Below are 144,179 nucleotides of genomic sequence, written 5' to 3' on the forward strand. Positions count from 1 at the left end.
AACGGAAACAACTTCAGAAGAGCTCAAGAAACGTTATCCCGGGTATCCACCATGCTGGCAATAAGCTTAGCAAGCTGATTAGCTTTGTCCTGTTTGGCGCTAAAATCCTCCAACGCTTGCTATTGCACCAGAAAGTATGCATCTGAATGCTCCAGGGACTTCCGCAGTCCTTCCGCTTCTTGTCGCAGCACAGCTGATCGATGTCTTTCAGCTTGTAGTTGAGACTCAAGAAACCGAACTGATTCAGACAGTGAGTTTGAATAGCTTGTGCAAGCGGTAGTGGCCAGTAACTCGAACACTAAACCAAGACAGGACTTTGGGGTTGTCTCGCTGTCTTCAAGATAGTCTTCCTTAGCTGTTTTATCAGCTTTGTTGGAGACCAACAAGGATGTGTCACTATCCTGAACCTTATCTGCATTACTTCCTTTACCATTGCTTAATAAGGCACTCTTCCCCAATATTCTGTCAGCATTCTAAAAGAAGAAACAAGCAGACACATAACAAGTTTAGCATGTACTAGTATATGAAACTCATTTCGGTGAACCAGTTCATTAGTAAGGTGGACAGGATTAAACTACCAAGTCTTCTATTGCCAAGTACTAGTACATAATAAAAGCATCAAACAAACATATATCTATGTCCTATGGTCACTGCATTGTCTTGCCAAATCAAAATAGAGACACGGTTCAAATCATATTAGTTCAAGACAAAGCAGCAGTGAAAGAATACAAAGCGTGGGAAACTACACGGCACAACAAGATTTCAGATGGGTACCACGGGTCTACATGTACAACAACACTATTGGCTCTGTTGTGATGCTAGTAATGTGCATGATATGAAAGTCAATTTTATACACAATTGAAATTGAAATCAACAGAGCTATTGATAAGAGCAAACTTGTTAAAGAAACATGCGTGAACATACCTGCTGTGCCATTGGAGTTTCGATTGGATCCTTCAATTTAAAAATAAGTTTGTATGAGTAAATACAGTGATACAAGAGCAAAGCAATCATAGTTAAAAAAGGCGCGCCTAAGCGAGCGCTTAAGCGCGCCTAGGCTCTAGGCGTTGGCAAAACGCATTGCGCATAACTACGTGAAATCTATGCATAACTGCGCATAAGCATGCGCTTTGGTCAGTAAAGCGCAAGGCGGTGGCAAAACACACAATTAATGCCTAGCGCTTTTTTGAACTATGATAGCAATGGAATCTTAAATTAGAACAGTTGTTCTTCATGTTTAGGCACTTGTTCTACATGAACAGAGTACAGTAAGACGCAAGAATATAATACTTAAAAATAGAAAATGAGCTCATAGACCTTACCACATTCTTGGTGTGACACCCAAGTTTTTATTTGGATTTTTCAAATGATTTTATTTGACTTGAGGGGAGTGATTTAAAAAATTTCTTCAAGAGAACTCTCACTCTCAAATATTTTCCCTTATGACAAAAGTTTATTTGGATTCAACCAAGATCTGTCTTTGGTCTTGGAGGTTCTTGCTTTTCATTTGGACTCAAGACAAAACACTTTTCACTTGGGAAATGACTTTTGAAAATCCCCTTGAAATTTGCACTATGGCTTTTGGAAAATCCTTTGCCACTTTCAACAATTCCTTCTTGCCATGGCCTTAGTGCAAATCCCCTCTCCTGACCCTTTCCTCACCTTTGGATCATGATTTGCATCAAATCCAGCAAGTTGAACCTCCCCATGTGATTATTTCCATTTATATTCTATTCAAATAAATTTCTGCCTTCTTTTCTAGCACTTGGTGAGTTACAAAGGAACTCCACTTTCTGTCTTGATTTTTGCCCCCAAACCTTTTCCCCTCCTAGTCCTTTGAACCCTCAATCAAGAACCATGAAGATCCACTGGTCTTCAGTTCAAAATTTTCGAACTACACCTGCTGCAAGTTTGGACCAGATTTGTCAAATTTGGTGAAATTCATTCAAAACCTTCTCCAAAAATTCCAAGTAAAATCAGGCAGCCTCTGGGTGCATTGAGTGGTCACCTCACCAAGTTACAGATCTAGAAAAATTCATCTCATTGCAAAATCTTTCTGTCGAACACCTGCAGTGCACTGTCTATGTCAAGTTCAGAAAGTTCAGAGAACACTGCAGTGGCCTACTGTCGTTTTCTTCAGAGAAGGACGTCGATCTCGCCAGTACCACCGCGTCGCCTTGCTCCTCGTCCCCGCCCTCTTGTTCCTGCACCACACGAACGCCTGGCGCCTTGCGGGCGTCGGCGACGAGCAGCAGAAGGTGCGCCGCCCCGTGACCGACGCCGGCGGCGGCTTTGCGGACGCCAGCGGGAGACACGGCGCCGACGACGCCACCCAGCGCCGCCCAAACCACCGGAGCTCGCCGCGTGGCCTTCCACTCCCCCGAACGCGTTGCCGCTCTCGTTGTGAACCGCAGGGCGCGGAGCGCGCTCTCTGCCGCCGTTGAGCCCGTGCGGTCACCTCACGGTGGACCGACGCCATTACGCCAAGACCGACCCCGTTTAGCTGTGAAACGACTCCAGTAACCTCCACTGATGCTGCCTGGCCACTCAAACCACCTGCCAATCCACTGCTCCGCTGTAATTGCTCACCGGAGATTCTCCGTTCATGGCCACCCCGTCGATCTGCCTATAAATAGAGGCCCCGAGCTTCAACTCGAGCACCCACCATCCCTGCACTCCCGCTAGAGCAAGCCTAGCCACTGGTAGAGCCCCGAGGAGGTCTCCTTCCTCGACTCCGGCCGCCGTGACCCGCCACGGGATCCAGCCCGATTCGCCCCCGTGTGTGCTCCTCCGCCCCATTCTCTTGCCAGTAGCTTCACCTTGCATCCCTCGTTCTGACCCACGCCTCAATTCGTAGTTTGCAGCCCTCCACCGGAGTTCCCCATCCTCAGCCGAGCCGCCGTCCGCCGGAGATAGTGTCGCCGTCAACGTGGTGCTCCCCGTTGGACGAGTCCACCACCCACCGACGCGGAAGAAGACGCTAAAGCTCTTGGTACCCTCCGTTTCTCCTAACTCGCCGTGGTTCGACGCCGGCGTCCACCGCAGTCTTCGGGCGCCGGCGAGCTTTTTAAACCTGACAGGTGGACCCCGCCTGTCAGCCTCTGTTCTATCCTCCTCCGAACCGTTTTCTGTTGGCGCCTTCGGGCAAATACGTTTTCTCCTTTGCGCTTACGCATTCCCAACCAAAGCGTTTTCTGTTTTCTCAGTTAAAACCCTGGAACTTTTCTGTTTCATTACAGATAAGTCCCTGGACACAAACCTTTATAACTTTTTAATAAAAAGGAATTTTTGAGTGATTCTTTTTCTGACAATCTTCAAATTTTGTCTAGTTTTTTATGGGATTTATTTGAAAAATATTTGGAGAAGTTTCTGTGCAAGTGTTGGTTTTAACGTTAGTACCCGTTTCGTGATTGCCGTAGGTTCCGGAAGAGGTGAAGGAGCCGCGAACTTCGCCGAGCTAGACTCCGACTTCTCCGAACCAGGCAAGCATGTTTTGAACATTTGATATGACAGGTGTTTTACATGTTCACGTGAGAGTTTGTGCGCGGCATATGAGTGTTGGTAAATGCCTCGTTGCTTGTAAGGCAACGACCCGGTTGTTCCAAAGTCGCGATGATCTCCGATGAGAGATGGCCTAATCATGTGGTGACATGAAGGGCAGCAAGGTGGTACTGTTGTAGCATACCAGCCTTGCGTCATCTGACTTTCTCCGACGTTAACATGGTTGGAGCCACGTTATCGTTCTTTCCCCCTTCCGTGCTACCACATGTCTCATTGCCAGGATGCGGTTTAGTAAGTTGGTAACCTCTTTCCGTGTACACACCAAACAGAGAGGCCGGGATGATGGTACCTTGGCCCAGGATTAAAGCCAGTCATCCGGTCAGGGGGCATGGGTGTTCCGGTTGGGACCGAGAGGGGGGGCACCCCCTTAGAGCGCGCGTATAGAAATTTGATCCCATGCTACGCGAGGTTGTAGCCTCCCCGTCTCAAGGTTTTTCTTGAACGTCGCCGAGGGTGATCCCTGGCTTCGGATGGTTGAATTGGGTGTGTACTGGTTAGACGTGTTTCTTCCAAAATACCGTAGACGGAACTAGTCCCCGTGACTACTGAAATCCGTTGGCTGTGGTTAAGTACAAACTCTGCAGAGTCAATTCTTTCCAAATCATCGTATCCATGATCAAGTAATGAAAACATTATATCCATATCTATCCGTGTGGAAAACTTGTCCCCGGTGAACAAGCTCAAGTGGTAAATCCAGTTTTATTGTTATTCCTGTGGATGGACTAACTTTATATTTGTCACATGCTTGTGATAATTTATGTTCCCGAACGATTGTATTATTGAGCTGTGATATAAGCCCTTTATGTGACGTCGCGCAGATGTCCGACTGTGGCATGCACTGTCTTTATTTTCTGTTATAAGCCCTTTATGTGGTGTCGCCCCGACGCCCGACTGTGGCATTGTTATTCCGCATTTTCCGCTCGAGGAGTCTTTCAGACACTCGTTTGGCACCAGTATTATTATTCCGCATTTTTCGCTCGAGGAGTCTTTCAGACACTCGTTTGGCACCAGTATTATTATTCCGCATTTTCCGCTCGAGGAGTCTTTCAGACACTCGTTTGGCACCATTATTACTATTCTGCAGTTTCCGCTCGAGGCGTCATTCAGACCCTCGCTTGGTACCCCAGTATTTATTATCTCTATGTCTGATCGCACTGGTTAACTTGTTCATGTGCTTCATGTTTACATTTGTTATACCTTATGTCCGAACTGTCTTGCGAGTACTTTCATAGTACTCACCTGCCTTGTTGATTTGGCCAGATGTTGACGAAGGCGATCTCTTGGATGAAGAGTTTGATAGCGCGTCCGATGCCTAGAGGAGTCCCAGTCAGTCCTGCGCGATCCCGGATATTGGTCACTTGTATTGTTTACGCTTCCGCCACCCGCAATAAGTCTTCTCGAGCCTCACTCCGACGCTCGAAGAGCTATAGTCTTCTGGAATCATATCACTCGCTTCGCGATAATATTTCCACCACCGTTATTATCATGATTTAGTAGTTTGACACCCTATCCGCCGTCTTGTTTTAGCGGCGTGCATGTAATAAATTGTTGGGCAGTCTCTGCTCAACCTTGTATTATATTTAGTACTCCTGGTATTTTTCTTCTGTGACCAAGATATTGTCTACCAGCGAGAAGGGATTCTTCCTCGCTGGTCCGTAAAAGGGATCGGTCTCTCAATAATTATTTTATTGAAAAACCGGTCGTGACAAGCTTGGTATCAGAGCCAGGCTGACTGTAGGAAGCCACTAGGTGCGATCGCTAATCGGTTATTAGCGTCTTTTGTGCCTTTTCAGCATTTTGCAATTGTAGCTATTTTCTGTTGGTCATCATAAATTTATGACATGACTACTCAGAATTTTTGCCTACTTTTGTAGATGGCTGGCAGCAGCTGTGAGAATCGAGTGTTCACCAACGTGCCCGAGGGGTTTGTCAAGCTCCTCGTCTCCATCACCAAGCTCGCGATCGGGCCAGCAGCTCGCCCGGAGTTCACACTCTACCAGCACAAGCTCAGTGACGACGTGTCTATGCACCAGGCTGTGGTGCAATTCAAAGGAGGACGTTCTGCTGCTCGCCACTTCCGTTTTGTGGGAAGGGCCATGCCTACGGAGAGGCATGCCACGCAGATGGCTGCCCGTGAGGCGATAGCTCGCCTTCGGGGCATCCTTCCTACGATGAAGACTCGTCGCTACCGCTACCTCCCATGCCATGTGCCTTACACCAGCCACTATGCGTTTGCTTGCCATCGGGGAGAACGAGATGAAGCCATCGAGATGGTTGTGGAGTATCTCAAGGCTCTGGAGGAGTCTTTCGACAACCTCGTAGATGATCTTGTGGCTGCCCGCATGGACTTAGTCCGGGGCGGTCCTGCCAGCAGGAGGGAACTTCTCAACACGGCGCCGCCCCTAACATTCGTCTTGTCTTCAGCCTCTTATGCACCGGCCATTTTGGCCACTGCTCGCCGTCTGCCTACCACTGAGGAGTTCGACCGAGTCATCGCTCCTACTCCAGTCAGAGCCGCACCACCTGCCGCACACGCTCTACCACCAGTCGCGCCCGCACCATCACCGCAGCGCAGCGTCACGCGCCAGGAGCTAGCTAGAGAGGAGGTGGAGGTTGACTCTCCTGGACCGCTGAGCCTTGCCATCGGCAAGGGGAAGGAGATCTTCACCATCTCCGACTGAGAGCACCGAGTAGCCACGTGTTATGTCTGCCTGTATGATGTGCTGTTTATCCCTGTATGCTAGTTTATATTGGTGTGTTTGCTGCCTTCCGGAGTAGTACGCTAGTTTAATAACATGTCAGGATGTGTACGCGCATCCTGAGTGCTGTATCACGTGTTTGCTTTTCGCATGTAAGTTTTATGTTGAGCACTTCTTCTCCATGAAAAATCATTTGTGTTTCTTTGAAAACCTTGAAGCCTTTGATTATTGCCTTTGCGAGATTTTTCTTGTGCTACACAGTTTTTTCTCATGGGTTTTGCAAATAATACCCCAGACTGGAAAAATGTCTCGCCCGTGGACTCGCTCCATGCCCAATCAGCCAGAAGAGGTTTACGGGACACAGACTAGCAACAATTTCACTCAGGGTCAGTCCAGCCAACAGGACAGCGAAGCAGCACTGTCTCAAGTATGCCGTCTCTTCGAGCAAAGCCAGCAACAGCACCAAGAGATGATGAACCATGTCATCAACATGGGAAACCACCGTGAACCCTATCAACCACATTCCAAGTTATCCGAGTTACAGAAGACTCGCCCCTCAACTTTTGCTCACACCGATAGGCCGCTGGAAGCCGATGACTGGCTTCGTGAGATTGAAAGGAAACTGATTATTGCTCAGTGCTCAGATCATGAGAAGGTGCTTTATGCACCACACTACCTTACTGGAGCAGCCACAGCATGGTGGGAAAACTTCCTACACATGCATCCCAGGGAACACAACATCACCTGGGAAGAGTTCAAGGAAGGCTTCCGTGGGGCACACATCCCCAGAAGCATCCTAAAGATCAAGAAGAGAGAGTTTGATGACCTGAAGCAAAGAGGCATGTCAGTGACAGAGTACAATGGTCAGTTCACCCAGCTGTCTCGTTATGCCTACGACGAGCACATGACAAAAAGCAAGAAGATGGAAAAATTCCTGGACGGCCTGGCACCAGCACTAAGATGCCAACTGATTGTGCACACCTTTCCGGATTTTAAGACGCTGGTGGACAAGGCCATCACCTTGGAGAATGAGCGCCGTAGTCTGGAAGATATCCGTAAGCGGAAGAGGGACAAGACGACTCTTGCCCGCAGCAACCGAGGCAAGACTGAGGTCCCAAGGACAAACACAAGGAGATCCACGACTACTGAGCCAAGGCCCGTCGGACAATTTCATGCCAGGGATAAGGAGTTCACATACCGTCCAGGGGTCACCTGCTATGCCTGTGGTCAACAAGGGCATTATGCTAAACAGTGCCCGAAGCCAAGAGACTCGGCACCCAAGCCGAACAATGGTGGAAATAATCCCGCCCCCAAGCGCAACAACTTCAACCCCAGCAACAACCACAGGAAGGGTCACCTGAACCATGTGACCAGGGAAGAAGCGCAGAATGCCCCAGACATCGTGCTCGGTACGTTCCCTGTCAACACAGTACCTGCCACAGTTTTGTTTGATTCTGGAGCTTCCCATTCGTTCGTTTCGAAGAGTTTTGTTTCGCAACATGATTTTCCGATACTCCCCTTGGAAAAATCTATGATCATCAAGTCCCCCGGAAATAAGCAAATCGCTCAAGGTTACTGCCAAGGAGTGGTCATTGAGTTCGAAGGACTACAATTCCACGCGAATCGCATCGTGTTGGAAAGTAAAGGACTGGATGTCATTTTAGGGATGGACTGGTTAACCACCAACAAAGGATTCATCGACTGTTTCAATTGGACAGTGATTCTCACTCACCATCACGGCAGGACAATAAGAGTTTCCGCTCAAGAAAGGCCACGATCACAGCAGCCAAAGCTGAACAAAATGGACATTGCATAACTGAGGAAGGTTCCAGTGGTATGCGAGTTTCCTGATGTGTTCCCTGAAGAACTACCAGGCATGCCACCAGACCGAGAGATCGAATTCAGCATCGAACTAGCACCTGGCACCGCTCCCATCTATAAGAAGCCGTATAGAATGGCACCCTCAGAATGGGTGGAGTTGAAGAAGCAGATAAAGGAATTGTTGGACAAAGGATTTATTCGAGCCAGCTCCTCACCTTGGGGTTCGCCTGTGTTGTTCGCCAAAAAGAAAGATGGGACACTGAGGCTGTGCATAGACTATCGAGCCCTCAATATGGTCACCATCAAAAACAAATATCCGATGCCACGGATCAATGATTTGTTTGACCAGCTCGCACAAGCCAAGGTATTCTCAAAAATTGATTTGAGATCGGGATATCACCAACTGAAGGTACGGACAGAAGATATCCCCAAGATAGCGTTCACTTCCAGATATGGGTTATACGAGTTCACAGTGATGCCTTTTGGACTAACGAACGCCCCCGCATATTTCGTCCACCTCATGAACAAAGTGTTCATGAAATTCATGGACAAATTTGTGGTGGTATTCATTGACGACATTATGGTTTACTCGAGGACACGAGAAGAGCATGCTGAACACCTCAAAATTGTTTTGGGAGAATTGAGGAAACATCAGTTGTACGCCAAATTTAGCAAGTGCGAATTTTGGCTAAGACAAGTTGGTTTCTTGGGCCATATACTGAACCAAGAAGGCGTGGCCGTAGACCCAGAAAAAGTCAAGGCCATACTGGACTGGAAGCCACCCGCCAATGTTACTGATGTGCGGAGTTTCCTGGGAATGGCCGGATATTACAGAAGATTTATTGAAGGTTTCTCCACTGTGGCGAAACCTATAACCCAGTTACTCAAGAAGGACAAGAAATTTGTATGGACGGAAGCATGCGAGCAGAGCATCCAAGAACTCAAGAAGAAGCTGATAACCGCACCAGTCCTAACTGTGCCAGACATACACAAGAGCTTTGAAGTGTATTGTGACGCGTCCCGAAAAGGTCTCGGATGCGTGCTAATGCAGGATGGCAAAGTTGTCGCATATGCCTCCAGGCAGCTGCGAAAACATGAGGAAAATTACCCAACACATGACTTGGAGCTAGCAGCAGTCATACATGCACTCAAGGAGTGGAGGCACTTTCTGTTGGGAAATCGCTGTGAAATATATACGGACCATAAGAGCCTCAAATATATTTTCACACAGCCAGAGCTGAATTTACGCCAACGACGCTGGTTGGAACTGGTCAAGGACTATGACGTCGGTATTCACTACCATCCAGGGAAAGCTAATGTAGTGGCTGATGCCCTTAGTCGAAACCCCAGCCCGGACAATGACGGTCCGCAAAACTTGAGGCCTGAGTTTCAGCGAGAGTTCGCTAGGCTCAACATGATGTTAGTCTCCAAGGGCACCGTATCAAACCTGGAGATACAACCCACCCTGGTGGAACAAATTAAGAAGGCTCAACAGGGACATCCCAGCATCGAAGGCATAAAGAAGAAAATGAATCTTAGTAAGACTTCAGAGTTCGTCACCGACAGTGAAGGAACATTATGGTACCGAGACAGACTTTGCGTACCTAACATTGAGGAACTCAAGCAACAGATCTTGACGAAGAGCCACACCGCTCCATACTCGATCCATCCTGGAGGAACCAAAATGTACAAGGACATTCAGGAAAGATTTTGGTGGCACGGTATGAAAAGAGATATAGCCACATTTATTGCTTGTTGCGATTCATGTCAGCGCATCAAGGCCGAGCATCAAAAGCCAGCAGGGCTACTCCAACCAAACAGAATACCAGAGTGGAAATGGGATGAAATAGGAATGGATTTCATCGTCGGACTACCCCGATCACAGCATGGGAATGACGCCTTATGGGTCATCACAGACCGACTAACCAAAGTTGCTCATTTCATTCCCGTGAAGACTACCTACTCCACACAAAGACTGGCAAAACTTTATCTCTCCCGTATAGTTTGTTTGCACGGAGTCCCAAAGACTATAATATCAGACCGAGGCACCCAATTCGTCTCCAAATTTTGGGATCACCTACAACAAGCTCTGGGCACGCAACTAGCCTTCAGTACAACATACCACCCTCAGACTGATGGACAGACGGAACGTGTGAACCAGATCCTAGAGGATATGCTAAGAGCCTGTGTGCTCACCTATGGATCCAGTTGGGAAGAGAGTTTGCCGTATGCCAAATTTGCTTACAACAACAGTTACCAAGCCAGCTTGCAAATGGCACCCTTTGAAGCATTGTACGGACGAAGGTGTCGTACCCCACTGAATTGGTCAGAAATAGGTGACAGCCGTATCTTCGGCCCAGACATGCTTAAAGAGGCCGAGGAGAAAGTTAAGCAGATCAGGGACAGACTCAAGACAGCACAGAGCCGACAAAAGAGCTACTATGATCAGAAGCATTGTGAGGTCAGCTTTGAACCCGGTGATTCCGTATACCTCCGAGTATCTCCTATGAGGGGTCTGCAACGGTTCAAAATAAAGGGGAAGCTAGCCCCAAGATTCATTGGACCATTTTGTGTAAAGGCACGAAGAGGCACGGTAGCCTACCTACTAGACCTCCCCAAGGAGCTGTCAGACGTCCATGACGTGTTCCACGTCTCACAGTTAAGAAAATGTGTGAGCAACCCAGAAAAGCATGTACCTCATGAGGACATTGATATGCAACCAGATCTCACCTACAGAGAAAGACCAGTAAAGATTTTAGAGGAGTCTGAACGGAGGACCCGTCAGAAAACGACAAAGTTTTTCAGGGTTCAGTGGAGCAACCACACTGAGGATGAAGCTACATGGGAAAGGGAAGATTTCCTTCGAGCAGAGTATCCATATCTATTTGAGGATCAGCAAAAATCTCGAGGACGAGATTTTTCCTAAGGGGGTAGGTGTTGTGACACCCAAGTTTTTATTTGGATTTTTCAAATGATTTTATTTGACTTGAGGGGAGTGATTTAAAAATTTTCTTCAAGAGAACTCTCACTCTCAAATATTTCCCCTTATGACAAAAGTTTTATTTGGATTCAACCAAGATCTGTCTTTGGTCTTGGAGGTTCTTGCTTTTCATTTGGACTCAAGACAAAACACTTTTCACTTGGGAAATGACTTTTGAAAATCCCCTTGAAATTTGCACTATGGCTTTTGGAAAATCCTTTGCCACTTTCAACAATTCCTTCTTGCCATGGCCTTAGTGCAAATCCCCTCTCCTAACCCTTTCCTCACCTTTGGATCATGATTTGCATCAAATCCAGCAAGTTGAACCTCCCCATGTGATTATTTCCATTTATATTCTATTCAAATAAATTTCTGCCTTCTTTTCTAGCACTTGGTGAGTTACAACGGAACTCCACTTTCTGTCTTGATTTTTGCCCCCAAACCTTTTCCCCCTCCTAGTCCTTTGAACCCTCAATCAAGAACCATGAAGATCCACTGGTCTTCAGTTCAAAATTTTCGAACTACACCTGCTGCAAGTTTGGACCAGATTTGTGAAATTTGGTGAAATTCATTCAAAACCTTCTCCAAAAATTCCAAGTAAAATCAGGCAGCCTCTGGGTGCATTGAGTGGTCACCTCACCAAGTTACAGCTCCAGAAAAATTCATCTCATTGCAAAATCTTTCTGTCAAACACCTGCAATGCACTGTCTATGTCAAGTTCAGAAAGTTCAGAGAACACTTCAGTGGCCTACTTTCGTTTTCTTCAGAGAAGGACGTCGATCTCGCCAGTACTACCGCATCGCCTTGCTCCTCGTCCCCGCCCTCTTGTTCCTGCACCGCACGAACGCCTGGCGCCTTGCGGGCGTCGGCGACGAGCAGCAGAAGGTGCGCCGCCCCGTGACCGACGCCGGCGGCGGCTTTGCGGACGCCAGCGGGAGACACGGCGCCGACGACGCTACCCAGCGCTGCCCAAACCACCGGAGCTCGCCGCGTGGCCTTCCACTCCCCCGAACGCGCTGCCGCTCTCGTCGTGAACCGCAGGGCGCGGAGCGCGCTCTCTGCTACCATTGAGCCCGTGCGGTCACCTCACCGTGGACCGATGCCATTACGCCAAGACCGACCCCGTTTAGCTGTGAAACGACTCCAGTAACCTCCACTGATGCTGCCTGGCCACTCAAACCACCTGCCAATCCACTGCTCCGCCGTAATCGCTCGCCGGAGATTCTCCGTTCACGGCCACCCCGTCGATCTGCCTATAAATAGAGGCCCCAAGCTTCAACTCGAGCACCCACCATCCCTGCACTCCCCCTAGAGCAAGCCTAGCCACTGGTAGAGCCCCGAGGAGGTCTCCTTCCTCGACTCCGGCCGCCGCGACCCGCCACGGGATCCAGCCCGATTCGCCCCCGTGTGTGCTCCTCCGCCCCCATTCTCTTGCCAGTAGCTTCACCTTGCATCCCTCGTTCTGACCCACGCCTCAATTCGTAGTTTGCAGCCCTCCACCGGAGTTCCCCATCCTCACCCGAGCCGCCGTCCGCCGGAGATAGTGTCGCCGTCGACGTGGTGCTCCCCGTTGGACGAGTCCACCACCCACCGACACAGAAGAAGACGCTGAAGCTCTTGGTACCCTCCGTTTCTCCTAACTCGCTGCGGTTCGACGCCGGCGTCCACCGCAGTCTTCGTGCGCCGGCGAGCTTTTTAAACCTGACAGGTGGACCCCGCCTGTCAGCCTCTGTTCTATCCTCCTCCGAACCGTTTTCTGTTGGCGCCTTCGGGCAAATACGTTTTCTCCTTTGCGCTTACGCATTCCCAACCGAAGCGTTTTCTGTTTTCTCAGTTAAAACCCTGGAACTTTTCTGTTTCATTACAGATAAGTCCCTGGACAGAAACCTTTATAACTTTTTAATAAAAAGGAATTTTTGAGTGATTCTTTTTCTGACAATCTTCAAATTTTGTCTAGTTTTTTATGGGATTTATTTGAAAAATATTTGGAGAAGTTTCTGTGCAAGTGTTGGTTTTCACGTTAGTACACGTTTCGTGATTGCCGTAGGTTCCGGAAGAGGTGAAGGAGCCGCGAACTTCGCCGAGCTAGACTCCGACTTCTCCGAAGCAGGCAAGCATGTTTTGAACATTTGATATGATAGGTGTTTTACATGTTCACGTGAGAGTTTGTGCGCGGCATATGAGTGTCGGTAAATGCCTCGTGGCTTGTAAGGCAACGACCCGGTTGTTCCAAAGTCGCGATGATCTCCGATGAGAGATGGCCTAATCATGTGGTGACATGAAGGGCAGCAAGGTGGTACTGTTGTAGCATACCGGCCTTGCATCATCCGACTTTCTCCGACGTTAATGTGGTTGGAGCCACGTTATCGTTCTTTTCTCGCATGTTCCAAAGTTGCGACGATCACTGATGAGAGATGGCCTAATCATGTGGTGACATGAAGGGCAGCAAGGTGGTACTGTTGTAGCATACCAGCCTTGCGTCATCCGACTTTCTCCGACGTTAACATGGTTGGAGCCACGTTATCGTTCTTTCCCCCTTCCGTGCTACCACATGTCTCATTGCCAGGATGCGGTTTAGTAAGTTGGTAACCTCTTTCCGTGTACACACCAAACAGAGAGGCCGGGATGATGGTACCTTGGCCCAGGATTAAAGCCAGTCATCCGGTCAGGGGGCATGGGTGTTTCCGGTTGGGACCGAGAGGGGGGCACCCCCTTAGAGCGCGCGTATAGAAATTTGATCCCATGCTACGCGAGGTTGTAGCCTCCCCGTCTCAAGGTTTTTCTTGAACGTCGCCGAGGGTGATCCCTGGCTTCGGATGGTTGAATTGGGTGTGTACTGGTTAGACGTGTTTCTTCCAAAACACCGTAGACAGAACTAGTCCCCGTGACTACTGAAATCCGTTGGCTGTGGTTAAGTACAAACTCTGCAGAGTCAATTCTTTCCAAATCATCGTATCCATGATCAAGTAATGAAAACATTATATCCATATCTATCCGTGTGGAAAACTTGTCCCCGGTGAACAAGCTCAAGTGGTAAATCCAGTTTTATTGTTATTCCTGTGGATGGACTAACTTTATATTTGTCGCATGCTTGTGATAATTTATGTTCCCGAACGATTGTATTATTGAGCTGTGATATAAGCCCTTTATGTGACGTCGCGCAGACGTCCGACTGTGGCACGCACTGTCTTTATTTTCTGTTATAAGCCCTTTATGTGGTGTCGCCCCGACGCCCGACTGTGGCATTGTTATTCCGCATTTTCCGCTCGAGGAGTCTTTCAGACACTCGTTTGGCACTAGTATTATTATTCCGCATTTTCCGCTCGAGGAGTCTTTCAGACACTCGTTTGGCACCAGTATTATTATTCTGCATTTTCCGCTCGAGGAGTCTTTCAGACACTCATTTGGCACCAGTATTACTATTCTGCAGTTTCCGCTCGAGGCGTCATTCAGACCCTCGCTTGGTACCCCAGTATTTATTATCTCTATGTCTGATCGCACTGGTTAACTTGTTCATGTGATTCATGTTTACATTTGTTATACCTTATGTCTGAACTGTCTTGCGAGTACTTTCATAGTACTCACCTGGCTTGTTGATTTGGCCAGATGTTGACGAAGGCGATCTCTTGGATGAAGAGTTTGATAGCGCGTCCGATGCCTAGAGGAGTCCCAGTCAGTCCTGCGCGATCCCGGATATTGGTCACTTGTATTGTTTACGCTTCCGCCACCCGCAATAAGTCTTCTCGAGCCTCACTCCGATGCTCGAAGAGCTATAGTCTTCTGGAATCATATCACTCGCTTCGCGATGATATTTCCACCACCGTTAATATCGTGAGTTAGTAGTTTGCCACCCTATCCGCCGTCTTGTTTTAGCGGCGTGCATGTAATAAATTGTTGGGCAGTCTCTGCTCAACCTTGTATTATATTTAGTACTCCTGGTATTTTTCTTCTGTGACCAAGATATTGTCTACCAGCGAGAAGGGATTCTTCCTCGCTGGTCCGTAAAAGGGATCGGTCTCTCAATAATTATTTTATTGAAAAACCGGTCGTGACACTTGGTTCGGGACCAGTACAGAACAAGGCGTTCCCAGTCATCGTCCAGTAAATGTGTCTCAGGAGAACGTAAGGGAATTTGATGAGTTTCTTTGCCTGTGAAGTACGTTTTCTTCAGGTAATTCCGATACTGCCACCAAGCATTCTTGAAGATAGCAGAGGTATTAGCACAGGTTACCTCATCCTGAGTTTCCAAATCGGTCCTTCTCTATAGAGAAAAATGGGAAAATTTGTTGTATTATAACCATCATGGAGGTAGGATGTATGGGACAAAGCAAAGTAATTGCCATGAATAACATTACTTACACATAACTCCTGGACAAACACCTGCAACTAGCATTTTCCTTCATCTTCAGTATAATATTTCCAAGATGGGAAGATACGCACATACGATTTAACAACATAAAATGCGATAGATGCTAAACTACGACTAGCTGGTTGTGCTTCCTCCACAGGAATAGGCGTACTAACTGGTGGAGTTTGGGTTCGCCGTGATAGTACTGGCCCTTTGGGCACTGGAGCTGCCTTACTAACTGCTCTTGTTTGGGAGCTCTGTGGTGGAGATGGTGCTGTGTCAACAGGAACTAGGTTACTATCGTGGGGTTGGGGTTAGATTGGGTGAAGCTGGTTCTCTGTCCATCGCAGTAGGGGTACAATCTGCGAGAGTTTGGGTTATGTGTGGTAGGGCTGGTTCTTGTGCATGTACAACCGGGGTGCTATCTCCACCAAGAGGTAGCACTGTTTTATTTGAAGACCGTGTTTTAGTCCGCTAGATACTGGCATCACCCGCTCCAATTCAAATGGCTGATAAACAGGAAATATAGTTGAATGTACAGACATTGTATGAGAGACAGATGCAATAGATAGTGTGGAAAAAAGAGGGCATGAAATAGTTGACATGTATATTGTTTAACTAAAACGGATAGCATGACATAATTTCACATATATGATGTCTATCTAAACTGGATAGCATAGCATAACATAATTCAAAGATATGATGAATAACTAAACAGGATCGCATGACATAATTCACCTACATGTTATATAAGTAATCAGGATCGCATCATTTAATTCACATATGTAATTTATATGCTAAACAGAGGGCATTCGATATGATGTCTGAACTAAGAACATGGTGTTGAATATTGTGTATATGATGTCTAAACTATGCAATGCAAGACACCGTATGCATGATATGAGCAGTATAACCGTGCCAAGTTAGAGCATACACCTCAGTGGGGGAATAGGACTAGTCATCTGTCTCTGAATCCATCTCTGACGAGCTATCGGGACCCAACAAGAGGTCTGCTTCGACAGGTAGCACTGTCTGCTCTGAAGGCCTTGTTTTCACTCCAGATTTTTCCATCTCCCACCCAAATGGCTGATTCACAGGAAGAGTAGTTTAATGTACAAAAATTGTCGACAAATGGAAATGTAATGAAGAAAAGGATGGGCGAGATATCATTCAAATATATGATGCCTGGTTAAACAGGATGGCATTGCACATTTCACATATATTATGGCTGGCTAAAAGACATGAGACTGCATGATTCCCATATATGATATAGAAACTAAACAGGTGGCATTACAGAACATGTCTAAACTAAGCAGATGACATATATGATGTCAAAAGTAGGCACTGCAAGGCAACATATGCATGATATGACTAACATCATCATGCCAAGGTAGAGCAAACACATTGGGGGGTAAATAGGAGTGGTCAGCGGCGTCTGAATCCGCCTTAGAACAGATATCTTCCTCTGGATTACAATCTGGAGAGGGGTGGGGAGGGTTTGCCATTGAACCCACCATGGAGCGATGTATGCATGACATTCTATTGCCGCGCAAAACTCTTCTCTTTTTCTCTACATGTTCAGCATGACTGTGTACAATATCTGACATGCATACGAAAAAAATATGGTGAGATTATGTAAGGAGAGCATGCAGAAATTTAGGGTGATGGTAACAACCAGTGGATCGACGTTTTTCCGTTGAACCAAAATAGCCCTAATGGATCGACGTGAATGTATAGTAATAAGTGATGCAACAAGTGTACAACCTCCTTGTCGTAGCCGTGTTGACCTCAGCATCATTGGGTTGGTCGCTGAAGCAGTTGAGGCAGAGGTAGCTGTCGGAGGTGTGGAGGAAGATCTGAGGAATCTGTAGACGGCGTCCAGGGCACTGCTCTATTGTGATGGATCGTTCTGTCATTGGAGCAGATCCGGTGAGCCGTAAACGTCAAGGCTGAAGCAGCACAAGACAGACATCGTCAATCTCAAGTCGGATTCTAATAGCATCTCCAATAGATGATGTAAAATGGATGTAAAATTAACATCACCAAAAACCACCTGACTACAACAGATGAGGTAAAAACTGTTGACTCTGAACTTAACTGTCGAAACTGAAATTTACTGTGGAATCTGAATGCTACCGTCGAAACTGAATGCAATGGTAGCAGAGAGGCACTTGACATGTAGTTTAGGGAGGGCCTGCAGTTCATCTTCAACCTGCACCCCCTGAGCCGCTAGCCACCACCGGCCGAACCGCCAGCCCCAGTGCCGCCTCGCCGCCCCAAAACAACTCGCCACCACCGCCCCGGCCAGCCCTCTAGGCCCCCCGCCCCCACCCTGAACCCTGAGATAGATAGTGGGGTACCTCTCCGGTGAGCCCCCGTCCCCGCTGCAGGTGGTTCTTCCTTAACTCCGGCGAGCCCCCCAACCCCTGAAAATCGACTGACCCAAAAGTCGATTCAGTCGACTAAAGTGTGGCTTAATCGGAGCAGAGCAGCAGCACGAGCGAGGGGGAGAGCAGCAGCAGCAGCTGGGCGAGCGAGCGATCGAGCGAGAGCCGGAGCAGCAGCAGCGCGATTGAGCGAGCGAGAGCCGGAGCAGCAGCAGCAGATCCGGCTGGTATGGCCACCGCCGCCGAAGGGGCCTCGCACTGGGGGGGAGCCGCCGTGGAGATGTCGCCCGCGGCGCTGGCTTCAAGGTAGCCGCTCCATGGGGGTGCGGGATGGAGCACCGTCGGCGCCGGGAGGTCGAGTTAAGGAGAAGGTGTGATGCGATGAGTGTACAACCTCTTTGGTGGCGCCGAGTAGGCCTCGGCTTCATCCGAGGAGTCGGTGAGGATGCTATGGTTCCAATGGAGCAGGTTAAGGCGGCGCTGTTGGGATGGAGAAGCCGCGATAGACGAGGCGATCGTCGGAGCAGCTCCTTGGAGGTGGAGGACGGGGCGGCTGAACCGGCGGGACGGCGAGATGGACGACGAATCCTCATCCAGGGAGGTGGACGAGGGACGTCGAGCTGTTGCGGTGGACGACGTCGTCGGGGAAGAGGTCCGGCTGGGCAGCGGTGACGTGGCAGACGGAGGAGGGTGGGGTTTCGCGGCTGGAGCGGAGAGGTTATGGCTGCCTGGGATTTCGAATGGCGAAAAGGGGGCGATGGGAGGGGTGAAGCATGACTTAGGGACTCGCTTGTCCAAAATGTAGGGTGTGTTACAAAAGTACCCCCACCGATTTGAACTAGCGGCCCTTTCGGCTCAGGGTTAGAAGGGGGATTTCGCGTGTCGGGATTTGGCAGCTGGAGGGAGTTTTCGCGCGCGTTGTAATTTCGGGATAGCAAGGCGCGGGTTGTGAAGGCGCCAGTTTTGGGAGCACGATATCTGAATTTTCGGGATATAACAAGATGCAGGTTGAATTTTAGGGACAAGCCTAACATGTAGTAATATTGTACTTGTACGTACCAAATCAATTCGCACTTCCCTCAACCAAAAAGAAAACGAAAAAATAAAACTATTCACACCACACAAAGAGAGAGTCTTGCCCCGTTTTACTATACAAATGCTATTCAAAGCTACTCCCTCCTTCCATCTATATAGGGCCTAATGCGTTTTTTGATGCTAACTTTGACCAAATATTAGAGCAATGATATATGACATGCAACTTACACAAAGCACACCGTTAAATTCGTCTGTGAAAGGTTCTTTCAATGATATAATTTTCACATTGTGCATGTCATGTACTATTAATCTTGTCAATAGTCAAAGGCGGTCTTAAAAATCTCATTACCCCCTATATAGATGGAAGGAGGGAGTATGAATCCATGTTATGTCCGATTAAATTTTTTCGCTTGCTGTATAATGCATGTAACGTACTCATACCAACATTTTAGTGTATTCCAAATGTCTATACTACCGCTGCAATTCGAACTAAATTTTAATTCCTTTCTCTATTTCAATAAGAATCTACAATCATGATTGTTGCCAACTTCAACCATCATAGTTTCCTTGCTATCCGCCAGATATAAATCGGATGGCCTATAATGTAGGATGGCAGGCACACCATCATCAACAACTCCGTTTTTTTATAAGAGTAGAGATAAAATATATTAAATGTAGTATAACATGTTCATAACCACACCATGTGTATCACCGTTATATATATTCACACATGCGTCGGTTTGAAACACTATGATAAATTCTTCAAATATCTGAATTCGCTTTTTATAATGAAGTATATATGATCTCTATTCGTCTTTTACACCCACACAACCCTCTTATCTTTGTAGCTAGCGCTAACTTTCTCTTGTGCATGCACATGCCCGCATCCCTCTCACCCTCCCTCAGCATTCTCTAGCTCCATCGCGCAAATTCGTCTTTTCACTTTAGGTCATTCACCCACGGTGTGTGTAGGCCCCCCCAGCTCCTTCTTTACGGCACACATCGATCGATATGCCTCTCTAGCCAGGTGTGCCTAGCACAAACACAAGCTTCCCCTCTTCTCTTGTCACCGTCCATGCCTCACTCCCACCACTCTTTTCATCGTTCTCGTACTCGCACACTCCTCCCCCCTTGATATAGTATGCCTCTCGTACAACCTCCTACATGCATCCCTCTCTCTCTATCCTTCTCCTCATGCCTCATTTGCTTCTAACACACACATGCATGTATACCGATCGATCTCCCAACATATACCTAGATCGACTTTAACTACCCCCCCCCCATCGATCGACGTACCTCACAAGTTATGTCTCTCCTTTCTCTAACAAAGGGCGATTGATCTTCCTATGTAGTTACGTCTGCTTACCACAGCCACATCGTCCCCCCTCACCATTCGTGCATGCCTCCTGACCCGTCTCTCACACGCACGTGCACAGACAACAAGCAGCCATCTCCTCTCTTATTGATATTGCGGGCGTGCCCTCCATTTGTCTAGCAAGCCTATCCCACCATTTGTTAGAAGCAACTCCACTACCACCCCCTCCAACACTCTAGCTCTGTCTCTCTCCCAACCTTATTCCTCTCCTGCACATATGCATGGATGCCGATCGATCTCCCTTAATACATGAGGCAGATCGATCTCCTTAATACATGAGGTAGGCCTCTCTCCTCCTCCACACATATACCAGCCATTGTACCTCTATAGTTAATTGGGCCTCCCTCTTCCCCCACCACACATCGATAGTCGAGCGCGCAGGTAGGTATCCATGCCACAGAGACAAACTGCACATGTCCCATCTCTCGTTCCAGTAGGCCAGCCACTCTATATCTTTGACGTGGGCACACACAAATTCGATGGCACACTTTATCGATTGCGCGCGCACACACACACACACATCATCCCTCTCTTCGAATCTATGGAAACCTTAAGCCGGTGATACCTCCACTCTCTTCTCGTGGATCGCCCCCTCTATATATATGTTATATCCAGGACTCTATTTCACACACATTGCATATGTTACATTTTTTGATTGACCCCCCCCAAAAACTCTCAAGAACCCACACACTATATCTCTCTAGGTTTGTATCTCTCTCACACAACCCCACGTAGGTGGTGTACGTATACAAGAAGAGAATAGGTGCACCGTGCACGTACTCACGCTTCGTGCCCAGCCACACCCGCGCGGGTACACGGTGGAGCTCATTTCTTTACGAAATGGCAGCCCACGTGCTAATTTGAATGCATGTAGCGGTTGTTTACCTAGGGAGGTCGTGTACCACGCGTGCACGAAACAAAGTTCGACTTGACGCGTTGTCGCGTTATTTTTAAATAAAGTTATAGCGCTCAATGGCACGTACACAGAATATAAAACGATTTTTATGGAGAAAAAGGTAGTCCACGCACTATATACAATGGAGCCTGCGTGCCTGGTTTGTCGCTCTTCAGAGTGTCTCACACAAGGCTGCGGTGGCCTCTCTCTCTCACCGTTGGTCACTGATCCGGCCGCATCCCGTCCGCCGGGGGAAAGGGAGTGCGGTGACCTCTCTCTCTCTCACCGTTGGTCACTGATCCGACCGCATCTCGTCCACCGGGGGAAAGGGAGGAAGTGCATCGTTTCTCCGTTTGACGGCGCCAAGGCAGCACGTCCCGATCTGCGGTACACGCCGTTCTCTCTGACCAAGCTCTGGCGCGGCAGGGCCTACGCCACCTGCTCGCAGATTCCGCCCGCCGCCGCTCACCTAGTTACATCCCGATGACCTCCAGGTATCCCCTCCGCCTTGCTCCACTGCCCGTCTTCCCACGTCGCTGCATGTGGATCTTCCATAGTTCTTTGCCCAAAACATAGCTCGTCCGGCGTACTTTCCATATTGCATTCTCGTCCTCACACCGTTTTAGACAAACACAACCGTGTTGTTATCTTCCCTTAGGACAAGGAATATGCTTCTTTTTTGTCGTCGCATGTGTCATCAACTGTTATTGGCCAGTAATTGTTTCCTTTCTACTCGTTGCTATTGCGACCTTTTGGTGAACTACACAAATCACTTTTTTCTGAAGTGTGTTTTGTGCAGTTGTACTAAAATGTCACACGGGCAACGTCTCTACATTTCAGTGCGACTGCACAAAGGGAGATTGGTTTTGCTCTATCCTCCTCATCCAACTCCGAGCCTAATCTTCTCCAACTAGTTAGTCTTAAGATAGACTGCAAAGGTGACTGGCTTCTATTTGTGTGTTTATTGTTTCATCAGCAGTCCTCTATTATCGTAATCACACTTAATATCTTTGGAACAGGGACGCTCAACTCTATTTTAGTGGAACTGCAAAAATGATCGGAATGTTGCATGCTCCAGACAGCTACTTCTTTTCCCAACATGCCTTGTTGATTTAGACAGAGTTGGGGGGTCGTTGCTGCCAATGAAAGCATGGATCAATTTTAATTTAACACCTTCTCACAACTCTGTCTTCAGTTGTGATGTAATTATTAGCTCTGATCTGGTAATAATTGACATGCATTAGCAAGGAAGTTAGTTTTTTATTGTTTCCGAAAGAGCATCGATGGCAAGACACGAGAAACAAAAGCTGAAAGCTCACACCATTGTACAATTTCATGTTGCTGGAAAATTATTTGTATAGTACGTCAATTATGTAAACAAATGATGGAAGCTTGATAGCATTGCCAGAAGCCTCTTCATCATCCGGGTCCATGTGCCATGCACAAAATTATACTCCTTCGTTCCTAAATATTTGTCTTTTTACAAATTTCAAACGGGCATATTTTAGAGTGTAGATTCACTCATTTTGCTTCGTATGTGTACTCCCTCCGTTCCTAAATATTCTATTCATCTTTCTAGAGATTTCAACAAGTGACTACATACGGAGCAAAATGAGTGAATCTACACTCTAAAATATGTCTATATACATCCGTATGTGCCAGCCCATTTGAAATCTCTAAAAAGACAAATATTTGAGTAGTCACTCGTTGAAATCTCTAGAAAGACAAATACTCCAGAGTATATTTAAGAACCGAGGGGGTAGTGCACAACCGCATGGGAGACTCAGCCCGGTCGTTGCGCTGCATTAATAGTGAGTAATGAGCAGTCAAATCATAAGCCCCACCTTTCCCACTGTAAGTTCCTCTGAAGAAGCAACCATCAATACGCTCTTCTTTGAATCCGCTCATACTACTCCATCCGTGACTGTTTATACAGCGCGCTTCAGAAAAAAGAAAAAAAATCTGTGGGACCAAGGCGACTAGCAATCGGCCTGAAAAATAGCATTGGTAGTTATAGCACGGCGTCTATTTCTAGAGGGAATAATGCGTACACACATGCATGCAGTGCTTCCACCCCGGGTACACACATGCATGCACTTACTCCACTCCGTATTAGTACAGTACATGGAGAGAAAATTGTGGACTTGATTGCGGTTACCATGCCGTAATTAATTGAGCATTAAACCAAACGCGTCTAAAGTCTCTCTGGTGGTGGAAATGCATTGAGAGAAATGCATCATAATGAAGCGCGCCCTGTAAACTGTGACGGAGGGAGGAGTAGTATGAAGGTGCAAAACCAAGTACGCGTATGGCCAGTCGGTCAATGCACCTCGTCTTGGCATATCACTGACATGTGGGACAGGAGTGTGAGCAAACCGATCTCAATTGACGGCAAAGAGCCAACCCGCCGTTCCTTGAGAGAGACGAGGAGCGAGAACACACAGACGGGCTCGCACGAAGGCCAAGATATATTCGAGCATGGTTGGTTGATCGATATCATTCATTACATGTTGGGCTGCCGTTTTCCGCCCTTCTCCGGAATAAACGTGTACTTTATCAGAGATAAAAAATAAGAGTACATACGCTCCACCATGCGGTTCTAGTAGTAGTACTACTTGTACTACTGCGCTTGGCTCTTCGCCTCTTCGTGAAGTCGAACAATGATGGTACTCCGCATGTTGGGTACTACAGTGTATGCCTCTGACAATCTGACACCGAATGGACTGATGCATGTCCACCGAGGGTAGGTTGCATTTGTCAAAAGGCGTAAGCGAGCTTCACCTTATCCTGCAAGCTTCTCCTCGTTCTGCGAGTTGACGGGACACACCAAAAAGTAGTGCTAGTCCATACTCCCTCCTTTCCGGTTAATATGGCTTAAATTTTTTTGCGGGTAAATGAGAGAGCTTTATTCATATATAAGCATTCTTAGGACGATCAGCCAAGACACTGGTCACTAGGAAGCGAGGTACCCCGCAAGAAAAGAAGTAGGAAGCGAGGTGTTTCATCAAGCCAGCTCTCGTCCACATTCAAAGTGCAGCAAGCACAGTTCGCACGAAGATGCGCCACAAGGTTTGCTGACCTGTTTACATGCTGAATAACAAAAAAGGAGGAAATATTACCGAGCGCTACTATTTGTAACAGGATATGAGCCAGAATTAAGCGAGAATTGTGGCGAGTGTTCCATGCAATCAACTTCCATTATCACATGCAAGAACCCTCGAAGAGAACCAAATGTGTTGAAGATTGCTTTATCACATTTTAAAATTATAATAAGAGTGCAGACGCTCCTCCATCCGGTTCCTAGTACTAGTATAGTACGCACCTTTATAGACTATAGTAGTAGTACTAGTAAACTTTGCGCTTGGCTGTTCACCCATTCGGGAAGTCGAACAATAATAACACTAGTAGTATAGTGTATGCTTCTGGCAATCTGACACCGAATTAACTGTTGCACGTCCACCGCCTGAGCGAGGGAGAGCTTGCATTAGTCAAAAGTTTCTCCTTGTCCTGCGAGCCACCGCGCACAAGCTTCTCCCGTCCTGCAACCTTCTCCTCGTTCGGCAAGTTGACGGGACACAGCAAAGTAATGCTAGTCCATACTGCCTCCTCTCCGGTTAAAATGGCTTAATTTCAAACGAGATAAATACACTGTCTGTCACTGTATATTTGTAAAAATATGGTCAGTGGACTTCATAATACGCTCATTGCGCTCAGTATATATATTTCCGGTGTTTATACGGTCACTAGCTCACCCTGACTGAGTATGTGTGTGCATGCACGTGTAGGTTGAGCACTTGAGTGTGACCGTGTGTGTTTTGTCGTGTGCTCGGACATGCATGCATTAGGGCGTCGCGCGCGTTTTTGCGTCCATGTGTACATGTGACTGTTGCATACACATAGGGGGAGTACGTGTAGGGGCCACTAAGGAGCAGTCAAATCACACAGTAAGTTAGTCGGAAGAAGCAACCATCATTTCACTCTTGAATGACACGTACGCAATATAAAATGGTTGATATGGAGAGAAAAAGAAAACCACTATATATACACTAGTAGGAGCCTAAGCTACAAGCCTGCTTGCTTAGGTTGCTCTCTTCACAAGCATAGAACGACGGGCCTGATCCCGCAGCTGGGGGAAGGGAATAATGTTCTGCGTAGACGCGGTCGACATCGGCGAGGGAGAAAACCCACAGTCAGTGCGTCCCAATCGGGGGTCACCGCGGTATGGGCCGATGCCGCGTCCCAACCGCCCTTCTAGCTACAGCCCGACGTCCCAGGTAGTCCATCTTCCTTTTGGAGCTGGCTTGCTCCACTGCCGTAGCTCCATCTCCATGTCGATCTTTCTCTACTTCTACCGGCTTCTACTTGTGATGAGTTTATGTCTCATGAACTAGTGCCAGTACTATTATTCTAATCACACTTCTTCAATATCTTTGCCATCAGGGATGCTCAGGTCGATTTTAGTGGAACTGCACAAAAGCATCGTATGATCCGAGGGTGACAGCCGTCTTTCCTTCGACAGGTTCTACCTGGCCAGGAAATTAAATCATGTTTAGGGTTTAGGGTTTAAGTCGTAGTGACCCCATCAGTAGTTTTTCTTTCGTACACAATCTCACAACCTTTTTCTTTAGTTGTGAAGTAAATATTGGCTATGATCTGTGAATCATTGACATGCATCAGCATGCGTGTTAGTTTTCCTTTGTATTTGATGGAATGTTTTAACGGGGCAACCTTGGAATAGGAATGAAAATGGAGTGGAAAGTTTCCATTTTTTCGGAGAAAAAATGGAAACGGGGAGAAACCAACGTTTCATTTCGTTGGATCGCGCCATCGAGCAAAACCAACGTTTAAATCACGTCTGTCGTGTTTGTGTCTCACCCTCCTCTACGGCTCGACCCCACACGGTCGCTCGGCATGCCACTCACCGCAAACCGAGTATACGATAACTTTCCCGCCTGCTTGTCGATGGATTGCGCCATGGAGTACCAGCACTATTGGAAGAGATTGACGAGTTGGGGGAGGACAGCTAGCTGTAGCACGGACTCCCAAGAACTTTTTACATGCATGTTGTAGCCGGCTATTGCGACCTTTGAACGCGGAGCAGCCATGTGCAGCCGGAAGCGGCGCGGGCGACGCTCTCTCGGCCGGCGTGCCGCATCAATGCCGGCGCCAGTGAGAGGTCGCGTCCGCTCTAGCCGGGCATGAATGCGGCACTGACCGTTTCGGGCGGGAAGCACGCGCGGGTGATGAAGAGGGTTCGGGTTGGTCAGGACCGGCCGTGGCAGCGGTCTGGACGTGCGCAAACAAGAGATGATGTACGTTAATATTGCTGCGTATATAATTAACAACGTAAATAATGTGCCAGTTGGACAAATATGATTGGAGATGGAGATGGAAATGGAATTTTACGTAAACACGGATATGCATGTCTATGTCTATGTGTGTGTGCGCGACAACTCTCGCGACCTGGCAGCGGGGGCGTGTTTTTGATCGAGTTTTCTTTCTTGGTACGTTAGAAAATCAGTTTGTCTAATTCACATCTAGATGTTATTTAAGGATATCACATCTAAGCTCCCACAAGTATATAATGTAGCAACAAGAAACAAAAAAAACTAGGAAAAAATAGACCACAAACAGAGTGGACATCAACTTAGATGTGACATAACTATGTCACATCTAGATGTGTCCTAGACAGACCCTTAAAAAATTGTCTGCCAGTTTTCGTTTCTTTTTTCCGGGAACGCGCATATTCTATTTAAAAGCACTGCTATGGAGAGATTTTTTTACTCCATTATAGCCTCTTGTTTGATAGAGATTCTCGCGTCTCGCTCTCTCACCCTCTCCATATATGTTACACGCTGGAGGCTCAGCGTTCATTTGCTAGGGTTTGCTATATTCACAGTCTCTCACCCTCTCTTCACCAGATCTAAACAAGACTGCGTTGGCCTCTTGTCTCTCTCTCCCCCCTCACAGCTGGTGAAGGAGGCGTCCGTATCCCGTCACACCGGGAAGGGGAGGAGGTGCAGCGTTCACTCTATCGCCTTCGGCGAGGGAGGCAATCCACTGCCGGTTGCGCTGTTCTCTTTCACCCAGCGCCTGTGCGGGAGGGCCACCGACCCCTTCTTCCTCGCTGCCGTACGTAGTGTGGGGAGATCCGGCCTCCCGCCGCACGCCTTGCCACATCCCGACGACCCTAAGGTATAAGTTTCTTTGAAACCGTCGTTGCTCTAGCTGCATGTGGATCTTTTTCGATCTGTAGTCGAATCTAGGTCTTGGTTCAAAGAGGAAAGAAGGGTGCGGTGGGCTGGAGCAAGAATCTAGGACGTGGTTCAATGAGGAAAGGAGGGGCGGAAAGTAGTATAGACTGGCTATCCAGCCGCTTTGTAGGTCGAAAAGGGAAAAAGGGGTAACCCGGTACACACATCTGTAAGGAACCGATCTCTTTGTTGAAAAGGGAAAGAAACTGGGGGCCGGGTAGTTTGTGCAGGACTAGATTTGCTGCCCTCACATAGGAAGAAGGTTCAAAGAGAACAAATATGGGACCAGCGCATATATGCTGCTTGGCTACATACTCTGCATCACCCATTTATACGTGTGGACGCACATGGTGCTGGCATGTCCCATACAGCTATTTTGCTGTTGTTAATCTAAGAATGCCGCCGGAAAATTGAAGCAATGCCACTGTTAAAAGTAAATTACATTTTTTAACGAATGTTGTTTCAAGAGAATGTCTCTGTTAATATGAATCAATGCAACCGTTTTAGAAATGCTACTGTCCTACTTTGTTTTCCATCCAAGATAAGTTAGATGCTTCTTTCTGTCACCGTTTGTTTCATCCTCCTTTATCGGCAAGTAATTGTTTCCTTTTTTGCCTCTATTAAAACAGGGCTATCGATTCAACTTGTTGCTATTGTGACATTTTGCTTCGCTACTTGAAACACTTATGTTTTAAGAGTGTTTTGTGCAGTTCAACTTGAATGTCACACCGGTGACTTTGCTTAATTTTGGTGGAACTGCACAAAAGGAGATCGAGATTTGTTTCCAGTCTTCGTGGCGAGTTGTTTCAAATCTTGGTCTCAACCACATGATGTGCAGTGTGCTTTGAGATGTTGTGCTACTTGTTTTGGTACTGTTTTAAATAAATGTTGAATTGAAGCTATTGTATTGCTGTCTTTTCCCATTAAGTAGTGAACAAAAATGGGACCAACCCAGACATGATGCTTGTTGCTTTGTTACAACAAATTCAGCATCACCCCCTTTATAAGCCAGTAATTGATGCCACTCTCAGAATTAACTACTGAATCTTATTTCAAAACTGCAACACTTGTTAGGGATTGGCGGGATTACCATTTTTGTGGCCGCATGTTTCATCCTCCTTTATTAGCCAGTAATTGATTCCTTTTTTGCCTCTGTTTAAACAGGGATATCTATTCAACTTGTTGCTATTGCGACATTTTGCTTCGCTACGCGAAACACTTTCCTTGATTTCAGTGCAACTGCAGAAAACGAGATTGGATTTCCTATTCGTGTTGGCAGATTCGTATTTTATCTTGTCCGTCTCATGAAAGGTCAGTACAGGCCTTCATCCACATGATTGTGCAGTGTGCTTTGAGATGTTGTGCTACTTGTATTGGTACTATTTTAAATAAATGTTGAATTGAAGCTATTGTATTGCTGTCTTTTCCCATTAAGTAGTGAACAAAAATGGGACCAACCCAGACATGATGCTTGTTGCTTTGTTACAACAAACTCTGCATCACCCCCTTTATAAGTAGATGGAAGCACATACTGTTGTTGCGCCCACTCTCCCCTGGAACTGTTTATGCTTTTCGTTAATCTAATGCCGCTGGTAAAATTAAGCAATGCCACTCTCAGAATTAATTAACTACTGAATCTTAGTTCAAAACTGCAACACTTGTTAGGAATGGTACTATCCTGCTTTGTAGTTCTTTCTACATGTTTAACCAAGGTATTGTTAAGATAATGTCTATGTTAAAATGAATCAGTTGCATTGTTTTAGGAATGGTACTTTTCTGCTTTGTCGTTCTTTATACATGTTAAAACAAGGCATTGTTAAGATAATGTCACAGTCAATATGAATGAATCACACTGATGGAGAATTGCTACTCTCCTGCTTTGTTTCCCATTAAGATAAAGTAGATCAGTAGATGCTTTTCTTCTGGGAGTACAAGTCATCAACCGTTATTTCTCAGTAATTGTTTCCCTTATACCTATTGTTGCTTACAGGGATATCAAAATTAAAGCTCGGTTTTATTCCGACTTCGATTTTAGTTGAACTGCACAAAAGGAGCCAATGTGTCCAAGGCAAACTGCTGCATTACTGGGTCCAGTTGGTCGTTCCACTTTGCAGAAAGAAGCAGTCACTGTTTGCGCTACATTACAGAAGGAATGACCGAGAAGCTTTACAGAGTATTATTAGACACCGGTGACATGACTAGTCTGCAGAGACCATTGGCAATTTAACAACACGTGGAGTGCCCTGGGCAAAAAGTGCCCAAACAAGTACAAGAAGCTACGACAGGACTCCACGATCATAGGCATTACATATTTTGAATGGGAAAAGCTTGTCAAAGTTTAATCATTGATGTTAGCAAGAAGACGTTAGTTTAATATATTGGAATTGGAAAACCTTGTCAAAATTTGCTCATTGATGTTAGCCAGAAGACATGCATTTGATATTTTTGAGTGGGACGCCCTTGCTGTGAGCAGCGTCGAGTGTTTTTTCCTATTCCTGTGTTCAGTTTAGAAGTAAATAGTTACTCTGCTGAGATATTCCTGTGTTAAGAGTTTGTTCTGAATATTGTCTATGTAATGCCAGACCTTGTGTTTGATTGCAAAGTTGAGCTTGGAATGTTGTGGCATGCGGCATCACGAGCTGTTCACCATGCCTCCTGAGAATAATGCTTCGTATTGTTTTGCATGTCGATCTAATGCCAGTGATTTGCTTGTTAAGAAGATCATCCTCTTCTGTTGTTTCCGTGCTTAAGAAGTTCATCGTCTGATGTTTCATTCATAGCCTATACGACAAGTCGGGTAGGTTAGACGTGAAACCATATGATCTTCCGACCAACTCATGATATTAGGCCGTGATTGGATCGTCGTTTTCCAACCAAAACCGCTTGTAAAACCGACGCTTGTAAATTAAAGCAGATGGTCTCGGGCGAAGGCGCTTGGTTGGTCGATTTCGACTAGTAAAATATCGGAAGTACTTCACACACGATAAAAACGCTGAACGACACTCGGACGATTGCTAATCCAGCCGTTAGCTGCTGTTTCAGCCTTGCCCATGGATGGCATGATACGCACGTCGTGCATGTATCATCTGGTAATGTCGTCCATATAGCAGTGCTCGTAAAATATACACTGGTCTCTCAAATTACACGCGTAACCCGCCGGTTTTACTTACAGACCTCGGGCCCTCGGTTTCATTACGCCTGTATTTTACACGTTGTTTCCGATGACGAGTAAATTACACTTGTATGTTAATACAGGTTTGAAATAAACCAGAGCTCCCAAGCGCGGCCTTACTGTTTCATGTCGTCTTAGTTTCTCGAAGGTGCTCATAGGTGTCCGATGATGCTGGCTTCCTGAATGAGCAGCGGGCGCTGTATCAGACCATCCGTAGGGCCTGCGAGGCCCTCTCTATTGTCCTTCGAGTTGTTGCGCTCGCCGTGGCGCCGAGCATTGTTAACATCGTCAATGAACATGAGGATTCAGGAGATGACTTTATTTTGACTGGATGACACTAGGGACCCACTAGGGCCATAGCCGTACGTACGCAAGTGCCTCCTTATTATGTACAACTATATTTTTTTGCTTTCTCTTGGTGTAACGCCCACGATGTGGCTATATCTCCCACGTGTCGAGGCACGACTTAGAGGCATAACCGCATAGTGGTTTTGTCACAAGAAGGGTCATCTTCACACAATCCCATGTAATGAACAAGAATGGGATAAAGAGTTGGCTTACAATCGCCACTTCACACAATACATAAATATAATTCATACATCATCCAAAATACAAAATGATAGACCGACTACGGTCAAAATCCAGATGAAAATAAGACAACCCCAAATGCTAGGTCCCCGATCGTCCCAACTGGGCTCCACTACTGATCATCAGGAAAAGACACATAGTAACGACCACGTTCCTCGTCGAACTCCCACTTGAGATCGACCCCATCATCTGCACAGGCATCGTCGGCACCTGCAACTGTTTTGGTAGAATCTGTGAGTCGCGAGGACTCAGCAATATCACACCCGCGAGATCAAGACTATTTAAGCTTATAGAAAAGGATGGTGTAATGAGGTGGAGCTGCAGCAGGCAATAAGCATATATGGTGGCGCAAATGAGAGCGAGAAGAGAAGCAACGGAACGGACGTCATCTAGCAATGACCAAGAAGTGATCCTGAACTCCTACTTACGTCATCCATAACTCAGACCGTGTTCACTTCCCGGACTCCGCCGAGAAGAGACCATCACGGCTACACACACAGTTGATGTATTTTAACTGGGTCAAGTGACAGGTTCTCTACAACCGGACATTAACAAATTCCCATCTGCCTCATAACCGCGGGCATGGCTTTCGAAAGATAATACCCTGCAGGGGTGTCCCAACTTAACCCATCATAAGCTCTCACGGTCAACGAAGGATAAACCTTCTCCCGGAAAGACCCGATCAGTCTCGCAATCCCGTTTTACAAGACATCTCGACAATGGTAAAACAAGACCAGCAAAGCCGCCCGAATGTGCCGACAAATCCCGATAGGAGCTGCACATATCTCGTTCTCAGGGCACACCGGATTGTCCAAGCTTCCGATAGGCCAGACCAGAGTTGCCCCTGGTGGCCACCAGCGACTGAGAGGTTGGACCAATACTCAGAGGAGCACTGGCCCGGGGGGTTTAAAATAAAGATGACCCTCGGGCTCTAGAAAACCCGGGGGGAAAAGGCTTAGGCGGCAAATGGTAAAACCAAGGTTGGGCCTTGCTGGAGGAGTTTTATTCAAGGAGAACCGTCAAGGGGGTCCCATAAATCACCCAGCCGCGTAAGGAACGCAAAATCAAGGAACATAGTCTCGGTATATCAGTAACTAGGGCGGCAAGAGTGGAACAAAACACCAGGCATAAGGCCAAGCCTTCCACCCTTTACCAAATATATATAGATGCATTAATTAAATGAGAGATATTGTGATATCCCAACATATCCATGTTCCAACATGGAACCAGCTTCAACTTCACCTGCAACTAGCAACGCTATAAGAAGGGCTAAGCAGAAGCGGTAACTTAGCCAAACAACGGTTTGCTAGGAAAGGATGGTTAGGGACTGACATGGCAATATGGGAGACATGATATAGCAAGTGATAGGTAGCGCAGCATGGCAATAGAGCGAACAACTAGCAAAGCAAAGATAGAAGTGATTTCGAGGGGTGGTCATCTTGCCTGCAAGGTTCTCAGAGTTGTCGAAAGCTTGATCCTCGTAAGCGTACTCAACAGGTTCCTCGTTCACGAAATCGTCTCTCGGCTCTACCCAAGACAAGAACACAAGCAACGGAACCACAATCAATCACGAGAAATGCGCAAGCAACATGATGCAAGACATGTATGATATGCAAGATATGATATGCGATGCATATGCGTGCTCCGGACGGAAAATGATGAACAAGGCAGTAACTTGGCAAACCAAGCATGCCACTGGAAAGATGAGATGATTTCGATCAAAATCGATATAAAGATCACCGGAAACGGATGCACGGTTTGCAAATGGCAAGCAAAACAAGAATGACACGAATCTGTGATAAACAGCATGATAGCACTTAAAATGCAACAAGTGACAATGCTACAACGCTCTAACATAGCAAGAAAGCATATGGAAGTAATCTACAGGAGATGCTTGACAAAAGATGAACACTGAGATACGGCTAGATCACAACATAACAAACTCAAACAAGCATGGCAAAACTGCAAAAGATAACAGGTTTACTGGACATGCCTGAAACAACATCAGGTAGCAATGTTCGGAGCACGAAAAGAACATGCTACAGGAGCTTAAAATGGAAAAACAAGGCATGATAGTATTCTACTAAATGCATATGACAAAAGTCCCTTACTGACCATAAGCCAAAAAGGACCAGAAGATATTACGGCAAGCATGTAAACGTAGTAAGTTTCGTAATCAGGTTTCAGACTTAGCAGAAAACAGAGCATGGCAGAAATAATAATAAGAAGGCATGTTTCTGAGCTTGATGCACTCACCACAAAGCAATGCATGACAAAACAATCATACCTAAAGCAAGATGGCATGTTTATGAAGCTATCCACGGCAAGAACAAATACATAGCATGTATGGATCAACTACAACAAGCTTGGCAAAATTGCATATCATGTTAAGAATCTGCCAGAAATATTTTATAGCAAAAGTAGAGCAAAATTGAGTCATGCTATGTTACTCCATAATTGCAAACAAGGGCAGGAATGCATCAATTACAACAATATCTACAAAACATCCTTAATTAACAGCTCCAAAATATGCATAGATCTCTCTGTAGCATCAAGTTTACATGGCAACAAAATAATAGCAGACAAGGACTTGAGAGAAATCACTGTCCCTGAAATCAGAAACATTACGGAGCCTACTTTGCATGCTTGTGCTAGTCACCACAGCGATCAAAAAAATACATGGCATACACCACTGGAAATATGGCATGGCATATAACAAAACACATGTAGAACTCATGCCCATAAGATGCACAGATTAAATGATACAAAAATGACAAATCTCCAAGTTCTGTTAAGAACCAGCAGATAACAGCAACTAGCCCTCTTGCAACAGAGATTTGGGTATCAAGAAGGCCTCTAATGAACATGGTGCAATTGAACAAAATGTAGAGCACCACGAGGCGAACAATTTGACATATTACACGCGCAAAACGGAGCTACGTGCAGAGAGTTGCAATGCTATGAACAAGTGCACATGCTGTAGAACGAAATGACTTGGAAGAAATTTGGGGTTTCGGGAAAGTCAACGTACGGGAGTACAGTGGATCTGGATCGAGGAGTTCGTCGCCGGCGACGGGAGAGGAGAGGCCGGCGCTCGCTGTAGAGAGAGAGAGAGAGAGAGATCTGAGAGAGGGGGAGAGAGGCCTGAGAGAGAGAGAGAGGAAGGAGGAGAAGGGCGCGGGGCGGCGGAGCTCACCGGCGGCGGCGCGGAGGTCCGGCGGCGGCGGCATGGGAGCCGGCCGGCGGGGCAATCCGCGGGAGGGCGGCGGGCGGCGGCGCACGCGGGCCGGGAGGGCCGCGGATGGGCCGGCGGGCCGCGGCGGCGCAGGGTACGGGCGGCTGCGTGGCTGCCACGTGGCGACGCGGGAGAGGTCGGCTGCGGCGGCGCACATGTCCGGCCGATGGCGGACGCGTCCGGAGGCGCGGAGGGAAATTTCTAGGGTTTCGTCTGCGTGCGTATTTCGGGGGAGATGCATATTTATAGGTAGAGGGAGCTAGGAGAGTCCAAATGAGGTGCGGTTTTCGCCCACACGATCGTGATCGAACGGCCTACAGCATGGAGGAGAGTTTGGTGGGTTTTGGGCTGTTTAGAGAGGGGGTTTTTGCTGCACACACAAATGGACTTTGAAGATGCCCGGTTAACCGTTGGAGTACCAAACGACCTCCAAATGGAACGAAACTTGACCGGTAGTCTCCCGGTGGTATGTTAAGGCCACTTGACAAGCCTCGGTCCATTCCGAGAATTTTTGACACCCGCACACAAAAGAAAACAAGAGGGGTGCACCGGGAGAGATAGGAGCGCCGGATTGCAAAACGGACAACGGGGAAAATGCTCGGATGCATGAGACGAACACGTATGCAAATGCAATGCACATGATGACATGATATGAAATGCATGACATGAAAAAAAATGCAAAACGAAAAACATAACCCGACCACGGAGGGAATGTCATAACACATAGCCGAAAATGGCAAGAGTCGGAGTTACAAATATGGAAAGTTACATCCGGGGTGTTACACCTGTGTTGAGGATGTAGACCTTAGAGTCACCCGCCAGGAGGGGCCGGGTTACTCTTGGGATGGTCATTGCCAGAAGCCCGGAGCCAAGTTTCAAGACGATGGGCCAGAGATGGGCTGAGACCCGGATATAGCTTAGGGCCTGTAGTTACAATCATTATTATGGTAGACTTGTAGTATAAGGCAAGTATGGTTTAGAGTCCGAGCCGGACGTTCTTATGAGCCGGCCGGGACTCTAAGAGTTGCTGGGCGTCAGCCTCCCTATATAAAGGGACGACCCGGCAGCGGTTCGAGGGCGACAACAACCTCATCGAGAGCCGGGCATAGCTGTTAGCTCCCTGGCGATCGTAACCCTAATCAATATCACCTCAAACTGGACGTAGGCTTTTACCTTCACCGTAAGGGGCCGAACCAATATAAACCCTCGAGTTCCTTGTCCCGCATAACCCCTTGAAGCTTCCTAGTTGCGATGGCTCCACGACTAAGTCCTAGCTTGAGGACATCTGCCGTGACAATTCCACGACAGTTGGCGCCCACCGTGGGGCCAGCGCACGGTGGATTTGAGTTCTTGAAGGGCAGCTTCGAAGGGCTCAAGGGATATGCTGTGGGCCGGATGACCAAGAGTCGTCGCGGCAAGCTCTACATCGACGATGCGGACTGGGGCCCCGACGCCGGCTCAATTGAGTACGGGTACCGGGTCCCCTTTGGCGCAATTCATGTCTTCATTGGCAAGATTGGTGAGCCGGGCCCCGAGCCGGATCTCTGCGCCGACCTCATTGAAACGGCTCAGCGCGCACAACCCGCCTGGGCCCGGCCTGCCTTAAGGCGCGCTTTTGTGGGATGCATCCATGGAGGGCCCTCTGATCCATCCAGGTCCGGTGATGAGGCGGCCGCCGGCTCTGACGGCGAGTCGGCCACTGATGAGTCAAACTCATTGTACCAACTTCAAGATGGCAGGCTCATGGGTTGTTCCGACGGTGACAGTATTCCGGACCTTTTTGAGCCACCAAGTCAGGTTGGAGTTTTTATGGCTGGTGCGCAGCCTGTTCAGAACCCTGCTGCTGGAGCGGGAAACCCGGTGCCTTCTCCGGCTCGGGTGCTAATGGATCTCATGGACAAGATGACGGCCCTGTTAACCGCCACGGTTGACCCGGCGGATCAAGCTCAGCATGATGCGGAGATGGCACAGCTAAAATTGGATCTGATAAAAGCTAAAGAGGATCTCGCAGCGGAAGGGATCAGGCTGGCTGCGGAGCGGGCGGCTCTCGACGCCCGGACTCAGCTGATTCAGGCGCAGTCCTTCCAACTCACGATGGATCAGAACGCGGCCAACGAGGTCATGAGAAGGAGGCATCAGAAGGCCCAGTCTCGACTCCCGCCGGTTTACGATCCACGCAATCTCTTCAACACGCCGGGTGCAGGGTCTAGTAACCCGCCAGGGGTCATGGCGCCCGGGTCTGGACCCCTTATTCAGCCACGAGTGATGGGGCCTCCCCAGGTGCCCCCTGCCCCGCCTCAGTATGTGCCAATACCCCCAGGTCATTATGATAACCCGCTAGAGAACATGGTAGCTGCGGCAGCACGGCTGGCGGCTCTCCCCGTTGACGGCGATTCTCCGGCGGCCATTGAAACCCGCCGGGTCAGGGAACTCCTGTAGACGGCACTAGCGCAGCAAGAGGCGTACTCCTATAGCCGCGACAGGATCCACTCGACCCCTCGTCCAGGCCAGAGCCCGAGTTACAGCCGGCACATGGTCTCAGCAACCGGTTCAAGTAATGTACGACGCCATGACCCGCCCCCTGGCCATGGCCCGGCTCATAATGGAGCCTTCTACGCAATAGACCAAGCGCGGCAAGAGGCGGAGCAGGCGCCTCAATTGACGGCTCATCAGACCCCCCCGGCTTATCCGACGACGTCCGTTGATGTGGGAATTTCTACCAGGACCGGGGGTGTCCCTTGTTTGGTACCAGCCATCCGTAATGAACGTCTACCTAAGGACTTCAAGGGCCCTAGGAAGGTGCCTAACTATACAGCGGACTTACAGCCTGCAGCCTGGATTGAGAGTTATGAGATGGCTATGGAATTGCTGGAGGTCAGTGAGGCGGCCATGGCCAAATATTTCACCATGATGTTAGATGGAACTGCCCGCACGTGGTTGAAAGGGTTACCGCCGAACTCCATTGGGTCTTGGGCTGAGCTGAAAGCCCGGTTCATTCAAAACATCAAAGATACCTGCAGGCAATCTATGTCAATTGTGGATTTGACTAACTGTAAGCAGCAGGAGGGTGAGTCCACGACCCATTGGGTTCGCCGGGTCAAGGAGATCATACATTCATCAGATAAGATGGATGCCGGCTCTGCAGTCTTAATGTTGGAACAGAACTGTCGCTTTGTGCCCCTTAAGATGAAGCTCGGGCGGCTCAAGCGCGACTGCACCGATATGGGTACCCTAATGGCGGCTCTTGTCAAGTACGCCGATTCCGATGGTACCAAGGATCCCCCTTCAGACGATGAAAGGGCAGGGAAGGGAAAGAAGAATGGCAACGGCAAGGGTCCTCATTTTAACCCGGGGAACCAAGGAGGAGGCAAGCGTAAGGCCGATGGCAGCCTAGAGTTTGTAGCCAACGCCAACTCCCAAGGTAATAACCAGCGACGCAAGGGGAGGCCCCCTCCCCGAGGCGGCGGGTCAGGTCCAACGCTGGAGCAACTGTTGAATGAACCGTGTCCAAGGCACGGCTCTAGAGAGAAGCCAGCGACTCACCTGTGGAAGGATTGCGCGATCATGAAGGCCTTTAAGAGCTACAATGGCCCGGGCGGCGGCTCAGGAGCCGGCGGCTTTCATGGCCCGGGCGGCGGATCAAATTCCGGTCCTCAGAACGGTCAAGGGGGCTTTAATCAACAGTCTGGTCAGGGTCATCAACAGCAGCAGGGGGGTTATCAGACCAACCCAAAGCAGCTTAGCGGTGGACAGTATCATGTGTTCACCACCAGTTTGTGCAAACGGGATCAGAAGCTTCACAAGAGAGCTGTTCATGCTGTTGAGCCGGCAGTTCCACGCTACTTACGGTGGTCTGAGCAGCCTATAGTGTGGAGTAGGGAGGATCACCCTCCCCGGGTGGATAACCCGGGCCACTTGGCCTTAGTGGTGGCTCCTCAGGTGGGAGGCTATAAGTTCACAAAGGTACTCATGGATGGAGGCAGCAGCATCAATATCCTCTATTATGAGACATTTCGCCGTATGGGATTGGTTGATAAGAACCTCAGCCAGTCAAACACTATCTTCCATGGTGTGGTACCCGGTAAGTCAGCTTATCCAGTTGGCAAGATCGAATTGGAAGTGGCTTTTGGTGATGAGAACAACTACAGGGTGGAGAAGTTGACCTTTGAGGTGGTCAAGATAAGAAGTCCGTACCATGCTATATTTGGACGGCCGGCTTACGCCAAGTTCATGGCACAGCCGTGTTATGTGTACTTACAGCTCAAGATGCCGGGTCACAATGGGACCATTACGGTTCACGGCAGCCGGAAGGTGGCTCTGGAGTGTGAGGAAGGTGATGCAGCTTATGCAGAGTCTGTTTGCGCCACAGAGGAGTTGAAGTTTTATAAAGACAATGTTGACCCAACAGATATGACCTCTCTGAAAAAGCCAACCACGGAGAATGAACCGGCAATGAAATTTAAGTCAGCTGACGAGACTAAACTCGTTGATTTTGTTCCAGGTGACTCGTCTCAGCAGTTTAGCATCAGTGCAAATCTGGACCCGAAATAGGAAAGCGCGCTCATCGAGTTCATCCGTGAGAATAGGGACATCTTCGCATGGAAGCCTTCTGACATGCCAGGTGTACCTAGAGAACTCGCTGAGCACACTCTCAATGTTGATCCGAAATTTAAGCCGGTCAGACAGTTCCTTCGGCGTTTTAATGAAGAGAGGCGAAAAGCTATTGGGGAAGAAGTAGCCCGGCTCTTGGCGGCCGGGTTTATCGTTGAAGTCTTTCACCCAAAGTGGTTGGCTAAACCGGTGCTCGTGCTCAAGAAGAACGGCACCTGGCGGATGTGTGTGGACTACACGGATTTGAACAAGGTGTGTCCGGCTGATCCTTTTGCCCTGCCCCGTATTGATCAAATCATTGATGCTACGGCAGGTTGCGCACGCTTAAGTTTCTTGGATGCTTATTCCGGGTATCATCAGATTAAGATGGCAGTTAAGGACCAGGAGAATACGGCGTTCATCACTCCCTTCGGAGCCTTCTGCTATGTGTCTATGCCCTTTGGACTCAAGTGTGCACAGGCGACTTACCAGCGTTGTGTACAGAATTGTCTTCATAAACAGATCGGGCGCAATGTTCACGCTTACGTGGACGATATTGTGGTTAAATCCATCAAGGAGGAAACCCTAATAGATGACTTAAGGGAAACCTTCGATAATCTCCGGGTCTACAAGATGATGCTTAACCCGGCCAAGTGTGTTTTTGGTGTTCCTGCAGGCAAACTATTGGGCTTCTTGGTTTCTGACAGAGGCATTGAGGCTAACCCGGAGAAGATCAAGGCCATCACTTCCCTGGCTAAGCCGGCGTGTATAAATGACGTTCAGCGTTTGGCGGGTCGCATCGCTGCTTTAAGCCGGTTTATAAGCCGTTTGGGTGAGAAGGCTATGCCTTTATATCAGTTGATGAAGAAAACTGATACCTTTGTCTGGAATGATGCAGCTAATACCGCTTTTGAGGATTTGAAAAAGCAACTGGCAGAGCCCCCCGTCCTTGCTGCTCCGGCTGATAAGGAGCCCTTGCTACTGTATGTGGCGGCAAATGCACGGGCCGTCAGCGTGGCTATTGTGGTGGAGCGCAAGGAGGCGGGTAAGGAGCATCCGGTTCAACGGCCGGTTTATTATGTCAGCGAAGTGCTCATTGAGTCCAAGCAGCGGTACCCGCATTGGCAGAAGCTTGTGTATGGTGTGTTCATGGCGAGCCGGAAGCTTAAGAATTATTTTCAGGGTCATCCCATCACTGTGGTCAGTTCTGCCCCTCTTGGTGATATTATCCAGAACAGAGAGGCCACAGGGAGAATTGCTAAGTGGGCTATAGAACTTGGACCTCATGGTCTCAAATATGTGCCACGCACTGCTGTTAAATCTCAGGCTTTGGTGGATTTCATCAACGATTGGACAGAGTCACAAGTGCCTGAGCAAAAGCCGGATAACACTTATTGGACTATCCACTTTGATGGGTCCAGACAGTTGGAGGGCTCGGGGGCTGGTGTTGTATTGGCTTCCCCTAAAGGTGACAAATTCCATTACGTGCTACGGTTGATGTTTCCTTGCACTAACAATGCGGCTGAATACGAGGCTTTGCTCCACGGTCTTCGGGTGGCTAAGGAGATGAGCTTAAGCCGGGTAAGGTGCTTTGGTGACTCAGACTTGGTGGCTCAACAAGTATCAGGCACCTCGGACTCTAAGGATCCTCTCATGGCGGTTTATCGCCGCGAGGTTGATGCCATTGCTGGGCACTTTCAGGGATACCAAGTGGAGCACATTGATCGCAGGAAGAACGAGGCGGCTGATGCTTTAAGCCGGCTAGGCTCCCAGCAAAAACCGGTGCCGCCTAACACTTTCTTGGATGTCCTGTATAACCCGTCGGTTCGGTTGCCTACAGAGGAGGACTTGGCTATCCCTGACCCGGAGGCACGACTGGTGGCGGCTCTTCACGTCATACCAGACTGGACAATGCCATATCTGGCTTATATAACCCGGGGAGAGTTGCCTGAGGATGAAACTTTGGCCAGACAAATCACCCGGCGGGCTAAGTCAATGATCGTCATCGATGGCGAGTTGCATCATCGCAGTGTTTCAGGGACATTTCAGCGTTGTATCTCCCCTGAGGAAGGTCAAGAGATCTTGCGCGAGATCCATGAAGGGGATTGTGGCCATCATGCCGGTTCAAAATCTCTTGTGGCCAAGGCTTTCCGTCATGGTTTTTATTGGCTGACGGCTCACGCTGATGCAGAGGACTTGGTCAGTAAATGTGATGGTTGCCAAAGGTTCTCATGACGGGCTCATGTGCCGGCTCAGGAGTTGAGGATGATCCCGATCACTTGGCCCTTTGCGGTCTGGGGGCTTGATATGGTTGGGCCTTTTAAACGGTCCAAGGATAAGAAGACCCACCTCTTGGTGGCCGTTGACAAATTCACGAAGTGGGTGGAGGCTGAGCCAGTTAGCAAGTGCGATGCAGCCACGGCGGTTCAATTTATGAAAAAGGTGATTTTCCGCTTCGGCTTTCCGCACAGCATCATAACTGACAATGGCACCAATTTATCCAAGGGCGCTATGGAAGAATTTTGTCAACAGAGCATATCCGACTTGATGTTTCCTCAGTGGCTCATCCCCAATCCAATGGTCAAGCTGAGAGAGCTAACCAGGAGATTCTGAAGGGCATCAAGCCCCGGCTTTTGGTCCCTTTGCAACGGACGCCGGGTTGTTGGGTGGAGGAGTTGCCCTCCGTCTTATGGAGCATCAACACTACTCCTAACAGGTCTACAGGCTTCACGCCTTTCTTCATGGTTTATGGAGCAGAAGCAGTCCTCCCCAGCGACATCCGTCACGATTCACCTCGTGTGGCGGCTTATGTTGAGACGGATAATGAACAGGCGCGCCAAGATGCTCTGGACTTGTTGGACGAACAGCGTGAGGTGGCAGCAGCCCGTTCAGCGATTTACCAACAAGACCTGCGCCGTTATCATAGCCGCCGGATCAAATCCCGGGTCTTCCAGGAAGGCGACCTTGTGCTCCGGCTCATCCAGGATCAAACGGATGCACACAAGTTATCCCCACCTTGGTAAGGGCCCTTTGTGGTCAGTAAGAACTTGCACAACGGGTCATATTACCTCATTGATATTCGGGAACATAAAGATTCGCGTAAATCTAAGGAGGAGACCCGTCGGCCGTGGAATATAGCTCAGCTTCGGCCTTACTACACTTGAGCTGCCGGCTCTCGTGGTGTACATATTTATCTCAGACATGTATATATTATGATAAGCAATAAAGCATGGCCTCTGTCCTTTTTTCTCCCCCAATTATGCGTGTGTTATTTTTACATGCTGATTTAAAGGAGGATCCGGCTTATGATCGTATTTGAGTCTAGCCGTAAGCAGTAAGATCACTTGGGGGCTTCCTGTTCAAACATGGGTCGTATTCGAACCAAAGAGAACATAGTTGTCGATACCCACTTGATTGGCAAAGTGCCGAGCTCGTTGGGAAGTTAACTTTGATCATATTTGAATCACAGTTTAACCCCTCTGAGAACCGACGTGGATCGTATTCGAATCAGCGTCGTTAAACAATTTTAAGAATCACTTGGGGGCTTCCTGTTCAAACATGGGTCGTATTCGAACCAAAGAGAACATAGCTGTCGGTACCCTCTTGATTGGCATCGCCACACCCACTGGGGGCTATATGATCGTATCCGAATCTTGGCTTAACCCCTTTTGGGCCGGGTCTCTGGTCGTATTCGAACTGGAAGCCCCTAAGTTCTGATTTATCACAAGTTTACTCTGATTATGACAAAGTGTGCATAGCCGGGTTTCACCTGCCGGCTTAATTTTGGGTTTATCTTGTTAATTGAACATAATGGATGTTATCAAGGCAAGTCAATTAGAGTTAAGATACCAACCGTGCTACCCGGGTTATTTAATCCGGAAGTATGCTTACAGGCTGTTAAGTGTGTTATCACGGCTATGTTCAGAGTGTAACTAAGGACCAGTCCTTTTTGATTCATATTCCGGGTTATCCATCTCAAACACCTACTTCTCAGGGTGGTAAGCCGCCTTGAGACTTGTGATTTGCCTTTCTATGCAGATACTTAAAGGCACCTTTTAAGGTTGAGAAGGACAGAGGGATAATTAAGACCCGGAGGAACACCAAAAGGATAACTTCAAGGGATTTCAGCATTCATTACATGCACGATGGCACGGCAGAGATAAATTGTTGCACCTATTCTATTACAAAATTCATCAAGTCTCAAGGATGGAGCGTTGTTCGGTGAACCGCCAGCCGCTTTATGATGCCTGTTGAGTTGAAGTCCCCGGCTCGTTCCTGTCTTCTGCTCCGGCTGATCCCAAGACCTCGAAGGTTGACGACTTCCAGTTGATGCCGCTGAGAGCTTCGAACTGGGCTTCTTCGTCAATTAACCCGGCCGGGTCAATCTCTGGGGCGAAGGTGTGCTGACGAGCCAGAGGAATCAGATTGAGAGCTTCATAGCGAGGGGTTGGAATCCTCTGATTCTCCGCGTTGTACCCCGGCTGATATTTGGTTAAGTCGGTGTCATCCCCGATGATGGTGGCCAGCGGGCGTACAGCCTTCACACATGCCGCGAAGTCCTTCTGGTCGAAGGTTGAGTCGTCTTCCTTCAGGCTTGGGTAACCCAGGGCGATGTCGGCCGGGTCTAGCTCCGGCAGGAATGCTTTGGCCCGGCTCATCGCGGCAATTGCTCCGGCTCTTGCGGAGGCTCGGCGTAGCTCCTGGATCCGCTGTGGCAGAACAGCGAGCCGGCGCAGGACTTCGGCCAGATGGGTTGGCACCTCGTTGGATAGGGCCACCACAGCTAAGGCGCGCTGTGACCCGGTGTAGAGTTGTTCCACCAGGGTGTACACGGCCTTTAACTTGGTGACCACGCTCTGGTTGAGGTTGGCACTCCTGGGACCTGTTTAATAAAGATCAGATAAGCCGGTGACAAGGAGGAATCATAACATATACAGACTTGATGAAAGCCGGCGAGGCGACTTACCGAAGATAGCAGCCACCATTTGGGAAACCTGGCGCTTTAGGCCGGAGAGCTCAGCGGTCTTCTCAGTGAGGGCCTTCTCCGCCTGTTCTGCCAGGGTCACCAGTGCGGCTTTCTCTTCAGCCCAGGCCTTCCGCTCAGCATCAAATTCGGTCTTCAGTTTCTCTTGAGCGGCGATGCTGGAGACAAACTTGGCGTTTGCCTTCCGGGTCTCCATCTCTTGTGTCTTTAGCCGGCTCTTGAGATCCGCAAGGTCCGACTCTAATTTCTTGCCAACAGCCTGCATATATTTCCGGGTTATTAACAGTCATTCTATAAGTCCCAAGCGCTTTCCAAGCAAAGACACTTGGCACTTGGGGGCTAATGCATATTGAACGTATCTATCTACGTACTGCCGGCTTAGTTGAGTAAGCCGGGGCCTAAGTCTACAACATATTCAAATATAAGTTGTCGACTTGGGGGCTAGCATGACAAGGGTCACTATGCAGAAAGTAAGAAGACAACAGAAGGATACCTCAGATTTTTGTTGGATCTGGTTGACCATGGCGATCTCGGCGTCCCGGCTCTTGTGAACTTGGTTGATGTAGCCAGAGACGAGCTCTCCAATGCTCAAGTCGGTGTAGCTGGAGAGGTCCAGATTCACCCGGTGGGGCTGCAGCAACTCCCCCTTCGCGGAGCATTTGGCCAGCATGGTCGGCCGCCCCGGCTCAACATACTCCGTCCGGGTAATTACCACGTCCGGGTCGTCAGCTGGTGGGGCTGAGCCGGAGGCCTCCGGGTTAACTGACGCTTCGGTCGTTGTCTTGGTAGTCGGGGCAGGGGCTTCAGGTGCCGTGTCCATGGGAATGGTGGCTTCGGGGGCGGAGGCAGATGGCGGCTCTTGAGCCGTCGCCTCCGTCTCAGGCAAGTCCGGCACTCCAGCTGACCTGGTCTTCTTTGCTCTTTTGGTGAGCTTTGCCTGGGCACTGAAAAGGCAGAAGTGTTAGGCACACAAGGAGTAAGTACAGACAGATAATGTAAGGAGATTGTTATTACCCGGGTGCAGTCTTGAAGGCTGGCAGACTTGACTGCATGGAGTCACCCGAAGAGGGGGAGGTCTCCTGATAATTGGAGTCAGAAGAGTTGAGTGGCTGCCGGATGACACCCGCCAACGGATGAAAAGGGTACAGGTGAGAAAAAACCTCAGTGCGACGCTTCCTTGTTGCGTCGGGTAACCCGGCGGAGAGGTCGGTGTCCTTGCGGGCCCGGGTGTGACGCCGACTTTCGTGAACTTGCTGCTTGAAAAGAAATTGAGGGTCTTGATGAGCTAATGGATGTGAAAAGCTTACTTTCCGGGTTACTCTTCGGACTTTCAGCTGTGGCAAAGGCTCCGAGTAGGAGGAAAGTGACATTACCTCTTCAACCACCGGGTTACTGGCGCCGGTGTCATCCTGTCAATAAGCAAAATGTTGATAAGGCGGACGGCAACAAACAACAAATATGGCAAGAGTTTAAAGGTTTAAGGGTTACCTCTGACTCGGAGTTGTCGCTTAATTGCAGTAGCTCCGAAGCAGTGGGTCTGCTTCCCTTTTTGCGAGGGGCGGCTTTCTTGGCGGCTTTCTTTGCCTTCCTGGCCTTCTTGGCCGCCTCATGGTCATACTTGACCCGCCAGAATTTATCATCAGCCTGAGAAATACAGTAATGAATTCTTAAAATGGTTCAGAGCAAGGTGACATGCAAAAGAAGTTGAAAGGTTAAAGTCAGCGGCTTACCGCTGGGGCTGGATTGGTCTTGCAGAACGGGGCTAGCCCGGTTCTTCCACAGTCTGCCAGGCTCTCGTTTAACAGAGCCTTGGTTTCTTCTTCGGCAACGTCTTCTGGAAGATCATTGCGACTGTGCCTCTGTGGGTCGTCCTTTCGCCCGGTGTACTCACACATTAAGCCGGGGCGGTGGCTCAATGGGATCACCCGCCATGAGATCCAGACCCGGACCAGGTCTATTCCGTTCAGACCGTTGCCTAGCAGGGCCTTGATCTTATTGATCGTTGGAAGCAGAGGCTGGCGTTCCGCGGCAGTCAGTTTGTCGGATAGCGGATGAGTCGGCTCTAGGCGTGTTGGGCGAAAGCCGGGCAGCGGGTTCTCGTCAGCCGGGGACGTATCTTGGCAGTAGAACCAAGTCATATTCCAGTCCTTGGGGTGGCTTGGCGGCTCTGCGTAAGGGAATAGACAGTCCCTGCGCCGTTGGATGGAGATGCCGCCTAATTCCAGACTTGGCCCGTTCGCGCACTCGTTTTGACGGTTTAAGTAGAACAGTTCTCTGAAAAGCAGCAAACTGGGCTCCTCTCCAAGGTACACTTCGCAAAAGACTTGGAAGTTGCAGATGTTGGATACGGAGTTGGGTCCTATATCCTGAGGCCGAAGGTCAAAGAAGTTGAGCACGTCCCGGAAGAATTTTGAGCCGGGCGGTGCGAAGCCCCGGCTCATATGGTCCGCAAAGATCACTACCTCCCCGTCCCTCGGCTGTGGTCTTTCTTCGGACGGGTCAGGGGCACGGTAGGACATCACTTCCTTCTTGGGCAGATATCCGGACTTAACGAAGTTGGCCAGGGTGTCGTCAGTAACGTTGGATCTCATCCAGTTGCAAGTGATGGGAGCCTTGGGAGGCATGGTGAAGGTTGGTGGTCTACGGTAAAGAGAAAAGTGTCCGGGTTAATTGTAAGCGGAGATTATCATTCAAACTACAATGGCGGCTTATGAAGGGGACTAATGATATATATTCAGATACGGTGGGTTATCTAAGCTGTAGGGGCATTCAGAATAAGTTGGTCATCTACGGCTTACCGCAGTTAAGCCGGAGGATTCTACAGAGCATGGTTCTCTTTAAACTGGAAAGTTCTACGGCACGTGTTTTCTTTAAGTCGGAAATATAAGCCGCCAAGATTCAAGGGCTGCAATTTTTACTAAGTGTGGTAAAACATATTTCACATATTGCAGTAACTTTTTCGGATCAAAATGGTCGGGTGAAATGAAAATTTTCTAGACCTAAAAAACAGAGGCAGGAGAAGTTCTTGAGGTGGAACATGGTTCTTATGCAGTAAAAGGAGGGTTTTTTGCAGGTGAAATGGATCTCAAACATCTACCGCACTGACTCTATGTGAGGTTAAAGATCAACCGAGTGCAGTGACTACAAGAGCTACTGAGGTTTGCGGCAATGGTGATGAACGCGAAGAACACAAGATGAACCCTACAGTAGATCTATCTGACAGGGCAAAGGAGACTCACCGGAGTTGGAAAGAGCGGAGGTCGCTGCCGTGAATCTGGTCCGAATCAGGGTGATGCAGCGGCCGGGTTGATGAAGACCAGGGGCGCAACGGCGGCGGCAGTGGCGGAGCTCGGGCAGAGGAGCGACGGCGCGAGGAGGAAGAAGGAGAGCGTGAGAAGAAAGCGTTGGGCCGGCCTATTTATAAGGCAGAGTCATAAGTGGGCGCGAGATTCAAGGAGACCACGGCGTGGTTATCTCCCCCTCACGGCGCCTCGATTTTCGGAATGACAGTAAAAGCAAAGATCCGTTGCGGATCTGGCGGAGTAAAAAACGGACTTAATGGAGGATGACGTCACGGCGGATTATCCGGAGTCCAGAGGATGACGTCACTCCGGGTTATGGCTTTCATATGAATGGTAAACCGGAGATTTTTTCTTTCGGCAGAGTTGAAGATTGACGCGAGCCAGCTCAAGTCAATCTGGGGCCTAATGTTGAGGATGTAGACCTTAGAGTCACCCGCCAGGAGGGGCTGGGTTACTCTTGGGATGGTCATTGCCAGAAGCCTGGAGCCAAGTTTCAAGACGATGGGCCAGAGATGGGCTGAGACCCGGATATAGCTTAGGGCGTGTAGTTACAATCATTATTATGGTAGACTTGTAGTATAAGGCAAGTATGGTTGAGAGTCCGAGCCGGACGTTCTTATGAGCCGGCCGGGACTCTAAGAGTTGCTGGGCGTCAGCCTCCCTATATAAAGGGACGACCCGGCAGCGGTTCGAGGGCGACAACAACCTCATCGAGAGCCGGGCATAGCTGTTTAGCTCCCTGGCGATCGTAACCCTAATCAATATCACCTCAAACTGGACGTAGGCTTTTACCTTCACCGTAAGGGGCCGAACCAGTATAAACCCTCGAGTTCCTTGTCCCGCATAACCCCTTCAAGCTTCCTAGTTGCGATGGCTCCACGACTAAGTCCTAGCTTGAGGACATCTGCCGTGACAATTCCACGACAACCTAGTTTCCTGACATCACGGTCCCACACCATTGTCAACCTATGTAGTCAATATAAACGAGAGAATTGCACAAGGTGCGGCCGACAGCTGGGACCAAGAAGCTCGAGCAGTATTTGTGTTTTTGAGGCGTCAGCACTGCAGAGTTTTTCTTGGCGATGATTTCGTTGTTGTTCAGAGGAGAGCAGGGTATTAACTGGGCGGGCTATGGCCCGTCTAGCCGAGGCCAGATAAGCCCAGATACTAATTTTTTCAAGATGAAAATGGCTAGCCCAGCTATACGTCTTTTTGAGGAATACCCAGGCTAGGTCAACTTGTTATTCTCCGCCCCGCTGGGCTGCAAATCTTTCCTAGGAGGGATGCATTAGGCTTAACAGGAAAATGGGCTTTAAAAAATAATAAATGGGATGTAATTATAAAAACTGGGCAGTAACTATAAAAAAATGCACCAAACACGAAATTAGTTTATAAAATATTATTTATTGATTTTGAAAATCTTAAATTTTGATTGTTGCACGCAATGTTTCATTGGATTTTTACGTAATACAAATTTATATTTAATCTGACTAGAAATTTCGGGATAAAAATATTTCGGATCCCATCAAAATGTGGGAAATTTTAATGAATTCTGTCTTCAACGGTTGGTTGAAATTATTAATCGTTGTCCTAGCTAGAAAATGGGTTGTACTTTCAACAAACTGTAAATGGGCTGTTGTAAATTCCATTAGAATTCAAAAATGGGCTGTACATTCTTACAAAACGCAAATGGGCTATAAGTTCTCTGCCACACACTTGTGGGCCTACTAAGTGACGCGTCCCCTAAAAAAATAAGTTGACGCGTATGCAAGGCTTTGTCAACTAATTATAGTCAACACACGGTTCTAGCAGCAGTGGTTGTTGGATGTCTATCCAACGGATGTCGTGCTTCTTCTTCAATCCCAGATATTCTTCGCTTCGGCCGCCCAAAAAATGATTCCTCCCCCTCACATCTGGGGCGCACCATTTCGGAGGCTGACCTGTGGGCCTACTAAGTTGGAGCGTACCAAGGGCTTTGTTAACTTAGTCAATATAAACGATTCTAGCTTCAGTGACCGTACGATATCCATCCAACGGCCGTAGTGCTTCTTCAACCTCTGGTCTTCTTGGTCCAGCCGCCCAAAGCAGCGCCGGTCGTGCCGCCTACTCCTGCCTCCCGTGGCCGGCTGTGCTGCCGCGGAGGCCTCACCGCCCCCATACTACTCCCACCGCTGGCCAGGCCATCCCTTCACTCACCCACACCCCCTGTTATTCTGCGGCGACGACAGCCTCACACCGCAGCCGAACCAGTGAACCCTCGTACTCCTCTCCGCGCGGGCTTCCACTGCTGCGTCTTCCCCGGCTCTGTGTCGTCCCCTTCCTAGGCCTCGCCGTCGTCCACCGCCCTAGTGCTCTCGGCGTGGCGTCGTCAACGTGGTCAACGACCGACTTCCATTGGAAGAGTACTGTACGTGGACAGGCTGACAGCTGGGTCCACGGCGGCCACAAGGAAGTGCCTCCTTATTACGCGCAAAATAATTATTCCTCCACCTGACAGCGGGGACCCACCGGATGGGCCACCTTATTTCACGAAAAAAACGTTTCCCCCCTGACAGTTGGGACCCACCGGACGGGCCACCGTATTTCACGAAAAAACGTTCCCCCCGCTGTCAGCTCGGATCCACCGGAAGTGCCTCCTTATTACGCACAAAAAAATGAATACTCCCCCTGCTAGCTGGGACCCACCTTGGTGAGAGGCTGACTTGTGGGCCTACTAAGTTGACGGGGACGGAGGGCTTTGTCAACTGAGTCAATATGAACGATTCTAGCTCCAGTGACCGTACGATGTCCATCCAACGGTCGTAGTGCTTCTTCAACCTCTGGTCTTCTTGCTCCAGCCACCCAAAGCAGGGCCGGTCGTGCCGCCTGCTCCTGCCTCCCGTGGCCGGCTGTGCTGCCGCGGAGGCCTCACCGCCCCCTACTATTCCCACCGCTGGCCAGGCCCTGCGGCGACGGCAGCCTCACACCGCAGCCGAACAAGTGAACCCTCATACTCCTCTCCGCGTGGGCATCCACTGCCGCATCTTCACTGGCTCCACGTCGTCCCCTTCCTAGGCCTCGCCGTCGTCCACCGCCCTGGTGCTCTCGGCACGGCGTGGTCAACGTGGTCAAGGAACGACTTCCATCGGACGAGGACTGTACGTGGAGAGGCTGATAGCTGGGTCCACGGCGGCAGCAAGGAAGTGCCTCCTTATTACGCGGAAAATAATGATTCCTCCACCTGACAGCAGGGACCCACCGGACGGGCCACCATATTTCACGAAAAAAACGTTTCCCCCTGACTGCTGGGACCCACCAGCTACACCTTCGCACGCAAGGAAGTGCGTCTGGGCAAAAAAAATTGATTCGCCCCCCTAACTGCTCGGACCCACCAGCTACATCTTCGCACGCAAGGAAGTGCGTCCGGGCAAAAAAACCAAAACGATTCGCCCCCCTTGACTGCTGGGACCCACCAGCTACATCTTCGCATGCAAGAAAGTGCCTGACAGTCGGGACCCACCTGGTCGAAGTGTACATAGCGTTGTCATTCTGGTCGCGAACGTGTACGTACATATATACTGGTCGATGTAGAGGCGCGCACGTGTTGTAGTAGAGGCGCGTACGTGTCGTAGTAGAGGCGCGCACGTAGCATGTACACGTACGTACAGCGGCCAGGGTGCAAGAAAGAAAATACAGCCACGTATGTACATACGGGCAGGGTCTCGAACGCCTACTCGAGCATACGTACGGCGATGGCTCGTGTACATGGCTGGGTCGGAACGGAGAAACAGCGTCATCGTCGTGTTCATGGGGAGGCAACGGAATGCGTCGTGTTCATGGGGAGGCAACGGAATGCATCGTGTTCATGGGGAGGGGTGTGGCGTACCGCAAAACGGAGGAAACGGACCTCCTACGGTCGAAACGGGGGTCCTATTGATCGGGAGGAGTGTGGCGTACCACAAAACGGAGGAAACGGACCTCCTATGGTCGAAACGGGGGTCCTGTTGATCGGGAGGGGTGTGGCGTACCGCAAAACAGAGGAAACGGACCTCCTACGTTCGGAACGGGGGTCCTGTTGATCGGGAGGGGTGTGGCGTACCGCAAAACGGACAAAACGGACCTCCCGGTCGAAACGGGGGTCATGTTGATCAGGAGGGGTGTGGCGTACCACAAAACGGACGAAACAGACCTCCTACAGTCGAAACGGGGGTCCTGTTCATCGGGAGGGGTGTGGCGTACCGCAAAACGGGACTCCACGGGATACTGTTCATCTCCACCGTCGACCTCCTCCAGCCTCGACGGGCTACCGTCGACCTCCTCCAGCCTCCATGGGCTCATGTTCATCCAGCCTCCACCGCACGCTACATCACCGGCTACTGTTCAACCACCCCTCCACGGGCACCCCTCCATCATCTACTGTTCATCCAGCCCTCCACACCACGGGGTCCTGTTCAATCACCCCTCCACGGGCACCCCTCCACCGTCTACTGTTCATCCAGCCCTCCACCACACCACGGGGTCCCGTTCATCCAGACGCAACGCCACTGCTCACTGTTCATCCACCCCCCCCCCCCCGCAACGCTCACTGTTCATCCAATCGATTTGCTTCAGTTAGCAGCAGTAGCGAAGGAATCGCTTGATCGGGTTCAATTAATAGCCATCGATCGATCGCTCGGGTTCAGTAACGCGTAGCCTGCAGTGCAATCGCTCGGGTTCAGTTAGAGCCCAACGCCTCGCTCGGGTTCAGTTAGAGCCAACGCCTCACACACACGCGCGTACATGTACGAGAGAAACGCACATCGCTCGGCCCCCGACCTCCCACCGTAACCGGGAACTCCCCAAAATTTTCCTCCCCCTCGCTTCTACCATGGTTTTTTCCATCATGGACGGCCCAAAGAATGGCATGCAGCTGCGTCTCTGGCCCGCCCAGGACAAAAAGCCCATTTTCTGTCATGATTTTTTGTCATAGAAGTAGGAGCCCACCACAGCTATGATGATATCGGGTTTTGTCACAATTATCGTCATAGAAGTGTCATATGTATGACAGAAAAAAATTTCGTTCGGCCCAAAATGTCACGGATGTGTCTTTTTTTTGTAGTGAATTATGGAGGAACACAATTTATATTGGCCTTCTAAGCTTTTCTCCCATTTTGGCAATCGATGCCAATGGGGGAGAAGTTTCAGAGAGTTTTGTGGAGAAGTTTAGAGAAATCTCTCCTCTTGCTTTGGTTTTTTCCTAAGCATTTGCATCTCTTACTCATGCATCATTGGTTGTTGCATTGCATGGTGATGCATAATTCCTTATATAAACTCTCTTGAAAGTGATTTTCATCAATTACCAAAATGGGGGAGATTGAAAGAACATGTGGTGCCCCCATGTTTGGTTTTGGTAATTGACGACAACCTCTATGGACTAATGGTTGCCTTGAGTTATATTTGAAGGTTTTGTCCATAGTATTTTCTTCGAGTACATGTGTTGGTTTCAAGGAGAGTTTGTGTTGACCAAGGCGCTATTAAGGAATTATCCAAAGATTGGTCATGTGAGAGTTGAGCTTATTGCAAGCATGTCTTGAAGAAGAAGATTGTGTGATCATTCATGTTTACCTTAAAGACATCATCCAAATGAAGAGAGTTGGAAAGATTCTAGGTTGATCAAGACTAAGTCAAGAGTGATTCAAGTTGATCAACTCACGAATTGTAGAAGATGTACCGAGAGGGATCAAGTGATCCCATGGTATGGTAAGCATTGTCCATTGTGCTTTTGTGTACTAACCCATGGTCTATGTGAGAGTTCTATGTGGGGTTAGGTACGTGTTCATGGGCTTGCGTCAAGAGGAAGATATCACTCAACCCATGGAGAGGATGACATCAAGTGGTGATCGTCATGAAGATTGCCGTGTGCAAGTTCAAGTGGAGCATCACGAAGAGATCAAGTGCTTGAAGCTTTCCGTCCATTGTGGTGACAATGGACTTGTGAAGATGTGCCGAAGAGTGGCTCACCCATAGTGGAATATGGGGGAGTAATCATCTAGTCTTCATCGAGCCAACGCAATCAAGAAAGGTGGTCCAACTTGAGGGAGTCAAGATCGTCATCATCTAGCTAAAGTGGACCATGTGCAAGGCAAAGTTTTGCCCTTGATAGGTTTTCTATTTTACCGGTCTCATGGTGGTAGTTGGGAGACCGGGTTATAGGATCGATAGCCGTACTATCAAGGGGGGCTCTCAAGTGAGTAGCTTGATCGTATCGTTCCTCAAGAGCTCAAACCATTGCATCCTTGCATCATGTTTCTTGGTTCTTGTTTGGTTCTCTTTGTGAGTCTTAGAGCTTATGGTCATCTTGATGACAAGCTTGAGTTCATCGAAAACGGAGTTTGCATGCGTCTTCTATGATGTTTTCGATGTTGGAGGTTTTACCGGTCTTATCCGAGGAAGGGTTCTCACCATTTTATTTTGGGCCTTTTCTCATTTGCTTCTTATTGGTATTTCTATCAATATTGTGTTAGCCCTTGTCTCTAGCTTTCCAACAAACTTGGTTTCGTCGAATTCGGAGTTCGTTTGCAGAAGTTGTGTCAGTTTTGGTGTTCTAAAAAGGCTGCAGCAGTACAACCGCGGATAGGAGCGGATGTAATTTTTTACTACTGCTCTTGGGAGCGGTACTGCCGCTTGGAGCAGTACTACCACGGCTACTTCCGTGGCTACTTCCGCTCGGGACCAAAAACTCGTCACAAGTCCGACGGTGGTAGGCACGGATGTAATTTTTTAGTACCGCTCGCAAGCAGTAGTACCGCTACCCTTAGCAGTAGTACCGCTACCCCTAGCGGTAGTACCGTGAGGTCAAGCGGTACTACCGCTCCGACGGTTCTTCTGGCTTTTTTGCCTCCTCGTTGTTGTGTTTCAAAGGGTTACTACCGCCCTAGTGGTAGTACCGCTCCTTGGAGCGGTAGTACCGCTCTGTGCGGGCTGTGAGCATAACGGTTGGATTTTTCCCCACCTATAAAAGGGGGTCTTCTTCCCCAATGAACCTTATCCTTGGAACTCGTGTTCTTCCCCCATTGTTGACCTTCTTCGAGCTTGCTAACTCTCAATCCCTCCATGGATTCTTGCTAGTTTTTGAGGGAAAAGAGAGAGGAGATTTAGATCCACATTTCCACCAATCACTTTCTCCTCTATGTGAGGGGAACCCCTTGGATCTAGATCTTGGAGTTCTTGGTGTTCTCCTTCTTGTTCTTCCTCTCATTTTCCTCCCTAGCATTAGTTGCTTCGGTGGGATTTGAGAGAGAAGGACTTGGGCACTCCGTGTGCCCTTGCCATTGCATTTGGTGCATCGGTTTGAGTTCTCCACGGTGATACGTGGAAGTTACAAGTTGAGAAGCTTATTACTCTTGGGTGCTTGGTACCCTTGAGCTTGTTCCTCTTGGGTGCTTGGGCGCCCTAGACGGTTGGTGGTGTTCGGAGCTCAATCATTGTGGTGTAAAGCTCCGGGCAAGCGTCGGGGTCTCCAATTAGGTTGTGGAGATCGCCCCGAGCAATTTGACGGGTTCCGGTGACCGCCCCCAAGGGTTGCCAAAGTGTACGGGTTCGGTGACCGCCCCCAAGGGTTGCCATTTGTACGGGTTCGGTGACCGCCCTCAAGGGTCCCTTAGTGGAATCACGGCATCTTGCATTGTGCGAGGGCGTGAGGAGATTACGGTGGCCCTAGTGGCTTCTTGGGGAGCATTGTGCCTCCACACCGCTCCAAACGGAGATTAGCATCCGCAAGGGTGTGAACTTCGGGATACATCGTCGTCTCCGCGTGCCTCGGTTATCTCTTACCCGATCCCTTTACTTATGCACTTTACTTTGTGATAGACATATTGTTTCTTGTCATATATCTTGCTATCACCTAAGTAGTTTTTCTTGCTTAGCATAAGTTGTTGGTGCACATAGGTGAGCCTAGTTGTTGTAGGTTTTGTGCTTGACAAATTAACCGCTAGGTATATTCCGCATTTGTTCAAGCCTCAACCGTAATTATTTTAAAGCGCCTATTCACCCCCCCCCCCCCTCTAGGCGACATCCATGATCTTTCACTAGTTTATGCGCTATTCCGTAAGGGGCTGATTTGGATCCCAAAGTTTAATGCTATGGTTAGAATTTATCTTAATACTTTTCTTGTAGTTGCGGATGCTTGCGAGGGGGTTAATCATAAGTAGGAGGTTTGTTCAAGTAAGAACAACACCTAAGCACCGGTCCACCCACATATCAAATTATCAAAGTAGCAAACACAAATCAAACAAACATGATGAAAGTGACTAGATGAAATTCCCGTGTACCCTCAAGAACGCTTTGCTTATCATAAGAGACTGTTTTGGCCTGTCCTTTGCCTCAAAAGGATTGGGCTAACTTGCTGCACTTTTGTTACTATTATGGTTACTTGCTCGTCACAAATTATCTTATTATCAAACTACTCGTTACTTATAATTTCAGTGCTTGCAGAGAATACCTTACTGAAAACCACTTGTCATTTCCTTCTGCTCCTCATTAGGTTCAACACTCTTACTTATCGAAAGGACTACGATTGATCCCCTATACCTTTGGGTCATCAGTGCTCACCAGGCCAACCTACATAGCAATATCAAGAAGACACGAGTGTAAACATACACAATAGTATGATATGAAAAGGCACGGTGATGTAGTAGGTCGTCACCACAAATGATGTAGTGGAGATGGTGATTTGATTTTGGTTTCTTGCCAAAGATTCTAGGTCTTCTAGGGCGAAAGGTGGAAGGAGAGGCTCGGGTGTGAGGCTCCTTTTTGTGACCACACGACACCACTGTACAGTGAAGCACATGTACCAATTATTAGCATAGAACATAAGCAGGGTGAGCATGTTGTTTGATGTGGGTTGTGTGGTCAGCGTTCCTAATGTAGATATCAACATCCTCTTGAGATGTGCCGATGAGTTCTCTGGCGACATAAATGATCTGGAAGGTTGCACCATCAATAAGAAAAATTAAATTAACAGATTGGAAGCGTATACAATTCAGAAATACTCTAAGAACACGAGTCACATTTTAGCAAAATAAGAGGCTTACATCTTAACATTTTCACCATGCACAGAACTTTGCTCAGTGTCCTAGACAAGCTTGATATGCTTTCTCATGGGAGGTGTAGCTTTGGTCTCATAGTCTGCATCATACGCCACAAAGCAGCTTCTTTTGCTTTTTGTACAGTAGGAACTACAAGAAAAAGTAGCTCAATTCAGTATCACGCCTTCATATATTTCTATGAGACCATTAGTATAATAAAAAGGCATTCTCATGTAATACAATAAGGGGGAGAACACAATAAAATAACTTGAAGGCACATCAAATACTAATTAGTACATCAACAATATCAAGCAGAAGATGACATATTAGATACAGGAATTTATCTATTTATCAACTAATTAGCAATTAGCGTGATAAGAGTTTATTTATTCATCAAATACTAATTAGTAAAGCAACAATATCACGCAGCAGATGACATGTTAGATATAGGAATTTATCTATTCATCAACTAATTAGCATGATCCTAGATTACACAGAGTAGCATTATTATAGGGTGTTTAAACCTGGATCTGCAAAATGCAATGGAACAATAGGTCAAGTAAATTAGGACAGACCTGCATATAGGAAAAACAAGCACATCAACATAGCCAATCGCACCCTCCTGTAGCTTTACATAACTTGGCTGTGTGTAGCGGCCATATTGGGATTATTTGGTGGAGCAAACCTGAAGCACCAACCACAACAAACAGGATCACCAGGGGAACAACCAAACAAAATTTGATTCATAGAATGCAGTGGCATGGTGATTCAGAACTGAGAGTTAAGATACCAATACCATGAATACTTCATATAGTTCAATCTTCACTTCCTAGGTCAATATATAGGGATCAACACTTGAACACATTGTTTAACCTATAAGCTTTTTCCTTGCTTGTCAAGCAGATCAGAAAATGCAAAGACGAAAAGATTAGACTCAGAAAAACAAGGATTAACTAAGTACCCAAAAATAAATGGATTTCACTAAGTCAGTTCATAGCGTATGTTATTGCTTAATTACCATGTGTAATTATTTTAACTAATTACCTTATTGTCTTTAACACCTCATAATAGCTAATGGCTTCTTGGGAGGCCATCTAATACTATGTGATCGGAATAAAAAAGCATACACGTCAGAGTTCGTCTGTCATGAAGAGTAATAAGAAAAGTACAATGGTGAGACTTAATAGCAATGGTAACAGGAGGTTAGAAACAGAAATATTGTTTAACAACACAACATGGAGCACAAACAGAGGTGTCAGTACAAGAAATGCCTTTCAAAAGTTACCTGCGTGAAATGGAAAATCAATAAACAGAAGCACATCTTATCCTTTGGCGTCACAAAAATGTTCAGCAACAGTCAAACCAGCACTACTGCAGGATGGTCCAAACGCGACACTACGATCAGAGACCCTTCGACGAAACTGTGTGCGATGCCATAATCGCAAACGTTGGTGTAAAAATCGTCAAAAAAGGTGCAAAACGTTTGCGATGACGGATGCATCAAACACGGTTCAGATTTTAGGTGTGTGTGCGATGCAGGGCATACGGTCCAGTTCAATTAACTGTTTGCGATGAGGAGGAACAAAAGAAACGGGCAGCCAGATGAAGGTGCGTGCGATATACAACATACGGTTCACTAGGATGAACTGTGTGTGATTAGGCAACACAATGGAAATGGTTCAACTGAACAAGATGTGTGTGATACGCGGCAAACAGGTCCGTAATCAGAAATTTGTGTGAAGACCAATAATAACACAGACGATTGCCGCTAATAAGCCGTGTGATTTTCTCTGTCTACAGAAGAATAACATGTATATATATAATTGAAATAAACATCCAATTACATAAGTCACTATACAGATCATTCGCACACACCTCAATAAACAATTGCATGCATTCTAAAGTAGGAGAACGATCGTCTAGTCATCTACTTCTTGTGACGCTCCCAACACAGATCTGTGGCCCGATCCCTCGTCTGGGGCAGGAAGAAGAAACTTCCTCATGTCAACAATCCGCCTGTACATCTCGTAGCTTGTGTACGCGTCCTTGGCCCCGTACTTGACTTGTTGTTCATCCAGTATGTCATGCCACACACTGTGCCTGGCGTTCTTGTCCTTCTTGGTCTCATTCTTCATCTTCATGTAGTAGGGGTCGACGATGCTCGAGGCGAGGTCAACAGGGAGTTCAGTTTGTTTTTGTCGCTGCCCCAGACCTTGTAGTGGTGCTGGATGTTGACAAGATTCGGGCATTTCAAGCTCGAAACCTTGAGCGCTTTTAGATCGTTGGTGGTGTCCACCGTAGCGAAACTGTAGTCGGAGCTATTGATAAACCTGGAGAAATGCTCGCAAGGCCTTGTGGCAAGGTGGTAGTGGTAGACGAGGACGTCACGTTGCACGCACAACTGGGTGACGGCAACCTTCTGATTGTGCCCGGCACGACCGATGGTGTACTCGAGGTCGAAGCCGACCACTTGGTACTTGTCCTCAGCAAGGAACTGCTCCATAGTTTGGATGGAGCTCTCCACCGAGACCGGATCATTCGTGTACACCACCGAGAGGGCCTTCCCCCTCATGTGGGTGTCCACTACGTGATGCATGGTGAACTGCTCGCCGTTGTCATCGTCGGCCGCTGGGAGCGCTATTGGAGCCACGGGGATCGCCATTGGAACCGCTGGATGTCCTCTCTGTATGTGTCATCGTGGGTGTGCTTATTGTGTCGTGTGACGCAAGAGATGAAGGTAAATGGCCGCAAGAATAAATGGAGGTCGGGCGGCCTGGATTCTCTACGCGTCCGCATGGCAGTTTTTGCAACGGGTAACTGCATTGTCGCGCCACGCCCGGCGCAACCGCATGCACACGAACATGCGTGATCGTACGCCGGCCCCAAACACTGTCAGCGCGCATGGAGGGACAAGGGCAGAGCACCCGAAGGGACGCGAGAGCAGAGCGCGTGCGGCGGGACGTGAGCAGAGCGTGCCACGGCCGCCTGAACCGCAAGCAACCACACACATAGGGCAGTTGAACACGCAGGAAATGGTTGCCTACAAGCCGGCCGACAGTTGCGTCACTATGTAGAGAGCGGCCGTGTGCTACTACCTCCGTCTTGGTCTATAGTCCCCTTTATATTCTGTGCAATATTTTGCCCTCAAATTTAACCAACAAAATGTTAATGCATGTTATAAAAATTATATAATTGGAAACTATGTTCAAATACGAATCCAACTATATAGTCTTTGGCGACATGCATTCGTATTTTATTAGTTAAATCATACTTATAAACCAGGACGGGGGTATAGTAGGTAATTAAATTGCAAACATTTTTTTATTAACCGTATGTGTACGTGGCCTTTCGTCCTCCTCTCGCATCTCTTGTCACCCCGCTGCCGCAGACGACTTACAGCGCAAGCTTGCGCAGCGCGAGGGGGCGTTCTTTTGGCCAAACGGTGGCGCCAATGAATTGTCGGTGAGCCCTTTCCCGCGCAAGCTTCACGCCCGACTCGGTGGAATCCCCCAAAATCCCAATGCTTACTGGCCTGCTATATAAACCCTCACGGCCGGCGAGTCTTGTGTCGCATTTTCCTCTCCCTCCCTATAGATTATCTCATCTACTTCTCCCACAATCGCCAATGGCACCGGTCCGTCGTCGTCGCTCAGCCACTCCGCCTTCATCAGAGGACAGCTCCAGCTGGGAGGCTACACCGCGGTGGCGGCTTAGTCCCCAGCGTAGTGTAGTGCGTCGTGGCGTCCCTGTTGGGTGTGCGCGGAACACCTACCACACGCTCTGCCGCCGCTGCCCGTCGGCAGGTGTTGCCGGCCGTTGTTGCCTCCACACCATCGTCGAAAGCCAAGGCCATCGCCCGCTTTGCTGCCGTGGCCTAAAGGCAGGAGATGGCCGTCGAGGCCGCCAGCCCACTGCCGGCCATCATGGCCATCACCCGCTCCGCCACCGCACCCCGAAGGCGGGAGGTGGTGGTCGTGGCCGCCAGCCCACCGTCGACCGCCGGGGTCATCACTCGCTCCGCCGCCGCCGCCCGAAGGTGGGAGGTGGAGGTGGATGCCCGCACGTGCGTCAGCGACCTTGCGCACTACACCGAGTTCCTGCGGAAGGAGGAGAAGCGCCTCGTCGAGCACGCAAAGAGCCTTACCGCCACCGTGGCCGCGGCACACGCCGCCTCAGAAGCGAGGAATCAGGAGATCTACAAGGAGAACCACCGCTTCGGGAGGCGTCGTCTGGAGCGGGAGAGGGCGTTCGAGGTGAGCGTCGTTGAAGCTGCAGCAACGGCATGCACCGTATTGCAGTTGTCCAGCTCGTCGGTAAGCTCCTCCTCCTCTGCCTCTTACTGAGCTCGCTCGGCAGAGGAGAGGCAGCCGGAAGTAGTACAAATCCTTACCAAATTGTTTGTAAGTGGTTGCACACGGGTCATCCAAAAGAACCGTTTGCGTTGAAGAGATGCACAAATCCTGCTCTCACTTTGCATACGGGTGTTCTATCTAAAACGTTGGCGATCAAGAGCCGCAAAAATCCTGCTCGGCACATTTTTCCTGGCTTCCTGAGGAAGCTGTCGGTTTGCATATGGGTGTTCTAACTAAAAGTTTGCGAGGAGTGTTTTATATTTAAAAACCATTGACGTTTTTTTTAAAGAAAATCATTTGATAAGTCTATACATTAAGAGAGAAAAACGCAAGTTCGCTCAAACCATATCTTTCATTCAGTCATACTGCAAATTTATATTCATATGATCGAGATACAGTATTAAACCCAAGAAAAATTACTATTTCCGGCGACGACGGAGGCGGCGTGCCGCGCCGTCATTGTCGTTGTCGTCCTCCGGGACGCCGTTGTTGAAGTCTTCAATGCAGCACAAAATATGCTTCACTTGTAAATCAAACATCATGTCATCGCGCGATCAAGGGCGGGGCACGGGAGGACGGCAGCTGGCGGCGCTGAGAGGTAGCGGTCGACGGTGGTGTCCCATGCCACTGAGGGGGGCGCACGCATGGGCACGGGCGTGGCGGGTGCAGCCAAACGCATGGGGACCGGTGCCGCGGTGGGTGGAGGGGCACACACGGGTCCGCGGAGACCTCGCTGACACCCGCGGCTTCCAGCTCTGTGATAGTGCTCGGCGACCAGCCCGTCAATGCTACAGGGATGGTCGCTGGCGTGGGCGCGGGGATGGGAGCTGGGACGGGAGCGGGGGCAGCAACCGCCGCGGCCAGCTCATTCTGGGCCATGTCCATGAGGCCCCATTCCTCCTTATTTTGTATCTCCTCTGGCTCGGAGTCGACTTCACCAAACTTGAAGACCTGTGGCAGATGATCCTTCTACGCCATGGCGTTGGTGGAGGTCTGCGGGAGGGAGGGGAATGGGAGGCGAACAGTAAGGCCGCCCGTATTAAGCAGCGGCTCGGGCGCCATTAATAGAAAGGAAGGAGGGCGGCCATGTAAGTCAAAGGGCTCGCTTCCCAATGAGCCTGCGCAGCGTACAGCTCGCACGCTTCCCGGTGAGCCTGCGCATTGGAGGACAGCTTGCATGCCTCTCGGTCAGCGTGCGCACCAGTCTGCGCTCGCACGCCTCCCGTTCAGTCAAGCAGCTGTCCGCACGGCACCTCCTATAGCCATTAAAACCAAGTCACGTGGCGTTAGGTTAATGGATAACAGAACGCACTCGGTTTGAATTATACAAACATTTGAGATATTAAAGTGGCAGCTATTTTTTCAAAATGCCTTTGTTGGTTGTTATTCGAGTGCGCCTTCTCTCAAAATGGACACGAAAAATACCACAGCATGTCGGGTGCCATTCCATGATAGCATGCCAAGTTTCATGAATTTCACACGAGTTTTGGATTTAATAGAATTTAAAAACAAAGTATCTCAACGTTTTGCCTGCAATCAACGGGGCCCTGGTGTTTGAAATTCATTCCCATTTCTTGCATGGGACCTTAGCATGCACCCAAGGACAAAGATTTGATTTTTAAACCAATTTATATGCACTGGAGTATGTGCATGTAGTTCAAATTTGAATTATGCACATAAATGCATTGAAAACTGAATTAATGCATAAAAATGTCTGAACGAACCCCGAAAAATCCCAAAAATTGACACAACACTCCTGTTGTTCTATGTTGACACGAGAAAAAATTTGAAAGCAATAAGAGGCAATGGATATCATTTTGTCCCCAATGGTGGGACGTTCCCTACCGAAACCATCATGCTTGTTGTGAGAAGCTCTGGTTTGTGAGAAGCATATACCCAAACCTGCCCCAAATGGGACAAAAATTTTACCACGGCATGTTGATGCCGCTCCATGATAGCATGCCAAGTTTCATGAATTTCAGACAAGTTTTGGATTTACTAGAATTAAAAAACCAGGTATCTCAATGTTTGCGACCGAGTGACGGTGGCAGGGTGTTTGACATTCATTCCCATTTCTTGCATGGGGCCTAAGCATGCAACCAAGGACACAGATTTGAATTTTCAACCAATTTGTATGCATTAGAGCATCTGCATGTAGTTCAAATTTGAATTATGCATATGAATGCATTGAAAACTCAGTTAATGCATAAAAATGTCCAAACGAACCCCAAAAAATCCCATAAATTGACACAACACTATGCATAAAAATGTCCAAACGAAACCACCTCAAAGCTATTCTTTCTGATCAATCTATCCTAGAGTTCGTACTAAAATAACACGAGGCTATTCTTTCCGATCGATCTAACCAAGAATTCGTACTAAAATAACACCAAAGCAAATTCAGATTCATAATATTCAATCCAACACAAAGAACTTCAAAGAGTGCCCCAAGATTTCTACCGGAGAAACAAACACAAGAACGTGCATCAACCCCTATGCATAGATTACCCCAATGTCACCTCGGGAATCCGCGAGTTGAGTGCCAAAACATATATCAAGTGAATCAATGTGATACCCCATTTCACCAAGAGTATTCAATTGCAAGACATATATCAAGTGTTCTCAAATCCATAAAGGTATTAAATCTGATAACAACAAAATCTCAAAGGGAAAAACTCAATTCATCACAACAAGATAGGGAGGGGAAAGCACCATATGACCCAACTATATTAACAAAGCCCGCGATACATCAAGATCGTGACATCTCAAGAACACGAGAGAAAGAGAGAGATTAAAAACATAGCTACTGGTACAAACCCTCAGCCCCGAGGGTGGACTACTCCCTCCTCTTCGTGGTGGCCGCCGGGATGATGAAGATGGCCACCGAAGATGATTCCCCCCTCCGGTAGGGTGCCGGAACGGGGTCTAGATTGGTTTTCGGTGGCTACAGAGCCTTGCGGTGGCGGAACTTCTGATCTAGGTTAACCCCGAGGTTTTTTTTGGAAATTTTGGGAATTATAGGGTAAAGAGGGGGTGCGGGAGGTCACCGAGGTGGGCACAACCCGCCTCTGCGCGCCTGGGCCCCCAGGCGCCCTGGTGGGTTGTGCCCCCCTCGGGCCACCCCCCAGGTGCTGCTCTGGCCCATCTTGGGTGTTCTGGTCCATAAAAAATCTCCAAAAAGTTTCGCGGTGTTTGGACTCCGTTTGATATTGATTTCCTGCGATGTAAAAAACAAGCAAGAAACAACAACTGGCACTGGGTCAATAGGTTAGTCCCAAAAAATGATATAAAGTTGCTATAAATTGATTGTAAAACATCCAAGAATGGTAAAATAATAGCATGAATACTTCATAAATTATAGATATGTTGGAGACGTATCAGCATCCCCAAGCTTAATTCCTACTCGTCCTCGAGTAGGTAAATGATAAAAGAAATAATTTATGAAGTGTGAATGCTAGCAAAGTGCATAAGTTTGATCAATAATGATTTCAATCACTTTTCCTAGCATCATAACAACAATTCTTTCTTATAAAACTTCTCATGTTATAGTAGCAACCAATTCACATGTTAAGGTTCAAACAGTGAATTCTCTTGTAACCCAACAACCTATGTTCTCAGTCACCAAGCAATTGCAATTCAACTTATTCAACAGAGTTTAAGTAATATCTCCACATACTCAACCATCTTATAGTCTTCTATGATTGCTAGCACTCACCGCATACACATGAGCAAAATGTTTCAACCGGACACATAGAAAGATAGGGGCTTATAATTTCGCCTCCCAACGTATTCACCTCAAGGGTGATGTCAACAATAATAACTCATGCTACCCATATTCAACTGGACATATGTGCCTAGATCTTTCCTCACCACATGATGCTTGCCAAAGGAGAAAAATAAAAAGGAATAGAGAGAAAAACTTTGACACTTTGCATAAAAGTAAATATATGGAAGTAAAAGATAGGCCCTTCGCAGAGAGAAGCACAGGTTGCCATGCGCTTATTTGTTTGTATGCTCAACCCCTTAATGCAAAAGAACATCACATTATATTGCCCCTTATGATAGCAACCTTTATTATGCAGTCTGTCGCTTTTATTCTTTGTCATCACAAGTTCGTACAACGCTCAATTTTCTCTTACACTAAATGGTCTAACACTTTTAGAAGCAATTTTTATTGCCTTATTGCACCGATGACAACTTACTTGAAGGATCTTGCTCAATCCTGAGGTAGGTATGGTGGACTCTTGAAGATAAGATTTGGGTTTAAGGGTTTTTTGGATGCACAAGTAGTATCTCTACTTGGTGCGGTATTTTTGGCTAGCAAAGATGGGGGGCAAGCACCACATGTTGAAGGATCTATGACAATATAACTTCTATGTGAATATGAACAAACATAAATCATTACGTTGTCTTACTTGTCCAACGTTAACAATTTTGGCATATAATATTTTGATGGGGGCTCACAATCACAAAAGATTTCCAAGATAATGTATTTGCACGTGAAAGTTCTCTTCCTTATACTAATTATTCGTGAATTGCTTGTATGACCAATATTGTGATTGTCAAGCCTCAAAAGATTTCACTTTCTAAACCCAATGTGAAGCTACCACTAGGCATGATATGATTTCAAATTTATGACATTCAATTTATTCAACAATTTACTCATAGGATATAAGTGAAGCACAAGAATAATTCCATAGAAAAAGAGCTTCGCTGACGGGATGTGAATGCCGCTTATCTAGCCTCCCAGGCAACTATTTGAGGACTCTATTTTATTTAGAAACTTTTAGATCTTAGTATTTTATTAAAACAACAAGCAAAAACCAATTAAAATGACATTTCAAGGATAGCACAACTCATGTGAAGAAGCAAAAACTTAGGCTCAACCGATACTAACCGATAATTGTTGTTGAAAAAAAGGGTGGGATGCCTACCGGGGCATCCTGATACGTCTCCAACATATCTATAATTTATGAAGTATTCATGCTATTATATTATCCATCTTAGATTGTTTTATATGCATTTATATGCTATTTTACATGATTTTTGGGACTAACCTATTAACCTAGAGCCCAGTGTCAGTTTTTGTTTTTCCTTGTTTTTGAGTTTTACATAAAAGGAAAATCAAACGGAGTCCAATTGACCTGAAATCACGGAGCTTATTTTTGGACCAGAAGAAGGCCATGGAGTAAAAGAGTTGGGCCAGAAGAGTCCCGGGCTGCCCACGAGGGTGGGGGGCGCCCACCCCCCTGGGCGCGCCTCCCTACCTCGTGGACAACCCGGAGACCCCCCTGACTTGTTCTCGACGCCAAAACCTCTTATATATACAGAAACCTCCAAAAAATAACCTAGATCGGGAGTTCCGCCGCCGCAAGCCTCTGTAGCCACCGAAAACCAATCTAGACCCGTTCCGGCACCCCGCCGGAGGGGGAATCCCTCACCAGTGGCCATATTCATCATCCCGGCACTCTCCATGATGAGGAGGGAGTAGTTCACCCTCGGGGCTGAGGGTATGTACCAGTAGCTATGTCTTTGATCTCTCTCTCTCTCTCGTGTTCTTGATTCGGCACGATTTTGATGTATCGCGAGCTTTGCTATTATAGTTATATCTTATGATGTTTCTCCCCCTCCACTCTCTTGTAATGGATTGAGTTTTCCCTTTGAAGTTATCTTATCGGATTGAGTCTTTAAGGATTTGAGAACACTTGATGTATGTCTTGGATGTGCTTATCTGTGGTGACAATGGGATATTCACGCGATCTACTTGATGTATGTTCTTGTGATCAACTTTCGGTTTCTGTAACATTGTGAACTTATGCATAGGGTTGGCACACGTTTTCGTCTTGACTCTCCGGTAGAAACTTTGGGGCACTCTTTGTAGTACTTTGTGTTGGTTTGAATAGATGAATCTGAGATTGTGTGATGCATATCGTATAATCATACCCACAGATACTTGAGGTGGCATTGGAGTATCTAGGTGACATTAGGGTTTTGGATGATATGTGTCTTAAGGTGTTATTCTAGTACGAACTCTTGAATAGATCGATCCGAAAGAATAACTTTGAGGTGGTTTCGTACCCTACAATAATCTCTTCGTTTGTTCTCCGCTATTAGTGACTTTCGAGTGACTCTTTGTTGCATGTTGAGGGATTGTTATATGATCTAATTATGTTATTATTGTTGAGAGAACTTGCACTAGTGAAAGTATGAACCCTAGGCCTTGTTTCAATGCATTGCAATACCGTTTGTGCTCACTTTTATCATTAGTTACCTTAATGTTTTTATATTTTCAGATTACAAAAACCTTTATCTACCATCCATATTGCACTTGTATCACCATCTCTTCGCCGAACTAGTGCACCTATACAATTTACCATTGTATTGGGTGTGTTGGGGACACAAGAGACTCTTTGTTATTTGGTTGCAGGGTTGTTTGAGAGAGACCATATTCATCCTACGCCTCCCACGGATTGATAAACCTTAGGTCATCCACTTGCGGGAAATTTGCTACTGTCCTACAAACCTCTGCACTTGGAGGCCCAACAACGTCTACAAGAAGAAGGTTGTGTAGTAGACATCAAGCTCTTTTCTGGCGCCGTTGCCGGGGAGGTGAGTGCTTGAAGGTATATCTTTATATCTTGCAATCGAATATTTTAGTTTCTTGTTTTATCACTAGTTTAGTCTATAAAAGAAAACTACAAAAAAAATGGAATTAAGGGTGCCTCATATGCTTCATCTTTTTATTGTCTTTTGTGAAAATGATGGGAAGGAAAATTGTGCTCAAGTACCGGAAGAAGAATTACATAGAATGCTTGGCATAAAATATGTGAATGATGAGCATGATTGCAATGTTGTTAGTATGAATTCTTTGAATACCCATGATGCTAATGATATGCAAAGCCACAAGCTTGGGGATGCTATGTTTGATGAAGATGATATTTTTTTGTCCCCCATGTTTTGATGAGCAAATTTATTATGATGAAAGCATGCCTCCTATTTATGATGATTATTGTGATGACACATATGCTATAAAGAATAAAGATAACCATGAAACTTGTCATCATGATTTTAATTTTCAATTGGATTATGCTTCACATGATAGTTATTTTGTTGAGTTTGCTCCCACTACTATTGATGAGAATAAATTTGCTTATGTGGAGAGTAGTAAAATTTCTATGCAAGTAGATCATGAAAAGAATGCTTTATGTGCTGGTTATATGGTTTAATTCATTCATGATGCTACTGAAAATTATTATGAGAGAGGATCATATGCTTCTACATATTGCAATAATATCAAGTTTCCTCTCTATGTGTTGAAAATCTTGAAGATTTGCTTGTTTTACCTTCCTATGCTAGTTGTTTCATGTTCCCATAAGTTGTTTGCTCACAAAATCCCTATGCATAGGAAGTGTGTTAGACTTAAATGTTCTTGCCATGTGTTTCATGATGCTCTCTTTATGTTTCAATTCTTATCTTTTATACGAGCATCATTGAAATCATCATGCCTAGCTAGAAAGGCATTAAAGAAAAGCGCTTGTTGGGAGACACCCCAATATTTACCCCTACTGTTTTTGTGTGTTCACATGATTAATCTACTGTAGTAATCATGTTTTATAGCTTTTGTTTCAATAAAGTGCCAAGTAGAACCTTTGGGAAGACTTGGGTGAAGTCTTTGCGATCTTGCTGTAAAAAACAGAAACTTTTGCGCTCATGAGATTAGCTGACATATTTTACTGGAGAGTGCTTTTAGGTTGATTCTTTTTTCATATGATTAATAGAAAAATTCCTCAGGTCTACCAATTTATTTCAGAATTTTTGGAGTTACGTAAGTATTCGAATGATACAGATTACTACAGACTGTTCTGTTTATGACAGATTCTGTTTTCTATGTGTTGTTTGCTTATTTTGATGAATCTATGAGTAGTATCGGAGGGTATGAAATATAGAGAAGTTGGAATACAGTAGATATTACACCAATATGAATTTAGAATGAGTTCACAACAGTACCTAAGTGGTGATTTATTTTCTTATACTAACGGAGCTTACGAGTTTTCTGTTAAGTTTTGTGTTGTGAAGTTTTCAAGTTTTGGGTAAAGATTCGATGGACTATGGAATAAGGAGTGGCAAGAGCCTAATCTTGGGGATGCCCAAGGCACCCCAAGGTAATATTCAAGGACAACCAAGAGCCTAAGCTTGGGGATGCCCCGGATGGGATCCCCTCTTTCGTCTTCGTTCATCGGTAACTTTACTTGGAGCTATATTTTTATTCACCACATGATATGTGTTTTGCTTGGAGCGTCATTTTATTTTGTTAGTATTTGCTTGCTGTTATTTATAATAATGTTTTGCATCTCTATTTTCAATAAAAATGTCAAGGATAGCCTTTACCATGCTTATTTTGCAAGTATACATGTTGTTGTTTCAAAACAGAAAGTTTACCGTTGTAGCAAAAATTCCCTAGAAAAGTCAGAATATGATAAAATGTTGAAACTTTTTGCATATTGAGATCTGTTAAATTTTCTACAGTGTGGTAGAATTTCATAATGTTTGGAGTTAAGGAAGTATGATGAATCTTGCATTCTTTACAGACTGTACTGTTTTGGCAGATTGCTGTTATGTTTGCTTGTTTAATGATTCTATTTGAGGATAGGAGTATTAAATATGCGGAGGCATTTAGTATGCAATGTTGAATAATAATTTTAGTGATTTGTTACAGTAGAAAATTATAAGGTTTTTGCATTGGTTTATACTAACTTATCTCATGAGTTCTTGTTGAGTTTGGTGTGGATGAAGCTTTCGAGATTTAGGAAACCATGATATGAGAGGAATTAAGGAGACACAAAAGCTCAATCTTGGGGATGCCCAAGGCACCCCAAGATAATATTTCAAGAAGTCTCAAGCATCTAAGCTTGGGGATGCCCCGGTAGGCATCCCACCTTTCTTCTTCAACAATTATCGGTTAGTATCGGTTGAGCCTAAGTTTTTGCTTCTTCACATGATGAGTGCTATCCTTGAAATGTCATTTTATTTTGTTTTGCTTGTTGTTTGAATAATATCCCTAGATCTGAAATTCTTAAATGAGAGAGAGTCTTCACATAGCTACATAATTATTTAACTACTCATTGATCTTCACTTATATCTTTTTGGAGTAGTTTGTCATTTACTCGTGTGCTTCACTTATATCTTATGAGTAAATGGTTCAATGATTTGAATATCATAAATCTGAAAATATATATGTTTCATATGCTTATCCCATGGGGAGTAATGACTTCACATATAAGAAGTAGAGGTGGTAAATTTATTGAAGGTTAGCAAACATTGTATTGGTCACTTAAACAATTCATGAAAGAATATTGAAGGAAGAGAGATTTCACATATAAATATACTATCTTGGACATCTTCTATGATTGTGAGCCCCATTAATTATTTTCAAACCTGAGCAAATTAGTTGAAGTTGGACAAGGAAGACAACATGATGAGTTATGTTTGGATATATTTGTATAGAAGTTATATTGTTATGGATCCTCTAACATGTGGTGCTTGCTATTTAGAATCCTTTGCTAGCCAAAATATCTGTACTAAGCGGGAATACTGCTTGTGCATCCAGATTCCTTGAACCAAGTTTCTTCCATGAGTGTCCATCATATCTACCTATACCTGCCGTTCTAAGTAAATTTGCATGTGCTAAACTCTAAACCTTCAAATAATAATCTGTTTTGTATGCCCAAATCGCTCATGTAGCGACTAGGGGCTATCAGTATCTTCCATGCTAGGTGGGTTATTCTCACGATGAGTGGACTCCGCTCATCATTCACGAGAAAATGGCTGGTAACTGGGATGCCCAGTCCTATGATCAAAAGATCAAAAACAAATTCACAAATAATTTAAACAAACTCCCCCAGGATTGTTGATAGTTGGACGGCACCCGTTGTTTCGGACAAGCCGTGGAGTGTGATTGTTGGTGGAGGGGGAGTAAAAAATTTACCTTTTTGTTTGGGAACCGCCTATAATGTATCTAGTATGGAAGATATTGGGAACTCTTGGTCGTTAGGTTGACAATGAAAGCATACCTCTCAAAATTATTTTCATCTCCGTTTTAAAGCTTCGAGCTCTGGCACCTCTACAAATCCCTGCTTCCCTCTGTGAAGGGTCTATCTTTTACTTTTATGCAAGAGTCAGTAGTATTCCTTCTCATTCCAACCTACTCTTTAGTTGGCAAGCATCATGTGATGGAAAGATCTAAGCATATATGGCCATTCAAATATATTTGATCATGAATTATTATTGTTGAAATTACCCTTGAGGTAAAAGGTTGGGAGGCGAAACATTAAGCCCCTATCTTTCTCTGTGTTCGATGAATGCTATTTGTTCTAAAAATATGCTTTGAGTGGTAGCAATCATGGAAGACTATATGATAGTTGAGTATGTGGAATTTGCTAAATCATAGCTCTTACATAGACCCTTCCTGAAAATAAGATGAATTGTAATTGTTTGATGACTGAGAACATAGTTTGTTAGTTTTCAAGAAAGTTTATGGTCTATGCTTTAACATGTGAATAGCTTGTTACTTGATCATGAAAAGTTTTATGAGTTGAGCTACTGTTATGACATGTAATGATGCTAGAAAAGGTGATTGAAATTATCATTGATCAAACTTGTGCACCTGCTAGCATTCACACTTCATAAATTATTTCTTTTATCATTTACCTACTCGAGGACGAGCAGGAATTAAGCTTGGGGATGCTGATACGTCTCCAACGTATCTATAATTTATGAAGTATTCATGCTATTATATTATCCATCTTATATTGTTTTATATGCATTTATATGCTATTTTATATGATTTTTGGGACTAACCTATTAACCTAGAGCCCAGTGCCAGTTTCTGTTTTTCCTTGTTTTTGAGTTTTACAGAAAAGGAAAATCAAACGGAGTCCAATTGACTTGAAACTTCACGAAGCTTATTTTTGGACCAGAAGAAGGCCATGGAGTAAAAGAGTTGGGCCAGAAGAGTCCCGGGCTGCCCACGAGGGTGGGGGGCGCGCCCACCCCCCTGGGCGCGCCTCCCTACCTCGTGGACAGCCTGGAGACCCCCCTGACTTGTTCTCGACGCCAAAACCTCTTATATATACAAAAACCTCCAGAAAATAAGCTAGATCGGGAGTTCCACCGCCGCAAGCCTCTGTAGCCACCGAAACCAATCTAGACCCGTTTCGGCACCCTGCCGGAGGGGGGGATCCCTCACCGGTGGCCATCTTCATCATCCCGACGCTCTCCATGACGAGGAGGGAGTAGTTCACCCTCAGGGCTGAGGGTATGTACCAATAGCTATGTGTTTGATCTCTCTCTCTCTCTCTCGTGTTCTTGATTCGGCACGATTTTGATGTATCGCGAGCTTTGCTATTATAGTTATATCTTATGATGTTTCTCCCCCTCTATGCTCTTGTAATGGATTGAGTTTTCCCTTTGAAGTTACCTTATCGGATTGAGTCTTTAAGGATTTGAGAACACTTGATGTATGTCTTGGATGTGCTTATCTGTGGTGACAATGGGATATTCACGCGATCTACTTGATGTATGTTCTGGTGATCAACTTTCGGTTTCTGTAACATTGTGAACTTATGCATAGGGGTTGGCACACGTTTTCGCCTTGACTCTCCGGTAGAAACTTTGGGGCACTCTTTGAAGTACTTTGTGTTGGTTTGAATAGATGAATCTGAGATTGTGTGATGCATATCGTATAATCATACCCACGGATACTTGAGGTGGCATTGGAGTATCTAGGTGACATTAGGGTTTTGGTTGATATGTGTCTTAAGGTGTTATTCTAGTACGAACTCTTGAATAGATCGATCTGAAAGAATAACTTTGAGGTGGTTTCGTACCCTACAATAATCTCTTCGTTTGTTCTCTGCTATTAGTGACTTTGGAGTGACTATTTGTTGCATGTTGAGGGATTGTTATATGATCTAATTATGTTATTATTGTTGAGAGAACTTGCACTAGTGAAAGTATGAACCCTAGGCCTTGTTTCAACGCATTGCAATACCGTTTTTGCTCACTTTTATCATTAGTTACCTTGCTGTTTTTATATTTTCATATTAAAAAAATCTTTATCTACCATCCATATTGCACTTGTATCACCATCTCTTCGCCGAACTAGTGCACCTATACAATTTACCATTGTATTGGGTGTGTTGGGGACACAAGAGACTCTTTGTTATTTGGTTGCAGGGTTGTTTGAGAGAGACCATCTTCATCCTACGCCTCCCACGGATTGATAAACCTTAGGTCATCCACTTGAGGGAAATTTGCTACTGTCCTACAAACCTCTGCACTTGGAGGCCCAACAACGTCTACAAGAAGAAGGTTGTGTAGTAGACATCACATCCCCAAGCTTAGATGCTTGAGACTTCTTGAAATATTATCTTGGGATGCCTGGGGCATCCCCAAGCTTGACCTTTTGTGTCTCCTTAATTCCTTTTATATCACGGTTTCCGTAAATCTTAAAAACTTCATCCACACAAAACTCAACAAGAACTCGTGAGATAAGTTAGTATAAACCAATGCAAAAACTTTATCATTCTCTACTGTAGAAAATCACTAAAATTATTATTCAACATTGCATACTAAATGCCTCGGCATATTTAATACTCCTATCCTCAAATAGAATCATTAAACAAGCAAACATATGCAAACATAACAGCAATCTGCCAAAATAGTACAGTCTATAAAGAATGCAAGAGTATCAATACTTCCCTAACTCCAAAAGTTATGAAAATTTGCCACACTGTAGAAAGTTTATCAGAGCTTATTTTTCAAAAAGTTTCAACATTTTATCACATTCTGACTTTTCTAAGGAATTTTTGCAACAGCGGTAAACTTTCTGTTTTCAAACAGCAACATGTAGACTTGTAAAATAAGCATGGCAAAGGCTATCAATGCCACTTTTATTGAAATAAAAGATGGAAGAAATTATTCTAAATAACATCAATAAAATCCTAACAAAATAAAATGATGCTCCAAGTAAAACTCATATCATGTGACGAATGAAAACATAGCTCCAAGTGAGGTTACCGATAATGTTGAAGACGAAAGAGGGGATGCCTTCCGGGGCATCCCCAAGCTTAGTTGCTTGGATCTTCCTTGAATATTACCTTGGGGTGCCTTGGTCATCCCCAAGCTTTGGTTCTTGTCGCTCCTTATTCTCCTCATATCGACATCTCACCCAAAACTTGAAAATTCAATCACACAAAACTTAACAGAACTTTGTGAGATAGGTTAGTATGATAAAGAGCAAACCATTTCACTTTGGTACTGTCAAAGACAAGATTCATAATTGTTTCCACACAATGCCTACTGTGCCTCATCATTTCCATAATTTATATTGAGCAATATAAGCCATAAAAACTAGAAAGCAAGCAAACTATGCATTGAAAACAGAATCTGTCAAAAACAGAACAGTCTGTGATGATCTGGATAACTACCATACTTATGCTACTCCAAAAATTATGAAACAAACAGGACCACGTGAGAAATTTTTATATTAAACTTCTGAAAAAATAATAAACTCAAAATCACCCTTCTGTTAAAAATGAGACTTAGTTTCGTGAGCGCAAAAGTTTCTGTTTTTCAACAAGATCAAATCAACTATCACCCAACATGATCCCAAAGGCTTTACTTGGCACTTTATTGAAACAAAAGCAATAAAACATAATCAATACATTAGCATAATCATGTTAACACACAAAAACAGTAGGTAAAAGTGTCGGGTTGTCTCCCAACAAGCGCTTTTCTTTAATGCCTTTTAGCTAGGCATGATGATTTCAATGATGCTCGCATAAAAGGTAAGAATTGAAACATGTAGAGAGCATCATGAAGCATATTACTAGCACATTTAGGTCTAACCCACTTCCTATGCATAGTGATTTTGTGAGCAAACAGCTTATGGGAACAAGAATCAACTAGCATAGGAAGGCAAAACAATTGCAACTTCAAAACAATCAACACATAGAGAAGAAACTTGATATTATTGAGATATGTAAGAGCATACATTCCTTCCTCACAATAATTTTCAGAAACATCATGAATGGATTCAACAATATAACTATCACATATATCACTCTTTTCATGATGCACAATCATAGAAGATTTATCACTCTTTATGGCATACATGTCATCATAATAATCATCATAGATAGCAACTTTATTGTCATAGTCAATTGAAACCTCTTCCAAAATAGTGGATGTATCACTAAAAAGAGTCATGACCTTTCCAAGTCCACTTTCATCAATATTGTAATAAGATTCAACACCCTCCGAAATAGTGGGATCACTACTACCTAGAGTTGACACTCTTCCAAACCCACTTTTATCAATGTAATCATCATAAACAGGAGGCATGCTATCATCATAATAAATTTTCTTATCGAAAGTAGAAGGAATCAAAGTATCATATTCATTAAGCAAAGCATCCCCAAGCTTAGGACAAGCATTATTTCCCGCAAATAAATCTTCAAACATATCATACTCATTAAACATAGCATCCCCAAGCTTGTGGTTTTGCATATCATCACAATCATTCTTATCAATAGCATGAATGGCACCAATAGTATAGCAAACATTATTATTCTTCCAAGCAAGTGCTAAAAAGATTTTCAAGAGCATAAGGGATATCATTGTCTTCCCAATCATAATCATTACAACAAGTAGTAGGTATCACAAAATCATACTCAATATCATCATCCTCCATTGACATAGTTGATTCACTTTCATGAGGCACAATGGTGATAGGAGTAACATTATTTGGGAGAGATACCTTTTTACCTTTATTCTTTCTTCTTTTATTCTTCTTCACCACATCATGTGTGGGTTTAATTAATTTTTCAAGCTTCTTGTTGAAGAGATTGATTGGATAGGAAGCTCCTCCTCGTTACCTGATTCATCATAATAAACACTAGGAGGGTATTGGGAAACATTTTCCCTTTCATTAGTACTCTCTTAATATTCCATTTGTTTTCTTGTCTTTAGGTAGTTGGCAATATAAGGATTCTCAATGCAATTTACCGCACAAAACATATAAATTTCTTCTAGATTAAAATCAAGAAACCTCTCGGGATTTGGAAAACCCTTAGTTATACGTTTCATTTCTTCATACCCCAAAAGAAGACTAAGCTCTTTATGTTGCTCAAGGGTAATCAAGTTATCACAATTTTTGGACATGATTTGATCATGAAATAATTTGCATTGGAAATTTAAATGACCACTTTCATTGCAAAGTTCACAAGGATGGAGAAACAAATTACATCTTTAAGCACAATCATCTAGCCTCTCTTGCAACTTCTTCGTTTCTAAATATTTATGCTTCTTACAAAATCTATCTTCCCTTTTTGGTGTGCAATTGCACTCCCAATTCATTCCGCAAAAATTGACATGCTTATAAGAAACATTTTTGTCATGAATTGTGCAATCATCATTAGCATTTTGGATATTCAAAGAATTCAGACGAACAACATTGCGATCATCCTCATCATTCAAATATTTTGTGCCAAACATTTTATTAACTTCTTCTTCTAACAACTGAGCACAATTTTCCGATCCATCATTTTCAAGAAAGATATTATAAAGATGATCAATAATATAATGCAACCTCAATTCCATTTTTATGTAGTTTTTTTATAGATCAAACTAGTGATAAACAAGAAACTAAAAGATTCAATTGCAAGATCTAAAGATATACCTCCAAGCACTCACCTCCCCGGCAACGGCGCCAGAAAAGAGCTTGATGTCTACTACGCAACTTTATTCTTGTAGACACGTCTTGGGTCTCCAAGCGTAGAGTTTTGTAGGACAGTAGCAATTTTCCCTCAAGTGGATGACCTAAGGTTTATCAATCCATGAGAGGTGTAGGATGAAGATGGTCTATCTCAAACGACCCTGCAACGAAATACAAGAAATCTCTTGTGTCCCCAACACACCCAATACAATGGAAATTGTATAGGTGCACTAGTTCGGCGAAGAGATTGTGATAAAAGTGTAATATGGATGGTAGAAATATATTTTTATAATCTGAATAAATAAAAACAGCAAGGTAGCAAATAGTAAACGGGCACAAAAACGGTATTGCAATGCTTGAAAATGAGGCCTAGGGTCCGTACTTTCGCTAGTGCAACCTCTCAACAATGCTAATATAACTTGAGTTCGAGGGTTTGGAATTATTTGCAAATTGATTGGAGCCATGGTTCAAATGTCCAGCAGTCTATCTCCCAGGCAAGGGAAAGATTTGGACATCCATTCTTCTTTGAAGTGATGCTCACTGCTGCTTGGAATATTTGGATCTTGAGGAATGGAAGAACCTTCAGGGGGACAAGGGCTACTTTTGCAGCTTGGAGATGTAATTTTGTTCATGATATCCTGTTGCTGTCTCATAGACTTAAGGATAGTTCTAGACATAGACTTGTTGATTGGGTTAATTCCCTCATGTAAAGTAAGTTTTCTTCTAACCTAGCATAGGACTGTAACCTTTACTCCTCTGTACAGTTTGTTTGGTTCTTTTTGAAATAAAGGGTTGTGGGGTTTTTACCCTACAGTAAATATTCAAAAAAACAATGCTAATATAATTGGATCATATAACCGTCCCTCAACGTGCAACGAAGAATCACCCCAAAGTTCCTATCTAGCGGAGAACATAAGACGTAATTGTTTGTAGGGTACGAAACCACCTCAAAGCTATTCTTTGCGATCAATCTATCCTAGAGTTCGTACTAAAATAACACGAGGCTATTCTTTCCGATCGATCTAACCAAGAGTTCATACGAAAATAACACCAAAGCAAATTCAGATTCATAATATTCAATCCAACACAAAGAACTTCAAAGAGTGCCCCAAGATTTCTACCGGAGAAACAAAGACAAGAACGTGCATCAACCCCTATGCATAGATTACCCCAATGTCACCTCGGGAATACGCAAGTTGAGTGCCAAAACATATATCAAGTGAATCAATAAGATACCCCATTGTCACCACGATTATTCAATTGCAAGACATATATCAAGTGTTCTCAAATCCATAGAAGTATTAAATCCGATAACAACGAAATCTCACTCATCACAACAAGATAGAGAGGGGAAAACACCATATGATCCAACTATATTAACAAAGCCCGCGATACATCAAGATCGTGTCATCTCAAGAACACGAGAGAGAGAGAGAGATTAAACACATAGCTACTGGTACAAACCCTCAGCCCCGAGGGTGGACTACTCCCTCCTCATCATGGTGGCCGCCCGGATGATGAAGATGGCCACCGGAGAAGATTCCCCCCTCCGTCAGGGTGCCGGAATGGGGTCTAGATTGATTTTCGGTGGCTACAGAGCCTTGCGGCAGCGGAACTTCTGATCTAGGTGAACCCCGAGGGTTTTTGGAATTTTGGGAATTTATAGGGTAAAGAGGGGTGCGGGAGGCCACCGAGGTGGGCACAACCCACCTGGGCATGCTGGGCCCCCAGGCGCGCCCTGGTGGGTTATGCCCCCCTCGGGCCACCCCCCAAGTACTGCTCTGGCCCATCTTGGGTGTTCTGGTCCATAAAAAATCTCCAAAAAGTTTCGCGGTGTTTGGACTCCATTTGATATTGATTTCCTGTGATGTAAAAAACAAGCAAAAAACAGCAACTGGCACTGGGGACCGGGTCAATAGGTTAGTCCCAAAAATGATATAAAGTTGCTATAAATTGATTGTAAAACATCCAAGAATGATAAAATAACAACATGAATACTTCATAAATTATAGATACGTTGGAGACATATCATCGCACACGACCTCATTTTGCCGAGCGTGTGTGCCAGGAGGGCATATCCCCGACGGTTTCTCGGTCGTGTGGGAAGGACCCCCCTATCGCCCACACTCACTTGGCGACGGTTCCAAATGTCGTCGCCGAAAGGGGTTAAAAACCGTTTGTATAGCACTGACACGTACCAGTGAAGTCAGGTCTACACGAGCACGACCACCCGGGAGCTCATTCATTTGCCCATAGACAAGAGCACACTTGCTTTCACTCTGCCACAAACAATGATTTTGTAAGGAAGGATAACTTGCAGATGTGAACTTCACAACTGAAATTTCAAAATCCGTAGCTTGGTAACATGACTAAACTTTCCAAATTTCAAGCAATACCAAACAACATTACTTACAAGTTATGACACTACAAACTAGAGTACACTTTTTGACAGTAGTGCATCTTGCAATTGACTAGAACCAGGACATCTTCCTACAAAATGACCAGCTTTAAGCATCGAAATGATAACTATATCACACATGACTCCTGACCACGAGACCATTAGACAACACATAATGGAAGCCATAGTGCTGAACTTCACACTGGTAAAGCACAAGGATAGCAAGGTTTCCAGTAAAAGTTAGCAGACACATAAAACCAAGAAATGTTCCGAAGCACTAAAAGTCGGCACATATGGGGTTTAGTAAATCAATTACCTCGGATTTTGGAAGGAAAATCAAGGAAAGGAAGGATATGTAGCCCATGAATTCCCAGTCACCTTGTTCCTTTCAGCTACTGCAGGAAACTATCGATCAAAATATCAAAAAATCCACAACATGTGTCAGCCAGTGAAGCCGCGCAAGCTCTAGGCCGACTTGATCCCTCGATTAATTAGTCAGAAACCCATTGCATGGAGTAGTACTTATTCCCCACCCAATTACATGAGTAGTGTGTCCTAAGGGATTACCCGCTCTCAATTCGACGTCGCTACTACTGACTTGATTTCTCTGATCCTTATTTGACCGGCCCCGTCGACGTTCTGGGAACGGGGGTCCCCAGACTTGCCTGCCTGCGGCCCACAGCGTGGCTATGCGAGTGGGCCCGTACGGCCCATCTTCACCAGGTAGCACTCAAGACCCTCGTGAGGGGCCAAGCCTCGCGAGGCGGACGATGAAAGACCTCCTCGGGAGCGGCCTCACCAGGTTGGCTCGCGAGGGGTGGAGAGATCAAGGCGAGGCGAACCTCGCGAGGACCTCATGACGTGAGCCATGACAACCAAGGCCAGGCGGGCGCCAGCGCGCACAGTGTCCTTGCTTCCACTTTGGTGCTAAGGAGGCAAGTGCAGGCGAGGAGTTCCGAGGCATTGGGCAAAGGTTTCCATATCGGTGCAACGAGACCAAGACCAGTAGGACGGCAAGACGGAGGTCACCGTGGAGCCCAAGACGGTGTCACCACCAGAGCCTTTGGCAGGCGAAGACTACTTTTGTCAGGATAAGCTGTACTAGCTGTCCCCTTTCAAATTGGCCGTTGTTGGCTCCCTTCCCGCTCAATATTTGGGAAGAGGACCAGGGCCCCTATAAATAGGGATAGCCACCATAGAAGGAGGCAATTGAGTCTCAACTCACCCCACCTTGGACTAGATCCAGTTCATCCTCACACCCACAAGTTCACCAAGCACAAGAACACCTCTCCTCAGGAGGCTGTTCTTCCCCTTGTACTGTTCATCCTCAGCCCAAGAGGCAATCCACCACCACCACACTGGAGTAGGGTATTACACCACAACGGTGGCCCGAACCAGTATAAATCTTGTGTCTCGTGTGTTGTGAGTTCGTCGTGCCTAGCCTAGAGATCTGGAAGTGTGTGAGGGCGTGATCGGTGAGGGGGAGATCTTTGCGTGCACCCCAGTGTTCGAACCTTAAGGGTTTTGCCGGAACCCAAATCCGACATTTGGCGTGCCAGGTAGGGGTGCGCTAGAGCCTCTCTCCCGCCAGTTGATCCACTGACGCTCCGCGGTTCCGATGTCCGGTGACCCAAGAACCAACGCCGACCGCTGGGCAGCTTGGCCAGCCCGGGCGCTGTCGTCCACCCAGGAAGATCTCGACCCCGCGCTCCAGGTGGCATGAGCACCACCTAATGCTGCGGGGCGCGGGCGGCGTGGCCAAGCGCCGTCCCCACTTACTCCGCGACAGGCGCGAGCTGCTGCAAGGGCCGCAAGCCACGCCGCGGCGACGGCGCCGCACACCCGGCGGGAGCAGGCGAACATGCGGGCTGTGCTCACGGTGGCGCGGGAGCTGCTACTGTCGGATGTGGGGTTCCGGCAAACCCTTAAGGTTCGAACTCTGGGGTGCGCGCGAAGTCTTTCCCTCCTACTGATCCATGCCCTAGCTCACTAAGATCTCGCGAACAAACTCGACGAACTCGCAACACTGAAAGACACGAGGTTTATACTGGTTCGGGCCATCGTTGTGGTGTAATACCCTACTCCAGTGTGGTGGTGGCGGATTGCCTCTTGGGCTGACGATGAACAGTACAAGGGGAAGAACAGCCTCATGAGGTTGAGGTGTTCTTGTGGCTAGAGTAGGCTCTCGATCAGATCAGATCAGGCTGAGATCAGATCATGCTCAGATGCCTCTACTGTGATGGCTAGTTCTACTTATATAGGCCCTGGTCCTCTCCCCAAATATTGAATGGGAAGGGAGCCAACAACGGCGGGCAAATTTGAAGGGGGACAGCTAGTACAAGCTACCCTGACAAAAGTGGTCTTCGCTTGCGAAAGGCTCTGGTGGTGATACCATCTTGGGCTCCACGATGACCTCCCTCCTGCCGTCCTTCTGGTCTTGGTCTCGTTGCACCGATATGGCAACCTTTGCCTGATGCCTCGGCACTCCTCGCCCGCGCTTGCCTCCTTAGCACCAAAGAGGAAACAAGGACGCTGCGCGCGCTGGCGCCCGCCTGGTGCCGATCGTCATGGCTCACGTCACGAGAGCCTCCTGAAGTTTGCCCCGCCTTGATATCTCCGCTCCTCGTGAGCCCGCCTAGAGGGGCCGCTCCTGAGGAGGTCTTGCGTCGTCCGCCTCGCGAGGGTCTTGGATGCCTTGTTGACGAAGATGGGCCATACGGCCCACTAACTTAGCCACGCCGTGGGCCGCAGGCAGGCAAGTCTGGGAACTCCCGTTTCCAGAACGCCGACAGTAGCCCCCGGGCCCAAGGCGCGCTCGGGCTTGGCTTCGCGGCGAAGCCAAGGGTCAAGTACGGAGCGCCGCGGGCCCCCAAAGCCGGCGGCCTCGGTTGACGCGTGGCGGTTGATTGGATGTGGGCGTCTCCGCTTCCCCATGCTGCCTCGGCAACTGCTCGATTGGACAAAAGGCTGGCGCGGACGGCGCTTGCCTTCATTGTTTCTTACTCGCCTTGCTCCAGATCCCCTTTCTCGCTCCTCGCCACCGCTACCTCCAGATCTGCTCCAATCCCACTCCGCACCTGCGACCCATGGCACCGCGCAAGGTCAGGACTTCCTCGGCGCCGGCTTGGTATGAGCCGGCCCTTGAAGCACCCACCGTCAGAGAGAAGAGCCTCGCCTCCGTGCGCCTGCTGACGGCGGGGGAGAGCAACGAGTGGGGGAAGACGGAGCTCCGGCTCGCCTCCGATGTGCCGGAGCCTGAGGGAAGCACCTTCTTCCCCTTCTTCTCGAGCAGCGTTGCCGTCGGGTTGGTCCCTACTTTCTCCGACTTTTTTTATGAGGTTCTCAACCACTACGGGCTGCTGGCGTTGCACCTCCATCCCAACTCTGTCATCCTCTTGTCCATCTTCGCCTACTACTGCGAGGCGTACCTGGGCGTGCTGCCATCCGTGGTGCTTCTGCTCCACTTCTTCTTCCTTCGCGTCACCGATGGGCCACTCTCCGGATGTGCCAACTTCGTCGCGTCTGGCAAGGCCAACTCGATCTCGAGCACCAGGAAGAGGGCCAACAATATCCGATCCAAATGGGTCATGATGGACGCCAAGCGCGCCCATCCGCGCCTGGTGTTACCGACGCAGGCGCCCCAGCTCAACAAGGGGTGGCTCAAGGCGGAGCTTGTCGATGAGCGGGCGTTGTCTGTGTTGGGGCAGATGACCACTGACTTGAAGCCGGGCAACGCGAAGGCAGCCAAGGTGACTGGGGCAATGCTCCTGAGGGAGTTCTTGATGCTGCGAGTTGCCCCTCTCCAGGCGCGCTCGCGCCCCTTGTGGGAGCTTGAAGAAGAGGGGAACAAGACCCGTCTGAGGCCTGTGGCCCTTCCTGGCGACGAATTGGATGCTGTCATGCGCCTCATAGTTGGGGACAACCAAGAGTACCCGCCTAGTGCCTTCGTTCCTTTGTTCCTCCGCAAGGACTGGGAGGAACTTGTCGCCTCCAGGCCGACCTTTGACGCGCGCGGCCTGGTGCCGCCGGTGCTCGCAGGAGCTCCTGCAGCACCAAAGCCGGTGGAGGTGTCCTCCGACGAGTCCCGCGGAGGGGAGGAGGAGAAGGTGGACTCGGAGAAGACTCTTGAAGAGGTGGGGGAGACTTCTCCACTGAGCAAGGCCGAGATGCTCCGCGCCCTGCCCGACGACACCGAGGCCGAGGCCCGCCAGGAGGAGAGGGAGCAGCCCCTCATCCCGACAAGGGGTGGGTCATCGTTGGTTCCTCGAGATGCCGCCCCTGTCTCGATGCCTCCTGAGGCCGGCTCTGGCCCTTCTGCCGTCGGGGCCCACGTGCCCACTCCTCAGGTCCCGACGCTGTCAGGCTTCAAGCTCCCCAAGCGGAAATATGTTGCAGTGGATCGGTAAGTGCCTTAAGCTTCATCTTGTCCCTGCTTGTACTTGTTATTTCCTGACGTTCGCCCTTGGTCGATCAGGCCGACGCCTTCAGCGAAGAAGAGGAAGGAGGACACGGCGGCCATGCCTTCCTCCGCGGAGAGAGGAGGCAGCAGCGCCCGCACCTCCCCAACCCGGTCGTCCTCGCGAGGCCAAGAGGAACATCGCCGTGTGGAATCAGCTCCCATGGCCCCACTGGCTCCGGAAGTGCCGGCATCTGGCGCGGTTGATGAGGTCCCAGCTGCTCCGGAACCCGCAATCTCTCGGGCCCTAGCGACGACGTCGCCTCCTCCTACTGCTGCACCTTCACTCCCAGGTTCTTCTACCTCTGCTGCTGTCCTGGAGCGTGCTCTTTTGGAGATGACCCAGTTGCAGGCAGATCTCCTGAGCGCGGACCCGCGCCTGCTGGCCGGGCGCCTGGAGCTGGCCTCTGGCTAGCTTCACTCCGACTTGGCGGTTCACGCGATGTTGAGTCAGGCCGTGGCGTCCTCCGAAAAGGAGAAGCAGAGCGCTGCCACTACTGCAGCCAATCGTGAGGCGGCACTGAAGGACGCCAAGTCCGCCCGCGACCGCTGCCGAGAGCTGGAGGATGAGCTGAAGAGCCTGCGCGACAAGCACGCCAAAGAAGCACGCTGCCGCCAAGCGAAGGAGGAGGAGATGAAGGCCCGGGAGGACGCCGTCAAGAACCGTGATGCTGAGCTGGCGGAGTTGGGGAAGACGCAGGCCGCCGAGCGCAACTGGTTGGAAGAGCTGGAGCGGAAGGTGGAGGCGAGGGAGGCCGATCTTGACGCCAAGGCGCGAGTTCTAGCCGAAGACTGCGTGGCCTTTGCCGATCTCGAGAAGAGATCTCGCAAGGCACTGAAGACGCTCTACGAGCACGGCCTGGAGAAGTCACTGGCCACCGATGAGGATGGCCCCGCCCGGCTGCTTCCTCTCTTGGTGAAGGCGCTCGAAGAAGTCGTTGATGGTGTTGGGCCCATGGTGGAGGCAGAAGCTCGCGTCCTGTCTTCAGCTGCATTGACTCGCGTCTTCAGCCATCTGCACCTCCGTGACCCCAACGCTTGCCTTGACGAGCTGCTGGAGCCCGTGGCCGATGATCTTAGCGCAGCCGCCGCCGCAGCTGTACAAGGTCAAGTGGAGGCCTTGCTGAAGACGTTCCAAGGCTTTGTCTCCGCTCCTTTGTCCGGCGATGCCGCCGATCCTGCGGCTGGTGGTGAAGGTGAAGACGGCGTCACCCACGGAGGAGCACCTTCCGCAGGCGATGGCGGTATCCAGGGGTGACCTGCGGCTATTCTCCCGTTTCGTTCCTGCAACATGTATCAGGCCTCGTGGAGGTGTTTAGACTTTTCATTTGGTATTGTGAGGACAATGTGCTTGTAATATTTTGCTTCGAGATTTTGTGCTTTCCTTCCTATCTGCTTTGTGTTCTACGTCAGCAGAGCCCGGCCCCGCGCATACCTCAACCGCCATTGGGCCGACCGGAGACCAGGACGGACCAAGGAGTGAGGGGCTACGTGACCAGTTAGGCTCCTGAGTCGCGATGCTCAGGAGTCCCCCTTGACGCGCAAACAGTATATAGGGAGAGTTCGCGAGGATAGGTTGATGTTCTACGTCGGCAGAGCCCGGCCCCGCGCATACCTCAACCGCCATTGGGCCGACCGGAGACCAGGACGGACCAAGGAGTGAGGGGCTACGTGACCAGTTAGGATCCTGAGTCACGATGCTCAATAGTCCCCCTTGACGCGCAAACAATCTCCATACCTTCCCTCGCCGAGGCCTCGGGAGGGGCGTGCGACGACCAGGTCCGGGAGGCCTGTTTGGGCGGCGTGCGCTTGGGCGTGACCCGAGAGCAGCCCCCAGGCCCGGGAGACCTGGTTGGGTGGCGAGCGCTTGGGCGTGACCCGAGCGCAGCCCCCGTGCCCAGCCCCCTCGGGCGGCTCTCCCGAGGGGAGGCGTTGCGGTGAGGCCGGACGCTGAGCTCTGGGCTCCCTGAGGTTGGTACGACCGTGAAGCCGCCCTCAGTTGTTTATCACCAGCGCGGAGCATAGTGCTTCTACTTGTGCACGGGCATAGCCGCTCCTCGGCAGTGTCGACGGCCAGCGCGGAGCATGGTGCTTCCACTTGTGCGTGGGAGGGGGGCCACCTCCGGGAGGAGCCCCCGGGGCGTGTACAGCCCCACCCTGACATGTGGCTTGCACGGCAGGGCTGTGAGGTGTATCTGGGCACTCGTGAGCCAGCGCAGGACTCACGAGCCCTACCTCAAGGCGGGTTGCGCCTGGTCTTGAGTCTTGGTCGCTGTGTGTTCCTGCAACGTGGTTAGGTGCAAGCACTCTGCGTCCTCAGGTCCCGGCCCTCGACCAAGCTCAGCCGCCGCTCGTATGCCAGGTCGCGATGCCGTGGTCAAGGCCACGGGGTGAGGGCTGGAGAGCCAGTAAGAGCTCCTGAGTTGCGATGCTCAGGAGCCCCCCTTTTAACGCGCAAGCGAATTGCACGGGATGAATGGACCCGTGGCGGGTGGCGATCGAGTAGGTGATAACCGTAGGCAGGTTAAGCATGGAAGGCGAATCATCTTGGGTAAATGCAGGAAGGTACATGCCACTAGGTCCGGCCCGAGCGGCTTGGGGATGATGCATCCCGAGGGGCGCCCCCAGCAAGGTAAGCTAAAGACATAAGCAAAAGGGATACATTCCACAGGGACGGACCCATGCGGCCTGGGAATAATTCAGCCCGAGGGGCGCTCCCAGCTAAACGAGCTTGGAAAATGTCACCTGGTTCTGTAGACGAAGTAGAGTTGGTGTAGCTGAGGGCGCGCGTCGAAGGAATGGCCCCTCACGAGCCACTGGGGCCCTGAGCCTCGGGAGGCTCTGGGGGCTCGGGATGTTCCTCGAAGACCATCTCCATTTCTTCCAGGACGGCGTGGTACCTGGCCTTCTGAGCCGCCAGGATGCGCCGCATGTTGCGCTGATAGGCTGACGCCACGCTCGGCAAGCCGAAGGGCATGTGAACGTAGCTGTGTGGCGGGCCCTCGCAACAGCCCACACACGAAGGCCAGAAATGCTCCTGAGATGCAGCCCTGTTGAGCCCTGGGACGTCGATGCAGACATGCAGCCTAGCATCCTCGCCTGGATGGGGAGCTGCGCCTTGTGAGCAGCTGTCGGCGTGCATGGCTCTTGCGTCTTGCAGTTCCTGAGTGGTCTTGGTGATGAACTCTTGAGCGGTGGGCACTCCTTGCCCTGTGTTCTCCTGAGGGAAACGTGCCGCGAAGCACGCCTCCAAGTGGTGCCCAAGCGCCTCCCTTGTGAGGTTGGCAAGGTCTGAGGCCCTCTAGAAGAGAGCCCCCGAGCCCTGCCTGAGGAGGGCGCTGGGTGCGCCTTCCTATGCGATGGAGGCAGGCGCGCCTGAAGCGGGCGCTGATCTTGATGAGGCTCCAGCCGTGTCGCCACCCTCCTGAGATCCTGCTCGGCGCAGCTGCTTCTTTTTCTTGGGGAGGGCCCCAGGAGGGCCCTCACTTTTGCGGTCGGGGTCGTTGATTGCTGCAGCTTGGAAGGCGCGCTCGAGGGAGCACACCACATCTCTCTCTCACATGGGACCGTGATGATTCCGCGGCTTCCCGGCATCTTGAGGACGTTGTAGCCGTGATGTGTGACTGCCATGAACTTGGCCAGGGCCGGATACCCGAGGATGGCGTTGTACGGCAGGCGGATGTGCGCGATGTCAAAGTCGATGAGCTCGGTGCGGTAGTTCTTGCGCGCTCCGAAGGTGACAGGCAGGCGGACCTGCCCTATCAGTGTGGTGGAACCGTCGGTCACTCCTGAGAAAGGCTTAGTGGGCTGAAGCTGCTCATATGGCACTTGGAGGTTGTCGAACGTGTCGATGGATAGGACGTTGAGCCCTGCGCCACCGTCGATGAGGCTCTTGGTAACCTGCATGTTGCTTATGACTGGGGAGCACATCATCGGGAGGGCGCCAGCGGTGGCTGCGCACTTGAGCTGATCTGCTGAGTTGAAAGTGATGGCGCATTGGGACCACCTGAGTGGGCGCGTGGCCTCGAGCTTGGGGAGCACCACGTTCACTTCACGAGCGAACTGTTTGAAGATGCGTTGAGAGGCTGGGGCCTGCGCGCCGCCCAAGATGCAGGCGATTGCTCGCGGCTCTTGGAAGCCCCCAGCCCCCTCATCCTGATGGTGATCATCGTTCCTTCTTGGTGGCGGCAGTGGGGGAAGACCGGCGTTGCCCTGGGGGCGATCCTCACGAGGCTGGTCCCTCTAGGCGCCCTCACAAGGATGGTCCTGCCAGCGGTCCTCACGAGGCCTGTCGCGCCACTCCTGGCACGGGCCACGGTCGTCCCAGCGTCCGCCTCCACGTCCTCCTCCACGGCCGTAGCCTCGGTCGCTACGCTCGGGGCGTTGACCGAAACGTCCTTCGTGAATTGTTCTGAGCTCTTGACAGTCACTGGTGTTGTGGGTGTTCAGATTGTGGAAGGCGCAGAACGGTCGGCTGTTCTTGGATGACTCGGGCTGATCTCTGCCCCGCTTGGTGTCGGGCTCCGCTGCGAGCACTGCCGCTTCCTTGCGCGTCACGTCCTTGGCCTTGGCTTTCTTCTCCTCTGCAGCCGCAGCTGGCAGCTCGAGGAGGGAAAGGCGCCCCTCCTCAGCTCTTGCGCACTTGGTCGCCAGGTTGAACAACTCCTGAGATGTGCACAGCTCCTCATGGATAGCGAGCTCTTCCTTCATCTTGACGTCACGGACGCCGTCTGAGAACCCGGAGATGATGGCCTCGTCCGTGACCTTGGGGATCTTGAGGCGAGTGTTGTTGAAGCGCTGGATGTACTTCTGGAGGGTCTCTCCTGGCTGTTGCTTGATGCGGCGCAGGTCACCCGCTGCCGGTGGGCGGTCGCGGGTGCCCTGGAAGTTGGCGACGAAGCGGTCGCGCATCTCATCCCAGGAGGAGATCGAGCCGTGCAGTAGGTTCAGGAGCCAGGAGCGGGCACCATCCTTGAGAGCCATAGGGAACCAGTTCGCCATGACTTTCTCGTCGCCGTTGGCTGCTTCAATGCTCAGCTCGTAGAGCTGCAGTGTAATGCCCACGATGCGGCTATATCTCCCACGTGTCGAGGCACGACTTAGAGGCATAACCGCATTGTGGTATTGTCGCAAGAAGGGTTATCTTCACACAATCCCATGTAATGAACAAGAATGGGATAACGAGAGTTGGCTTACAATCGCCACTTCACACAATACATAAATATAATTCATACATCATCCAAAATCCACACATAGACCGACTACGGTCAAATCCAAATGAAAATAAGATAACCCCAAATGTTAGATCCCCGATCGTCCCAACTGGGCTCCACTACTGATCATCAGGAAAAGAAACATAGTAACGACCACGTTCCTCGTCGAACTCCCACTTGAGGTCGATTGCATCATCTGCACTGGCATCATCGGCACCTGCAACTGTTTTGGTAGAATCTGTGAGTCACGAGGGCTCAGCAATCTCACACCCGCGAGATCAAAACTATTTAAGCTTATAGGAAAGGATGGTGTAAAGAGGTGGAGCTGCAGCAGGCACTAAGCATATATGGTGGCTAACATACGCAAGTGAGAGCGAGAACAGAAGCAACGCAACGGTCGTGAAGCTAGAGATGATCAAGAAGTGATCCTGAAACTACTTACGTTCATGCATAACTCAAACCGTGTTCACTTCCCTGACTCCGCCGAGAAGAGACCATCACGGCTACACACACGGTTGATGTATTTTAATTATGTCGAGTGACAAGTTCTCTACAACCGGACATTAACAAATTCTCATCTGCCTCATAACCGCGGGCACGGCTTTCAAAAGATAATACCCTGCAGGGGTGTCCCAACTTAGCCCATTATAAGCTCTCATGGTCAACGAAGGATAAACCTTCTCCCAGGAAGACCCGATCAGTCTCGGAATCCCGGTTTACAAGACATTTCGACAATGGTAAAACAAGACCAGCAAAGCCACCCGAATGTGCCGACAAATCCCGATAGGAGCTGCACATATCTCGTTCTCAGGTCACACCGGATGGGCAAGACGTTGGGTTGACATAGACCCTGGTTGCCCAGGGGGCGCCGGACATCGCCCAGTTTGGGCCAGCACTCGAAGGAGCACTGGTCCGGGGGTTTAAATAAAGATGACCCTCGGGCTCGCGAAAACCCGGGGGGAAAGGCTTAGGTGGCAAATGGTAAAACCAAAGTTGGGCCTTGCTGGAGGAGTTTATTCAAGGCGAACTGTCAAGGGGGTCCCATAAATCACCCAACCGCGTAAGGAACGCAAACTCAAGGAACATAATATCGGTATGACGGGAACTAGGGCGGCAAGAGTGGAACAAAACACCAGGCATAAGGCCGAGCCTTCCACCCTTTACCAAATATATAGATGCATTAATTAAATATGAGAATATTGTGATATTCCAAAATATCCATGTTCCAACATGGAACCAACTTCAACTTCACCTGCAACTAGCAACGCTATAAGAAGGGCTGAGCAAAAGCGGTAACTTAGCCAAACAACGGTTTGCTAGAAAAGGATGGTTAGAGGCTTGACATGGCAATATGGGAGGCATGATATAGCAAGTGGTAGGTAGCGCAGCATGGCAAAAGAACGAACAACTTGCAAAGCAAAGATAGAAGTGATTTCGAGGGTATGGTCATCTTGCCTGCAAGGTTCTCAGAGTTGTCGAAAGCTTGATCCTCATAAACGTACTCAACAGGTTCCTCGTTCACGAACTCATCTCCCGGCTCTACCCAAAACAAGAATACAAGCAACGGAACCACAATCAATCACGAGAAATGCACAAGCAACATGATGCAAAACATGTATGATATGCGAGATATGATATGCGGTGCATATGCGTGCTTCAGAGGAAAAATGATGAACAAGGCTGTAACTTGGAAAACCAAGCATGCCACTGGAAAGATGAGATGATTTCGGTCGAAATCGATATAAAGATCACCGGAAACGGATGCACGGTTTGCAAATGGCAAGCAAAACAAGAATGACACGATTCTGCTATTAACAGCATGATAGCACTTAGAATACTACAAGAAACTATGCTACAGCAACCCAACATAGCAACAAAGCATATGACAGTAATCTACAGGAGATGCTTGACAAAAGATGAACACTGAGCTACGGCTAGATCACAACATAACAGTTTCAAACAAGCAAGGCAAAAGTGCAAAAGATATCAGGTTCACAGACTTGGTGAAATTACTGGACATGCCTGAAACAGTATCAGGTAGCAATGTTCAGAGCAAGAAATCAACATGCTACAGGAACTTAACATAGCAAACCAAGACATGGCATGAATCTACTAAATTCATAGAACAAAAGTCCCTTACTGAAGATAAGCCAAAAAGGACAAGAAGATATGATGGCAACCATGTAAACATAGCAAGTTCTGTTAACAGGTTTCAGACTTGGCAGAAAACAGAGCATGGCAGAAACAGACATTATGAGGGCATCTTGGTGAGTATGATGCACTCACCATAAGGCAATGCATGACAAAAAAAACATACCTACAGCAAAACGGCATATTTATGAAGCTATCCATCGCAAGAACAAATACATAGCATGTATGAAACAACTACAACAAGCTTGGCAAAATTGAATAACACGTAAACAATCTGCCAGGAATATTTTATAGCAAAAGTAGAGCATGATTGAGTCATTCTATGGCACTCCATAATTGCAAACAGGGGCATAGATGGATAGAGCACAACTATATCTACAAAACATCCTTACTGAACATCTCCAAAATAAGCATGGATCTCTCTGTAGCCACATGGATACATAGCAACAAAATAACAGCAGACAAAGACTTAACAAAATTACTAAGTCCCTGAAATCAGAAACATCACGAAGCCTAGTTTTCATGCTTGTGCTAGTCACCACAGAGAACATAAAAATACATAGCATACACCACTGTAAAGATGGCATGGCATACATCAAAACACATGTACAGCTCATGCTCATAAGATGCACACATTCAATGCAACAAAAATAACAAAACCTCAAGTTCTGATAAGTAACAGCAGTTAACAGCAATTAGCACTCTTGCACCAGATATTTGGGCATCAAGATGGACTAAAATGAACATGGTGCAATGGAACAAAATGAAGAGCATCTCGAGGTGAACATTTCGATATATTACACGCACGAAACGGAGCTATATGCAGAGAGTTATGATGCGATGAACAGGAGCATATATCATAAAATCTCTGAGACTTGGAATATTTCGGGGGGGGGGAGAAAGTCAACCTCCGGCGGATCTGAGATCTGGCGCGGCTAGGGTTCGAGCTCGCCGGAGAAGAAGCTGTCGCCGGAGCTTCTTGCCGGAGCGGAGGCGATGGCCGACGGACGGGGACGGAGGAGGCCAGCCGGAGGAGGAAGAGGGCGGCGGGGTGGCGTGGCGCCGGCTAGGCGACGGCGAGGCTGCGGCGTGGCGGCGGCGTGGCGCCGGTGGCGGGCCGCGGCGGCGCCGGCGCGGCGGCGGGGAGCCGCGGGGAGGAGGCGCGCGCGCGGGGAGGAGGGCGGCGGCGGCTCGGGCCGCGGGGGCCGGCCCCGGGCCTCGCTGGCTTCGGCGGCGTACGGACGGCGGCTGCCACGTGTCGCCACGGGACGGGCGCGGCGGCGGGCTTCGCCCGGTCGGCGGCGGACGTGTCCGGCGGCGCGGAGGAGCGGGGGACGATTTTTGCTAGGGTTTTCGCCCGGATTTCGGAGGGGGTGATGTATTTATAGGTAGAGGGAGCTAGGAGACTCCAAATGGAGCACGGTTTTCGCCCACACGATCGTGATCGAACGACCTAGAGCATGGAAGTGACTTAGAGGGGTTTTGGGCTGTCTTGGAGGGGGTTTTGCTGCAACACACAAAAGGACTTTGCGGTTACCCGGTTAACCGTTGGAGTACCAAACGACCTCCAAATGGAACGAAACTTGACAGGTGGTCTAACGGTGGTATACCAAGGCCACTTGACAAGACTCGGTCCATTCCGAGAACGTTCAACACCCGCTCACAAAAAAGGACAAGAGGGGTGCGCCGGAGGAGGTGGGAGTGCCGGATTGCAAAACGGACAACGGGGAAAATGCTCGGATGCATGAGACGAACACGTATGCAAATGAGATGCGCATGATGACATGATAAGAGATGCATGACATGAACAAAATGCAAAACGAAAACAAAACCCGACCACGAAGGGAATATCATAACACATAGCCGAAAATGGCAAGAGTTGGAGTTACAAATATGGAAAGTTACATCCGGGGTGTTACATGCAGGAACTCCGCGAGGTCGGAGGTGTCGTCACAGCGGGGAGGTAGATCCGGCTTGAACTTGCCTGGCCAGGCGACTCTACGCAGCTCGGGAGGTGAAGGCGCGGCAGCCGGCCATGGTTATCGGGGCCCGCCTCGGAGGTGGAGCTTGGTCTTGATGAGGTCCGCGCGGCGCCACCGCAGGCGGCCCGCGGTCTTGACGAGGCGGCGCGGGGAGCGCAGGTGCAGCTTCTCGCGGCCGAGGGATTTCTTGGCAGCTTCTCTCTTCGCGCGCGGGCACCAGACGTGGCGGATCACGTCGTGGGGCCGCGCGCCTTGGCGCCAAGGCGCAGTCTTGCGGCAGAGGTGGTGGAGGCGCGCCATGAGCCACGTTGCCTGTGGCTGGCGGAGGGTGAGGCAGAGAGAGGGACGGCGCCGGGGAGCCCCCTGCGGCGCGGACGAGCTCGGCGATGCGGTCGAGCCACTCCTCGTAAAGGTCGTCAACTGGGCGGTAGCGCAGGAGCTTGTTCGCCGCGAGGAGTGCGGCCCGCGCCTCCATGGGAGCGCGGCGTGCATGAGACGAAGAACCGGCCGGGGTCAGCGACGGAGTGGCGATGCGGCCGTCCTGCCGCACCGATGGATGCAGCGAGGACGCCTGTTGCTCGTTCCCTGCCGGGCCGGTGGCAGCGGGAGACGGAGAACAACGAGGTGGCCCGCCGACGGGAGCCGTCTGAGCAACGCGGGCGGTGAGGGCAGTCCGGCGCTCAGCTCGAGCGCGGCGAGCATCCGCCATGGAGACGACGGAGCGACGAATTGATGGAAGGGAAGCTACGGCGCACCCCTACCTTGCGCGCCAAATGTCGGATGTGGGGTTCCGGCAAACCCTTAAGGTCCGAACTCTGGGGTGCGCGGGAAGTCTTTCCCTCCTACTGATCCATGCCCTACCTCGCTAAGATCTCGCGAACGAACTCGACGAACTCGCAACACAGAAAGACACGAGGTTTATACTGGTTCGGGCCACCGTTGTGGTGTAATACCCTACTCCAGTGTGGTGGTGGTGGATCGCCTCTTGGGCTGACGATGAACAGTACAAGGGGAAGAACAGCCTCCTGAGGTTGAGGTTTTCTTATGGCTAGAGTAGGCTCTCGATCAGATCAGATCAGGCTGAGATCAGATCAGGCTCAGATGCCTCTACTGTGATGGCTAGTTCTACTTATATAGGCCCTGGTCCTCTCCCCAAATATTGAGCGGGAAGGGAGCCAACAACGGCGGGCAAATTTGAAGGGGGACAGCTAGTACAAGCTATCCTGACAAAAGTGGTCTTCGCCTGCGAAAGGCTCTGGTGGTGACGCCGTCTTGGGCTCCACGATGACCTCCGTCCTGCCGTCCTTCTGGTCTTGGTCTCGTTGCACCGATATGGCAACCTTTGCCTGATGCCTCGGCACTCCTCGCCTGTGCTTGCCTCCTTAGCACCAAAGAGGAAACAAGGACGCTGCGCGCGCTGGCGCCCGCCTGGTGCCGATCGTCATGGCTCACGTCATGAGAGCCTCGTGAAGTTTGCCCCGCCTTGATATCTCCGCTCCTCGTGAGCCCGCCTAGAGGGGCCGCTCCTGAGGAGGTCTTGCGTCGTCCGCCTCGCGAGGGTCTTGGATGCCTTGTTGACGAAGATGGGCCATACGGCCCACTAACTTAGCCACGCCGTGGGCCGCAGGCAGGCAAGTCTGGGGACCCCCGTTCCCAGAACGCCGACAGCTACGGTGCCGGCTGATGGAGAGCGGCCGGGATGCATTGCTGGAACGCGTCGCCGAGCTACTGGACACAGCGGCCACGGGAGCGCCGCCCTTCTGCTACCAGCTCACGCCCCAGGCAACGGCCGGATCCCACGGCGGGCTTCGCCGCGCCCGCGTGCCCCCGAGTGTGCCCGGGGGTCTCATCGACGTCAGCGGGACCCACGGCGCCGGCCGCACCATCACACCCGCACCACCCCCAATGGGTGCGGGCACGAGTTTTGCCGCACACGCCCCAGCGGGGCACCGCCCTACCACCCTCAGGACTGCGTGATGGGTTGGGCGACGTGGAGCGTGGGGCACTTCGGCGAGGTCTTCGGGGCAACGGCCTCGGAGGCCTACGTGCCCCGCATGATGAACCAGGAGTACACACCGGGAGATGACCCCGGCTCGTTCCAGGAGCGGGCTAGGAGCTGAGGCCTTCCAGGAGCCGCCCAAGAGCCCCACCAACCACGCCGTCGACAACAGCTACCGGGTACCACTAATCTCCCAGGAGCGGGCTTACGCTAACCATGAATCGCAAGTGAATCAGGTCACAGCACCAGGCGACAATTCCGGCACTGCGGTACCCGTCCCACCAGGAGAGGCTCGTTGGGGGCTGCATGGGGGGGAGCCAGGAGCAAGGCCCCACCCCGCGTCGCACGGAGCAAGGCGTTACCCGGAGGTAGGCCCTCTGCCGGGGAGGCGCCGGCGAGCCCTTCCCCGGCAGAGGACCCGTGGTCGCCGAGGGCGCCGCTGGCGTCCCCTTTGCCCCCTTTGGTGTCGTCCTGGTTTTCGGTCATCCGAACAGTGGTAGAGGGTGGCGCAAGGCGGGGCCCTCGTCTGGCGATATGAAGTAAGACTCACGCCTGTGAAGGTCTCCGCTCGTGACACTCCCACGTAATAATGAGTGGGGCTGTACATGCTCGGGAGCCTCAGGAGTGCCGCCCTTGGGCCTCGGGGGCTCCCTCCCACGTCCTAGTGGCAGCACTTAGCTCCGCGCTGGTGAGAAGACTCAAACACAAGAAGACTAGACTAGGCGCCGGACGCGGCCATTTGCTTTGGATCTCTTTTCTGTAGCCCTCCCTTCTGGATTTGGATTTAAGTTGAAGTTGAATTTTCATTGATGCGTGCGGGGGGTGCCTTTTCTCGTTCAAGCGATTTCTTGCTATCTGGTTCTTGCCTTAATTCGGAGTTCGCGCCTATTGCTTTCCCCTCGCGAGTGGGGCTGGGCATGGCACGCACGCGCCACGCGCATGCCCTACCACGGCTCGCGCTTGCTCCTCGCGAAGTCCTCTCGGGCAGATTGACAGGCGCATCAGGAGCTTCTCAGGAACTCACAACCTCATGAGTCAGTTCGGAACCTGCCCAGGTCAAGGTAAATTACAGCAGCAAACTCACCACGGGACTCGTGAACGCACGAAGGCACATGTTCAGCTTGGCCCAAAAATAGGGGCAGTAATCTATTTACATGAGGGGCTTCCCCTCCCAAAATGCTCTTACAACCTCTGGGGCTGTGCCCGAGCTTTTGTGTGCAGGATAAACAGCAGGGAAACACAGAATCAATCGGACATGTCGCTCGCCGCGTCCCTCGGGCTTTTGCTGTCACCATCGCTGGCATCACCATCACCTTCAACGGCGCCGCCATCACCATGTCTTCCACCCACCGCGCCAGGTGGCCCCGAATGGCCTCCGGAACTGGAGCAATGGCGGCGTCAAAGTCGAAATTGGGATAGGTGTTCTGGAGATAGCGGCTCGCCCCCTTTCAGCAGGGGGCTGGGGGCTGGCGCCCGCCCGGCTACTGGCCAAGCCTCGTGAGGGGCCCGAATGAGTGGAGACTCGCCGCTTGAAGAGGATCCCAGGATCGAAGCCAACCAGCTGCCGTCCATGATTAGAGGAGGGGCCCTTGGCACACTGGCCGCGCTCCAAGCAAGGCCGCAAAAGGGAGACGGTGAAGGCACGAGCTCAAGGCACCCCGCTGGCAGGCTTGCTCCCCCGGCGGACCCCGCGCCAGGGGCGGCGAGCAGGCTTGGGGCGCTCAAGGCTGGCGGGGAAGACGAAGCGAGGGGAGGATGCCCCTCGAGAGGCCCCGCGGCCTTGGCGGAAGGGACCCTGGGGAACCAACCGTAAGAAAGGGAAGCGACGCACAAGGAATGACAGACATAAGGTACTTACTCATCGATGGCGATATACTTCCTCCGCTTCAACGGCCCGAAGGCGCCGCTGCAGCAGCTTGGGGGTCCCTTCCTCTTGCGGAGCTCCTCAAAGTCCACGCGGAGCCGGCCGAAGCGTTGGACGTGGCGACCATCACGGGGCGCAACTGGAGAAGCGCCCAAGGAGGCCTCAGGAGCGCTAAGCTGGGGGAAGCTGTCGGGCTCCGCCTCGTGATGACCTGCCGAGGCCTCAGGAGCTTCGACCTCAGGAGCAGCGGGCTGGATCGCCTCTTCAGCTGCCGCCCCTGCGTGGGAGCCTCAGGCAGCATCGACACATCGACACAAGCGCCCCCAGCCTCCGACGGTGCTTGCCCCCTAGCGTCCACTCTTGGGGCAAGATCGGGGCTGGTGGCAAGGAGAGGAACCACGATGATGGGGTTCTCACGGGGCCCCATAAGGCCGACTGGACGCAGCCCCCACTCATCGAAGGAGGGCATGTGCTCCACAAATTGCACCTTGTTCAAGCAGCGGTACAGAAGACAACTCTTCCCTGGCATGTCGTCGGGCAACGGGACGCCCGTCAGGACCTCGAGCACCGTTCTCCACACCTCAAGGGGGAGCCCGGACTCCTGAAGTCTCATGTGGTCATTGCTGCTGAGCAAGGCCCACATCGGTCGAGAGTGTCGCTGAAGCGGAGCGAATCGGCGCCGGACAAACTCCTTCACCACCATAGGCGCAGTCACGCCGCGTCTTTCAGCCTCTTCAGCCTGAGCTAGATGGAGACAAGGTGCGGATCGGCGAGCCTTTGGTGCACCAACCGGAGTTGGGAATGGCGGGCGCTGACGGAGAAGAGAGCAGGGGGCTGAACACTCCGACATCAACAAATACCCACCGTGTCCGAAACTCGCTCGTGGATGGCGGAAGCTCAAAGTCAATCCCCGCGCCGACCGTCGCTGCCACAGCCTGGAAGCTCAGGCATTCCGAGCTCTGTCGGGGATCAATCAGGTGCAACGAGAAGAAGTGGCGGAGAAGGGCCACAGAAGGAGCAATGCCCACCATGGCCTCGCAAACAAAGGCGAAGACGGCAAGAAGGGTCATGGATTGGGGATCAAGGTGCAGCATGTGGAGCTGATAATGGGCAAGCACTGCGTTGAAGAAGGCGGAAAAAGGAGGAACCAGGCCAGCCCAGAGGGCGTCGATGAAGAATGGGACCTCGGTGGCCGTCCTGTCGACACGAGCTCGAGATGCAGGCCAGGCCACCGTTCTTCCCCACTCATTAAAGCTGGAGGCGAGCATGGGGTGCACCTTGTTCCATGGCTTCTTGGTTGAGCACCAGCGACCTGCCAACGGCAGGATCAATGGCCGGACGTAATTCGACGGAGGACAGGGGCTCCTTCCCTTTCTCCGTTTGATCCGGCACCATGGCGATGGGAGGACTGAGCTCAGATCGGATTGGGAGAAAGGGGCTGAGCTTCGAGGAAGCGGAAGAATTGGGGGAGTACGCTGCAGCGATGGGGGGAACCATGTAGACCGCGGTGGCCGCCTAGCCAGGCGGGTATCAAGGCAGCGTGGGGAAGCGGAGACGCCCACGTCCAATCAACCGCCACCCGTCGACCAAGGCCGCAGGCTATTGGGGCCCGCGGTGCTCCACACTTGCCCTTTGGCTTCGCCTCAAAGCCAAGTCCGAGCGCGCCTTGGGCCCGGGGGCTACTGTCGGTGTTCTGGGAATGGGGGTCCCCAGACTTGCCTGCCTGCGGCCTGCGGCGTGGCTCTGCGAGTGGGCCCGTACGGCCCATCTTCACCAGCTAGCACTCAAGACCATCACGAGGGGCCAAGCCTCACGAGGCGGACGACGCAAGACCTCCTCGGGAGCGGCCTCACCAGGCTGGCTCGCGAGGGGCGGAGAGATCAAGGCGAGGCGAACCTCGCGAGGATCTCATGACGTGAGCCATGACGACCAAGGCCAGGCGGGCGCCAGCGCGCACAGTGTCCTTGCTTCCACTTTGGTGCTAAGGAGGCAAGTGCAGGCAAGGAGTTCCGAGGCATCGGGCAAAGGTTTCCATATCGGTGCAACGAGACCAAGACTAGCAGGACGGCAAGACGGATGTCACCGTGGAGCCCAAGACGGCATCACCACCAGAGCCTTTGGCAGGCGAAGACTACTTTTGTCAGGATAAGTTGTACTAGCTGTCCCCTTTCAAATTGGCCGTTGTTGGCTCCCTTCCCGCTCAATATTTGGGAAGAGGTCAGGGCCCCTATAAATAGGGCTAGCCACCACAGCAGGAGGCAACTGAGTCTCAACTCACCCCACCTTGGACTAGATCCAGTTCATCCTCACACCCACAAGTTCACCAAGCACAAGAACACCTCTCCTCAGGAGGCTGTTCTTCCCCTTGTAATGTTCATCCTTAGCCAAAGAGGCAATCCACCACCACCACACTGGAGTAGGGTATTACACCACAACGGTGGCCCGAACCGGTATAAATCTTGTGTCTCGTGTGTTGTGAGTTCGTCGTGCCTAGCCTAGAGATCGCGAAGTGTGTGAGGGCGTGATCGGTGAGGGGGAGATCTTCCCGCGCACCCCAGTGTTCGAACCTTAAGGGTTTTGCCAGAACCCGAAATCCGACAGGCCCACATCCAAGTCAATACACTAGTTAATTCAGAGTGGCAACACGAAACACGCACTCAACCATGCACACCAGCACAAGCACAACGTGCGCCCACCACACAGCTAGCACACACACGCACGCCTCCAGCAGCATGAACACCACACGCACGCCACCGGCAGCACGCAACCCATGCACAACACGGACGGACGCCCATGCCGAGATTCAACCCTGCTAGACCGCATCGAAGTCGCATCGAAAGAATTGAAAAACAAGAGAGGGATGGAGCAAGGGGAATGGGAGCAAGGATCTGAGCGTACCTATGAATAGGCGACTTGTTGTTTCCTGCCGTCTAGCTACTACTGCTTCCGACCAGTGTCCTCGCCCATCTCTAGGCGCTAGGCGATGGCGATGACATCACACATGACTCTAGTCAGTGGTGTGGGAGAGAGGATGATGCTGGCGACGGAGATGGCCCAGCGGAGGAGGGGCCACCATCACTAGGGCAGAGGATGGGGTGGGAAGAGGCAAGGAGGAAGGACGGGGCCGGTGGCGGCGACAGGAGAATCATGGAGGAGGAGTGGAGGCGGCGGCAGAAATAGGTGGAGTCGTGGTGGAGGCGTGTGTGGTGGCGGCGGCAACCCTAGGAGAGGCGAAGAAAATGGTGGTGGGTGGAGAAGAAAATGCAGCCTCTATCTCTCTCGGTTTCAACGCGTTTTCTCTGGCTGACCCACATGATCTAGGATAAAATCATTCTCGCCAGCCCCTTCTGGCCACATGGCATAACCCAGCGTCTGCTTTTTCTGCATACGTTAATGCGTTTGATGGTAAGGGGGTGCGGCTAGGGAAGGAGCACAAGGAGGATTCGGCCTCCTTGGGGCGCCTCCTTGGCTGCTCCTCCCTCCCCCCACCTATATATATGTGGGAGGGGTGCCACACAACACGACGGCAATCTCTTAGTAGTGTGCGGCGCCCCTCTCCACAATTTTGTCCCTCGATCATATTTTTGGAGTGCTTAGGCGAAGCCCTGCGGAGATAGCATGACCACCACCGTCACCACGCCGTTGTGCTGCCGGAACTCATCCACTACTTCGTCCGTCTTGCTGGATCAAGAAGGCGAGGACATCACCGAGCTGAACGTGTGCTGAACGCGGAGGTGTCGCATGTTCGGTACTCGATCGGTTGGATCGCGAAGAAGTTCGACTATATCAACCGCATTGTTAAACGCTTCCGCTTACGGTCTACGAGGGTACGTAGACACACTCTCCCCTCTCGTTGCTATGCATCTCCATGGATAGATCTTGCATGTGCGTAAATTTTTTTTGTCTTCCATGCAACGTTTCCCAACAGTGGTATTAGAGCCAGGTTTATGCGTAGATGATATGCACGAGTAGAACACAAAGAGTTGTGGGCGGTGATAGTCATACTGCTTACCACCGACGTCTTATTTTGATTTGGCGGTATTGTGGGATGAAGCGGCCCAGACCAACCTTACATGTCCACGCACATGAGACCGGTTCCACCGACTGACATGTAACAAGTTTTGCATAAAGGTGGCTGGTAGGTGTCTGTTTCTCCTAATTTAGTTGAATCGAATTTTACTACGGCCGGTCCTTGAAGAAGGTTAAAACAGCAAACTTGATAATCATCGTTGTGGTTTTTACGTAGGTAACAACGGTTCTTGCTAGAAGCCCGTAACAGCCACGTAAAACTTGCAACAACAAAGTAGAGGACGTCTAACTTGTTTTTGCAAGGCATGTTGTGATGTGATATGGTCAAGACATGATGTGATATATGTTGTTGTATGAGATGATCATGTTTTGTAATATTGACAACCGACAGGAGCCTTAGGGTTGTCATTTAATTATTGTACGAAATGCAAGCGCCATGTAACTGCTTTACTTTATCGCTATGCGTTAGCACTAGTTGTAGAAGCAATAGTTGGCGAGATGACCCCGACGCAATGATGGAGATCAAGGTGTCGAGCCGGTGATGATGGAGATCATGACGATGCTTTGGAGATGGAGATCAAAAGCACAAGATGATGATGGCCATATCATGTCACATATTTTGATTGCATGTGATGTTTATCCCTTATGCATCTTATTTTGCTTAGAACAGCGGTAGCATTATAAGATGATCCCTTCACTAAAATTTCAAGATAAGAGTGTTCTCCCCGAGTATGAACCATTGCCAAAGTTCGTCGTTTCGAAGCACCTCGTGATGATTGGGTGTGATAGACTCTACGTTCACATACAACGGGTGTTAGACAGTTTTACACATGCAAAATACTTGGGTTAAACTTGACGAGCCTAGCATGTACATACATGGTCTCGGAACATTGGAGACCGAAAGGTCGAATGTGAGTCATATAGTAGATATGATCAACATAGAGATGTTCACCATTGATGACTACCCCATCTCACGTGATGATCGGACATGGGTTAGTTGATTTGGATCATGTATCACTTAGATAACTTGAGGGATGTTAATTTAAGTGGGAGTTCATTAGTAATTTGATTAATTGACATAATTTATCATGAACTTAGTCTAAGTAGTTTTTGCATATCTATGTTGTAGATCAATAGCTCACGATATAGCTCCCCTATTTTTGATATGTTCCTAGAGAAAACTAAGTTGAAAGATGATGGTAGCAATAATGCGGACTGGGCCCATGATCTAAGGATTATCCTCATTGCTACACAGAAGAATTATGTCCTTGATGCACCGCTAGGTGATAGACCTATTGCAGGAGTTGATGCAGACGTTATGAACGTTTGTGTGATACTACTTGATAGTTTAGTGCACCATGCTTTACAGCTTAGAATCAGGGCTTCAAAGACATTTTGAACGCTATGGAACATATAAGAAGTTCCAAGAGCTGAAATTGGTATTTCAGTCTCATGCCCGAGTTGAGAGGTATGAGACCTCTGAAAAATACTTTGCCTACAAGATGGAGGAGAATAGCTCAGCCTGTGAGCATGTGCTCAGAATGTCTGGGTAATACAATCGCTTGAATCAAGTGGGAGTTAATCTTTCAGATAAGATAGTGATTGATAGAGTTCTCTAGTCACTATCGCTAAGCTACTAGAGCTGTGTGGTGAACTATAATATGCAAGGAATGACTAAAACGATTTCCGAGCTCTTCGTGGTACTGAAATCAGTGGAGGTAGAAACCAAGAAGAAGCATCAAGTATTGATGAATAACAGGACCACTAGTTTCAAGAAAAAAAAGGGCAAGGAAAATAAAGGGAACTTCAAGAAGAATGGTAAGCAAGTTCTACTCCCATGAAGAAACCCAAAGCTAGACCCAAGCTTGAAACTGAGTGCTTGTACTACAAAGGAAATGGTCACTGGAAGCGGAACTGCCCCGAATACTTGGCGGATAAAGAGGATGGCAAAATGAACAAAGGTATATTTGATATAAATGTTATTGATGTGTACCTTACTAGTGCTCGTGGTAGCCCTGGGTATTTGATACCGGTTCAGTTGCTAAGATTAGTAACTCAAAATAGGAGTTGCAGAATAAATAAAGACTAGTTAAGGGCGAGGTGGCGATGTGTGTTGGAAGTAATTCCAAGGTTGATACGATCACCATCGCACACTCCCTCTACCTTCGAGATTAGTGTTGAAACCTAGATGTTATTTGGTATTTACGTTGAGCATGAATATGATTAGATCATCTTTGTTGCAATACATTTATTCATTTAAGTCAGAGAATAAATGTTGTTCTGTTTACATGAATAAAACCTTCTATGGTCATACACCCAATGTGAATGGTTTATAGAATCTCGATCGTAGTGATACACATATTCATAATATTGATGCCAAAAGATGCAAAGTTGATAATGATAGTGCAACATACTTGTGGTACTGCCGTTTAGGTCATATTGGTGTAAAGCGCATGAAAAACTCCATGCAGATGGACTTTTGGAATCACTTGATTATGAATCATTTGATACTTGCGAACCATGCCTCATGGGCAAGATGACTAAAACTCCGTTCTCCAGAACAATGGAGCGAGCTAATGACTTATTGGAAATAATACATATCAATGTATGCAGTCCGATGAGTGTTGAAGCACGCGGCGGGTATCATTATTTTCTGACCTTCACAGATGATTTGAGTAGGTATGGGTATATCTACTTGATGAAACACAAGTATAAAACATTTGAAAAGTTAAAAGAATTACAGAGTGAAGTGGAGAATCATCGTAACAAGAAAATGAAGTTTCCACGATCTGATCGTGGAGGTGAATATTTGAGTTACGAGTTTGGCCTTCATTTAAAATAATGTGGAATTGTTTCACAACTCACGCCACCTGGAACACCACAGCGTAATGGTGTGTCTGAACGTCGTAACCGTACTTTATTAGATATGATGCGTTCTATGATGTCTCTTACCGATTTGCCACTATCGTTTTGGGGTTATGCATTAGAGATAGCCGCATTCACGTTAAATAGGGCACCGTCTAAATCCGTTGAGATGACACCGTATGAACTGTGGTTTGGCAAGAAACCTAAGCTATCATTTCTTAAAAGTTTTGGGGGGTGCGACGCTTATGTCAAAAGGCTTCAGCCTGATAAGCTTGAACCCAAAGCAGAGAAGTGCTTCTTCATAGGATACTCGAAAGAAACTGTTGGGTATACCTTCTACCACAGATCTGAAGGCAAAATCTTTGTTGTTAAGAATGAGCCCTTTCTAGAGAAGGAGTTTCTCTCAAAAGAAGTGAGTCGGAGGAAAGTAGAACTTGATGAGGTAGTTGTACCTTCTCTCGAATTGGAAAGTAGTACATCAAAGAAAGTTCTTCCCGTGATGCCTACACCAACCAGAGAGGAAGCAAATGATGATGATCATGAAACTTCAGATCAAGTTACTACTGAACCTCGTAGGTCGACCAGAACACGTTCCGCACCAGAGTGGTATGGCAATCCTGTCCTGGAAGTCATGTTGTTGGTCAACAGCGGACCTACGAACTGTGAAGAAACTATGATGAGCCCAGATTCCGAAAAATGGCCTGCGACCATGAAATCTGAGATAGGATCCATGTATGAGAACAAAGTGTGGACTTTGGTGGATTTGCCCGATGATCGGCAAGCCATAAAGAATAAATGGATCTTTAAGAGGAAGAGGGACGATGACAGTAATATCACTGTCTACAAAGCTCGACTTGTCGTAAAGGGTTTTCAACAAGTTCAAGGGGTTGACTATGATGAGTCTTTCTCACCCGTAGCGATGCTTAAGTCTGTCTGAATCATATTAGCAATTGCCGCATTTTATGATTATGAAATCTGGCAAATGGACGTCAAAACTGCATTCCTTCATGGTTTTCTTAAAGAAGAGTTGTATATGATGCAACCAGAAGGTTTTGTCGATCCTAAAGGTGCTGACAAAGTGTACAAGCTCCAGCGATCCATCTATGGACTGGTGCAAGCATCTCGGAGTTGGAATACACGCTTTGATGAGGTGATCAAAGCATATAGTTTTATACAGACTTACGGTGAAGCCTGTATTTACAAGAAAGTGAGTGGGAGCTCTGTAGCATTTCTAATATTATATGTGGATGACATATTGCTAATTGGAAATGATATAGAATTTCTGGATAGCATAAAAGGATACTTGAATAAGAATTTTTCAATGAAAGACCTCGGTGAAGCTACTTACATATTGGGCATCAAAATCTATAGAGATAGATCAAAACGCATAATAGGACTTTCAAAGCATAGACCTTGACAAAGTTTTGAAGGAGTTCAAAATGGATCAGTCAAAGAAAGGGTTCTTGCCTATATTCAAGGTGTAAAGTTGAGTAAGACTCAAAGCATGATAACGACATAAGATAGAGAGAGAATGAAAGTCATTCCCTATGCCTCAGCCATAGGTTCTATAATTATGCCATGCTGTATACCAGACCTGTTGTGTGCCTTGCCATGAGTTTGGCAAGGGGGTACAATGGTGATCCAGGAGTAGATCACTGGATAGCGGTCAAAATTATCCTTAGTTACCTAAGAGGAGTAAGGAAATGTTTCTCGGTTATGGAGGTGATAAAGAGTTCGTCATAAAAGGGTTACATCGATGCAAGCTTTAACACCGATCTGAATGACTCTGAGTCTCAATCTGGATACGTATTGAACATGGGAGCAATTAGCTAGAGTAGCTACATGTAGAGCATTGTAGACCCGTTGACTAAACTTCTCTCACAAGCAAAACATGATCACACCTTAGTACTCGTTGGGTGTTAATCACATGGCGATGTGAACTAGATTATTGACTCTAGTAAAATCTTTGGGTGTTAGTCACATAGCAATGTGAACTATGGGTGTTAATCACATGATGATGTGAAGTTAATCACATGACGATGTGAACTAGATTATTGACTCTAGTGCAAGTGGGAGACTGATGGAAATATGCCCTAGAGGCAATAATAAAGTTGTTATTATTATATTTCCTTATTCATGATAAAGGTTTATTATTCATGCTAGAATTGTATTGACCGGAAACTTAAATACATGTGTGGATACATAAACAAATGTCGTGTCCCTAGTGAGCCTCTACTAGACTAGCTCGTTGATCAAAAGATGGTTAAGGTTTCCTAACCATAGACATGAGTTGTCATTTGATAATGGGATCACATCATTAGGAGAATGATGTGATGGACAAGTCCCATCCGTTAGCTTAGCATATGATCGTTCGGTTTATTGCTATTGCTTTATTAATGTCAAATACATATTCCTTCGACTATGAGATCACGCAACTCCCGGATACCGGAGGAATACCTTGTGTGCTATCAAATGTCACAACGTAACTGGGTGATCGTAAAGATGTTGTACAGGTATCTCCGAAGGTGTCTGTTGAGTTGGCATGGATTGAGATTAGGATTGGTCACTCCGTGTATCGGAGAGGTATCTCTTGGCCCTCTCGGTAATACACATCACAAGAAGCTTGCAAGCAAAGTGACTAAGGAGTTAGTTACGATATGATGTATTACAGAATGAGTAAAGAGACTTGTCGGTAACGAGATTGAACTAGGTATAGAGATACCAACGATCGAATCTCGGACAAGTACCATACCGACAGACAGAGGGAATCAAGTATGTTGTCATTACGGTTCAACCGATAAAGATCTTCGTAGAATATGTAGGAACCAATATGGGCATCCAGGTTCCGCTATTGGTTATTGACCAAAGAGGTGTCTCGGTCTTGTATACATAATTCTCGAACCCGTAGGGTCCGCACGCTTAACATTCGTTGACGATGTAGTATTATATGATTTGGTGACCGAATGTTTTTTGGAGTCCCGGATGAGATCATGTATATGACAAGGAGCTCCGAAATGGTCCGGAGGTAAAGATTGATATATAGGACGATGATATTCGGACACCGGAAGTGTTTCAGAGTGCACCGGGTAGTTATCTGGTCACCGGAAGGGGTTCCGGACACCCCCGGGAGAAAGATGGGCCTATTGGGCCAGTAGAGGGGAGCACACCAGCCCACAAGGAGTTGGCGCACCCCCATATGGCAGCCGGCCTGTGGGAGAAAGGAAAGGAGGGGGATTCGGCCTCCCCCTTCCTTCCCTCTCCCCCCTTTCCTTTCCCCCTTCGACAGATATGGTAAGGGGGGCTAGGGAAGGAGCGCAAGGAGGATTCAACCTCCTTGGGGCGCCTCCTTGGCTGCTCCTCCCTCCCCACCACCTATATATATGTGGGAGGGGGACGCCACACAACACGGCGACAATCTCTTAGCCGTGTGCGGCGCCCCTCTCCCCAGTTTCGTCCCTCGGTCATATTTTCGGAGTGCTTAGGCGAAGCCCTGCAAAGATAGCATCACCACCACCGTCACCATGCCGTCGTGCTACCGGAACTCATCCACTACTTCGCCCGTCTTGCTGGATCAAGAAGGCGAGGACGTCACTGAGCTGAACGTGTGCTGAACGCGGAGGTGTCGTACGTTCGGTACTCGATCGGTTGGATCTCAAAGAAGTTCGACTACATCAACCACGTTGTTAAACGCTTCTGCTTACGGTCTATGAGGGTACGTAGAAACACTCTCGCCTCTTGTTGCTATGCATCTCCATGGATAGATCTTGCGTGTGCGTACAATTTTTTTTGTTTTCCATGCAATATTTCCCAATAGCGAGGAGGGTTGAGGTCTAGCCATTTCTTCATCACCGCCCTGAAGGTAGGTGGGATGACCAGCAAGGCGATGTCTTCCTCATCCTTGATCTGCACGTAGAACCTGATCGGCTCCCTTGCACCCTCCTCGTGGTGGAGCCTAGGCCTCCCGCCAACTCCTAGCGGCTGGCACATGGCAGCTACCTCTGTCTGGCACCTCATCCCTCCTAAGCCAATGGTTGGTGGGGATGATGTCCTTGGCATCCTCGGTACTTGTTGGGGATATAACCCCGCGGTATAACCCGCCCTGAAAGGGCCGGGTTAAGCCGGTGGCGACTCTCGACGCTAGGCCTCAGGTAGGCCCAAGTGATCAAAACACAGGGCCGGAGGGGCGGCTCACAAGATGGGCCGGCTTAAGGCCCAAGGTGAGGAGACGGCGCGTGGCCTGGAGGTGTAAGCCGCCCGATGATGACTTTTCATAGAAGGCAAGGCGACCTAGAGTCAGGATCGGGCACGAAACATGACCCGACCCGGACTCTTGTAAGCCGGCGGCCTCGACCTGTATATAAAGGTGAGTCCCCGGCATAGAATAGGACAAGTTACAATCAATCGATAGCTAGGTCAAGTGAATCCGCTCCCTTGTAATCGATACTCAAGAAATAAGCAACAAGAGCAGGAGTAGGCTTTTTATCTCCCTCGTGAGGGGCCGAACCTGGATAAACTCGTGTCTCTCGTCCCGCTCAACCCCGACAAGTTAATCACTGTTGCGATGGCCTCGCGACTAAGTCCTTTCACTAGGACATTTGTCGTGACAAAACCACGATAGTACCGTCAGCTCAGTTGAGATAGTACGCAAACTGGTACGAACGCTTGGCCTCTGGTGGGCCTGGTGAAGATTCTTCCAACATGGAAATTGCTCCGAACGGTTTGATTTGGTGTAATCCTGGTTGGTTTCCTTCCATAAGTGATTTTTCTTGCCAAACAATGATAAACAAGTTTTTCTTCTCTCTCGAAGGATTAACATTAGAAATAACCAAGAAATAAGAAAACTAAACAACAAAAAGAAAATATAAAAGAAGGAACAAGAAAGTATGAAAAGGAATAACTAAACAACAAAAGGAAAATATAAGAGAAGGAATAAGAAATCATAAACTCTTATTAGGCAAGGGTAAGTGTTTCAATTGGCGTTTATATTGAGCCCGAGCCTTGCACATATTCGTGTGAGAGTTCGAATTCCCTATGGAACACTCATTGCGTCCAATTGTCGGGGCTTCGCACACGGATCACACCCGAGCCATAGACGGGCCAACCCACTTTCGAGTGTATTGTTTTGTGAAAGTCGATCAGTTTTGGAAACCTTCTAGAAGATTCCTGAATCAGTTTTTTTCTTTATTCTTTACCGGCTTTCATAGTTTTACTTTCGTTTTTATTTTCATTTTATGTTTTCTTTTCTTGTTTCTCAGTTTCTTTTTATTTTTCTCCCTTTTTATTTTTTCCTTTTTTAAGGTTACTTCTCTTTCACTAAAAATGTTTGCATTTTTTAAAAAACTTTGTGTTTTTTAATAGTTCTTAAAATTTTCAAAAACGGATTCTCTGTTTAAATATTTGTTGATAAATTCAAAGAATTTTTTTTTAAATCGTTCTTTTAAAAAATTCTTCAGACTTTCAAACAATGTTCCCGTTTTCAAAACTTTATCGCAAATTAAAAATGTTTGTGGTTTCAATAAATATTCATGAATTTCAGAAAATGTTCTCATTTCTCAGAAATTGTTCAGAATTTCAAAGAATGTTCTCATTTTCAATTTTTTTCTCACAAATTTAGCAAGTGTTCATTTTTCTTAAATCATGTTTTTTATAAATTGTTTGGAATTTCAAAAACATTTATTATTTAAAAATCAATTTTTTAAAAAAACGGGTTTTGAAAAGAAAAAGTTTCTTTAGTGTTTTAGATGAAAATGCTGGTACATTGTTTCCACAGTGTGAAACGTTCAAAAAACATAGCCACAATGTTGCTAGAGGAGAAAGCAGGTGCTACGGGGAAATTGATCGCTACAGCCAAACCCGAGTCATGTACAGGCGTACTCTCCTCTTGGGCTGGCCCAGCCGAGCACCTATGTGCGTTCGCTCTGCATCCTGCCACAGCGAGCGGCACATAGCTCAGCCCCCCCCCCCCCCCCCCCCCCCCCCCCACCCCACCCCACCACCACCACGACACCCCTCTCCTCCACGATGGTCCGACACATTTATTTTTCTTCTTATGTTAACCTTGCGCAAAAAAGTGGCTGCTAAACAAGCAGGACACCTCACATGTCATGATTGCTACTTTATTTTTGTTCTTTTCTTCTGTTCACGAAAACCAACAAGAATGGAGGACGTCGTTTTCTTTTCTTTTCTCTTTTTCAAATGCATTAAACTTTTTAAAATTTGTGAACCTTTTACAAAACCATGGACTTTTTCAAATCCGTGATTTAGTTTTTGAATTCGTGAACTTTTTTCAAATCCACAAACTCTTTTCAATTTTTATGAGCATTTTTCCAAAATCCATGAACTTTTTTATAACTTGTTAAGTTTTTGAAAAAACCGATTTTTTTTCAAAATAGATCATCTTTTTCAAATTTGCAAAGTTTCCCCCAAAAAAATCTATGAACTTTTTTCAAATTCCATGAATGTTTTCAAAATCCTGAAATTTATCTCAAATTTGTGAACTATTTTCTATTTTCATGAACTTTTGGTCAACGAGTTTATTTATTCCATTTTTTTAATTTCGTGTCTTTTTAATGAAACGGCTCACCAGTCAACTATTGCCCGGTCAACTGTCGACTGTCAACCGTGAACGAGCAATGGACAACGAGGAGCGAGCGTGAAGGATGGAAGTGGCAGCGGGCGCATTTTATTGGGCCGACTGAAGCGTGAGCGCCAGTTGAGTGATCGGGCGCCTGAAGCGCCGATTGGGAGCTCCCCATAGCGACGGGACTCTTAGTGTTTCTTTAGTCTCTCAGTGTTTTTTTAGAATATGCACCCTTTATTTAGAGTTCAATGTTCATGGGAATACAGATGATATCGGGCAGAGAGACAAGCCACACATGGCGTCCGGTAGAAAGAGAGGTACTCGCCTTGGCGAGAGCATGTGCCTCGCCATTGTACTGACGCTTCTCATGAATGAATTGAACATCTCTGAATGAGCTTCGCTTGGCCTTGATCTCTGGTAGTATAGTGACATATCGACATGGAGAGCCCTCCATTGACATTCAATTTTACCTCATGTGCAGGGTGCAGCAAGACGCAGCCAGCGAGTCGTAGATGTCGGTGCATGCACGTCGCTCTGGTTCGCCTGAAGGCCCCCGAAACTTACATGCACATCATTAGAGATTACATGCACGCCCTTTGCTGGATTAGAGCTGTGGATATGAACCAAGTTTAGATCCTCCAGAAACTTTGTGATAAAGCAATGCGTACCCATCGGACTCTAGTGATAGCTCGCCTGCGAGCCCACCATATCGCCCACATCGTCACAAGCACTCGAGTGAAATCCTCCTCCGGCAAAGTGTCCACCAACCAGAGCATCCAAAGCTTAGCATCATCCGTTCTGTTCGAGATTGCTACCTCAGTGAGTTCCTCGTCCGCCAGGGCCCAAACGCATTTGGGCCTGGTCCATATGTATCTCTCGAAGAAGTCCGGCTTTTGTACTATTTTGGGCTAATCTTTTCACCAACCGGCCTTCAAAAAGCCTCAGCCTTCAGGTCTGCGTCCAAGATTGCCTAAAAAAAAATATCTGTGCCCAAGATTTGTTTTTTGTTTCACAAGGAAAAAAGGAAGAAGATGTGTACATCTGAGGTATGGTCCACAACCAATGACTGCCAGCTGTCCATTCTTCTGAAATGGAAGTGCTCCATTACTATACCAGGGAGGTAAGTCCTTCAAGGTGGCGGCACATCGCATCGTGGTACCATGTAAAATACACGGTGATCATAAAGCCTGGCTTGGGAGTTCAGAGTGAGCTGGAAGTCATTCTGTGTAGGCCGGTCTAGCCACCCATTACAATGATGGCCTCGTCGTCCACTGATTTTTACATCGAGCTCTCCCCTGATTAGGTAGCCTGACCTGGTCTTATTCGGATTGGATTTGCATTAGCATAGGTTGTTAACTTAGCAGTGCCCGATCATAACCTATCAGCAGACCTTGAGTAACCTATCCAAGAAGGCTTTCCACTGCATTTTCATTTAAATTCCCCTACTTTTGGGATATACATATACTCTATCAGCATTCCGCAGACCGAGAAAAGGGAGGCGAGCAGCTCCCGCAATGATTCCGCCCGACTAATACTTATATCTACAGAAAGATGCTATTGGTATTAATATTACAGCACTGCCGCGTGATCATCAACGAATTCTTTTACATGAACGAAATAGAAAAGGTTTGAATAAACAAAGAGGAAAGGAGAAGCTTTGGAAGTCAATCATTTGCGCTTTCCGAGTAGAACTGAGCTAGATTTTTAGTCGCTTCCATTGGCGAAAACACATGCAGCGCTCCTTCATGAAACAGGGCATGCAATCCCGAAGGTCTCCATAGTATTCTTGCTCAAATGCTCAACGGCTGGGATCGCACATGGCTTTGGGGGTCCTGATGACAGTATGCCAAAGCTTTGCATGCACAGGCAAGATCGTAATGTCGGCAAACAAAAACCATTGGTAGGTGTAGATGTTCACGTCTTCGACCGTTGCCTCGGGAAATTATGCGGCTGACACGTACTACTCAGGTACTGATTAGCTGATACGATTTCCCCGAATTAGCAGTAGTAACATCTTTTTGGGTGGCGGTGGCAGACTGACAACACATCGCTGCTGCATGCGTCTCCGGCCGGAGCCACTTTTGCTGTGCAGCCGAGTTGTCCGGCTTTGCATTTGGATAATCACATGCCAAGCTAGCTGCCACCATCCCCTTCTCCTTTACGGTGCGAGGCATGATTCCCCCAAAGATCAAGGCCCGCCTACCTGGCCGCCCCCTTCATTACAGCAGAGATCGAAATGCTCCGTGGCCCATGGCCATGGGTCAGGCGGGCTCCTCCTCCTCATCACAGCGGAGAGAAAGACGTCGGCATATGTTTCTTTTTGCGTGTTGCTTGAGCCCATCGTCATGTGCCTCTCATCAGAGGCAGCCAGCTCCACCGCACAGCAAAAGGAGCCAGCTTTGGACCATCCCTTCCTTCCCTTTTCATTTTTCTCCTCTCTTTTGGCAAACGGAAATCATTGATTTGCAAATTCAGACTTAAGTGTCGGTCTCCAGGCAATTTGCCAACAATGACCAATAAGCAACAAGCTGTTTAGGTGAATGAGCAACAAGCAGCTTGGATACACCGGTTGTGCTCGTCAGTAGGGAGATATGTATGTGCACCGATACTGAAGCTAGGAGATTCCACTAATCGACAGGACCATGCCTTTCCTTTAACCCAGACAGATCACAGCATCCTATTTTGCTCCCCAAGTTGCCCTAGGGGAAAAGGGTGAAGAGTTCCTAAAGTAGTTAGCGGGTGCATGTACAGTGGAAATTTCTGTTCTGGACTGTTGGTAAGCAAGCATCGGCCATTATTCAATTCATTCAGTTAAAAGCAGAGATTATGATTGCATTTTCCTTGAGGACAGGCAGGCATGCAGGCAGGCCAATCTCTCCGGCCGGCTGCATGATTCCCCCTCTGCCCGACACTAGTTTACGACTAGCCGCCTTAAAGGAGCCTAGGATTTGAACGCCTCCAGTGTAGCATTCGTCTGCTTTGTTATGTTAGCGAAACAGTTCTAGCTCTGAAGTCGGTGTTTCGTCAGGATTATTCGTCGGCTTGTAGCTTGTGGCCTTATTTTCTTCATCCTTTTCAGTTCGATGTGAGAGCCGCAGGTGATTTCACTTTCAAGAAAACACATGCAAGTGGTTCAATCGATCCGTTCCAAAATCGGGAGGCCTGAGCAACACGACGCATTTTTTTCCTCCTGTCGAGCAATTTTCAAGCTTCATCATAAATCAGGCAGCTAGCTGCTTTCGATGTCAAGCAAGATATAGACGGCATGATCACGGGGAGCCACCGATCGATCGCTCCTGACGTAGCAACAAACTTCCCAATTGTTTGTTTTTCGGGGAGCAATCACTTCCCGTCCAAGCTTTGATCCGCGCATTGCCACCGCGCTTTAGTCGGAAAGGAAATGGAGAGTTTGGGGAGGGAATGGCTTTGCTTCCACTTAACTGTAAGGTGGGGGTTGTTGCTCACTTTCTTTCTTGGCACAACGCTTAGCACTTGAACCACCAAAGGAGACCGACACTGCTATGTTATACGGGCCACACAGAGATTGCCTCCGATGCAAGAGACGGCATGCAACGGCCGGGAGGTGCGTACGTGCTTGGGTTGGGGATCAGTACCTGACCTAGTACCACTAGTGTTAGCACGTTCCATACCATCATACTCATACCAACTGAAGCTAAGCCTAAAAGAAGATACTATCAAGTAGTGGTATTATCGATGCAGTGCTACAATCCAGTCTGATAGATAATGTCGTGCTGTGGCCTAGAAATCGAGCATAGCAAATCGGCGAATCCATCCACGGGCCACCATGAACGATCGGTGTTGGACCACCGCTCGCTGAGGCGAATCCTTGTGCGGATTTTCATCGAGGGAGAAGAATTATACTCCCCTCCCTCCATCCCACATACATCCATATCTCACAAATCTAAGACAAGAATTTTGAGTCAGAGGGAGTACTATATAAGTATTTTAGAGATTCCACTACAAACTACATACAGATGTATATAGACATATTTTAGAGTACAGATTCACTCATTTTGCTTCGTATTTAAAAAGATTTATATTTAGAAATGAAGGGAGTAGTATGCAAACGTATTTGTTGTTCGATGGGCCGTGTATTAATTTAGTATTTTTTTTCTTATAAGGTGTATACTTTAGTTGTTGAGTGTCACATTCATCAGTCATATAATCTGCAGAGGCGCGAGTATGATTCATCGCTATCGAATAAAGGTTTGACAAGATAAAGGCACATTGTATTGATCTCTGCTATATATATATATATATATATATATATATATATATATATATATATATATATATATATATATATATATATATAGCTATAAGGGCATTTCTAACAGATCTCCTATATATAACGGAGGATCTGGTGAAGTAAACCCTTAGTGGAGTTTATTTACTCCACTGACTTTTGGTTGGACCTAGCCGATCCTCTAGATATAACGGAGTTAATATAAATTTGCATGAGTTCAGCCTAGTTTCAACCGAAATTTGCATAGATTTAAACATAAGTTCAACCTAGTCGAACACATTGTCTAACAACCGAACTTTAAACATAAATTCAAACTTGAACTACACTAAACTTAAACTACTCATCATCCTTGCCTAAACTTAAACTCTTACCCTTCTTGTAGAGTGCTAGCCATTTGGCCCGTCGTGAGACCACCGGTCTTGGGGTTTGGCCTTGTGCCGTCGTCGGCGATATTGGGGAAGATGTGGTGCCATTCTTCGACGTCGATCTCCTCCTCGTTGTCGGAGATGACGACCATCCCGTCCACCACCTTGTCGGCGAATCGCTGCCGCTCTGCATCCACCGACTCCGGGTATTGGCAGCGGACGTCTGCCATGTACTCCTCATCGGCGGCCTCCGCCGCAAGGAACTCCCTCGCCACCCGGTCCTTCCTGGCCATCGACGCACTTATCGTTCCTAGCGGCGGCGGCTCGAGCTCGACGGGCGCCATTCCGAATGGGAAGTTGAGGCGCACCTCGGCGTAGTGCAGCTGAACATCCCACCGGTCGTACTCGAGCGCGGAGAGCTCGGCCGTGTGGAAGGAGTCGAGCCAATGGCGTTGGCCAGTCTCCCTATCCCGGATCTCGGCCACCCAAGCCTCCCATCCCGGCTATCGGACGCCGTGGTAGCTCCTCTGCGGCTGCTGCATCGCGGGGAGGTCGGGGAAGGCGGAGAGGCGAGCCAGGGGAGGCGGAGGTGGTGACAACTGCTTGCATCGATGCACGTCTCGCGTGGCGGCACAGATCGAAGTTGCGGATCGGCGGGGGGACCTCTGGCCGCCGTGTCCGGCTATTGAATTGGAGAGGGGTGGCGGGGAATGGCGGGTGAGGCGCCGACGGCGGGGCGGGGGGAGGGGAGGGGGGAGGAGATGCATAGGAGGGAAGAGAGAGTGAGATATTTTTACTCGGTTGCCGAGTGGCGGAGTAAGTATAGGGAGATGAGCGGCGACTGAGTATAATTTTTACTCCACTAACGCCTATTGAGGATCGGCTAGGTCCTGATGAGATGAGTAAAACTGGGATTTTACTTCTCTAACCGGTTATTGGAGATCTGTTAGAAATGCCTTAGTGCCCATCTGTATTGCTTGCTCCAAAATGCTGCATGCAACAGTGCATTACAGTCTAAGCAAAGTAACTGATGGATATTAGGAGGTTCAGCTAACCAGGACACTTTCAAATAAATTCTCTCTAATAGCATCTACAGTCGGGCGCCTCAAAGCCGCCTCAAACGCCCGGTCATTAACCGATCACAAAATTTCGACCCAGACGGGCTTCTTAAACGGGCCTCAAATATCCGGGCTAACCGGCGCCCCTCATGTCCAGCACAAATATGGGGCGAATATAGGTGCGCCCGGGCGTGTCCGCCGCGTCTGACCCGACAGCCCGACCCCATCGCAAATTGCACCAAATCCACCCAACCCTTTCTCCTCCTCCTCCTGCCGCCCTCCAACCTTTCCCGCGCGCGTACCCTCGCCGTCTGCCACCCTCGCTCCCCATCCTGACCACCAGTCTCGATCAGCCGCCATTGATGTCATCCAGCCCGTTCCCGACAACCGCGGTCCGTCGGCGTCCCTTCCTCGGCTCTGTCTTGTAAGGCGATGAATGTCGCCCGGAAGATGCGGCGACGCCGGCAACGGGAGAGGGAGGCGGCGACTGTGCGGACATGGTCGAGCAGATGTCTCCCCCGCCGCGCCTGGAACCCACACCCCTTCCATCCGACCACCAACGCGGATGTTGGGGAACGTAGTAATTTCAAAAAAATTCCTACGCACACACAGGATCATGGTGATGCATAGCAACGAGAGGGGAGAGTGTTGTCCACGTACCCTCGTAGACTGAAAGCAGAAGCGTTAACACAACGCGGCTGATGTAGTCGTACGTCTTCACGATCCGACCGATCCAAGTACCGAACGTACGGCACCTCCGAGTTCAGCACACGTTCAGCTCGATGACGTCCCGCGAACTCCGATCCAGCAGAGCTTCACGGGAGAGTTCCGTCAGCACGACGGCGTGGTGACGGCGATGATGTTGCTAACGACGCAGGGCTTCGCCTAAGCACCGCTACGATATGACCGAGGTGGAATATGGTGGAGGGGGGCACCGCACACGGCTGAATAGATCAACAGATCAACTTGTGTGTCTAGAGATTCCCCCTGCCCCCGTATATAAAGGATCAGGGGGAGGAGGCCGGCGGCCAGGAGGAGGGCGCGCCAGGGAGGACTCCCTCTTTTCCTAGTTGGAGTAGGAGGGGAAAGGAAGGAAAGGAGAGAGGTGGAAGGAAAGGGGGCGCCGCCCCCCTCCTTGTCTAATTCGGACTAGAGGGGGAGGGGGCGCGCGGCCAGCCCTAGCCGCCCCTCCTCTTCTCCACTAAGGCCCATCTTGGCCCATTAAACTCCCTGGGTGGTTCCGGTAACCCCCCGGTACTCCGGTATATGTCCGAAACTCCCCGAAACCATTCCGGTGTCCGAACATAGTCGTCCAATATATCGATCTTTATGTCTCGACCATTTCGAGACTCCTCGTCATGTCCGTCATCATATCCGGGACTCCGAACTATCTTCGGTACATCAAAACACAAAACTCATAATACCGACCGTCATCTAACTTTAAGCGTGCGGACCCAACGGGTTCGAGAACTATGTAGACATGACCGAGACACGTCTCCGGTCAATAACCAATAGTGGAACCTGGATGCTCATATTGGCTCCTACATATTCTACGAAGATCTTTATCGGTCAAACCGCATAACAACATACGTTGTTCCCTTTGTCATCGGTATGTTACTTGCCCGAGATTCGATCGTCGGTATCTCAATACCTAGTTCAATCTCGTTACCGGCAAGTCTCTTTACTTGTTCCGTAATAAATCATCCCGCAACTAACTCATTAGTTACTATGCTTGCAAGGCTTATAGTGATGTGCATTACCGAGTGGGCCCATAGATACCTCTCCGACAATCGGAGTGATAAATCCTAATCTCAAAATACGCCGACCCAACAAGTACCTTTGGAGACACCTGTAGAGCACCTTTATAATCACCCAGTTACGTTGTGACGTTTAGTAGCACACAAAGTGTTCCCCCGGTAAACGGGAGTTGCATAATCTCATAGTCATAGGAACATGTATAAGTCATGAAGAAAGCAATAGCAGAATACTAAACGATCAAGTGCTAAGCTAACGGAATGGGTCAAGTCAATCACATCATTCTCCTAATGATGTGATCCCGTTAATCAAATGACAACTCATGTCTATGGCTAGGAAACATAACCATCTTTGATCAACGAGCTAGTCAAGTAGAGGCATACTAGTGACACTCTGTTTGTCTATGTATTCACACAAGTATCATGTTTCCGGTTAATACCATTCTAGCATGAATAATAAACATTTATCATGATATAAGGAAATAAATAATAACTTTATTATTGCCTCTAGGGCATATTTCCTTCAGTCTCCCACTTGCACTAGAGTCAATAATCTAGATTACACGGTAATGATTCTAACACCCATGGAGCCTTGGTGCTGATCATGTTTTGCTTGTGGAAGAGGCTTAGTCAACGGGTCTGCAACATTCAGATCCGTATGTATCTTGCAAATTTCTATGTCTCCCACCTGGACATGATCCCGGATGGAGTTGAAGCGTCTCTTGATGTGCTTGGTTCTCTTGTAAAATCTGGATTCCTTTGCCAAGGCAATTGCACCAGTATTGTCACAGAAGATTTTCATTGGACCCGATGCACTAGGTATGACACCTAGATCGGATATGAACTCCTTCATCTAGACTCCTTCATTTGCTGCTTCCGAAGCAGCCATGTACTCCGCTTCACACGTAGATCCCGCCACAAAGCTTTGTTTAGAACTGCACCAACTGACAGCTCCACCGTTCAATGTAAACACGTATCCGGTTTGCGATTTAGAATCGTCCGGATCAGTGTCAAAGCTTGCATCGACGTAACCATTTACGACTAGCTCTTTGTCACCTCCATAAACGAGAAACATATCCTTAGTCCTTTTCAGGTATTTCAGGATGTTCTTGACCGATGTCCAGTGATCCACTCCTGGATTACTTTGGTACCTCTCTACTAAACTTATAGCAAGGCACACATCAGGTCTGGTACACAGCATTGCATACATGATAGAGCCTATGGCTGAAGCATAGGGAACATCTTTCATCTTCTCTCTATCTTCTGCAGTGGTCGGGCATTGAGTCTTACTCAACTTCACACCTTGTAACACAGGCAAGAACCCTTTCTTTGCTTGATCCATTTCGAACTTCTTCAAAACTTTGTCAAGGTATGTACTTTGTGAAAGTCCTATCAAGCGTCTTGATCTATCTCTATAGATCTTGATGCCTAATATGTAAGCAGCTTCACCGAGGTCTTTCATTGAAAAACTCTTATTCAAGTATCCTTTTATGCTATCCAGAAATTCTATATCATTTCTAATCAGCAATATGTCATCTACATATAATATCAGAAATGCTACAGAGCTCCCACTCACTTTCATGTAAATACAGGCTTCTCCAAAAGTCTGTATAAAACCATATGCTTTGATCATACTATCAAAACGTTTATTCCAACTCCGAGAGGCTTGCACCAGTCCATAAATGGATCGCTGGAGCTTGCACACTTTGTTAGCTCCTTTTGGATCGACAAAACCTTCCGGTTGCATCATATACAACTCTTCTTTCAGAAATCCATTCAGGACTGCAGTTTTGACATCCATTTGCCAAATTTCATAATCATAAAATGCGGCAATTGCTAACATGATTCGGACAGACTTAAGCATCGCTACGGGTGAGAATGTCTCATCGTAGTCAATTCCCTTGAACTTGTCGAAAACCTTTTGCAACAAGTCGAGCTTTATAGACAATAACATTACCTTCAGCGTCAGTCTTCTTCTTGAAAATCCATTTATTCTCAATGGCTTGCCTATCATCGGGCAAGTCAACCAAAGTCCACATTTTATTCTCATACATGGATCCCATCTCAGATTTCATGGCCTCAAGCCATTTCGTGGAATTTGGGCTCACCATCGCTTCTTCATAGTTCGTAGGTTCGTCATGGTCTAGTAACATAACCTCCAGAACAGGATTACCGTACCACTCTGGTGCGGATCTTACTCTGGTTGACCTACGAGGTTCAGTAGCAACTTGATCTGAAGTTTCATGATCATCATCATTAGCTTCCTCACTAATTGGTGTAGGTGTCACAGGAACCGGTTTCTGTGATGAACTACTTTCCAATAAGGGAGCAGGTACAGTTACCTCATCAAGTTCTACTTTCCTCCCACTCACTTCTTTCGAGAGAAACTCCTTCTCTAGAAAGGACCCAAATTTAGCAACAAAAGTCTTGCCTTCAGATCTGTGATAGAAGGTGTACCCAACAGTTTTCTTTGGGTATCCTATGAAGACACATTTCTTCGATTTGGGTTCGAGCTTATCAGGTTGAAGCTTTTTCACATAAGCATCGCAGCCCCAAACTTTAAGAAACGACAACTTTGGTTTCTTGCCAAACCACAGTTCATAAGGCGTCGTCTCAACGGATTTCGATGGTGCCCTATTTAACGTGAATGCAGCTGTCTCTAAAGCATAACCCCAAAAGGATAGCGGTAAATCAGTAAGAGACATCATAGATCGCACCATATCTAGTAAAGTACGATTACGACGTTTGGACACACCATTACGCTGTGGTGTCTGGGTGGCGTGAGTTGCGAAACTATTCCGCATTGTTTCAAATGTAGACCAAACTCGTAACTCAAATATTCTCCTCCACGATCAGATCGTAGAAACTTTATTCTCTTGTTATTATGATTTTCCACTTCACTCTGAAATTCTTTGAACTTTTCAAATGTTTCAGACTTATGTTTCATTAAGTAGATATAACCATATCTGCTCAAATCATCTGTGAAGGTGAGAAAATAACGATACCCGCCGCGAGCCTCAACATTCATTGGACCACATACATCAGTATGCATGATCTCTAACAAATCTGTTGCTCGCTCCATTGTTCCGGAGAACGGCGTTTTAGTCATCTTGCCCATGAGGCATGGTTCGCAAGTACCAAGTGATTCATAATGTGATTCCAAAAGTCCATCAGTATGGAGTTTCTTCATGCGCTTTACACCAATATGACCTAAACGGTAGTGCCACAAATAAGTTGCACTGTCATTATCAACTCTGCATCTTTTGGCTTCAATATTATGAATATGTGTATCACTACTATCGAGATTCAACAAAAATAGACCACTCTTCAAGGGTGCATGACCATAAAAGATATTACTCATATAAATAGAACAACCATTATTCTCTGATTTAAATGAATAACCGTCTCGCATCAAACAAGATCCAGATATAATGTTCATGCTCAACGCTGGCACCAAATAACAATTATTTAGGTCTAAAACTAATCCCGAAGGTAGATGTAGAGGTAGCGTGCCGACCGCGATCACATCGACTTTGGAACCATTTCCCAGGCGCATCGTCACCTCGTCCTTAGCCAATCTTCGCTTAATCCGTAGTCTTTGTTTCGAGTTGCAAATATTAGCAACAGAACCAGTATCAAATACCTAGGTACTACTGCGAGCATTAGTAAGGTACACATCAATAACATGTATATCACATATACCTTTGTTCACCTTGCCATCCTTCTTATCCGCCAAATACTTGGGGCAGTTCCGCTTCTAGTGACCAGTCTGCTTGCAGTAGAAGCACTCAGTCTCAGGCTTAGGTCCAGACTTGGGTTTCTTCTCTTGAGCAGCAACTTGTTTGCTGTTCTTCTTGAAGTTCCCCTTCTTCTTCCCTTTGCCCTTTTTCTTGAAACCGGTGGTCTTGTTGACCATCAACACTTGATGCACCTTCTTGATTTCTACCTCCGCAGCCTTTAGCATTGCGAAGAGCTCGGGAATTGTTTTATCCATCCCTTGCATATTATAGTTCATCACGAAGCTCTTGTAGCTTGGTGGCAGTGATTGAAGAATTCTGTCAATGACACTATCATCCGGAAGATTAACTCCCAGTTGAATCAAGTGATTGTTATACCCAGACATTCTGAGTATATGTTCACTGACAGAACTATTCTCCTCCATCTTTGTAACGCCCCGGATCCGATGCGCCAGGTGTCACCCAGTTATTCGCTGTCGTTGCCATGTCATTTGCTTGCGTGTTGCATTTTGCCATGTCATCATCTGCATTTCATACCATGTCATCATGTGCATCGCATTCGCATACATGTTCGTCTCGAGCATCCGAGCATTTTCCCCGTTGTCCGTTTTGCAATCCGGCGCTCCTATCTCCTCCGGTGCACCCCTCTTGTTTTCTTTCGTGTGCGGGTGTCAAACTTTCTAGAAATGGACCGAGGCTTGTCAAGTGGCCCTAGTATACCACCCGGAGACCACCGGTCAAGTTTCGTTCCATTTGAAGGTCGTTTGGTACTCCAACGGTTAACCGGGCATCCGCGAAGTCCGTTTGTGTGTTGCAGCAAAACCCCCCTTCAAACAGCCCCAAAACCCCTTTGAGTCTCCGCCATGCTCTCGGTCGTTCGATCATGATCGCGTGGGCGAAAACCGCTCCTCATTTGGACTCTCCTAGCTCCCTCTACCTATATATGGGTGTCTCTCCCGAGATTTTCGCGCAGATGAACCCTAGCCTCCTTCCCCTCGCGCCGCCGGACGCTTCTCCTCCCACCGGACATGTCCGCCACCGCCCCTGCGACGAATCCGGGCGCGACACCTGTCCGCCGCCGTCCCACCGCCGCCGCGGCCCGCGGAGCCCATCCGGGGCCCGCGCGGGCCCGAGTCGCCGCCGCCGCCCGAGACGCCCCGCGCCCGACGCCTCCCGCGCCGCCGCGGCTCCCCGCCGCCTCGCCGCCCTACTCCTCCCGCCGGCGACCGGAGCCACCGCGCCATCCGCCGCCGCCGCCATCGCGGGCCCTCGCCGGCGTCGCCTCCACCCGCCGGGCCCGAGCTCCTCCGGCGCCGCGCGCCGCCCGCCGGCGACCTCCCACCGTGGCCCCACCATCCCCGGCCGGCGCCGCCCCCCCCCCCAGCGCCTCCCTCTGCTCTGGCCTCTCTCCGGCGAGTCGAGCCCGAGCCCCGAGCCCGATCTAGACGACCCCACGTTGACTTCGTCCCCCCCCCCCTCGAGGTCGAAATATTTCTAAGTCCCAGTATTCTACAGTATCATGCCATGTTCTCTGCATCATAACTTCATGCATATAGCTCCGTTTCACGCGTGTAATATGCCAAATTGTTCGCCTCGTGATGCTCTACATTTTGTTCCATTGCACTATGTTCATTTCAGTCCATCTTGATGCTCAAATCATCGTTGCAAGAGTGCTAGTTGCTGTTGTCTGCTGGTTCTTATCAGAACTTGGTGATTTGTTATTTTTGTTGCATTTAATCTGTGCATCTTATGAGTATGAGCTCTACATGTGTTTTGAATTATGTCATGCCATCTTTCCAGTGGTGTAGTCCATGTATTTTTGTGATCTCTGTGGTGACTAGCACAAGCATGCAAAGTAGGCTCCGTAATGTTTCTGATTTCAGGGACTTGTCTGCTGTTATTTTGTTGCCTTGTAAACATGATGCTACAGAGAGATCCATGCATATTTTGGAGATGTTCAGTAAGTATGTTTTGTAGCTATAGTTGTAATTGATCCATTCCTGCAATTGTTTGCAATTATGGAGTGCCATAGCATGACTCAATCTTACTCTACTTTTGCTATAAAATATTTCTGGCAGATTCTTAACATGATATTCATTTTTGCCAAGCTTATTGTAGTTGATCCATACATGCTATGATTGTTTTCTTGCCATGGTTCGCTTCATAAACATGCCATCTTGCTGTAGGTATGCTTGTTTTGTCATGCATTTCTCTGTAGTGGGTGCATCAAGCTCACAAAGAGGCCTACATATTATTATTTCTGTCATGCTCTGTTTTCTGCTAAGTCTGAAACCTGTTAACGAAACTTGCTATGTTTACGTGCTTGCCACCATATCTTTTGGTCCTTTTTGTCTTATGGTCAGTAAGGGACTTTTGCCATATGCATTGAGTAGATTCATGTCATGCCTTTCTTTGCTATGTTAAGTTCCTGTAGCATATTGATTTCGTGCTCTGAACATTGCAACCTGATGCTGTTTCTGTCATGTCCAGTAATTCTGCTAAGTTTGCGAACCTGTTATTATTTGCAATATTGTCATGTCCTTTTGAGCATGTTCTAGTGATTTCTGGAGATAGCTCAGTGTTCATGTTTTGTTGTGCTTTACCTGTAAATCATGCCCATGCCTTTTATTTGCATGTTGAGTTGCTGTAGCATATTGTTTTGATGTTTGCTAGATGCATAGTTGCTGTTTTGGACAGATTGTTGCTATGTCTTGTTTGGAGTGTATGTGTTGCACCATTGCTCCGTTTTGAGCATGCTCTATATGAAACTTGCTTAGTTTTGCATGTAGTTTCATATTATCATGTTGCATCCTTCTTTTGAGGTGTTTGCTTGACGTTTGTTTCCATTTTTCATCAATGCCATGCTTATCTTGTGTTGCTCATATCTTCTAGGCCGTAGCTCCGAATCTAATGAACTTTATATGTAACTTGACTAGAATTTCGTGTAGATTATCATGGTGCTCTTTAACTTGCTGTTTAACAACTTGAACATAAGGTTTATTCAGTTCTGGACCAATTTCGAAATTTGCATATGAGGACTTACCGGATTTGTTATATGTTGTTTCCGGCCTCATTTAAACTTGCCTTGGTGTGTTGATCTTGTATGCATCATCCCTCGTCACGAGTACCTTCATATAGCCTTGTCTTGCATCATTCTTGGTTGTGCATCATGCCTTGTTCTTGTGTGGTGTGTTTACCATGTGGTGTGCTTCTTCTCGATAGTTCCCGTGTCGTTGCGATCGTGAGGATTCGTTCGTCTTCGTGGCTTCATCTTCTTCATGGATTCGTTCTTCTTTCTAGCGGGATTTCAGGCAAGATGACCGTCACCTTGGATCTCATTACTATCATTGCTATGCTAGTTGCTTCGTTCTATCGCTTTGCTGCGCTACCTATTCACTTGTTCCTCAAGCCTCCCATTTTGCCATGAACCTCTAACCTTTGTCACCCTTCCTAGCAAACCATTGTTTGGCTATGTTACCGCTTTGCTCAGCCCCTCTGATAGCGTTGCTAGCTGCAGGTGAAGATAAAGATTGCTCCATGTTGGATTATGCTTATGTTAGGATATCACAATATCTCTTATATTATTAATGCATCTATATACTTGGTAAAGGGTGGAAGGCTCGGCCTTATGTCTGGTGTTTTGTTCCACTCTTGCCGCCCTAGTTTCCGTCATACCGGTGTTATGTTCCCGGATTTTGCGTTCCTTACACGGTTGGGTGATTTATGGGACCCCCTTGACAGTTCGCCTTGAATAAAACTCTTCCAGCAAGGCCCAACTTTGGTTTTACCATTTGCTCAGCCTATTTCTTTTCCCTAGGGAGTCGCTCTCTCGAGGGTCATCTTATTTTACCCCCCCCCCCCGGGCCAGTGCTTCTCTAAGTGTTGGTCCGAACTGAGTAGACTGCGGGGCCACCTCGTGGAAACTCGAGGTCTGGTTTTACTCGTAGGATGTCTCATCCGGTGTTGCCCTGAGAACGAGATATGTGCAGCTCCTATCGGGATGTCGGCGCATCGAGCGGCTTTGCTGGTCTTGTTTTACCATTGTCGAAATGTCTTGTAACCGGGATTCCGAGACTGATCGGGTCTTCCCGGGAGAAGGAATATCCTTCGTTGACCATGAGAGCTTATAATGGGCTAAGTTGGGACACCCCTGCAGGGTATTATCTTTCGGAAGCCGTGCCCGCGGTTATGTGGCAGATGGGAATTTGTTAATATCCGGCTGTAGAAAACTTGACACTGGACTTAATTAAAACGCATCAACCGTGTGTGTAGCCGTGATGGTCTCTTCTCGGCGGAGTCCGGGAAGTGAACACGGTTTCTGGGTTATGTTTGCCGTAAGTAGGAGTTCAGGATCACTTCTTGATCATTGCTAGTTTCACGACCGTTCCTTTGCTTCTCTTCTCGCTCTCATTTGCGTAAGTTAGCAACCATACTTTGCTTAGACGCTGCTGCAACCTCACCATTTTACCCCTTCCTTTCCCATTAAGCTTTGCTAGTCTTGATACCCATGGTAATGGGATTGCTGAGTCCTCGTGGCTCACAGATTACTACATCACCAGTTGCAGGTAAGGTTGTGCGATGATCTTGACGCGAGAGCGATGTTTACTTGTTTGGAGTTCTTCTTCTGCTTCTTCTTCGATCAGGGGATAGGTTCCAGGTCGGCAGCCTGGGCTAGCAGGGTGGTTGTCGTTGAGTTTCTGTTTATGTTTCATCCGTAGTCGGATGTTGATCTTATGTATGTTGTATTGATGTATTCTTGCGGCATTTGTATGCCTTGTATGTATCCCCAAATATTATGTAATGTTGATGTAATGATATCCACCTTGCAAAAGCGTCTTCAAGATGCGCTTCTATCCTTGGTGGGACCTTCGTGTTCCTTTAGGATAGGGTCGCATCTTGGGCGTGACAATCTTGCAGCTGTAGAACTTATTGGAGACTTCATATCTCTCAATCCGGGCATTTTCTTGAAATATTAACTTCAACTCCTGGAACATCTCATATGCTCCATGACGTTCAAAACTTCGTTGAAGTCCCGGTTCTAAGCCGTAAAGCATGGCACACTGAACAATCGAGTAGTCATCAGCTTTGCTCTGCCAGACGTTCATAACATCTGGTGTTGCTCCTGCAGTAGGTCTGGCACCTAGCGGTGCTTCCAGGACGTAATTCTTCTGTGCAGCAATGAGGATAATCCTCAAGTTACAGACCCAGTCCGTGTAATTGCTACCATCATCTTTCAATTTTGCTTTCTCAAGGAACGCATTAAAATTCAACGGAACAACAGCACGGGCCATCTATCTACAATCAACATAGACAAGCAAAATACTATCAGGTACTAAGTTCATGATAAATTTAAGTTCAATTAATCATATTACTTAAGAACTCCCACTTAGATAGACATCCCTCTAATCATCTAAGTGATCACGTGATCCAAATCAACTAAACCATGTCCGATCATCACATGAGATGGAGTAGTTTTCAATGGTGAACATCACTATGTTGATCATATCTACTATATGATTCATGCTCGACCTTTCGGTCTCAGTGTTCCGAGGCCATATCTGCATATGCTAGGCTCGTCAAGTTTAACCTGAGTATTCTGCGTGTGCAACTGTTTTGCACCCGTAGTATTTGAACGTAGAGCTTATCACACCCGATCATCGTGTGGTGTCTCAGCACGAAGAACTTTCGCAATGGTGCATACTCAGGGAGAACACTTTTATCTTGAAATTTTAGTGAAAGATCATCTTATAATGCTACCGTCAATCAAAGCAAGATAAGATGCATAAAAGATAAACATCACATGCAATCAATATAAGTGATATCATATGGCCATCATCATCTTGTGCTTGTGATCTCCATCTCCGAAGCACCGTCATGATCACCATCGTCACCGGCGCGACACCTTGATCTCCATCGTAGCATCATTGTCGTCTCGCCAACTTATGCTTCTACAACTATCGCTACCGCTTAGTGATAAAGTAAAGCATTACAGGGCGATTGCATTGCATCCAATAAAGCGACAACCATATGGCTCCTGCCAGTTGCCGATAACTCGGTTACAAAACATGATCATCTCATACAATAAAATATAGCATCATGTCTTGACCATATCACATCACAACATGCCCTACAAAAACAAGTTAGACGTCCTCTACTTTGTTGTTGCAAGTTTTACGTGGCTGCTACGGGCTGAGCAAGAACCGTTCTTACCTACGCATTAAAACCACAACGATAGTTCGTCAAGTTAGTGTTGTTTTAACCTTCTCAAGGACCGGGCGTAGCCACACTCAGTTCAACTAAAGTTGGAGAAACTGACACCCGCCAGTCACCTGTGTGCAAAGCACGTCAGTAGAACCAGTCTCGCGTAAGCATATGCGTAATGTCGGTCCGTGCCGCTTCATCCAACAATACCGCCGAACCAAGGTGTGACATGCTCGTAAGCAGTATGACTTGTATTGCCCACAACTCACTTGTGTTCTACTCGTGCATATAACATCTACGCATAAAACCAGGCTCGGATGCCACTGTTGGGGAACGTAGTAATTTCAAAATTTTCCTACGCACACACAGGATCATGGTGATGCATAGCAACGAGAGGGGAGAGTGTTGTCCACGTACCCTCGTAGACTAAAAGCGGAAGCGTTAGCACAACGCGGTTGATGTAGTCGTACGTCTTCACGATCCGACCGATCCAAGTACCGAACGTACGGCACCTCCGAGTTCAGCACACGTTCAGCTCGATGACGTCCCGCGAACTCCGATCCAGCAGAGCTTCACGGGAGAGTTTCGTCAGCACGACGGCGTGGTGACGGTGATGATGTTGCTACCGACGCAGGGCTTCGCCTAAGCACCGCTACGATATGATCGAGGTGGAATATGGTGGAGGGGGGCACCGCACACGGCTGGAATAGATCAACAGATCAACTTGTGTGTCTAAAGGTGCCCCCCTGCCCCCGTATATAAAGGATCAGGGGGAGGAGGCCGGCGTCCAGGAGGAGGGCGCGCCAGGGAGGAGTCCTACTCCCACCGGGAGTAAGACTCCCTCTTTTCCTAGTTGGAGTAGGAGGGCGAAAGGGAGGGAAGGAGAGAGGGGGAAGGAAAGGGGGCGCCGCCCCCCCCCCTCCTTGTCCAATTCGGACTAGAGGGGGAGGGGGGCGCGGCCAGCCCTAGCCGCCCCTCCTCTTCTCCACTAAGGCCCATCTTGGCCCATTAAACTCCCCGGGGGGTTCCGGTAACCCCCCGGTACTCCGGTATATGTCTGAAACTCCCCGAAACCATTCCGGTGTCCGAACATAGTCGTCCAATATATCGATCTTTATGTCTCGACCATTTCGAGACTCCTAGTCATGTCCGTGATCATATCCGGGACTCCAAACTATCTTCGGTACATCAAAACACAAAACTCATAATACCGATCGTCATCTAACTTTAAGCGTGCGCACCCTACGGGTTCGAGAACTATGTAGACATGACCGAGACACGTCTCCGGTCAATAACCAATAGCGGAACCTGGATGCTCATATTGGCTCCTACATATTCTACGAAGATCTTTATCGGTCAAACCGCATAACAACATACGTTGTTCCCTTTGTCATCGGTATGTTACTTGCCCGAGATTCGATCGTCGGTATCTCAATACCTAGTTCAATCTCGTTACCGGCAAGTCTCTTTACTCGTTCCGTAATACATCATCCCGCAACTAACTCATTAGTTACAATGCTTGCAAGGCTTATAGTGATGTGCATTACCGAGTGGGCCCAGAGATACCTCTCCGACAATCAGAGTGACAAATCCTAATCTCGAAATACGCCAACCCAACAAGTACCTTTGGAGACACCTGTAGAGCACCTTTATAATCACCCAGTTACGTTGTGACGTTTGGTAGCACACAAAGTGTTCCTCCGGTAAACGGGAGTTGCATAATCTCATAGTCATAGGAACATGTATAAGTCATGAAGAAAGCAATAACAGAATACTAAACGATCAAGTGCTAAGCTAACGGAATGGGTCAAGTCAATCACGTCATTCTCCTAATGATGTGATCCCGTTAATCAAATGACAACTCATGTCTATGGCTAGGAAACATAACCATCTTTGATCAACGAGCTAGTCAAGTAGAGGCATACTAGTGACACTCTGTTTGTCTATGTATTCACACAAGTATCATGTTTCCGGTTAATACCATTCTAGCATGAATAATAAACATTTATCATGATATAAGGAAATAAATAATAACTTTATTATTGCCTCTAGGGCATATTTCCTTCAGCGGATTACGCCGTCCGACCACGTTGGGATAGAGGAGGATTCGATGGTCGGCTGGGCCATTCCGGAGAGCTTTCCACCCACGCAGGTGTCGGCGGCCGACGCATGTGACTCGCAGCAGCTCGTTCGGGTGTGGATGAGCACGGGCACCGGCGGCGCCCGGGCTGCACTCGACAGGTTCGACGGAATGACAGAATAAGAGTCGATCTGTTTTGTTTGCTCATGTTTGACCAAAGTTACATACGACATGTTCAATGTTTTGCATAGACCACTAGTTCATTCCGCACATCATGAATGCTTGCAAACCATGATCATATAGGAGGTGTTCTTGTTGAACATGATTAATGACAATGAAGATCTGACCAAAATGGAGTATGAATTGGAGGGCACCACATTTGAAGTTGGGACAACATCCAATCCCAATCCGAGCAACAAGAAGAAGAAGAGCAAGACGGCAAAGGCAAGAGGTCCGACATTCTCAAGATTTGAGGACATCTTGTTCGTCAAAACTTGGTTGGCCACAACAATGGATCCAATATGCAGCACCGAGCAAAAGGGAAACAAGTATTGGGAGAAGATTTGGAAGGTGCATCACGGACAAAAGGAGTATGTGGAGCCGCATCCTATCGTGACCACCCGCAATGGCATATCTCCAACATCGATGGGGGATCATTCAAGGGGAAGTGAACAAGTACGTAGGCTACTACTCAAAAGTGACCAGACGCCCTCAAAGTGGGATGGAAGTGGCAACTCAAGTAAGCTCAATTGCTTCATCTTGTCATCATTTGCATATGCTTCTTGTGTTTGCATTCTCATGCTCATACATATGTTGTTTGCTAGACGGCGGTGGCGGCCACTTTGTATCACGAGGTGGAGAAGAAGCCGTTTTCTTTTAGCCTTTGTTGGATCATATTGAATGGCAAGCCAAAGTGGGAAAAACTTGTGGCCGATCTCAAGGCTGACAAGAAGAGAAATGATGGCTCAAGATCCCACCAATAAATTGGTTGGACAATGAAGAGGACGATGTTGTCGTCATGAATGTAAGAGCCACCGTGTCAAAGGATAACGACAAGTCATGGGAAACAAGTGGGAGAAAGCAAAGGCCTCCTGTGATGCCGCGGCTACAAAAATCTCGTCCACATGGACGGCCATTTTTTCGGCAAGGGAGAACAAAAATGATGAGAGGTACACGCTTATGTTGGATGCACAAAAGGAGAGGATGGAGTGGGACCGGAAAAGGGCGGAGAAGAAGTTGGAAATTGAGAGGGAGAAGATCGAGTTGAAGAAGTAAGAGGTGGCGATCAAATGGGAACTCGAGAAGGCCACGACATTTGAAGAGATTGAGCTTGAGAAGGAGAGGTTGCAACTCGCATGGGACGCGGAGGATGTGAAGATCATGTTGGCGGACGAAACCCTCTTGGATGAGTATGCAAAGAAGTGGCATGCAGATAAGAAGAAGGGGATCAACGACCGTAGGGAGTACGAGGTGGCGAGGGCGACAGTGGCAACGAATCATGTGACTAGGATGCAGGCGGAGTAGGCAACTCGGATGTAGGCGGGGCAGGACAAGCAGGACGCAGTCTGCCTGGTCTCGGAGCAGGCGGCATGGATGGCGTTCGACCAGTGATCCCACAAGCGAGCCATCTGTCACACTCGGACATTGATTTCATTTTGGCATACTTGGTTTGTTGAATTATGATTTGCTTTGCTTTGTTTCGAACTATTGAATTTGAATAATTTGTATCGTGTATGATCGACGTGCATCGATTGCATGGATTTGGGGATCGATATTTAAAGTATGTGAATGTGTGACGTAATATATGATGGGCCGACGGACGCTGTCCGCGAAGTCGCGCGGACACGCCCGCGGGCGTTTAGGGGGCGGACTTGCGAAATCGGGCTGTAGAAGGCTGCGTGTATGAATCGACGAAGAGGTTAGAAGACCCGTTTCTTTTCAAACTAACGAACAATCGCATAATAAGAAAACAAAAGAGGATTGGGTAAAGTACAGATCGCGAAATTAACGACACCTTTGCCAAGATACTCTCTTTCGGCCTCGCATTAGCAGATTTGCTCCTCCGCTTAAATTCATTTCCTGACAGCAACTTGGGACTCCATACTACACGCTCCGAGTTTCGGATGGAATGGACCCCAGGATTTGCACCTAACGCCGGAAATTAATGAGAACAAAAAGGATGGAGACCGGCCAGTGCACTTTTGTGGCGTGGTGCTATGCTAACAAAACGATTTCATAGGAAACAACATCATGGTCGTAGGCTTGTAGCACGCTGTTTTATTTTCCGTTGTGAGGAAATACAGCACACTGTTAGTTTGTGGGACGTGGCAGGAGTCATACACGCACGTACACCTGCGTCTTAAAATGTAATAGTATATTTTTATAGGCTAAACTAAACATCTTACATTTTGAGATGAAGGTAGTAGTTCAGTTTGGGTTCATGAAAAAGGTGAGCAAGTCACGAAGGATCGTCTGACTCGCAAAACAGGGCTCGGATCTGCACCGCTGATCCAAATTGCTTCAACATTGACTTGGAGATTAGACTCGGAGGCTCCAAGCGGCGCAACAGGGGGGAAGCGCCGGCCGGCACCCACTTTGCATCTTGAATCGTTTTTCCTCATGGAGGCAGCGGCAGGCCGCCCGATGACGCGCCGCCCGGGCCCCTCCTCTCGCTTTCGTTCCGCGGAAGCGAAGCCGAGCCGAGCTGTGGTGGGCAGCGGAGGCGCGAGGCTCGGAGCGTACGAGCCGCCGTTTAAATTCTTGGGTTACCGTTGCCGCTTGGGATGGCCGTCGAGGGGAGGCAGCCGGGCAAGGAACTGGGCACGTATATCGTATGGCCGTGGATCGGTGGATGGCGACGTGATCAAGTCGGACTGTCGGAGAGAGCTTTGCTTATTTTGGATTTTCTTTTTGGAGTTTGTAGTTTGAACTGATGCTCTTTCGTTCTGGCTGAGTTGAGAAATATTACTCATTTCGTCTAGCCGTTCTACGCGTTCGCCAGCTGATCTTTTTAAAAGATCTGCCAGGTAGCGAGCCGTCCGATCTTGCAACAGAAGCTTTGTTTCAAAAACATCAAAATTGCAACATAGACTATGTTTCAGTAACACAAGCGATGTTGCAATCCGGTGGGCTTGCAGGCCCGGTGATGTTTCAGGAAACATCGAGACGTTACAAACCGGCGAGCTCGCAGCTCCTGCACCTCCACAGCACCGGCAATGTTTCAGAAATGTCGGAGATGTTGCAATCTGACGAGCTTGCAGACCCGCACCTTCGTAACATCAATGATGTTTCAGAAAAAATGCAACACCCGGATGGTCTCAGTGACGTAGGTTGGTGATGGTCGGGGCCGGCGTGGAGGAGGTCAGCGGTGGCCATGCCAAGCATGGGAGCTTTGCATCGGCACCATGGTTGCGGAGGTGGTTGGTGATGGTCGGGGCCGGCGTGGAGGAGGTCGGCGGTGGCCATGCCAAGCATGGGAGCTTCGCATCGGCACCATGGTTGCGGAGGTAGCCGGTGATGGTCGGGGCTGTCATGAAGGAGATCGGCGGCGGCCATGCCGAGCTTGGGAGCTCCGCAGCGGCGCCATGGTGGCAGAGGCGACAAAGGACCGAGGAAAGGGAGGAAGGGAGAGGGGCGGGCCGATGACTAAGGGGGGAAGGAGGAGGAGAAGGAGGAAGGCCAATGACCAAGGAAAGGGAACATGAGAGCTTGCTCACTGGCGACGACACCAACGCATCTGGTGGCGTGTCTCTCAGTCACTGCTGCGGGGATCCTAGATCTTGCAACAAACTAGTTGTTGCGGTGGGAGAAGATTGCAACAACACCTCGGTTGCAAATCTGGGCTATGGAAAGAGGCGGGTGATCGACACGTGCAGAAAGATCCGCCGGTTGAACATAACGCTACGCGTCCGCCGGCTGATCCGTATGAAACATCCGCCACCTCGACGACCATTTGATGTACGCGCGCGCAGCCGTCCGATCTACTTCTGGCGTGCGGCTCGGTCGCCTCCCCCGACCCATTAATTCCTAAAACAACGGTCGAGTTGCAGAAACAAGCGCTTTGTTGCAGAATAACTTTGCAGTAGAGTTTATGTTGCAGAAAAACTTTTGCAATAAAGAGCATGTTGCGGAATTTTTTCGGAAAGAAAGATTATGTTACATAAAAACTTTTGAAACAAAAGAGCATGTTACGTACAAACTTCTACAACATGGGTGTTGTTGCGGAAGGGATTTTTGCAACATAGATGGTTTTGCAAAAAAAAATCCGTCTTTACTTGTGTGCAACATGGGTGGCACGGTCTGGCACAGGCAAACTTCCACTGGTGAAGTTGGAAAAAATTGTTTGTCTTCATTTTTGTACTAATATAGGTGTTGTTGCGGAAGAAATTTTTGCAATACAGATGATGTTGCAGAAAACAGGGATCGCACAAAACCATGAGAAATAGTACTGGAGGAACCCATGCAAGACACGTGTCCTAAAGAGGAGGAGGCGGACGCGCAAGAGATCCACCTGTTGAAAACCAAACCAAGCATTGTCGTTAAACTAGCTATGCCCAAGGGACCACGCACGTGAAAAAGAAAAACATGTCACGCGCAGTAGCACTACCGAATCATGCGGCCGATCGGTCGGTGCGCCGGACGCGTGCGTTATAATCAGCCGGATGAATCGAAGACTTTTCCTTGAACATAAGCTTTTCCTGGTGCATATACCATGATCTTTATTGTCAAATTTTGTAGGAGCTGCACCGCAAATAAGACGCGTTGTGATGTCATATATCGACATTATGTTTGAAATTGTGAAAATAAGCCTATCAATTGCCTTAAAAAAAGGCAATTGTAATAGGCATGTATGCATGGGAATGGAAGGCTTGAGATGTGCATGCGTGGGAAGGGGATCCAGAAAAATTAAGAAGGGGATGTATGGGAAAGCCGAACAAGGGGATATGTGCGCTACGCTTACGCTGGACATTAATTACCACCGCAACTAATACTCTTTTTTATATAGTTTAAATTGTTTACCATATGTGTCGTGCCTAATACTCTTCGAAAGTCTGATTTACTAGACCTATGCTCTTGGACGGAGGGACTACTAGCTCTACAACCACATAATAGACTCGTGGAGAGCTCTTCCTATCGGTTGTCCGCATGAATGTTTCCCTCGATCTTGTTCGTGACCATTGATTTGGGCTTTCACTAAATAGTACTCCCTCTGTTCCTAAATATTTGTCTTTCTAGAGATTTCAACAAGTAACTACGTATGGAGCAAAATAAGTGAATCTACACTCTAAAATATGTCTATATACATCTGTATGTATAGTTCATTTGAAATCTCTAAAAAGACAAATATTTAGGAACAGATGGAGTAGTAATTACTTTTCTATTTGGTTCCTCAAATTCATCCTTGACATTACATAAAATTGCCATGATCTTCCATGTCTTTCTGAAATTAGTGAGATCCATTTTGAGTACCAATCGATGCTTCTCCTTCCTAGCAGCTGTGCCGACGTGTCTACGACTCCATAGGTTTGCAACAGACACTTCAAAGTTGAAGATATTTCCTTAAACAAGACATGAATCTACTTCAATTCAAGATTAAGGAAAAGCACATTCACAGTTTCAAGTTCTGGATCAGTAATCTGTAATATGATTGATTCTATTCCTAGAAAAGGTGTACATTGATTTCTTTTGTTTCCTTGCTTTGGCCTCCTGGAGGCTTGTACTTGTACTTTTTGTTTGACTTAATATAACACCGTAGAACGATTGTTCTACGGTTTCCAGATAAAAAAAAGACTCCATATTCCATCTAGTTGGGGTGTTTGAAAATGTGTTCTTCAAACTATGCTAAAGTTGCCATTGTCTCTTAGTTGTCTTGCTAGTAACAGTGCATGTTTGAGGCAATAACTACGACTACACTAGCATCCCAAACAATACGTATGAATGGTTTCCTCCAAACTCATGGATTTTATCCCTAACATTAGTGGCATCATTCTTCTCTAACCTTCCCCAACCGCGGTGTCGGTCCACCTAGTAGCAGCAACATAGATCCCTTGTTCCTATGGAAGATGGTTCTTGATGCTTCCGAAAGGGCATTTGTGCCTCTAGGGGTATCTTCAAAGCGGACTCTCAAACCACCCGCATCCATCCGAGCCAGGCGGTTCGAACGTGTTTTGCCATCCATCCAACACGGTCCTACATCGGTTCGGCAATAGGTCCGGATGCACTTTTTCCTGGAAACCCGAGACAAATAAAGGGGGGCTTTGCTGGAGTCTGGACATCCACATGGCCAATCAAAAACCACCACGTACCCCGTGTCCGAGTTGGGCCGAGAGGAGTTTATGCTTGTTCGTTAATTGCTCCTCATTAAAAGCGCAGATTTCTTCCTCGATCCGGCGTACTTACTCCGCATTAAAAGCGGAGATTTCTTACTCCGTTAGTTACTTCAGATTAATTAACTCATTGGATTAACGAAAAGAAATCCGGCATAGATGCATGTAAACAATGCATGCACGTCCACGAATAACTCTCTCATTAACTAACGCACCTAAAATTATGGGAGTAATTATTTTCTATAATTGTACCTCAAATGGCGGAAGGTGGATTTTCTATTGGCGGAAGGTTAATTTGGTGGAGTTAATTTCTTGAAAATCATTATTAGAGGCGGATGTCTGCTGCTCCGGTTGGATGGCCAGCTCCCGCATCAGTGTCCATGTACTGGTCCTCTCCGGTCCGCGGATGGATACGGCGTCCGGTTTGCGGGTCAGCGTTGGAGATGCCCTAAGTAGGTGATAGCACATGGGGGGTCCCGATCTTTCTTCGCAATCACTTCTTCTATTCTGGGCGGAAATCAAACTTGACGAAACGACTACACCTTGTGCGCCTTACCAATCACTAGATCAATCTCCCGAAGGTTGCAGGCAATGCCAGCGGCACAATCACCTCGACCATGAAGGTTTAATTCCTATATGTGATTGAAGCAAGAACTATGAACATAGCAATATGAATATCACAAATAAAGATGAAGTTTTGATATAAATCTGTGTCCTGAAAATTGTGGAAAAATCCTAACTTTTTGACTAAATAAAACCTCCTTAAAGGATGGGAATAGGGTTCGATCCGACATGGAGGGGGTAGTAAAATCTAGCCCTGTGGCTATTTTCGCCCTTGATATAGACTCAAAAAATGTCTATAGTGTTTTACTCAGACAATATGTGGACCTGGCCCAAAATTGAGGTAATGAGCAAATTATGAAGTGTCATCTTGTGTATTTTTTCCATGTCTTCATGCATCATTGTGATGGCTTTGAATTCTCCAAATCTTCACTTGAACCTCTGTCTTCATTCCTTGTATGCTTGTTGGCATCTTTAAGCTTGATCGTTTTCCCACGCTTGTCGCTCTCATCCACGATAGGTGCTTCTTTCTTGAATAATACAAACATGTCTAATTTATGCAACATCATGCTCATATGAGCACTGGAGACGATTCTTAGAAATGAAAGTACATGATATTTTTTAATGTGTGTGATCTCTAATGTTTGGTTCTTATATTTTCTAGAACTTGAGCATGTGTAGCCATGAGAGCTATGTGTGTAATTGTATTAGGGATGTCCTCATCAGTGATTTTTTGCTTTGATTACAAATGTGAGGGACTAATGACATTCGTGAGTTGTATGAACACTTTTCAGTCCCACAAAAATAAAGTAAAGGTGGACGGAGATCCCCCTCACCCCAAGGAAAATAAGACAACATATTTATGTCACGGAGTCTTTTCTCTATGTCTGAAGCATAGGGAAGTCATACTATTAAGAGGGGGGTGTCAATGAATGACATAATTGGAGATTTCTGCCCAAGCCAAATCCTAAAGACACTCAGTTTCGTGAGAAAAAACACCAAAAAGTTACCCTAGTTATGATGTTATTTTGCGCATGTGTTCGGAAGTTGGTCTGCAACCTCCGTGTGAGTCCATATGATATTTCCCTCATGCGGTATATTGCTCAGACGCTAAAAGGAACTTCCGAACTTCGAGTGCCCCCTTGACTCGAGATGGGTCGGAAAGAGAGGATAACATGCAAAAAATTTGAGGGGGGGGGGGGCTATGTCAAGAGACTTTAGATCAAAGAAATTATTCCATTCCTCAATCTAAGTGGAAAAATGCACCAAGTCTAGATCTGGGTACCAATTCTTTGCTTGAACAACTATTGATGTTGCTTTTTTTACTTACGTACATTTGTTTTTGCTTCTTTTAGGGAACTTTTGTTTCAACCGTTCTCGATGTGTGTTTCATTATTTCTCATAAATGTTTTTACTGTACACACATTTTGCTGCATCGATTTGAATCATGCTTCAACAAAAACCTCTCCTCATTGGCGACTGCCTTGTTGATGACATGTCGAGGAACTCACCACACATCACATAAGGCCATAAACATCTGGCACCATTCATTTAGCTCATGTCCAATGCAGTGTTTATCACCATTGCCAGGGAAAATTGAAGTGATACTAGCAGTCATACCAACAGCCTCACGACCGCCACAACGACCGCACAGACGGCGCGCGTGTCGGAGTAGCCCCTGCAGCCAGGAGGGCGCATACTGCGGGCATGTGAGCATGCAGGTGCGCGGCAGGCGAGCCAGCTCCGTCCTCGGATGCGGACTCGGGCACAAGGGCTTGTAAGTGCCTCAGACGCGGATGTGCGAGCTCCGATTGTGAGCACGAGGACCTCGGTCGTAGGCGCGCGAGCTCTAGCCGTGGGCGCTTGCTCGAGGGGCGAGGGCCTCGACACTGTGGATCCACTGTCCATGCTCCATCCTCGTCCTGCTCACGAAAACGAGAGAGATGAGAGAGGGAAAAAGGGGGAAGTGTGGCTGCAGATGAGGCCTAGGTGGGTGAGATTTGGGCTGCCGTGGAGGACGTGCTCGGACTATCTGACACTACTCAAAACTCATCCACATATGGACCGGGTTTGGGAGGTGTCAGACTATCTAGGCAAATAGGCCGAGTATGAGTGAAATCACTTTAAGGGGTGCCCCTTGTAAATGCCACTCTCACCTCCTTTGGTGGTGAGAAGTGGTATATTGCATGTGCGACACTTATCATAATTTAAGAGTTTTGGTGAAATTTCTTTCCACTTACGGGAGGCATGTAGTGGTTTTGTTTGTGTTTTTTTTTCTAAATTTGTTATTTCAAAATGAACTTATTGAATCGTGTATCCAAATCACGAATTGTTTTCACCGTTGTGAGTATACTAACCTGTGCTTTGTAATTATACTAACATGTGCTTCGAAACAGTACTAACCATACTTCACTTTATGGAGCTATGCTTTTGAAGGAAATATGCCCTAGAGGCAATAAAAAGGTTTTATTTATATTTCCTTATATCATGATAAATGTTTGTTATTCATGCTAGAATTGTATTAACCGGAAACTTGATACATGTATGGATACTGTCGGATTTCGGGTTCCGGCAAAACCCTTGAGGTTCGAACACTGTGGTGCGCACGAAGATCTCTCCCCCTTCTAGCTCACGCCCTCACTGCGATCTCAAAGCTCAGCGCGTCGAACTCACAGAACAAGAGACACAAGGTTTATACTGGTTCAGGCCACCGATGCGGTGTAATACATTACTTCAGTGTGGTGTGGTGGATTGCCTCTTGGGCTGAGGATGAACATTTACAAGGGAAGAACAGCCTCCTGAGGAGAGGTGCTCTTGTGCTTGGTGAGATTGTGTGGGTGAGGGTGATCTGAATGGCCTTCTATCCATTCCCCCTAGTTGCCTCCTACTGTGGTGGCTAGTCTTATTTATAGAGGCCCTGGTCCTCTTCCCAAATGTAGGCGGGAAGGGATCCAACAATGGCCAAATTCGAAGGGAGACAACTAGTACGAGTTATCCTAACTAAAGGTGGCCTTCGCCTGCCAAAGGCTCTGGTGGTGACGCCGTCTTGGGCTCCACGGTGACCTCCATCCCGCCGTCCTGCTGGTCTTGGTCTTGTTGCACAGATATGGAAACCTTTGCCTGATGCCTCGGGACTCCTCGCCTATGCTTGCCTCTTTAGCACCAAAGAGGAAACGAGTACGTTGCGCGCTCTGGCGCCCGCCTGGCCTTGGACGTCATGGCTTGCGTCACAGAAACCTCGCGAGGTATCCCTCGCCTTGATCTCTCCGCCCCTCGCGAGCCAGCCTGGTGAGGCTGCCCCCGAGGAGGTCTTGCGCCGTCCGCCTCGCGAGGCTTGGCCCCTCGCGAGGGTCTTGAGTGTTGACTGATGAAGATGGGCTATACAGGGCTGCTGGTGGAGCCACGCCGTGGGCCGCAGGCAGGCAAGTGTGGGGACCCCCGTTCCCAGGACACCGACAGTAGCCCCCGGGCCCAAGGCGCGTTCGGGCTTGGCTTCAAGGCGAAGCCAAGGGGCAACCGCGGAGCGCCACGGGCCCCAACAGCCTGCGGCCTTGGTCGACGCGTGGCGGCCGACGGGACATGGGCAGCCCCGCTTCCCCACGCAGCCTTGATGTCCGCCTAGCTAGGCGGCTACCGTGACCTACACAGTTATTCCCCCATTGCTGGTGATGCGCCCCTCCAACTCTTCCGCCTTCCCGAAACAATAACCTCCTCTTCCAATCCGGCCCGAGCTCGGCCCTCCTCGTTGCCATGACGCCACGGCGAACGGAGAAGGGGAAGAAGAAGTCTCTGTCTTCAGCCGGGCCACCTCCGGCCGTTGAACCTGCCGTGGGCCGGTCGTTGGTGCTCAACCAGGAAGCCATGGACAAGGTCCACCCAGCGCTCGCCGGTGACTTCAACGAATGGGGGAGGACGGTGGTCTGGCCCACATCTCGCGCCTCCGTCGACAAGACAACCACCGAGGTCCAATTCTTCATTGATGCCATGTGGGCTGGCCTGGTTCCTCCCTTCTCTGCCTTCTTCAACGCCGTGCTCTCCCACTATCAGATCCATATGCTGCACCTGGATCCCCAATCGGTCTCCCTTCTTGCCGTTTTCGCTTTCGTCTGCGAGGCCATGGTGGGCATTCCCACTTCCGTGGCCCTACTGCGCCATTTCTTCTCGCTGCACCTGGCTAGCCCTCGGCAATGCTCGGGATGCTCGAACTTCCAGGCCGTGCCTGCGACGGCCGGCTCGGGGATTGATTTTGAGCTTCCACCATCTGCGAGCGGGTTTCGGACATGGTGGGTGTTTGTGGACGTCGGTGTGCTCAGCCCCCTGCTCTCGCCCCCTTTGGCGCCCGCCGTCCCCAGCTCCGGCTGGGGCCACGAGAGGCTCGCTGACCCCCGCCTTGCCTTCGTCTGGCTCCAGTTGAAGAGGCTGAAAGATCTTGGCGTGTCCGCGCCCATGGTGATGAAGTAGTTCCTCCGACGCCGCGTCGCCCCACTCCAGCGCCATTCCTGGCCAATGTGGGCCTTGTCCGGCGACCAGGATCGCATGAGGCTTCAGGAGTCGGGGCTTCCACCCAAGGCGCGAAGAACAGTGCTCGAGGTCTTGACTGACGACCCTTCACCAGCCGATATGCCGCAGGAGGGTTGTCTTTTGTACTGCTGCTCGAACAGGGTGGAGTTCGCGGGGCAGATGCCCCCCTTCGACGAATGGGGGCTGCATCCAGTCGGCCTTGAAGGGCCCTGCAAGAACCCTGTCTCCGTGGTTCCCCTCCTTGCCGCTAGTGCCGAACTTACCCCAAGAGTGGATGCAGGGGGGCGAGCGCTGCTGGAGGCCAGAGGCACGACTGCTGAGGCGTTGACACCGCTCGAGGCTCTCGAGGCGCCATCCCCGGGAGCCCATGACCTCTGCCCTGGGGTGACGGTTGAGGGGGCGACGCGATCCGCTGCTCCTAAGGCCGAAGCCCCCGAGGTCTCAGCAGGTCATCATGAGGCGGAGCCCGAGGGCTCCCCTCAGCCCAGCACTCCCGAGGTCGTCTCCTTGGGCGCCTCACTAGCCGCGCCCTGCGATGGTTGCCGTGTCCAAGGCTTCGGTCGGCTCCGTCTGGACTCTGATGCGCTCCGCAAGAGGAAGGGGTCTCCAATGCAGCGGTGATGCCTTCCGGCCGTTGAAGCAGAGGAAGTATATCACCATAGACGAGTGAGTACCTTATCTTTGTAATTTATCGAGTGATGCTTCCCCTCCTGACTGTGGCTCCTCAGGGTCCCTACTGCTAAGACGGCGAAATCTCCCGAGAAGCAACCTCCTCCTGCCTCGAGTCCCCGCTAGCCTTGAGCGCCCCAAGCCAGCATGCCGCACTTGGCGCGAGGTCGGCCGGAGAGGCAAGCGCGCCAGCCTGGCGGCTTGAGCCCGCATCCTTGCCATCTCTCCTTCATGGCCTTGCCTGGGGTGTGGCAAGTGTGCCAAGGGCTCCTCCTCTAGTTATGGACGGTGACTGGATGACCTCGATCCTGGCTTCTTCTTCGAGCAACGGGCCTCAACCCATCCGGGCCCCTGCTGAGGCCTAGACGGCGACCGGGGAAGCGCCAGCCCCTGCCCCCTGCTGGAAGGGGGTGAGCCGCTTCGGATCCTGTCGGCAACCCCCGCTGTGGGGGACGGACCCGGTCGCGCCCTTAAGTTTGCGCACGAGCGGAGTGTCGTCTGCCATGAGCTCTTTCAGGAGGCAATGGGCACGATGAGCCGACTCAGCGGAGAACTCGTGGATGTTGACGCGCGCCTTAAGATCAAGGATCTTCGGCTGATGGAGGAGTGGCATCAACTGAAGGTGGCTATCAACCTTGGGCGCCTTCAGCGTGAGCACGCCAATGCGAAGGCCGAGGCATCCCTGGCAACCTCGTGCGAGGCCAGCGCCTGAGCCTTGGAGGAGGCTAGGGAGGCAGAACGTTGCCGTGCGATCGCCGAGGAGCGCAGGCGGGAGCTCCAGGCCTTGAACGCCTCCTTGGAGCAGCAGGTGGAGGCACGCAAAGCCGCCTTAGCGTCGATGAAGGGCGCACCGTCCGACGAGGAGGAGATCTTGAGGCGTGAGGAAGCACTGTTGCTGCTGGAGGCCACAGAGCGCAGCCTCGAGCTCGAGCGGTTGGAGACAAGGGAGCGCCAGGTCGCCCAAGCAGAGGATGCCGTCGGTGCGCGTGAGTCCAAGGCCCAGGAGGAGGTCGACCGCTGGGTGGCCGAGGCTCGGACGGTCCCTATTGGCAGGTACGACCTGAAGCTGACGCTCGTGGAAGCCGAAGCTGTGGGCAGGACCACTGCCCTCAAGTCAGGGCTGGCTGGAGCGGAACAGCACGAGAAAGCCGCCGCGGCCGCCCTGACCTCGGCAGGCCGAGCTGGCCTCCGCCCATGCTGAGCTGCTCTCCCTTCAGCAGCGGGTTGCCAGCGCCGAGTCCTTCGCGCAGCAGAGTAGGGAGGAGGCGCTTCGCCGGCAGACGCTACTGCGCGAGCACGCTCCCATGCTTCGGGACCTCAGGACGAAGGATAACCAGGCGCTTGGTACCATCTGCGATGAGCATGCCCCTCATCCCCACGCCGAGGATTACGCCAGCCATCTCCGCTTCTTCCCCGATGTTGTGACACGCCTGGAGAACCGGGCTGAGAGGGCTCGCGAGCTTGTGGACGAAAAGAGCCGAGGCCTTCTCGGCGCACATTCTCCCGCGTCTTCAGCCATCTCCGGAACACCAAGCCTGACTTTGACTTTGACGCCGCTATTGCCCCAGTGCCTGAGGCCATGCGGGGCAACCTAGCGCGCTGGGTGGACGACAAGGTGGATGCTCTGGTTAGGGCCTTTGCTTCTGACGATGATGTGGTGGTGGTCGCGGCAGACGAGGGCGGCGTGGTTAATGACGGTGAAGATAACGCCGGCGAGGCGCCAGCAGTCTATCCGGGAGCGGTTCGGGAGATGAGGTGAGCACCATGTCCGACTGAGCCTGCGCTCCTTTGCTTTCAACCTGCATGCGAAAGCTTGGGTCCGGCCCTTCACATTGTAAGAGCATTTTGGGGAGGGGGAGCCCCTTATGCAAAATAGACTACCGTTTTACTCCTTAGGCCAGGTTAAAAAAACACGCTCTTCTGTGCTTGGAAGCCCCTTGCGGGTTTGCTGCCGTAACTTACTGTCGTGACTTACTTTGGTCCGGTCGGGCTTCGGGCTGACTTGCCAGCTGCGAATTTCTCCTGGGAGGATCCCCCTTGCAACCTCGTGAAGTTTTAGTTTCCAGAGGGGTCCGCCAGCCAACCCGAGAGGGCCTCGCGAGAAGCAAGCGCCGGTGAGGGCGGGACGCGCGCATGGTGCGCGTACGCCGCTGCCAGCCCCCGCTCGCGAGGCGCTCAGAGGGGGGGGGACAACGGACGCAAAATCTCAAAACAAAGCGCGAATCCAGAAACTCACGGAGTCAATATGAGTGAGAAAGGATGCCCCCCACGAAATCAAAACGCAACTTTAAATCCAAGATCGAAAGGCTGCAAATTCGAGCTACAAAAAAGAGGCCAGAAGCAAATAGCCGCGTCCGGCACCTAGCTAGTCTTCTTGTCTTCGAGTCTTCTCACCAGCGCGGAGCTAAGTGCTTTCACAGGCCGTGAGCATAGTCATTGGGGGACAGTGTCGACGGCCAGCGCGGAGCATGGTGCTTCCACTAGGACGTGGGCGGGAGCCACCGAGGCCCGAGGGCGGCACTCCGGAGACTCTAGGGCATGTACAGCCCCACTCATTATTACGTGAGAGTGTCACGAGCGGAGACCTTCACAGGCGTGAGCCTTGCTTCATATCGCCAGACGAGGGCCCCGCCTTGCGCCACCCTCGACCACGTTGGGGCGTCCGGAAACCAGGACGATGCCAAGGGGCAAAGGGGACGCTAGCGA

This window comes from Aegilops tauschii, chromosome 4 (genome assembly GCF_002575655.3).
Source record: "Aegilops tauschii subsp. strangulata cultivar AL8/78 chromosome 4, Aet v6.0, whole genome shotgun sequence".
Taxonomy (NCBI): Eukaryota; Viridiplantae; Streptophyta; class Magnoliopsida; order Poales; family Poaceae; genus Aegilops; species Aegilops tauschii.